The sequence below is a fragment of the Canis lupus genome, chromosome 18 (genome assembly GCF_011100685.1).
Source record: "Canis lupus familiaris isolate Mischka breed German Shepherd chromosome 18, alternate assembly UU_Cfam_GSD_1.0, whole genome shotgun sequence".
In the NCBI taxonomy this organism is placed as follows: Eukaryota; Metazoa; Chordata; class Mammalia; order Carnivora; family Canidae; genus Canis; species Canis lupus.
The window spans coordinates 40049923-40194101 of record NC_049239.1 but is presented as its reverse complement, the minus strand read 5'-3'; the positions used below and the strand labels follow the sequence as shown (position 1 = coordinate 40194101).

The following is a 144179-nucleotide window of genomic DNA, read 5'->3' as shown; positions in this document are numbered from 1 at the left end:
GGTACTTTTATATAAAGATGATAGGCCTCCACCTTTACAGTTTTCATACATGCAGAAAAACTGTCATTATTTACTCCCTAATACATTCTGAAATACATAAAAGCGCATACACACACACACACATATATAATACACACGCACACACACACACCTCTGCTGATACTGATGGTCTTAGTTTGCTAAGAATGCATAACAAAGTGCCACAGACTGGTGGCTTAACAACAGAAATTTATTTGTTACAGAATCTATAAGTCTGAAGGTAAAGGCAGGATGAGTTTGTTTAAAGCCTCCCTCCTTCACTTGCAGATGGCAGTTTTTTTGTTTTTGTTTTTTTGTTTAATAGCAGTCTTTTCTTTCTGTTTCCACATGGTCATTCCTCTCTGTGCTTCTGTGCTATGATCTCTTTTTATGACATCAGTCATATTAGATTAGGGTCCTCTTCGAAGGTCCTATTGCTAAATAAAGTCATATTCTGAGTATGCGGATATGAATATTGGTATATATATATGTGTGTGTGTACATGTGCACACTAGTATATATTTATTTCATATAAATATATTTACACATACACATATATTCATTATATGTAAGCATTTCTATACATGCAGAGTCACATATGCATATGATCTTTACTTCAAAATGTGTAGTATTACCTTTCATCCTCATATGAGTCAAACTCAATAGTCTCCTGTCGTTACAATTCTTAAAACATTTCTAATTACATCTGACTAATTTGTGTAAATACCACCCAGTTGATAGCAAAACCACAGCTCAGATAATCCCAAGCCACTTCCCTAGGGTCACTGGCATCTGACTCCTGATAAAAGCACTCTACTTCATCCTTAAATCTTTGCATTGGCAGCAGGGACCACAGATAGTATATTTAAATTTCCGGTGTCACTACCAGACTGCGTGTAAGAGTGCAACTCTCCCCTTTTTGTTATTTCAAAGTGTGGAAATTAAGTCCATGGTTTTTCCTCACAGAATACAGAAGGTAGGCATTAGCACTGATCAAGGTCATAGTTAAACTCAAGAATGACAAAACACAGGCACAATGCAGGGAATAAGATACAGCTGGCTGTTATGCTCAGCCCCAGCCCATCTTTATGAGGTTTCCTTTTTAACGTGGTACACTCAGCTTTGGCCCTGCTTTATTTTGACCACCACCACCCCGTGACACCCTTACAGATGCCACCACTCCTCAATGCCCAGACCCAAGAACCGAGGTACAGAAAAGCATCCTGACTGTTCTCATGTTTAGCACTGCTTCCAATAGACCTCATTTCCATTGCAAGGACATGTGTCCTTCAAAGTTAATTAATTTTTAATTAATTGTTAAGTAGTTGTGGTTTTCCATCCCTGCCTCCTTAATTTTATCATTATTATTATTTATTTTTAAGTGTTAAATCCCTTTGGTTCCAATAGGATGATCTCCTTAGAAGTAGAGTACAACTTAAGGATATTTCCCTAAAGTGGGATTGTTCAGTTTAAATAACACCTAATTATACAAATATAAATAATCTCTTACAACAACATATATTACACACACACACACACATCATTTTTCTGCATATTTTTCTTCTGTTTGGAAGGCTTTCCTGGTTGCCATTCACATGACTCCTTTTTAAAAATGTTTTTTCTTAGGATTTCATTGACTACGTTATAATAATTACAATTTCATTGTAATTCCATTGGCCAGCCTCATTTTCTTTGCATATGATTTATTGCCTGATCAATTTTCCAGATACATATGTTCGGAATATTGTCTGATACATATTGTTGCTGAATAAATATTCCTTAAATTAATAAATATTTTACATAAGAAACTGTCAAAAACATTTTTCAACTCAATGAAGGATGCTTGTGAAACAAGATAGAATGTTCCATTTAAATATTAGTTACTGTTTTAGATTTTCTAGTTTATTTTTTTCCTTTAACATAGGTTTTTAAAATTTAAAAAGGGAATTACACTATGACCCAGAAATTGCACTACTAGATATTCACCCAAAGGTTACAAAAATAGAGAATCAAAGAACATCTATAGCAACCTTATCAATACTAGCCAAACTACAGAAATAGCCCATATGTCCATCAGCAGGTGAATGGATAAATAAGATGTGAAATATTACTCAGTCCTCAAAATAGAATGAAATCTTGCATTTGCAACAACATGAATGGAGCTAGAGGGGATTATGCTGAGTGAAATAAGTCAGTCAGAGAAAGACAAATACCATATGATTTCATTCATACGTGGAATTTAAGAAACAAAACAGATGAACATAGGAGAAGGAAAAAGAAGAGAGAGAGAGAGAGAGATATTGAGAGAGAAAGAGAGAGAGAAAGAGGAAGAGAAGTAAACCATAAGAGACTCTTAAATATAGAGAACAAACTGAGAGGTGATGGAGGCAGGCAGGTGGGGGATAGGCTAGATAGGGGATGAGTATTAAGGAGGGCATTTATTGTGATGAGCACTGGGTGTTATATGTAAGTGATGAATCACTAAATTCTACTCTTGAAACTAATTTTACCACATATTAACTAACTAGAATTTCAATAAAAACTTGAAAAGAAAAAAATAAATACAATATTTCTTCTTTCTAATGGTCTACTCTTTTTTTTTTTTTATGATAGTCACAGAGAGAGAGAGAGAAGCAGAGACACAGGCAGAGGGAGAAGCAGGCTCCATGCACCGGGAGCCTGATGTGGGATTCGATCCCGGGTCTCCAGGATCGCGCCCTGGGCCAAAGGCAGGTGCAAACCGCTGCGCCACCCAGGGATCCCTGGTCTACTCTTTTTTAGCTTTCTCATTTGGGTACAATTTTCCAATGAATAGTGTGTCTGTAGAGTCACACATACTTTAGTCATAATTTTATTATCAATATTTCTGATTTTTCCCATTTCTTTTTGACTTAGGAATATCTTAGTAACATTAAAAGTGCTTAAGTGGAATAGTTTGAGAGTCTTTAAAAATTTTTTATTCATTTCCAAATAGAATAGAATTTCTTAAAATGTTCTTTATTCAGATTTTAATTTTCACTAATATATGGATGTTTTCAGAAATGCTGCCCCTATACTTATAAAAAGAGAGAATTGTCAAAGTCAAAGCTTTATACATACTTACCTACAAAAGCAATCTTATTGAATGTTTAAGCCTTTATGTCCTAATTAATGTTTTCTTCAGTGAAAATATTTAATAGAAGTGTACTTAGTTTCCTAAAGTTATCAGGCTTCTTTTCATTTCTCTCTTTGCATTGCCTGTACAAGAAGTTTCCAGTCTGGGATGTGTGGCTTCATTTCTGTTTGCATAGGTAACATTCACTCTGGAGTGTCAGAGCCCAAGTGGAGGCATCCAACTTCAGAGACCATGGGATGTGGTTACCCCCAGAATGCAGGCTCAAAGCAGCAATCAGAACAGCCTTACTCATTTACAAGAATGGCCCTGGCAAATTGATCATTGTATTTCTAGAAGTGAAATAGATGATAAATACTAAATTCTGACTTTATTTGTATAAGCATAAAACTTCTGGGTTAAGTGAACAAAAGTCTAACTTGAATCACAAAAACAGAGTCACTTGTCCCTCAGTCAACTGGTGAACTCTGGGAGCTTATAGTCCCTAGAACCTCTTGAATGATGGGAGGCCAGATACCCTTGAGGGAGGATCCCATTATACTACCTGGAATTTGAACTATTAACCTTTCTCCAAACCTTCTCCAGGGGGACTCTGGACCTTTACCAGGGTAACTGTGCATTGGTGAAAAGGAAACAACCAGACCCTTGAGAACAACTGGGCACTAGTTCTAGACTGATGATGATTCCAGAAGACCCAAAACATTGCTGTCTGTTTGTGTGTTTGTGGCCCTACAGTCAAGGGTTTGTGGAGGTCAGTTGGTCAGTGGAGTTGTACTTCTGGCCCATCTCACAGTGAATCCTGTGTGTTCCTGGAATATCCTGTGGTTATTTCTCCAGTTCCAGAACGTCTAATTGGGATAGAACAACTCAGCCCCTTGGAGAATCCCCACATAGATTCCCTGACCTGTAGAGTAAGGGTTATCATGTTGGAAAAAATCAACTGGGAGCAACTATAACTTCCTCTACCAAAAAAAAAAAAAAAAGTAAACTATAATCAATGTTGCATTTTGAAGGGAAATGAGAGATTAGTTCCACCATTAGTTCCACTTGAAGAATGCAAGAGGGGTGATTCTATTACATCCCCATTCAAATCTCCTCTTTGGCCTGGGCAGAAAACTGATAGGTTTTTGAGAATGACAGAGAATTATCATAAGCTTAACTAAGTAATTATTCCCATCGTTGCTCTTGGACAAGATGTGGTTTCATTGCCTGAGCAAATTAACACATACGTGGTACCTGGTGTGCAGCTATTGATCTGGAAAGTGCTTTTTTCTTCATCCAGTTTCATAAAGTTTACCAAAAACAGTTTTCTCTGAGCTAGTAAACCAACAAACTTCATTGTTCTAGCTTGGCTCTACAGCTTATGTCATAATTTGATTCACGGGTATTTGATTGCCCTTTCCTTCCATAAGATATCCCCTGGATCCATGACATTGATGACATTATACTTATTGGACTAAATGAGTGAAAAGTAGCAACTACTCTAGACATATGTGTAAGATATTCACATGACATGAGTAGGGAAATTAACAAAAATTTGAGGACTTTCTGCTTTAGTGAAATTTCTTAAAGTACAGTGGTATGAGGCATGTCAAATATCCTTTCTAAGGTCAAGGAAAGTTTATTGCATCTAGTCACTTTTATAACCAAAAAGTCACACTAGTGGACTTCTTCCTTGAAGGCAGTATATTCCTCATTTCGTTGTGTTACCCCAGCCATATACCTCTGACCTAAAAAAAGTTGATGGTTTTTGAGGAGGTTCATGATAGAAGAAGGCTCTGCAACAGGTTCACAATGCTGTGGAACCTTCTTTTCCACTTGGACCATATGATCTAGCAGGTCTATTGGTACTTGGAGTGACAGTGGTACAGAAGGATGCTGTTTGGAGCTATTGGTTGGCCCCTGTTGAGGAATCACCATATAGAACTTTAGCACTGTGAAGCAAAGCCCTCCCATCTTCCACAGATTACTATTTTTCTTTTGTAAAACAGATTTTAACCTGCCACTAGGTATTAGTAGAGACCGAACACTTTAGCATGGCCACTAATTTACCACCACAGCAGAGTTCCCCATTCAAAGCCTGGTGTTTTCTGACCCAACCATTGATAAATTTGGGAATACTCAGCTGCCCTCCATCATGAAATGGAAAGGTTATATACAAAATTGTGCCTGAGCAGACCTTGAAGGTCCAGGTAAGTTACATGAGGAAGTGATCCAAATACCAGAGGTCCACAATTCTTCTCTCTCTTAGCCTGAATCTGTGGCTTCTGTGGAGCTTGCTATGATTATTTGACAGAGGGAGAGAAGACTCAGGCCTAGTTTACAAATGATTCTGGATGACATGCAGGCACCACCGGGAAGTGGACAGCTGCAACAATATAGCCTCTTTCTGTGACATCCTTGAAAGACTGCAGTGAAGAAAAATCCTCCCAGTGGGAAGAACCTCGAGCAGTATAACCAGATGTTTATTTTGCTGGGAAAGAGAAATAGCCAGATGTGCAACTACATACTCATTCATGTTCTGTGGCCAGTGGTTTGGATGGATAGTCAGGGACTTGGAAAGTACATGATTGAAAAACTGGTGTCCAGAAGGCTGATCAAGATGTATGTGGATAGATCTCCGTTTCTGTGTTAAACATGTGAGAATATTTGAGTCCTTTGCCAATGCCCACCAAAGATTGACCTCAGCAGAGAAGGATTTTCATGATTAAGTGGATCGGGTGATTCATTCTATTGATATCATTCATCTTATTTCACTAGCCACCCCTCTTATCAAGTAATGGGTTCATGAAGTGACTGCAGCAGCAAGGATGAGGTTTGTGCGAGCTCAGCCATAGGGACCCCCTTATGAAAGGAGATTTACTTGTCTGAACCCATTGCTGACCATCCAATCTGCCAGAGGCAGAGATGAAAACTTAGGCCCCAATATGGCACCATTACCTGGTGTGATCTGCTAGCTACCTCATGGCAGGTTGTTTACATTGTACCACTTCCATCATTAGAGGGATATTTTGAGACTGGTTATATTGGTCATTGGAGATTCTCGGCTCCACAACCCCATGTATTATTTTCTGAGTGTTTTATCATTCCTGGATGCCTGCTATTCTTCAGTTGTCACCCCAAAAATGTTGGTCAATTTCCTAGCAGAGGATAAATCCATTTCCTATCTCGGATGTGCAGCACAGATGCTTCTCTTCGTTACTTTTGGAACCACAGAATGCTTTCTCTTGGCTGCCATGGCTTATGACCGCTATGTAGCAATCTACAACCCTCTCCTGTATTCCGTGAGCATGTCACCCAGGGTCTATGTGCCACTCATCGTTGCTTCCTATGTTGGTGGCATTTTGCATGCTTCTGTACACACAGTGGCCACGTTCAGCCTATCTTTCTGTGCATCCAATGAAATTAGACATGTCTTTTGTGACATCCCTCCACTACTTGCCATTTCTTGTTCTGACATCCACACAAGCCATACATACATACATACATGCATACATATACACACACATATACACACACATATATATAAAACATGTGTGTAAAATATATATAATGTATATATATGGAGTCTATACAATGTACATACATCTTATATACACATATATTCATATAATTAACCAGTTGTTGCTTTTCTCTAAGCTCTACTTTGTCTTTCCTGAGCCTTTAGTATACTATCAATGAATGTTACTATCTAATACATATCAGTATAACTTTTGGAGTTTCAGAATGGATCTTATCGTTACTATGACTGGACATAATAGAGGGAGGGAAAGATTATAATAATGAAATAAAAATAATAATTTTTATTATATAAAAGTCATGGCCATAAGCCTAGATGGATGTTATTCTGAAAGAACATGGAAAGTTAATGAAATAACTTTAGGGATGTCTTGCACAGGGACCCTAGAATGGAAAAGTATCTTAATAAAGAGTGTGAAAGAGTTTCTATGAGCAGTGAGATGATATGCTAATCTATGCAATCCTGAGGATAAGCTGTTGTAGTAGTAGTGAGTGAAAATTCCACAGTGATTGACAATAATAATACACTTACATCAACAAATATTTAATATGAATCAGTTTGAACACAGTAAAAGTACAGAGATGACACAAATGATCTATATTTGTAAAATTCTGTATTGGAGGGCTGAATAATGGTTTATATGGAAATATGCTAGGATGTACAAACAGCACTATTCACTTGAAACCAAGATACTTTCTTTAGTTTCTAAGCACAGAGACATAAATTGATAAGCAACACTTTGCAGATTTACTCAATGCTAATTATGTGTTTTACTTAAGAACCAATTTCTCATAAACAATTTCTTCATCGCTGCTTTTACATCTTTGTTCCTTAAACTGTAGATGATGGGATTCAGCATAGGAATCACAATCGTGTAAAATATTGACACTATCATGTCATGCTCCAAAGCATAACTGGAACTTGGTCTCATATATATGAAAAGGATGGTTCCATGATAAATTGACACTCCAGTTAGGTGAGAACCACACGTAGAAAAGACTTTCCGCCTCCCCTCGGCAGAATGGATGTTCAGAATGGCCAAGAGAATGAAACCATAGGAGATCAGAACAATGAGGATAGTGACTATCTCAATAGAGCCCACGAAGTAGAAGAGCAGCAGCTGGTTTGTGTGGGTGTCAGAACACGAAATGGCAAGTAGTGGAGGGATGTCACAAAAGACATGTCTAATTTCATTGGAAGCACAGAAGGATAGGCTGAACGTGGCCACTGTGTGTACAGAAGCATGCAAAATGCCACCAACATAGGAAGCAACGATGAGTGGCACATAGACCCTGGGTGACATGCTCACGGAATACAGGAGAGGGTTGTAGATTGCTACATAGCGGTCATAAGCCATGGCAGCCAAGAGAAAGCATTCTGTGGTTCCAAAAGTAACGAAGAGAAGCATCTGTGCTGCACATCCGAGATAGGAAATGGATTTATCCTCTGCTAGGAAATTGACCAACATTTTTGGGGTGACAACTGAAGAATAGCAGGCATCCAGGAATGATAAAACGCTCAGAAAATAATACATGGGGTTGTGGAGCCGAGATTCCCCCATCACCAATATAACCAGTCCCAAGTTTCCTATCAGAGTAAAAAGATAGATTGCTAGAAATAGTAAAAATAGGAAGACCTGCATCTCAAAATCATCTGTGAAGCCCATCAATATAAACATGGTGGCCTCAGTCACATTTTTCATCTGAATCCTGTATAAATCTAAATCTGATGGAAATCCTGGCATTTCACTTTTTATTTATAGGTACTAAAGGCAGTATCTTGTGAAAATAGGGTCCACCCAATTCTATCTTCATATTTGTTTCTTAGCAAGGTAATGATTTCATTGGCAGTGATAAAATAGGCAGTGATAAAGATGTTGGTCCCACATGGTTGCATTTTGCTGTTAAATAAAAGAAATGATTTTATTCAGCCATTGATTATATTTATCAAGCCAAAAATATCCTTTTAAATGGCTTATTGTCTAATTCATTTTCTGTTCAACTCTTTACTGTAATTTTGCATATCACATAATCTTAAAATTTGGAATGATATATAAACTTAGGAAATATTTAAGCCTCAAAATATTAAGGTGGAAAGCACACATCTGAGTACTAGTTCTGGATTTGCTATAGTATGTAAGAAAGTCCTTTTTAAAATATTTTTAACCGTTAAAATGGGAACAAATACACTTCCACCACAAGCTTGGGTTGAATTTAAATAAGAAATACCACGGGGGCCTGGGTGGCTCAGTTGGTTGAGCATCCAACTTTTGGTTTTGGCTCCGATCAGGATCTCATGGGTAGTGGGATGCAGCCCTCCACTGTGCTCTGTGCTCTGAGCTCAGTGGGGAGTCTGCTGGAAGATTGGATTCCTCCACCCCTCTCCTTATTCAGGCAGGACTGCTCTCTCTCTCTCTTTCAAATAAATAAATAAATAAATAAATAAATAAATAAATAAATAAATATTTTAAAAAATAAATAAATGAGGGACGCCTGGGTGGCTCAGCAGTTGAACATCTGCCTTTGGCTCAGGGTGTGATCCTGGAGTCCCAGGATCAAGTCCCACACTGGGCTCCCTGCATGGAGCCTGCTTCTCCCTCTGCCTGTGTCTCTGCCTCTCTCTTTCTGTGTCTCTCATAAATGAATGAATGAATGAATGAATGAGAAATACAATGGAAATTATTTAATTTTAACATATTTAAAATTATGCCTAGGAAATGGAATAAGTTAGACATATCAACTTAAATACAAGGCTACCTTTTCCACCAAAACCATTTCCATGGTTTTTTACATTTATCTGGCAATTATCCTGTTCCGTTAGTTTCCATCTACATCAGTGATGAACAGAATAGCAGACAATATTCTGCAGAGAGATATACCTTATTTGTAGATAAAAACAAGCAGTGTTTTTTTATTCAATTTTTAAAATTTTTCCTCAAAATGCATATCATTAAGTTCTTCATTTTGGCCTCTAGCCTATCATACTGTTATTTTTTTTAAATTTTATCTTAATGACAATCTGAGATGTTTTTTAATTTATGTGATTATTTCTACAAAATCCCCTTTTTTTGAGATGTATTTCTATCAAAAAAGAAATCTTGACCATTTTTTTTTTTTTTTAATTTTAGAGAGAGAGCACAGTCAAGGGAGGGACAGAGAGAGAAACAGACTCTCTGCTGAGCAAGGAGGCACATCTGGGGCTTGATGTGGGGCTGGATTCCAGGATTCCGAGATCACGACCTGAGCCAAAGGCAGATGCTCAACCAATTGAGCCACTCAGGTGTTCCAATCCTGACCATTTTTAAAAATATATCATAGCTGCTTAAGGAGTTTCTAAAATAACTGTGAGATTAATGTCATCTGATAGTAGATAATAGAATTGTTTCTGAAGTTTTTGCTAACAGAGTAAAATCACTATATTTGCCATAAAATATTTTTTTTGTTATTTTTTATGTCATCATACTATTTCTCATTAAGTGAAGTATGAATGAAAGAAACTTAAATGTTAAAGAGGCAACTGTATCCGGACTAAATCTCTTATTGAAACCCGATTAATTACTGGATCCAACATATTTAGGGGTAGATTTCAGTATGTTGACTTTTGTTTTTCCTTTGGCATGTTATAACCAACAAGTGTTTAAAAAGAGTAAAAGAGGGCAGCCCCGGTGGCTCAGCGGTTTAGCGCCACCTTCAGCCCAGGGCATGATCCTGGAGACCCAGGATTGAGTCCCACCTCACGTTCCCTGCATGGAGCCTGCTTCTCCCTCTGCCTGTGTCTCTGCCTCTCTCCGTGTCTCTGCCTCTCTCCGTGTCTCTCATGAATAAATAAAATCTTTAAAAAAAAAAAAAGAGTAAAAGAAAATCCATAGTACATAAAGCCAGATTGAATTTACTCAGAAATGATTTATATTCATAATGTGAAACACGCTACAGTTTTGTTATATTGAGACATTTACACATAAGTAGAGAATAAATAACTAAGGCTACTGTTAGAAAAGAAAACCACAACTTTATTTTCTTAGAAATGTTCCAGAGATTCCTGTGGAAGATATTTCTGATGCATAGAATAGTCTCATAAATGTGAGTCTATAAAACCCAAAAATGCTCATTGGATTCTTAAGAAAATCAATAAAAAAATATAATTATGTTAAAATCTGATTTTTTAAATAAATCCTGATAGCTTACATAAGTCTCACAAGAACACACATATACCTTAAAATAATGTATAGTTAAGTTTGAATTATTATAGTAGAAAAATGGTTATAAAGACATCAATGAATGGTATAAATATGATTAATGCATTTAGAGGTAACACCAAAAATAGACTTCTGTTTAAAAAATTCCTATTCTCTCTCTTTCCCAACCCGTTCTTTTTTTCTCTCTCCCTTTCTCTCTCCGATCCATGGAATACATACAAAAATATTTACTGAAGAGACTCAGACACAAAACAGGAATTAAACAAATAAGAACAAGTACAATAAAAACAAAACATACAAGCAAATTTGGAAAAATGTACCAACAGGCAATATGCTAAAGGTATCCATCACAAAACACATGATATACACAGGAGACAGGTCAGTGACATGACCATTTTAACCTCTACTCAACTAATATGCCTGAGATAAGACTATTGTGGAAGACTAAGAACATTATATTTGGACTCTGACACCTCAGATTACAGGGACACCTGGATCAGTTTAGGGTCCAGAGATGGAGGCCTGTGTCAGGCTCCAAGCTCAGCATGGAGTCTGCTTGTCCCTCTCCCTCTACGCCTCCCCCACCCCACTCTTTCTCTTAAGCCAATCAGTCAGTCAATCAATCAATTCTTGAAATCAGCTGGCAATATTTTAAAAAATTAGTATAATTTCATATTACAATCTCAGATTTAGCACCTGGTGACAATGTGAACATGGAAAAGTTACTTTACCTTGTAACTCCAAAGGATAACTAAGATAGACCCAAATTTTCAGACATACCTTGTACACCTGCATCTGCATGATATGGTTGCAAAGTGTTTATTTATCTGATGCATTAAAATATTTTCAGAGTATCTGGATGGTTCAATTGGTTAAGTGCCTGCCTTCCACTAAGATCATGATCCCAGGGTCCTGGGATGGAATCCAAGACCAACTCTCTGCTCAGTGGGGAGCCTGCTTCTCCTTCTACCTCTGCCTGCCACTCTGCTGCTTGTGCTCTGTGTCAAATAAATAAATAAAATATTTTAAAAATATTTTGTATTAACTTGAATTGTTAATTATATGTGAAAGATGCATACACATGAAATATGGCCTCCAAATTTTATTTAATTCTGATAAAATGAGTAGGGATTATAAAATCAATTTATAAAAATAAAAGCATTTTGTAGTTATAATGGGTCCCAAGCAGAAGAAACTAAGTACTTCTTCTTTAAGTTAAATATATATTTTTATATGACACTAAATATATATTATAATACTGTTCTATTGAAATTAAACCCAGTAAGGGATGCCTGGGTGGCTCATTTGGTTAAGTGTCTGCCTTCGGTTCAGGTCATGATCCCGGGGCCCTGGGATGGAGCCCCATGCCAGACTCCCTGTTCAGTGGGGAATGTGCTTCTCCCTCTCCTCTGGCCCTCCCCCTTCTCTCTCTTGCTTACCCCCACTCACTTCCTCTTTCAAATAAATTAATAAAATCTTTAAAAAAAGGAATTAAACCCAGTGAAATCCAATTTTCTATGCTATCAGAAACTTGAATATCCATTTCTGTCACCAGATTCTGCATCTGAGCATGCCAATAAAATAATAATAATATATTTACTCAAATCCTTCTGATACACTTGTCAATATGATTTTTCTGGTAATCCTTGATGTCTCTGCTATTGCCTGCAGAATAAGAAAGTGGTTTATGAATGAAGGTATCCCAAGTCATATCTCCTTAGAACATTTACCCACTTTATTATAGGAAACTGAGGTCATGATAGAAAAAAAGTATGAGGTGTAGCTACTGCATCCAAGCTACTTTTCGAGCAGGCGTTTCTATGAACTGATATTTAAGGAAATTAGAACAGGTTGTGTTTATGTCTTGCTATTTCACTTTGATAGAGGCTAGAAAGACAAAAATACAGATCCCAATTTTTGGACAAAACATGATCAGTCTGGAAGACAAAAGTAAAATCAGTTTATCAGCACTTGTGGTAAAAAAAAAAAAAAAAAGTACCAAAAACCCATGGGAACAGCATTACAAACACTCAATTCAGGAAGAAGGAAGGCTATGATTATAGCCACTATATATCGTTAACTGCGTACTAGGAGTCAAGAATTTTGTGCACATTTTCTAACATAATCTACATAACAACCTACTAAATAACTCATTTTATAGATGAGAAAATGGAGTCTTAACTATACATATAACTTGACCAAGGTCATAATTTGTAAGAGATGCAGGATTTAATCCTAGATTTCTCTGGCTTTATATTCTACACTATTTCCACTTGACCAAATTGCCACTCCATTGTGAGATGCCATAATTCTGGAAATGTTATCGCACAGAATCAATGAGATGGCATCCTTGCACATTGGAATTCTTTTTTTTAAGCAATTAAGTTTGAATATATCATGAAGAAGAAAAACCTAAATTTGCTTCTAGCTCAGTGAATTAACATATAAAATAAATTTAAAATTTGTTTGTATTCCTCCATCAGAAAAAAATATGAATATTTCAAAGTTGTATCTACACAACAGCTGGTTAATAGTCATATTTTCTCCATTTAGTACTTTTATAAAACTTTAAATATAGCCCCTACATTCTACTGTCCCAAAATTGATGATACTCTTTCATCAAGAAAATTAAAGCGGATTTCTAATTTATAGCTCTATTTACCAAAATGTGTGGGAAGCCCTTTCTACTTGTCCTGCTTATTCCCTGAAAGGCAAATGATCAATTGTTAATATAACTTGGAATTAACTAACTCAAATCTTCTCTCTTAATTGCAAATATTGAGGCATATACTCTAGTTTCAAATTCATATGTCAAGTTACTAAAATATTTTGTAAGTTATGAAAAACCTTCCTCTTACCTGTGGAAACAAACTGTCCATTAAAGCATGCTATGAATATAATGCATTTAGATTCTTATACTATCTCGAGTTCTTAAAGTTCACCACGATGTCCCAAGAGGAAGATGCACAAATTCTTTCTTGGGACAGGAAAGTATGAAGTCTTTTTTTCATTGTAAACAAGTGAATGGCTCTGGATAATGAACTACCTGATGAAAATGATTACATAAATGCACTTTCATCTCTGGTTTGAAATGATTCCTCAGTGTAAAAGAAAGCTAATAAAATAGTACATAGTCTTGGCTGTGACACTAAAGAGCTGTATATCACTGAGTTGATGACTTAACTTCTCTGAAATCTAGTTTCCACCTCCCGGAAATATATAACCTGTTTACTTCCCTCAAAGTCATATAAAAATCGAGGTGCTGGCTGGTTCAGTCAGTGGAATATGTGATTCTTGTTCTTGGGGTTGGGTTAAGATAATTTAAGAGATTGCTTAAAAAAATTTATTTCTAAAAAATCATATAAACGTGGACAAAATGAAATAATATGAAAGCATAACCTATATAAGACTTCATAATCATTTAATAAAGATAACCATATTTTAATACATTTTAAAATATTACACTTCCAAGTGGCCTAAGAAATAGATTCAAACTCATTGAGAGTTAAATATGAAAGACAAGATAGGAATACATGAATAGAAATTATTGACAGGAGAGAAGGGTCAGTATATAGAAAATGGTAATATTCTATGTTAGAGAAAAATGGCAGAGGTAAAGGTCAATCATTTCAGGTTGTATAGGGTTTTGTCTTCTATTTGAGATCTTATGTACTAAATATAGACTAGTAACTCTGTACATAAGAAATTAGAAAAATTGTAGAAAATATATGTATGTCTAGGTGCCACTCAGAGATTGTAAGTTACTAGACAGGGAATGTTACTTATGGAATTGGAATATAAAACAATCCAAAAAAATAAAGGATAATGCTGGCCACTGAGAAAAATTGATACCATCCGAAATTGACCTATGGATTCAGTGAAACTCTAGTTATAATTAGAAAAGTATTTTTGCAGAAACTGACCCTCTGGGATGCCTGGGTGACTCAGTGATTGAGGGTATGCCTTCAGCTCAGGGTGTGATCCCAGAATCTTGGGATGGAGTCCCACATTGGGCTATTTGCATGGAGCCTGCTTCTCCCTCTGCTTGTGTCTCTGCTTCTCTCTGTGAGTCTCTCATGAATAAATAAGTAAAATATTTTTTAAAGAAGCAATTGAGGGATCCCTGGGTGGCGCAGTGGTTTGGCGCCTGCCTTTGGCCCAGGGTGCGATCCTGGAGACACGGGATCGAATCCCACATCGGGCTCCAGGTGCATGGAGCCTGCTTCTCCCTCTGCCTATGTCTCTGCCTCTCTCTCTCTCTGTGACTATCATAAATAAAAAAATAAAAAAAATAAAAAAAGAAGCAATTGACCTCCTAATTCTATAATTTATATAAAAGATGAGGAGCACCTGGGTGGCTCAGGTGGTTAAGCATCTGACTCTTGATATTGGCTCATATTATGATTTTAGGATCGTGGAATGGAGCCCTCCCTCAGGCTCTGTGCTCAGTGAAGAGTCTGCCTGTGATTCTCTCTCTCTCCCTCCCCTTCTCCCCTCTCCCCTCTTATGAGCATGCTTTCTAATTCAATCAATCAATCAATCAATCAATCAATAAAATTTTTTAAAGAGGAAAAGAATAAAATTGGGGGCAGCCCAGGTAGCTCAGTGGTTTAGTGCCACCTTCAGCCCAGGGCATGATCCTGGAGACCCAGGATCGAGTCCCACATCAGGCTCGCTGCATGGAGCCTGTGTCTTTGCCTCTCTCTGTCTCTCTCTCCCTCTCTCTCTCTGAGTCTCTCATGAATAAATAAAATCTTAAAAAAGAAGAATGAAATTGGAATATTCACGCACATCAAGCTAAGTAATCAGAGATATTGAAAAGACTGCTATGCCAATGCAACAGAATAATGTTAAGAAATAGATTTGCCCATGTATGATCAATCTATTTTTGTCAAAATTGCTAAGAAAAATCTATGGAGGAAGGATAATATTTTTAATGATATTTAATTTGTAGAATAATCTTATGCCATAAAAAGAAACATTAACTCATTGTTTGCACCGTATATAAAATTTTTCTCAAAATGAATTTTACACTTGAATATAAATCTTATTCTATACATTTCTAGAGAAAACTTAGGCATCTGTGTGACTATGGGTTAGTCACAGATTTTTAGATAAATCTCAAAATATATGAACTGTGGGAGAAAAAATGATAAATTATAGCTCATCAGAATTAAAATCTTCTGCTCTGTGAAAGACATTGTTGGAAATAAACAAACCATAGATATATACAAAATATTTGTTTTTTTATACAAAATATTTGAACAGTTACCCAATAAAGACTCTGTATCCAGAATATATGAAAAACTCTAAAATAAAACAAAACTAAAACCACAACAACAAAAGGGCAATATATTTGAACAAACATTTTACCACAGAAGACACCCAGATGGTATCTAAGCCCATGAAAAAGTTAAGCACCATTTGACATTAGGAAAAGACATGTAATTTAATGCAATAATATGGTCTGAGACTATATACTTACCAGAATGAGTCAAGTTTAAAAGTATAATAATAACTGATACTATATCATGTGTTTAAATGTCAGAGGTAATATTTTTTTTAGCCAATCACTGAGGTTTTAATGTAATTTAGTACAAAAATAGTGAGGAGGGCATGACTGGCTCAGACTTTTGATCTTTGGGTTGTGGGTCCAAGTCTTCTGTTGGAATGGAGATCACTTCTTAAGAAATATGAAAACAGCGAATAGAATGCATTTACTATTGTATTTTACTAAATTATTCTTGATTTATGATTTATTTCTAGTTAATTTCTGTATTTTCTTACTCATGTTTTCAAATCCTCCTGAAATCTAGACTTTCATTGTAATTTACTAATATACTGTAGTATTTTGGTAAAACTTTCAATATTATTTTAAAGCTTGTTTAACATTATTCTAGGATATTGAATTACCATATTAGTTTGCTTCTTCTATAGCCTTACTTTATTATCTGTTACTAAAAGTAACAGTTACTAAAAGTAATTTTGAGATTTTTAGTTTTTTTAAAGATTTATTTATTTATTTATTTATTTATTTATGGAAGAGTGTGTGTTGTGTGTGTGAGGTGAGAGGCAGAGGGAGAGAATCTTCAAGCAGACTTGTCACTGAGTGTGGAGCATGATGGGGGGCTTGATCCCAATACCCATGACACCATGACCTAAGCCAAATCAAGAAGAATTAGATGCTTAACCCACTGAGCCACCCAGGTGCCCCTGATTTCAGTAACTTTGGAACAGTTTCTTTTTATTCTGCCACACGTTATTCCTTCATACTACGATTAACCTTTGAACAACGTAGGTTTGAAGTATGATTGGATTCCTTTCGATAAATACAGTCCTGTACTGTAAAGGTATTTTCTCATCTTTAGGATTTTATTATTTTATTTTATTTTTATTTTTTTAAGATTTATTTATTTATTTATTCATGATAGACATAGAGAGAGAGAGAGAGAGAGAGAGAGAGAGAGAGAGAGGCAGAGACACAGGCAGAGGGAGAAGCAGGCTCCATGCCGGGAGCCCAACGCGGAACTCCATCCCGGGACTCCAGGATCGCACCCTGGGCTGAAAGCAGGCCTAAACCACTGAGCCACACAGGGATCCCCCTTTATGATTTTATTAATTACATTTTTAAAATTTTTTTCTAGCTTACTTTATTATAAAAATACAGTATATTATATATAACATAAAATGTGTGTTAATAAACTGTTTATGTTGTCAATAATGCTTCTGGTCAACAGTAGGCTATGAGTAGTTTGGGAGATGAAAAGTTACAGACAGATTTTCGACTGGGAGTGGCACATCTAATCTCCACGTTGTTCAAAGGTCAACTCTATAATATGACATTAATCCTTTTAGCTGCCCTTCCCCCCATGTTTAGATATGATGGGCATTTTGAGTATACATATATATATTCCCTTATGATACCTCATATGTATATCTCATATGTATATCTCATATTATACACGTATATATGTATGTATAAATACATATATACATATGAGATGTATATATCATGTATATATGTATATCTCGTATGTATATATGCATATATGTATATATCTCATATGTATATATGAGATGTCAGGTAGCTTTTCAACTTTTGTGCTCAAGGAATCTTGGGCATGTTTTTATAGTCTTGAAATACTCTTATTGTGTAACTAACTTAAGTCTCAGAGCTAAGCCTAATTCATTAACACCTCTACCTGAAGCTATTTTCCAAAGTGGTACTTTACACATTATATGTTGCTGTAAAAATACTTTCTGAGACCTACATCTTTCAGAAACCCCCTCTCTCATTTTAAACTTTCCTCCCCAGCAATTAAACCCTCTTCAATGACTTTCAGCATTTTATTTCTCACGGTAAAACATTGTTCTTTTGGAAGGGAATATGTACTGCACATTTCTGAGATCCTCAATGATCTAAAGCATTCATAATTTTGGTCTCCTATAGTATGTTTGGGACATCTGATTGACCCTGGGTGGTGGTAGGGAAGTCTTACATCTGCAAGTTGGGGCATATAAAGACTTTCCCATTTCACCAGCTTGATTTTGCTGGGATTACCACGCAGCAAATCATCCTTTCTTGTGACATGTTTTCAAAATTCCTAGGTTTCATGTATCATAGATCCTTTTAATATTTCCCTTTCCATGTTAACCCTGTGCTTGGTGAAAGTGCTGATTTTGATATTATTCTGCTGCTTTGAGGTGATTTAACACTTTAAAAATCTTTACTGTGGGATTAATAGAGATCTTCTATTATAGGCTTTTTTCATCTTTGTCTTCTGCTGATGCACTTATAGTTTATTTTTAGGGAGTGTTTTGGAGGAACTTCTGTGTTTATTAATTAAAAAATTATAATATTTGTCTTCCTCCCTTATTCAGTTTCTTTCTTTATCTTTTCTTTTTTATTCTGGATTTAGTTTTTTAGAGCAGTTGTAGGCTCATGGCAAAATTAAGAGATTTCCCAAATACCTCTTGTCCTCATGCATGCATTGACACATCATAGCTACCCATAGTCCGCCATTTACCTTAGGGTTCATTCCTGGTGTATATTCCATGAATCTGAAAACAATGTATAGACATGAATTCATTATTATAGTCTTATACAGAGTATTTTTAGTGCCCCCAAATTCCTCTGTGCTCGGCCTCTTCATCTTCCCTCTCCAAATCCCTGACAACCAGTGATCTTTCTACTGTGTGCAGAGTTTTGCCTTTTCCACAATATTATATTGTTGGAATAATCATGCAAGTAGTATTTCAATGGCCCTCTTTTACTCAGTAAAACACATATGTTTCCTTTTCATCTTTTCATGGCTTGGTAGCTTTTGTTTTTGGTTTGTTTGGGTTTTTTTTCACTGTGTAATCTTTCATTGTCTGGAGTACCACAGTTTATTTATCCAATCACCTACTGAATGACATCGGGTTGCTTCCAGATAAAATTCTGCTAATTACAAATAAAGCTGCTGTGAGCATCTGTGTGCAAGTTGCTGTGTGAACCTATTTATTCTTTGATTAAATACTAAGGAATGTGATCTCTGGCTCACATGATAAGAGCATGTTTATTTAGCTTTGTAATTTCTTCCTCCTTTCTGTTATTGGTCATACATTTCCGTTATATAACCATATATAAGAATGTATATACAGAAGATACATACATAAGCATATATGACCGAATACATTGTTCCTATTATTCTCTCATTTAACTGCATTCTCTTCTTGTTTGAATGTCTTCTGAGAAGTTGGATATGATTTTTATCTGTGTTCCTCCATAGGTGGATTGAGTTTTTCTCTAGCTTCTTTCAGAAGTTTTCTGTTTCTATTTTTTAATTTTTATTCTTGATTTTCTGTGGGTAGAAAAATTATATGCCAAAGAGTAATTTTTAGGGGATTTACCTTGCTTGGTGTCCTCTGAACTTTCCAGACCTGGATCTGTGGTTTGGTGACTGAAATTAATTTGAGGAAATCTTCAGTTATTATTGTTTCAAATATTTCTTCATTCCTTTACCACAATACACACACACACACACACACACACACACACATTGGATAAAGTACAACACAACAGAACATGCCTGTGACATTCACGTTCTCAAATGCCCACAGAGAGATTTTCTGTTGGATATTCTGTTTTGTTTTGTTTTGCTTTTAAATCTCTGTTCTCTTTAATTTTCAGTTTTTGAAGTTTCTATTGATATATCCTCAAGTTCAGAGATTCTCCCCTCTGCTACATCAAGTACCCTAATAGGTCCATTAAAAGCATCAGTTGGTTACGGTGTTTTTGCCCTTCTAGTATTTCTTTTTGTTCTTTCTTAAGATTTTCATTTCTCTATTTAATATTGCTCATCTATGCTTCCATGAAGTCAACTTGATCTATTATAATCCTTACTATAATAATAATATTTGCTTTAAAATCCCAATCTGATATTTAACTCGAACATCCCAGCCAAGCCTGTGTGTCTTCAAAGAGGTTTAGTTTGAACTGTGTAGCCAGGCATGATGTTCTGGGCAAAAGGAACTGCTATAGATGGACCTTTAGTTACACTGTGTTTAGTTGCGGGAGTAGGGGACATGTTGTATAGTCTCAAGATTGGGTCTCAGTCTCTTAGTGAGCCTGTGCCACCAGACTGTGAACTTCACAATTGTTCCTTAGTCTTATTCTTTCCCCTGAGGTGGGTCTGGATGTCTAGAGTAAGCTGGAGTTGAGTATTTCTCTCCTCCTCATAACCTAGGCTCTTATAAATACCCCAGAAGGCTAGGCACTGGTTAACTAATTTCTCCTGAGGACAGGCTTTGGCATTATTTCTTTTTTTGAAAAAAAGGTTTTATTTATTTATTCATGAGAGACAGAGAGAGAGAGAGAGAGGCAGAGACACAGGCAGAGGGAGAAGCAGGCTCCATGCAGGGAGCTCAACGTGGGACTCCATCCCGGGTCTCCAGGATCACACCCTCAGCTGAAGGTGGCACCAAACCGCTGAGCCACCCAGGCTGCCCAGCTTTGCCATTATTTCCGAGTAGTTCTTTCTCTCTCCTCCTGTTGGAAGCATATGAGTGATTTCTCCAATATTTACTGTGGGAACCCTAGTCAGCTCCTGAAGGTCAATCTCACAATATTGAGGCAAGGGGAATCCTATGTCTGGATACCCCTGAAATTTTTAAGTCTCATTGTTGATCACACTCCACTTTCAGCAATCTGTCAGTTATAGTTCAGGTGTTCTTCTGTAGGCATTGGTTCCTAGGGTGTTTCTGCCCCTAGCTTCTGTGCAGGTAAGATTTGACTCCCTATATTTGCCTGTGTCTTCAATCTTGGAGGTTGCTGCTTGCCCTGTGCTTCCTTCTCTTTAAGGATCCAGGAAGAGTTACTGATTTTTTAGTGTGTTCAGCTTTTTTACTTGTTGATAAGACAGAGTGGTGTCTTCCAGGCTCCTAACCTACAGAACTAGAAACCAGAAGTCTCCAATTAGTAGACTATTTACTCAGATGTCTGGTAACATATGTTGTCTGTCCACGGCTATAAGAGGATCACTAAAAGGAATTCTTAATGTCATGTTACATCACTTTATTCAACTTTTTTTCCACCATTATCATAGAGATGTGCTGCACAACATCTAAAATATGCCCAACCCACTCCCTGCAACATCCCACTTTACCTTTTTTCTTAGTTTTACTTCTATCCTTGTTGTTTATAGTTCCCCAACATCATTTTTTTGCTTCTCCCCAACTTAGCCCTCAAAAGTATTTTTGAACAGATAAACACGTGAATGATTATCATTTTACTATCCCACAGTTCATTTGCTTATCTATAAAGTGGGAGATTATTCATGAGATCTATTATTTCTAATCCAACTGCTCATCAGAAGCATCTGGAGAATTCAGGAAAAATAAATTTTTGATCATCCTCCTTTGTCTACCAATGTTAAATTTCTGTATTCAGGTTTAAGGGCTGTGTGTGTGTGTGTGTGTGTGTGTGTGTGTAGGGATATAGATATACACATATTACCACATCATATAACTATGTCATCAATTAGTACTCAGGAATCACAATATTGTGTAACTTCTGGAGTTTTTCCAAGCTTTCAATGTCTATGCCTTCTATTCCATATACTTATGGCATCATACTTTTCTTATCTTTTGAATATACTCATTTCAATAAGCCCAAAGTTTATCTTTTATTCTTTGTATGTAGCACTTGATAACGTGAACAGAGTAAAACTATAATGAATGAAATGAAGTTGGATTACTCTAAATCCATGTGCTGTATCTTACAAAAAAATGTAGTGTAATTCTACATTTTAAAGTTTACCATGTATACTGATTTATTGCAACATAAATAAGTTATATTGCCAAGATGAGAGAACTAAGCCTCAAACAAGCTTAAATACTAACCCAGTATCAGACATATTATATAAAATAACATCTCATGTCTAAAGAGTATTAAACATATATATTGTGTGTATTACATGTATTTTATATTACACATACATATATTACATGTATATTATATATTTATATATACATATATGATATGTATATATTATATATTAAATAGACATATAATACATATACATATATTATATATGTGTATATTATTGTCATATATTAAACATATAATATAATATATGTAATGTGTATGTAGTGCATACATATATGTATGTGTGCATGTTACATATATATTACATATACATATTATTACATATATATACTTAGTACTTTATTGAGGTATAACTGATGTAAAATGCTGTACCTATTTAATATACATCACTTGAAGCATTTAAGGATAAGTATACATCTATGAAAACATCACCACTATCAAGGCCATAAACATATCCTCACATCTCAAAGTTTCCTCTGCTCTCTTTGTTGCTCTCATTTTATAGTAAAAACATTAGCATAAGATTTACCCTCTTGGCAAATTTTAAGTATATGCCACAATGTTATTAATTATAGGCACTATTCCAACACTTACTTAACAAATAATTAAACATTGTATCCTTTGACTGTGACTTCTCCATTTCCTCCATTCTCCAGCCCCTGGAAGCCACCATTACACTCCCTGATTCTGAGTTTCACTATTTTAGATAGCTCATAGAAATGAGATTATACACTGTTGGTCCTTCTGTGTCTTACTTATTCACTTAGCAAACATCCTTCAGGTCCGTTCATGTTGCAAAGGTTGAATAATATTCTCTTGTGTGTGTATATATATATATATATATATACACACACATATAGTTACATATATATAGTTATATATAGTTATATATATATATATAACTTTTTCTCTATTATCTTTCCATAAATAGACATTTTAAGATTGTTTCCATATCTTGGGTATTGTGATTAATGTTGCAGTGAATGTGGAAGTGCTTCTCAGGGATTTTGATTTCAGTTCCTTTGGATAAATCCCAAGAAGTGATTGCTAGATCATATGGTAGTTTTATTTTTAATTTTTTGAGGAATTTCCATGCTGTTTTCCATAATGGCTGTATCAATTTCCATTTCTATCAGCAGTGGGCAAGTTTCCCTTAATGGGGAACCACATCCCCATCTTTTTTTCTTGACAGCCACCCTACCAGGTGGAAGGTGATATCCAATTGTAGTCTTGATTTGTATTTGGTAAAATATCTGTGCTAACTGAAGCAATTCAAAGATTCAGTGCTATCATTATCAAAATATAAAAATATCAACAGAAATAGAAAAAAAACATTTCTAAAATTCATGAGGTACCAAAAAAGACCTCGAACATGCAAAGAAATTTTGGGCAAGAGGAACAACACTGGAGTCATCACCCTTCCTAGTTTCAAAATATATTACAAAGCTAAAGCAACTGAACTGTATGATATTGATATAAAAACAGACACATAAAACAATGCAGCAGAATGAAGAGCCCAGAATAAACCCACCCAAATACAGCCAATTGATCTTCAAGAAGAGTGTCAATACTACACAATGGGAAATGAATATCACTTCAACAATTGTGTTGGGAAACTGGATATTCACTTGCAAAAGAATAAAACCCAACCCTTGTCTTAGACCATGCACAAAAATAAAAATCCTTAATAAAAACATATGGGTGAAGAAGCTTCATGACATTGGACTTGGTAATGATTTCATTGATATGGCACCATAAATGCAGGCAAAAAAAAAATGCAAAATTAGATTAGTGAGAATACATCAAATTAAAAATCTACTCAACAACGAAAAACAATCAACAGAGGGAAAAGGCAATTTACAGAATGGGGAAAAATATTTACACATTACTTGAACAGACATCTCCAGAAAAGACATACAAATGGCCAACAGACCAGTATAAAAAATACTGAACATCACTTATTATCAGGAAAATGCAAAACTAAAGCATTGTTATAAATTCGGTATGGGAGGACTCTATGTATTCAATAAATAATAATATGTAGTGAATTGTTCCAGAATCATTTTCTTTTTTATTAGTGAGAAAATCACCATGTAAGTATTTTGAATGAGAAGATAATTGGATCATATTCCCCTTGGAGCATCTCCTGTGGTTTCAACAACAGTCGTATTCGTGAATATAAGCGCTCTAAGTTAATCATATCTGTAATGCATCTAACTTTGACTTTGCTGTTGCACTGGTAAGAGAAAATTTCAGGTCATTTGCAGAATGTTTCAAAGGTGGGAGCTAAAATATCAAGGTCAAACATGTTATAAATCCCCAATACTAAGCCCTTTATATTGTTACTATTGCACAGGTGAATAAATAAAACAAAGAAAATAGAAATTAATGAATTTATGTTTGTAGAGACAATTAAGAGTGCTCCAAATTGAGTCTTGCTTTCATTTTTTGATGGAAGACAGAGTAGTTTACAGCAAGAACAGTCAGGAAAATGTATCACTGGAGGCCAAGAAAGTCTTTGACCTATTCACTTATATTGGAGCATACATTTTGCTATGAGGAAAACAATTATCTTTTTATTTTGCTAGCTCTGTGAGGTCAAAGCCACTTTGAATTGTTGCTTTTTCATAATGTTTTTCTAGTCTTGGAGTTTAAACGTTATCTAAATATTTATCAAGAATCATATTTTAGGGTGCATTGATTGGCTCAGTCGTCTGAGCGTCTGCCTTAGGCTCAGGTCATGACTCCAGGGTCCCAGGATCAAGTCCTGCATTGGGGTCCTGGCTGTGCGGGGAGTCTGTTTCTCCCTCTGCTTTGTCTGTGTGTCTCTCATGAATAAATAAATAAAATATTAAAAAAGAATCATATTTTATTCCAGTAGAGGTGGCATGTGAGGTCAGTTAGAGTGAAGCCATGGTGTAACAGGAGATAGTGTAAAATAGTAAAAAGTGCATGCACTTGGAGTGGCACATGAGAGTGAATCTAGGCTCTAAGCCTGAAATAAAGTAATACACCAAAGTCTGTTTCTACCACAGGTGTTCAATACACAGCTGTTACTTTTCTTCTCTTTTGCAAAGAGTGTTGCAATGTGGAGCCAAATATATTTGGAATTTTCTGCCCTCTAATACAATTGTATTTTTTGAAGGTGGCTTTACCTTAATTTTAACAGTTGAAATTGTATTAAATTCTTCAAGAATCATAGTCACTTTCTGTCTATGAGTCCTTTCAATATATTCTGACATTTACTTATATTTAATATGAGTTTTATTTGGACATCTAGTCAAATTCCTGTTTCAAGAGAATCCAGCTAAAGTTCTTAACATTATAGTCTTCCCCTATCTTATTTGCCCAAGTAAACTTAAGCCCACTGTAATGTAACAATGGATTCATGGTGATGTATGTATGTGTATTTTTGGTATAAGAAGATCCCACAATTCACAAAACTTCTTTACTCTCTAAAGAATAATACAGATTTAAAGAGTAAGAAAAAGTCATAATGAAAATAAGAGTCATTTGAATTAATCCTGAGAGAATAATGTTTTAGTGTGTATTAAAAATCACTAAAACAATATATCATATGTAGCTGAAGAATGAAATATTTGGTTCAGGGCTCTGGAAATGTTGATTTTTTAATGATTATTTAAAATAGTAATTTCATGACCCATTATTTGCTAATGATTTAAAAATAAGTACATCTGATTACAAACATTCAATTATAAGACCATCTTAAATTTGCTGTATGTTTTATTTATTGCTTTATACATTTAATGAGTCTGCCTGCCTTTATTTATAAAGAAAGAAAGGAAGAAGAATATTATTTTGTCTGCTTCATCATTAAAATACATTACTATTTTTCAGAAGAGGAGTAAACTTCAAAATGAAAACCTAACATCACACAGGTCTTTTATTCATGAACATGGCTATTGAATGCACACTTTCAGATTCTAAATCCTGTGTTGTCTTGAACAAGGCATATCACTGAACTGATGTCAAAAATTGCATTGCGGCTGATCTTCTTGCAACTCCCAGTCAGACTTAAATATATATATATATATATTTCATCATATTCATCAAAGTTCGCATTTCATTTCTTTTGAATGTAGCTTTTACTTCAGATACATAAACTCTTTTACCCCTTCTCTAAATAAACACTTGACTTAATAAATATTAAGGTCATATTGTTCCCTATGGCTTTTTAAAATAAGAATAAAAAACATATGAAGTTTGCCCTATCAAGTCACTAAGACATTTTAATTAAATTATACATTTAAAAGCATTTTTAAATATGAGTCATTCAAAATAATCATTTAATTGGATTACATAACTTGTGGGTTCTAATTTGTTTCATCTATATTTTTTATTTCTAATACATATGATTCAATCTAAAAACCTGCTTTCTTGATTATGAGTATTTTTTTGTTTTCTTTGCCTTTAATTTTTCCAGTAACTCTATTAAAATGTTTTCTGCTTATACTGACAATGTTTTGAGGCATTCCTAATTTTGTCTTTTTCACAAGGTTGTTGGGATGTTCCTTCTGCTTCCATCACTATTTCTAATCCAAATGGCTCTCTCTCTTACTGATGGGATCCATGTCAATGCATTGAAACAAGAGCTTGACTTAAATTATGGATTTAAATAAAGCATACATTTTTATTTGCAGCAGATCATGTACTCTCAAGACTAACTTAAATTCAATGTGAGTAAAAAAAAAAAATTCAATGTGAGTGACTATATTAAAAAAAATTAAAAAAGAAAAACGAAAGAAAAGAAAGAAAGAAAAGAAAGAAAGAAAGAAAGAAAGAAAGAAAGAAAGAAAGAAAGAAAGAAAGAAAGAAAGAAAATAATGGCTTCAATAAAACTTATCCTTTAACTTGTGAATATAATTGGCTAATTGAAACTCTGGATTCAAATGTTGGTCTGACTCCTGATTTCTTAACAATAGGATTATCCAGGAAAGAGTCCTATTTCTTTTTTCATTTTTTCCTATTTTTTTTGCTCTTGAATATTTTATGTCTTGGTGTAAGCATTATTCATTTTGTTGTTATATTTTAATTACTGTTTTTTTAATGAACAGCTTACTTGTAACTCTTAGTTAATAAGTGTATAGTTGTTATTTCACTAGTAATAAATAATACCTAGATTAAGAATAATATTAAAAACGTATTATATAGATTTTCAGAATAATTTTTTTCTTTTTCACCCATTTTTGAAGGAATCAAAAAGCATATAGAATTTAGATATCCAGAAGTAAAACCTATAACCATATATCCAGTCAAAAAAGAAATAATTTGAATGAAATATAAGTGGTCATATAATTGCTTAATTCAATCATGTCCTATTATCCTGAAAAAAAAAAATCTTAGTTTTGTCACATACACTCAAGACCTTATAGAGGTAGAAAATTTTTACAGCTTAGCTCACAAAATGTTACTGCTCTATAGAATCAACAAAATTTAGGAATGGCCAGGTGGCTCAGCAGTTGAGTATCAGACTTCAGCTCAGGGCTTAATCCTGAGGTCCAGGATCCAGTCCTGCATCTGGCTCCCTGCAGGGAGCCTGCTTCTCCCTCTGCCTGTGTCTCTGTCTCTCTTTGTGCCTCTTATAAATAAATAAATAAAATCTTAAAAAAAAAGAACCAATATAATTTAACATGTTCTATGTTTAACATAATTTTGAAGATTCAATCTTATTAACATATTTTGTCTTTCAATATTTGCCCCAATATTATATAATAAATATTAACATTCCCATTCTACAGGTGAATAGGTTATAACTGATTATTTTACACAATGACTGAAAGGTCTAGAATGCTGAGATTTTATTCCAATGTCTGTACACTGATACACTTTTTCGCATGTATAGATGTTGAAGGGAATTATTTTTTAGCCAATCATGTGGTGTTTTACTGTGACTTAATATGAAAACAGCTAATAAAATGCAGTGGCAAATTAGCCCATTGACCTGATTGTTTTAGAAATGAAAGGGATTAAGCCAGTGAGTGAACACCCATATCTTCCACTTGATTCTGCAGCAAGTAGTATGAACTTTTGATCATTTTGTCATTGTCTTCTGATCTACAACTGGGAAATTTTACATTGCCAAAAAATAAATATGAGGGCATACCACATGTTCCCTTCAGTTAAAATATAGAATCACAATATTGTTTATTCTTTTTCTAGTGAATAGATTATTTTATGAATATCTTCAAGTTTGTTCCCTGAAGTGTCAACATGAAAAATGTCACTGAAGTTACTACATTTGTACTAAAGGGCTTCACAGACAAACTTGAGCTACAAATCATCTTATTCTTCCTGTTTCTAACAATCTATGTCTTTACTCTGATGGGAAATTTAGGACTGGTTGCATTGGTCATTGGGGATTCCCGGCTCCACAACCCCATGTACTATTTTCTGAGTGTATTATCATCTGTGGATGCCTGCTATTCTTCAGTAATTACTCCAAATATGCTAGTAGATTTTATGTCAAAGAATAAAGTCATTTCATTCCTTGGATGTGCAGCACAGATGTTTCTCGCTGTTACTTTTGGGACCACAGAATGCTTTCTCTTGGCCGCCATGGCTTATGATCGCTATGTAGCAATCTACAACCCTCTCCTATATTCTGTGAGCATGTCGCCCAGAGTCTATGTGCCACTCATCATTGCTTCCTATGTTGGTGGCATTTTGCATGCTTCTGTACACACAGTGGCCACGTTCAGCCTATCCTTCTGTGCTTCAAATGAAATTAGACATGTCTTTTGTGACATCCCTCCACTACTTGCTATTTCTTGTTCTGACACCCACACAAACCAGCTACTGCTCTTCTATTTTGCGGGATCTATTGAGATAACTACTATACTGGTAGTCCTGATCTCCTATGGTTTCATTGTCTTGGTAATTCTGAGGATGCATTCTGCTGAAGGCAGACGAAAAATCTTTTCTACATGTGGCTCTCACTTAACTGGAGTGTCAATCTTTCATGGTACAGTTCTCTTCATGTATGTGAGACCAAGTTCCAGCTATGCCCTGGACCATGACATGATAGTGTCAATATTTTACACGATTGTGATTCCCATGCTGAATCCTATCATCTATAGTTTGAGGAACAAAGATGTAAAAGATGCAATGCAGAAAGTGTTTAGGAAAAATTGATTTGTCAACAAAGTATATTTTCACCGTAAAAATTAAATTAAAAAATGAGTGATGCTTTCTCTACATTTCAATATCAGGAAGATATGATGAAAATGTTTTGTTTAAGCTTATTAATGTATTCTTGCTTTCCTTGGATTTTTTTTTCTCCCTAGGTATTTTAAAATAAAGATCATAGTCAATCCTCTGCTCATACTATTTTCATATGCAGAAAATGTATATTATTCATTTTCTTTTTAAATGTTCCTGATGATATATGTATATACACATACACATATATATGTATGTGTACACACATATATGTTTGTAGAAGCTATACTGATGGGTATAACACAAATGCACACATGGGTATGTATGTATGTAACCTTTACTTTGCAATGTTGTATACTATTTTCTTCCATCTCTGTATTACCTGAATGTATAAACTATAATATCTGCAATTATAAATAACACTATATCTGACTAGCTTGATCAACTATCACCTAATTGGTAGCAAAGCCACATCTCACATAATTCCAGCCCACTTTCCATGGAGTCACTGGTTCAGATTCTAGTTCAAAGAACTCTGCTCCATCATTAGATCCATGCATTGGCAACAGTCTAGTCCCAGACTATGATTCAGGGATCACAGGCAGTATGTTCAAATCCCTGTAGTTACTAACACACTATTTGTGATGATGTGTTTCTCCCCTTTGTGTTATTTTTTTACAGAGCATGGGCAATAAAATGCTTTAATTTTGGGATGCCTGGGTGACTTGGGGGTTGAGTGTCTGCCTTTGGGTCAGGGTGTGCCCTGAGTCCTGTGATCGAGTCCCACATCAGGCTCCCTGCATGGAGTCTGCTTCTCCCTCTGCCTATGTCTTATGAATAAATAAAATCTTTATAAAAAAAGAAATTTATCACTTTTGAAAAAATGCTTTAATTTCTCAAGAAAACAAAGACTAAGCATTAGCATTTATTGAGATCAGATCACGCTTACATTCAAGAATGACAAAAAGAAGTACAATTTGGAAAGTAAGGCAAAACTGTCTGGCACACTTGGCTCTTCCCAGAACTAAGTCCAATTATTCCTATGGGATCCTTGAAGGCTTGGCCCAGTTCAGCTTTTAGTTCTGTTTTCCTTTGACCTTCACTCTCTGATGCCCTTGCAGATTCAACCACTCCTCAGTGCCCAGGACCAAGAATCAAGGTACAAAAGAGAGTCCCTTCTGTTATATGCTTTGCCCTCTTTCCAGTAGATATTATTGCCATTGCAAAGATATGTCTCCTTCAAGGATAATTTTAGGTTGTGATGTTCTCTCTTCTTTCACTTTTATATATTAATCTTTAATTATTGTTTTGTTAAAACTATTTTCTTAAGGGAGTGTCTGTATTCTTTAATTCCAACAAAGCATTCTCCTTAGAATTAGAGTCCAGCCTAGGGGCACCTGGATTTCTCAGTAGGTTAAGCCTCTGCCTTTGGCTCAATTCATGATCCCAGGGTGTTAGGATGGAGCCCCATGTCAGGTATCCTGCTCAGCAGGGAGTCTGTTTCTCCCTTTCCCTCTGCTCCTCCCCCCTACATATTCATTCTCTCTCTCTCTCTCTCTCTCTCTCTCTCTTTCTCAAATAAATAAATAAAATATTTTTTAAAAAGTTGAAAGAATTAGAGTCCAGCCTAAAGATATTTCTCTAGAGTGGATTAGTATTTCTCTAAAGGACTAAATAACAACTCACCAGTTGGTATACAGAACATTTCTTATCACCATATATTCCCACCGTGATATCCCTGCATTTATTTTCTCCTGTTTACAAGGTTCTTTCCATTGCTATTCACATGGTTCCTTTCTTCAAGCACAAAATTAAAATATGGTCACTGATAAGCATTATCCTTGCATATCTAAACCATGCAAATGAAGAGTGACCATGTGTGTGTTTATGACTCAGCATTAAAGAGATCTTTAAATGCAACTCATAATTACTAAAATAGATACATTTTATGCTTTAAAATTGTGAAGGTCTGGGGATGCCTGGGTGGCTCGGTGATTAAGTGGCTGCCTTCGGCCCAGGGAGTGATCCTAGAGAACTGGGATCGAGTCCCACATCGGGCTCCCTGCATGGAGACTCCTTCTCTCTCTGCCTATGTCTCTGCCTCTCTCTCTCTCTGTATCTCTCTTGAATAAATAAATATAATATTTAAAAAAAATAAAATTGTGAAGGTCTGAATGAAAAAAATAATCACAAATATAGTAAAAATAATAATAATAAACTCAAGAAAATAAAAGTAATTATGCATCTAGTTCAAATAATAAATAATAGACTAAAATTCCATAGAATTATGAACAAAGAATACACACAGACAATTCACAAGAAAAGAAAGTTCTTTAGACCAATCCATATACATTACCTTAATAGCGATTAGGGAAATGTGAATGTAAAATGATGTAAAACACTTTCGCACACTCATACCACTGACAGACATTGAAAAGTCTGGGACTATCAAATGATATCTTCTTATGAGAAGATAAAGGAAACATTTGCAGTCTGCCTGTAGGAATATGTCTGTGTGCCTTGCCTACAAACACCCTGAAAGGTGAAAGTTTGGATCCACAAATGGTCCTATTCTGTCTTAGAATTTTATTTGCTTGACCAAAGTATGTTTTTATACAGCACACGCAGAACTTAGGAAATGGAAAATATATCTTGTGCAATAAATATAAGCTTTAAGTAAGAGATTAAACTGTAAAATTAAGTACCAATAGCAATGGAAAGTGTAAAACTATTTTTTTTTAAATTACAATGTTATGGGGATGCTGAACAGATGAAAAATTTCAGAGTTGATGAAGGAATGGAAGTACTGTTAACTGACCAGGGTAAAGACTATCATCAGCCACATGACAGACAAGTGACAACTTACAGAGGAAGTAACAACAGAAGCTGCCTGTGGATACTTGGACTCTAGTAAGAACCGCAAGGATTTCAATTCATTTTCACGGGTAACATAACATAAAGTGTATAAAAATCTTTGGTATTTCCTTTTAATGACCCACAATTTTTCTGTTACTTCAAAAATTATAGAATCTAGAATGTGCCACATCCTTGTTAGATAGTAGGAACACCAAGATGAAAAAGGAACAATGTGTCCTGCTCTAAAGTAGTGAATATTCTAGAGAATGATATGCAAGTCGTCGATGCTTTTTATCAAAGTTAAAATCACATTAAAGATAAGTGACAGAGCTGAAGACAAAACCTCATGTTTTATTTCAGGATTTTAAAATGAATATTATATTCACTTATTTACTTCTTCACTATTCATTCTAACAGTCAGTGAATCAGCAAATGTCTTTTAAACATCTACTCTTTCCTCAGTATTATTTTAGAAACTATTAATACGAAACAAAAATATTTAGACATACTCTTTTCACCTACAAAGCTTACAGATTAGAAAATTCCACACAATTATTTATATTTATATTCTCCAAATGAATGAGACCATATAATGTTTGTCCTTCTCCGATTGACTTATTTCACTCAGGCATAATACCCTCCAGTTCCATCCACGTTGAAGCAAATGGTAGGTATTTGTTATTTCTAATGGCTGAGTGATATTCCATTGTATAAATAATAGTGAAAGGGAATAGAAAGGAAGGGAGAAGAAATGAGTAGGAAATATCAGAAAGGGAGACAGAACATGAAGACTCCTAACTCTGGGAAACGAACTAGAGGTGGTAGAAGGGGAGGAGCGTGGGGGGTGGGGGTGAATGGGTGACGGGCACTGAGGGGGGCACTTGATGGGATGAGCACTGGGTGTTATTCTGTATGTTGGCAAATTGAACTCCAATAAAAAATAAATTTATTATTAAAAAAAGAATGCAAAATACATCAATAATTTTATATTGTTTATGTATGGATACGATATTTGGGACATATTGAGCTTAATAAAATACATTATCAAAATTAAAAAAAAAAAAAAGAAAATTCCACACAAAAAAATCTCCCATTCTGTAAAAGACCCTGAGCTTAAGAAGCCACACAGCTGAGTGTTACCTGGGTGGCTCAGTTGGTTAAGTAGAAGAAATATGTGGGAAATATCAGAAAGGGAGACAGAACATAAAGACTCCTAACTCTGGGAAACGAACTAGGGGTGGTGGAAGGGGAGGAGGGCGGGGGGTGGGGGTGAATGGGTGACGGGCACTGAGGGGGGCACTTGACGGGATGAGCACTGGGTGTTATTCTGTATGTTGGCAAATTGAACACCAATAAAAAATAAATTTACTATTAAAAAAAAGAATGCAAAATACATCAATAATTTTATATTGTTTATGTATGGATATGATATTTGGGACATATTGAGCTTAATAAAATACATTATCAAAATTAAAAAAAAAATTCCACACAAAAAATGAAATAAAATGTTATCAGTTTAATTATAATATGTATAATTATAATATGTATAATATGTATAATATGTATTTATTTATCTTTTCTTTTCTAAGAAAAGATCACAAGATTATATGAAAAATTCATTTTCCATCAAACAATTTTAATTAAAAACCAGGAAATGACCAGGAATATGATGGGTAACTTCAGAATTTCAGTAAAACAATTGATAGTATATTCACAGTGATGCGCATTTTATGTTTATGGTATATATCATCTCTATCTTATGCAGATACACCAGGGCTTGTTCTTGACATGAGAATAGAAGCTTTGCATTCAGTTCTATTCCCAATATTCACAGTAAAGGGGAACATTAGGGCCAGAATCCCCAGCTTCCCAAATGTTGGATTTTCACCACCCCAGGGCCAGCAGCCACATTTCTGAAAAGATTACAGGGGACAATTCAAAACAAACAAAGAGTGGAATAATTGCCCATGATTGCTACTTAGTAAAATAATCTAAGTACATCCCTAGGCTATATAATATTTTCACTCTGTAGGTATAATTCTTGTGTGGAGACTTCATTAATTGGTCTTTCTTTCCCTGGAGAATCAAAACTTTATCTGGGAATTTCTGTTTTCCTGTGTAGGGACCGGATCCATAAACAAGTTTACTTCAGTGTTGGGCCTTCAGGGATTTCAGACACTTGTAAATCTCTTCAGTGTGCAGAACCTTTGCAATGGGTCTCAGCAGATCTCTGGGTCAGGTAGGTTCACCCCAACAGTTTACTTAGTACTCATCCTGGATGTGAAGACCAAGTATCTTGGGAGCTTTATGGATTCAAGTCAGACTCAGGACTGTAATGATATCTGCTCTATTCACTTTTCCTGATGGCTAACTGGAAGGGAAGGGAAATGACTCCAACAATGGTGCCCAGAATCCCTGCTGATAAAGACAACAGCATGGGTATCTCTGCAGAATAACAAAGAGTCATTATGAGGATTCTATTTTTCATTAGGATAAGAGGAATGTTTCTGCCTTAGAGCTTGTACAATTGATGTTTTAGAAGGCACTCTACACCAGACAGGAAGCTTCTTATATGTCTTTGAAATAGATTTCTTCTCCAAGAAAGGCCTACTAAATTGCTTAATATCAAGAAAAATGTTTCTCTCCTTCTGGTTGTTCACATTGCCAAGGTGATGAATCTAACAAGGAAAGGTTCCATGGTGTCAACCAGAAGGCTTTCAGTTGCTGGTGGACACTGCCAGGTCATGTCAAGATGCAGTTTATCTCAAACACAACTCAGGTTTAAATAAGTTTAAGACAAAATTATACAATTAGAGACCAATGGAACATCTCTTAAAATCATTTCAGAAGATTACTTATAAATATTTTCAATATTATTTCTCAGCCAAAATGTAATATGAATGCTTAACATTAGGTGTATTATTTATTTATTTATTTTTATTTTAGAGAGATAGAGAGAAGGAGTGGGAGGAGCAGAGAGAGAGAATATCAATCAGACTCTGCACTAAGCAAGGAGTCCCACTCAGGGCTGGATCTCAGGAACGTGAGATCAAGACCTGAGTTGAAACCAAGAGTTGAATGCTTAACCAATGGCACCACCCTGGCACCTCAACATTATGTACATCTTTAAAGTTCTTTTACTGACATTTTGTTTTGATAGATTCATAAAATATTTCTTTTCCAAAGCGAACTTGAAAAAATATGTGTAAAGAACTAACATAGCTTTATCAGAAACAAATCTGAAACCATCCTGAATTAATAAGAGAAAAGTACTTTATTTCAGTGGCATGCTTACCAAGAGAAAAAACTACCAAGCTTTGACATTAGTAATATTGCTTTAGAAGAAGGAATTAAAACAGGTAATGTTTCATGCAAATATGTTTTTTAAAAGTTAATTGCACGGGGCAGCCCCGGTGGCGCAGCGGTTTAGCGCCGCCTGCAGCCCGGGGTGTGGTCCTGGAGACCCGGGATCCAGTCCCACGTCGAGCTCCCTGCATGGAGCCTGCTTCTCCTTCTTCCTGTGTCTCTGCCTCTCTCTCTCTCTCTCTCTCTCTCTCTCTCTGCCTCTGAATAAATTTTAAAAAAAAGTTAATTGCATGAATTCATAGTTCACAATCCACAATGACTATTGATGCTCTTTTATTTCCCCTCTTCATATATTAAGGATATATTTATTGAGTATCTATGTCTCAGAGTAAAACATGCAGTGAACTGCCTTATGAGCCAGAAACAAACAGGAAATGTTTTGTTTAAAGTGAGTACTGCCACTCTGGTTACCATCATAAACTCACCTGTGCATTTCTTTTCAGATGTGGTAGGAGAAGAGATATGGAATATCTAGTGCAATATAGTCCTATAACTCATCAGACATATTTTTGGAATATGGAATGAAATATCTTTAAATTAACAGACACCACAGACTTAAGAAATAATCAGATTTTGGGAGAATACAACCTGATTTGTTCATTAAGTAGATAGCCAGATACCATGTATCCCAGTTACCTGAATATGAAAATTATACTTCACTCACTATTTCACATTTCAACTATAAAACTGCTTAGTGAGGAAGAATGGGTTACGAGGACATAAACAGGAAATTACATTAGAAAATCATTTAAAACATGCTATAGCAAGACCTGCTGATACCAATTTTTCTGCATTCATTGTTAACAGGCTCTACTAACTGGTGTTTGTGTATTATTTCATTACATTCACACAACACAAAAATATAAATACTTGATACAAAAAAATCACACACTCAGTAATTGGTGGACTAACAGCCAACCAACGAAGTGACCAAACAAACAAGCAAACAAAACACATAAAGCAAAACCATAAAACCATAGTATCAATCAATATTGGTCACAGATTCTGTGTAACTTATCAACTGTCTTATCAGACATACAAATAATTACAACCATCTTCTAGGACTCTCCTGTAGAGTAATGAGATCATTATATTGAAATGACTAGCATCATTCTGGGCCCAGAGTACACCACATAGTGAATAATGTTATCAGTCTTCTCCACACGTTTATCTAAGCAAGAAAGAGCTTGAGCAAATCAAGCTTGAGGAAATCAAACCTACAAGTAATATTTTTCAAAATATCAAAACAGCTTCAAATACTTTATAGGAAACAGCTGTAAGATGGAAAAAAAGAGAGGCTGCCAGGACACATTAATAAAAAACTGTCTGAGCAGATGGAGGTTAGAGTGATAAAAGGACCAACTTATTTGGCTGAAGAAACATGATTATTTTTTTAAAAAATTCAGGTTCTGAATAACACTAGAAGGAACAGACTGAGGTACAGTCTGTTGGTGGCAGCTGAAACAGCATGATGTTGTAGACATAGTTAAAGAAAATCCAATATAGTCAAGTATTTCATGCAGATACATAAAAATCCCCAGGCTGATAAGATACAGGTTGTAGTGAAAGCCAATGGCAGAAAGTTAAAAATAACTGAAAGTCACTGGAAGTCATCTGTTTCATCAACTTCTCAAATGTAGTTAAAAACATACACAGAAGCATGAGTGTTGATGTAAATATATATTTGGGGAATATTGTAATTAATATGATTATGTGAATAAAATTTTAATACATATAGTAAATTACTACATATAAAACCAATATAAATTGTATTTAGCCCAGAGTTAAAAAGAGCTTGGGAAAACAGTTTCATTAAGCTAAAACTGATCTTTAGAAAAAACTGGTCTTTGTATTTCTGAATTTGTTAAAAATTGAGAGATATACAAGTAAGGTCTGACATTTTCAATTGTGAACAAAAGTAATCTGATTTAAAAGAAACAGTCTACAAACCAGCATGAACCAGAAAAATCAACTTGACCATCTATTAATCTCCTCCCATTTTCTCCATTAAAAGATGAGAACAGCAAATTAAATGGCCTCAGGGAACCTGACCCACCTGACTGAGTTCATTCTTAGGGGAGTCTCAGACCGCCCAGACCTCCAGATGCCACTCTTCTTTGTTTTCCTGGTGATCTATGGGCTCACCGTGGCAGGGAACCTGGGCATCATCACCCTCACCAGTGTTGACTCGCAGCTTCAAACACCCATGTACTTCTTCCTCAGGCACTTGGCTATCATCAATCTTGGCGATTCTACTGTCATTGCCCCTAAGATGCTGGTCAACTTCTTGGCTTCAAAGAAAACCATATCCTACTATGGATGTGCAGCCCAGCTGGGTGGCTTCTTAGTTTTTATCGTGGGGGAGATTTTCATGCTGGCTGCAATGGCCTACGACCGCTACGTGGCTATTTGCAACCCCCTGCTCTACATGGTGGTGGTATCTCCGCAGATCTGCCTTCTGCTGGTGTCCCTCATATACCTCTACAGTCTGACCACAGCACTGACCGTTTCCTCCTGTGTGTTCTCTGTGTCATACTGCTCTTCCAACATAATCGACCATTTTTACTGTGATAATGTCCCTTTGTTGGCATTGTCCTGTTCTGATACCTACATTCCAGAAACAGTAGTGTTTACCTCTGCCGGGACCAATTTGTTTTTCTCCATGATTATTGTTCTAACCTCCTACTTCCACATTGTCCTTGCCATTTTGAGGATACGTTCCTCAGAGGGCCGACGAAAAGCCTTTTCCACCTGTGCCTCCCACATGATGGCTGTCACTGTGTTCTATGGGACCCTTCTCTTCATGTATTTGCAACCAAGGACCAACCACTCATTAGATACTGATAAAATGGCCTCTGTCTTCTACACCCTGGTGATACCAATGCTGAATCCCCTCATTTACAGCCTAAGGAACAAGGATGTGAAAGATGCATTCAAGAGATTCCTAAAGAGCCCTTGCCAGGCTTTCAAATTAGTGTAATATTAGTGTAATGATATCTGCTCTATTCACTTTTCCTGATGGCTAACTGGAAGGGAAGGGAAATGACTCCAACAATGGTGCCCAGAATCCCTGCTGATAAAGACAACAGCATGGGTATCTCTGCAGAATAACAAAGAGTCATTATGAGGATTCTATTTTTCATTAGGATAAGAGGAATGTTTCTGCCTTAGAGCTTGTACAATTGATGTTTTAGAAGGCACTCTACACCAGACAGGAAGCTTCTTATATGTCTTTGAAATAGATTTCTTCTCCAAGAAAGGCCTACTAAATTGCTTAATATCAAGAAAAATGTTTCTCTCCTTCTGGTTGTTCACATTGCCAAGGTGATGAATCTAACAAGGAAAGGTTCCATGGTGTCAACCAGAAGGCTTTCAGTTGCTGGTGGACACTGCCAGGTCATGTCAAGATGCAGTTTATCTCAAACACAACTCAGGTTTAAATAAGTTTAAGACAAAATTATACAATTAGAGACCAATGGAACATCTCTTAAAATCATTTCAGAAGATTACTTATAAATATTTTCAATATTATTTCTCAGCCAAAATGTAATATGAATGCTTAACATTAGGTGTATTATTTATTTATTTATTTTTATTTTAGAGAGATAGAGAGAAGGAGTGGGAGGAGCAGAGAGAGAGAATATCAATCAGACTCTGCACTAAGCAAGGAGTCCCACTCAGGGCTGGATCTCAGGAACGTGAGATCAAGACCTGAGTTGAAACCAAGAGTTGAATGCTTAACCAATGGCACCACCCTGGCACCTCAACATTATGTACATCTTTAAAGTTCTTTTACTGACATTTTGTTTTGATAGATTCATAAAATATTTCTTTTCCAAAGCGAACTTGAAAAAATATGTGTAAAGAACTAACATAGCTTTATCAGAAACAAATCTGAAACCATCCTGAATTAATAAGAGAAAAGTACTTTATTTCAGTGGCATGCTTACCAAGAGAAAAAACTACCAAGCTTTGACATTAGTAATATTGCTTTAGAAGAAGGAATTAAAACAGGTAATGTTTCATGCAAATATGTTTTTTAAAAGTTAATTGCACGGGGCAGCCCCGGTGGCGCAGCGGTTTAGCGCCGCCTGCAGCCCGGGGTGTGGTCCTGGAGACCCGGGATCCAGTCCCACGTCGAGCTCCCTGCATGGAGCCTGCTTCTCCTTCTTCCTGTGTCTCTGCCTCTCTCTCTCTCTCTCTCTCTCTCTCTCTCTCTGCCTCTGAATAAATTTTAAAAAAAAGTTAATTGCATGAATTCATAGTTCACAATCCACAATGACTATTGATGCTCTTTTATTTCCCCTCTTCATATATTAAGGATATATTTATTGAGTATCTATGTCTCAGAGTAAAACATGCAGTGAACTGCCTTATGAGCCAGAAACAAACAGGAAATGTTTTGTTTAAAGTGAGTACTGCCACTCTGGTTACCATCATAAACTCACCTGTGCATTTCTTTTCAGATGTGGTAGGAGAAGAGATATGGAATATCTAGTGCAATATAGTCCTATAACCTCATCAGACATATTTTTGGAATATGGAATGAAATATCTTTAAATTAACAGACACCACAGACTTAAGAAATAATCAGATTTTGGGAGAATACAACCTGATTTGTTCATTAAGTAGATAGCCAGATACCATGTATCCCAGTTACCTGAATATGAAAATTATACTTCACTCACTATTTCACATTTCAACTATAAAACTGCTTAGTGAGGAAGAATGGGTTACGAGGACATAAACAGGAAATTACATTAGAAAATCATTTAAAACATGCTATAGCAAGACCTGCTGATACCAATTTTTCTGCATTCATTGTTAACAGGCTCTACTAACTGGTGTTTGTGTATTATTTCATTACATTCACACAACACAAAAATATAAATACTTGATACAAAAAAATCACACACTCAGTAATTGGTGGACTAACAGCCAACCAACGAAGTGACCAAACAAACAAGCAAACAAAACACATAAAGCAAAACCATAAAACCATAGTATCAATCAATATTGGTCACAGATTCTGTGTAACTTATCAACTGTCTTATCAGACATACAAATAATTACAACCATCTTCTAGGACTCTCCTGTAGAGTAATGAGATCATTATATTGAAATGACTAGCATCATTCTGGGCCCAGAGTACACCACATAGTGAATAATGTTATCAGTCTTCTCCACACGTTTATCTAAGCAAGAAAGAGCTTGAGCAAATCAAGCTTGAGGAAATCAAACCTACAAGTAATATTTTTCAAAATATCAAAACAGCTTCAAATACTTTATAGGAAACAGCTGTAAGATGGAAAAAAAAGAGAGGCTGCCAGGACACATTAATAAAAAACTGTCTGAGCAGATGGAGGTTAGAGTGATAAAAGGACCAAGTTATTTGGCTGAAGAAACATGATTATTTTTTTTAAAAATTCAGGTTCTGAATAACACTAGAAGGAACAGACTGAGGTACAGTCTGTTGGTGGCAGCTGAAACAGCATGATGTTGTAGACATAGTTAAAGAAAATCCAATATAGTCAAGTATTTCATGCAGATACATAAAAATCCCCAGGCTGATAAGATACAGGTTGTAGAGAAAGCCAATGGCAGAAAGTTAAAAATAACTGAAAGTCACTGGAAGTCATCTGTTTCATCAACTTCTCAAATGTAGTTAAAAACATACACAGAAGCATGAGTGTTGATGTAAATATATATTTGGGGAATATTGTAATTAATATGATTATGTGAGTAAAATTTTAATACATATAGTAAATTACTACATATAAAACCAATATAAATTGTATTTAGCCCAGAGTTAAAAAGAGCTTGGGAAAACAGTTTCATTAAGCTAAAACTGATCTTTAGAAAAAACTGGTCTTTGTATTTCTGAATTTGTTAAAAATTGAGAGATATACAAGTAAGGTCTGACATTTTCAATTGTGAACAAAAGTAATCTGATTTAAAAGAAACAGTCTACTATCCAGCATGAACCAGAAAAATCAACTTGACCATCTATTAATCTCCTCCCATTTTCTCCATTAAAAGATGAGAACAGCAAATTAAATGGCCTCAGGGAACCTGACCCACCTGACTGAGTTCATTCTCAGGGGAGTCTCAGACCGCCCAGACCTCCAGATGCCACTCTTCTTTGTTTTCCTGGTGATCTATGGGCTCACCGTGGCAGGGAACCTGGGCATCATCACCCTCACCAGTGTTGACTCGCAGCTTCAAACGCCCATGTACTTCTTCCTCAGGCACTTGGCTATCATCAATCTTGGCGATTCTACTGTCATTGCCCCTAAGATGTTGGTCAACTTCTTGGCTTCAAAGAAAACCATATCCTACTATGGATGTGCAGCCCAGCTGGGTGGCTTCTTAGTTTTTATCGTGGGGGAGATTTTCATGCTGGCTGCAATGGCCTACGACCGCTACGTGGCTATTTGCAACCCCCTGCTCTACATGGTGGTGGTATCTCCGCAGATCTGCCTTCTGCTGGTGTCCCTCATATACCTCTACAGTCTGACCACAGCACTGACCGTTTCCTCCTGTGTGTTCTCTGTGTCATACTGCTCTTCCAACATAATCGACCATTTTTACTGTGATAATGTCCCTTTGTTGGCATTGTCCTGTTCTGATACCTACATTCCAGAAACAGTAGTGTTTACCTCTGCCGGGACCAATTTGTTTTTCTCCATGATTATTGTTCTAACCTCCTACTTCCACATTGTCCTTGCCATTTTGAGGATACGTTCCTCAGAGGGCCGACGAAAAGCCTTTTCCACCTGTGCCTCCCACATGATGGCTGTCACTGTGTTCTATGGGACCCTTCTCTTCATGTATTTGCAACCAGGACCAACCACTCATTAGATACTGATAAAATGGCCTCTGTCTTCTACACCCTGGTGATACCAATGCTGAATCCCCTCATTTACAGCCTAAGGAACAAGGATGTGAAAGATGCATTCAAGAGATTCCTAAAGAGCCCTTGCCAGGCTTTCAAATTAGTGTAAATATGAAGATTCAGTTCTCTTACTTAAGGGTTTTTATTTGCTCCTGAAAAGCTAGTATCTACTAAGTAGAGGCAATAAATACTTATAAATTTTGTGGATTCAATGGGTACATCTTAACTCTTTCTATTCCACCGTCAAATATCCAACTATCCCTAATACAAAGACATATTAGTTGACCATACAAAATATGCTTAAGTGGTAAAAAATATTTTCAAAGTAAGCATATTTTAAAGTAAAACACAATATTGTATTTTCTGTGATTCATATATCTTGACTTTCTTAAATTCATTTTTGTCTTACACCTAACATAAATTTGAATCACAGAAAAAGAAATCTGTAAGAGAAAAACTAAAAACAGCAAAAAATGCCTAGATATCCATTGAAAGAGAACCTGTAGCAAACAGAAAAAGGAAACCTACAAAAGGAGATTCTACATTTCCACTACTATCATGTGTTACATGTAGACGAGGCAAAATGTTGATATTTCATTCCAATGTGCCATAAAATTAACATTCTCCATGTCTTATTCTCAGAGCAAACGTTGTGGTATAGGGCTCATTGTGTGATAGATTCATAACAGCAAACTCCACTTCTTTTGATATTTGTATATAGTGTGTTTTTGAGTAAAATCTCATTGGAATGAAAATAAAAACATTCTCTTCAAAGAGACACCAACTCTCAAGGGAGCTCTGATGGAAAAAAATTAACAGTCATCATGTGCCATATCTACTTCTGTACATGTAAAATGTTCCTAATATACAATGAGTAAGGGAGACTGGTCAGGGCATGCAAGACAGGCAACATCTGTAAATGATATGAAATTTGGGGAGGTGGGATGTCAGAAAGAAGGCAACTATAGGGAACATGACACTCGGGTCTATGAATCACTTGTCAATTTAGTCATAAACAAACAGCAAGACTGAAAATATAAAGTGAGACTGTATGTTCAATACTTCTGGTCTCTTTTTTCATGGAAGACAGCATGTTCACAGTCCTGGGGATAGGAATGTGGGCTTCCTTGGTGGGTAGGTGGGCGTACATGATTCTGCCTAAAACATCTACATCTGTATATTGGCATAGTATCTTAGCTGGGCAATCTAAAACCTTGCACCTGTCTCATTCACTAGTACTCAAGGGGATAGTCTCTCAAAAGCTTATATAGCATATACCCTTTATGCATGTGTTAGCTACAAAATTTACCCTAAACAAACTCTACACAATGCCCACTCTAAATGAAGGATAAGTTCATTAGGTTGAAAGGTAACACAGCGCATGCACACACACACATGCACACCCACTCACATATCACTTGTACACGTTTATCAGAATTGACGAATCCACACATTCAACCAACCACGCAAGCACATGAGCCCAGTACCACCTTTCCTTGAAGTAACGTAGGGAAACTCATTTATGTGGCAGCACTGATCTCCAATTGGTCAAAGCTATCAACCTGCGAGATGCTAAGTCACCTGTACTTCCAGTTTATACCTTCCTAACTGCTCTGCAGGTTCCATGGCATTTGTGTCCAGACAGTGACAACAAAATCCCCCTGGTGGTGAGGGGAGAGGGAAGATGCAAGACAGTCACAAAGCAAGGTCTGACAGCACCTGTAAGAGATAGGACATATTAAAAAAAAAAAAAAAAAAAAAAAAAGGAGATAGGACACACATCAAACAGCACCACAGAGCCCCTCCTGAAACTACCACAGTAGTGGTAGCTTTGACCCCACTCTGTATATAGGGATGTTCTAGGCAGAAAGCACAGTGCCACACAAAGAATCCTTTCAAGACCACGAAAATAAGAAAAACCATCCAAGTTTCTCAAATTCAGCCTAGAAAATTCCATTTTGACCCGAAAACTTACTGAAGCAGTATTTTCACAGCAGCTCCTTTTGTTTTGAAGCACCATGATCATATATCCCAACATTTTACTTATATGACCCAAGAGATGTGTGTAGCATGATTGTTTCCTCCTTTATCAATTGTCTGATAGGTAACAGTAATTGGCATGTTTCTGAATTTTTCAGTTGAAAGGTTAATCTAAACAAATGTAAGACTTCCAATGGAGATTTTATTGTCTCTTCAGGTCTAGATAAGCTTGGTTTGAACTGCTAATGCCATCTCCCTGCAAGTCCAAAAGGCTTCACCAGATATCTCGATGCCATGAGTCCCATCTATCATTTCTGCTTCCAAAAAAAAAAAATTAAAAAAACACAAACAAAAGTCTGCTTCCACAAGCCATTTCCATGGAAAGAAAAAAACCCTTTCAAGGAAAATCAATAAAGAAGTAGAAATCACTGAAGATATGAGTGACAGGAGACAAGATAGAGGGTTCTATGGTAGCATCAGGTCTCCTTATGTTTTTTTTTTTTGTATTTTTTTTATTGGAGTTCAATTTGCCAACATATAGTAAAAACCCTATGTTCATCCTGTTAAGTGCCCCCCTCAGTGTCCATCACCAAGTCACCCCATCCACCCCACCTCCCCTTCCACTACCCCTTGTTACTTTCCCAGAGTTAGGAGTCTCTCATGTTCTGTCTCCCTCACTGATATTTTCCACTCAATTTCTCTCCTCTCCCCTATAATCCCTTTCACAATTTTTTTATTCCCCATATCAATGAGACCATATAATGTTTGTCCTTTTACAATTGACTTACTTCACTCAGCATAATACCCTCCAGTTCCATCCACATTGAAGCAAATGGTGGTATTCATTGTTTCTAATGGCTGAGTAATATTCCATTGTATACATAGACCACATCTTCTTTATCCATTCATCTTTCGTTGGACACCAAGGCTCCTTTCACAGTTGGCTATCGTGGACATTGCTGCTATAAACTTTGGGGTGCAGGTGTCTCAGTCTTTCACTGCATCTATATCTTTGGGGTAAATCCCCAGTACTGCAATTGCTGGGTCATAGGGCAGATCTATTTTTCACTCTTTGAGGAACCTCCACACAGATTTCCAGAGTGGCTGTACCAGTTCACATTCCTACCAACAGTGCAAGAGGTACCCCTTCCTCCACATCCTCTCCAACATTTGTTGTTTCCTGTCTTGTTTATTTTTTATTTTATTTTTTTCCTGTCTTGTTTAACAGTGAATTTTCCCCATTCTCACTGGTGTGAGGTGGCATCTCATTATAGTTTTGATTTGTATTTCTCTGATGGCCAGTGATGTGGAGCATTTTCTCATGGGTTTGTTGGCCACGTATAGGTCTTCTTTGGTGAAATTTCTGTTCAAGTTTTTTGTCCATTTCATGATTGGATTATCTGTTTCTTTGCTGTTGAGTTTAATAGGTGCTTTATAGATCTTGTATACTAGCCCTTTATCTGATAGGTCATTTGCGAATATCTTCTCCCATTCTGTAGTTTGTCTTTAGTTTTGTTGACTGTTTCTCTAGCTGTGCAGAAGCTTTTTATCTTGATGAAGTCCCAGTAGTTCAGCTTTGCTTTTGTTACCCTTGCCTTCATAGAGGTATCTTGCAGAAGTTGCTGTGGCCAAATTCAAAAAAGGGTATTTCCTGTGCTCTCCCCCAGGGTTTTGATGGAATCTTGTCTCACATTTAGATATTTCATCCATTTTGAGTTTATCTTTGTGTATGGTGTAAAACAATGGTCTAGTTTCATTCTTCTGCATGTGGATGTCCAATTTTCCCAGCAGCATTTATTGAAGAGACTGTCCTTTTTCCAGTGAATTGTCTTCCAGCTTTGTGGAATATTAGTTGACCATAGAGTTGAGGGCCTATTTCTGGGTTCTCTATTCTGTTCCATTGATCTATGTGTCCTGTCTTTGTGCCAGTACCACACTGTCTTGGTGATCACAGCTTTGTAGTACAACTTGAAATCCAGCATTGTGAGGCCCCCGGCTCTGGTTTTCTTTTTTAATATTCCCCCTGGCTACTCGGGGTCTTTTCTGATTCCACACAAATCTTAAAATGATTTGTTCCAACGCTCTGAAGAAAGTCCATGGTATTTTGATAGGGATTGCATTAAACGTGTAAATTGCCCTGGGTAGCACTGGCATTTTCACAATATTAATTCTTCCATTCCATGAGCATGAATATTTTTCCATTCTCTTTGTGTCTTCCTCAATTTCTTTCAGAAGTGTTCTGTAGTTTTGAGGGTATAGATCCTTTATCTCTTTGGTTAGGTTTATTCCTAGGTATCTTATGCTTTTGGGTGCAATTGTAAATGGGATTGACTCCTTAATTTCTCTTTCTTCAGCCTCATGGTGAGTCTATAGAAATGCTACTGATTTCTGGGCATTTATTTTGTATCCTGTCCACACTGCCTCCTTATGTTTAGAGAAACTTAACTACACCACCACAAATTAATTTCCGACTGCTCTTCTTATATCTCCAGATTCAAACTTTATCATTATTCCTTGTTTTGCTCCTTCTCTTTGTACCACTTTTCTTTTCTCTCTGTGTCTCAATAAAGGCCACTGAATTTTTCTTTCCTTCTATTAAATAGAGCTACTGTTTATGAAGTTTGATGCCCTTCCATAAGTTATACTCCATGTCACTGTTCCAACCTTTCCTTCAGGATTGGTTTTGACTCCTTCAATATTTATAAAGCTAATGAACAATCATTATTTGGATTAGAGAAATTTTGTCGACAAACATAGTTTTGATAACAATTCTTACCTCAGCTCACAAAATGTACAAGACATTAGGTTACTTATAATATAAATACAAAAATGACTACTTCTTAAAAAGAATACAGAATAGAATATTGCACAATCATAACCACCACGAGTTCTCTCAATTTGTGACCACATAGAAAGACCTAGAGGTATCACATTAAGTATAATAAATTCAAGAGAAAAAAGCAAATACTTTGTGATTTCACATATTTGTGGACTATAAAAGCAAAGCAAATGAACAAACAGATTCTTAAATAAAGAGAACACACTAGGTTTTTTCCAGAAAGGAAGCGTAGAGGAAATGAGCAAAATAGATAGAGGGGATTAAAAGATACAAACTTCCAGTTTAAAATATGTAAATCACAGATATGGAAAGCACTCTACAGAGAATAGTCAATAATATTATAATAGTATTGAATGGTGACAAACTGTGACTGCGCTTATCATGATGAGCACTGATAGTGTACACAATTAATAGAACCCATATGTAATATACCTGAAACTAATACAGAATTTTGTGTTCATTATACTTCGATTTAAAAGCATCTAACCACAAAAGTAGTTTGAATTATAATTGTCAGAAGAAATTACTAATTATTTCTTTAAAATACTTGAAATATGTATTTAAAGATCTAATAAGTTAATGTTATTAGAATGATAAATATTATTAATGTGTACAGTCAAAAGTGATTAAGATATGGGCTGAGATTATGCTATATTAATTTAAAATCTTTATGAAATATGTAAAGAAGATACTTTCATGTTTAGATATGGATGCCTAAAACTTGGGTGCTAGATCACAGACTAATCAAATTTGGGGGCAAACTAGCAGTTTCTTAATCTCTGTTGTAATCACCTTTCTCCTTGCATTTTTTCTCAGGATTTCTCAGCATTTTATGTGTATTTCATGCTTCAACCACAGGGGAATTATAAGCTCTGAAACAGAAAGGCAGTGTGGCAGGCCCCCAGGACCAGCATGCAGGGGTGAAGGATGGCTGCACACGGGGGTGGGGGGGGGCGCTGTGCCACCACAGGAGAGTCAGGCTGCAGCTCAGCCAATTCTGCACACCTGCCAGGAGGATGAGAAGTCAGCTTTCCAGGTGTCCAGGAGGAAAAGTAGAATTTGGTGGCCTCCCCTCCTAGACTCAGCTACAAGCTGTGTGCAAATGTTTTGTCATCTAACAACAACTTCATCATCACTATCACTGTGATAGACATTCAAATACTAAAGTTATATAAAAATCAATAGTATATGTCTCCATTATAATCCCTTGAACTTCTTTGATGACAGGGATTATACTTAGTGCAGTTTTCTACTTCCAGTCAAGAACAATATTTGGATTCCTTGAAAAAATAATGTATTAAAACAAGTGAAACCATTTAGCTCTGTCAAGCTAAATTTCATGTAATTATTTGTTGCAACTTTTACCATTTGTACAAGTGGTGCATATTCATAAGTTGGATGTCCAGGGTCTGAAAACACTAGGATACTGAGGGTGGAATACACATTAATGAAAGAAATCTTTATTTAGAACTAATTTATTTAAATCAATTAACTGTACTTATTTTTCCCCAGTCGGGAATGCAAGATACATTGTAGACATGTCCATTCATGGGTTAGCAAGAACCACACTCAAAGTTCTTAATTGTGATAATATATGGAGATCCAAAGGTCGGTATCTCTCTAAATGCCTAAAGAATTAGAGCAAACCTATAGTAAATGGGGGGTAGAATGAGAGTGTAACAATTTTATTCAGTGTCAGCAAAATATTGGTATGGATGTAATAAAATGAATATAATTCAAAAACAGATAGTTTAGTGAAAACCATTGGATATCCAAATGAGTTATATATAACATATTGTGCACTTTAAAACATACATTATTTTACTTTATAAAGCTATATTCCATTTTAGGACATACATCAGCTTTTGTAAAAGAGGTACCCATGGGGAAGAGAGCTAGAAACGGACAAGGGAAATTAGTTTCAGTATGCACCTCGGGTGTGGAATTACAGTATCACTAACTCAATTTTAGCCCTTATTAGAAAAAGAAAAAAAATAGGAGTTAGAGACATATTCATAATTTTTATTCCTTTTGTATCTTCTAACACACTATAGGACATGTTTAAATAGTTTTGTTAATCCTCAAATATAACACATGGAAGAAGCTTTTGTGGAAAATGCTGAAAGTTTATGTAATTTCTAGATGAATAAAGCATGTATCTGAGAAATGATCTATTTAAAAGCAGATATTTCAGTAAAAAAACAAAAATAGCAAATTAGAAGCAAAGTAAATTTCATGTATATATATATGTGACTTCATATATATGTTCATATTTGTATATATACACATTATATTTTATGTATATATATACACATATATATTTTATGTATATATACATATATATTTTATGTATATATATACATATATATATTTTATGTATATATATACTATATATATATATATTATATATATATATAATATTACCTCAATAGGGAAATAAAACTCACAGAATAATTAGCAAAGATGAGTGACATCATTTCCTGCTCTCAGATGCTTTGGGAATAACTCAGGATTGCATTCAAGTTCCCAGAGGAGTTTCTCAAATAGAGGAGATGCTCATAAATTCTTCCCACTGTAGTCAGGCTGGTAATCACACAAGAAAATAGGAAGCCAGTCACCACTTAAGGTGAGTAGCGGCCACCGATATGATTGCTAGATTACCTGCAGTGATGATTCTTGATTCCTTGTTCAATTTAAGGGACACATATGAGTATTGTCACCAATGCCAACTCAGTACATCATGTATATTACTCATCTCTTTTCCTAACTAGATTTCTTAGAGCTAAGATAGATGTTTACCACTATTATAATGTTCTCTGAAGGTGGTAAGGGACCTCATTTCTATTTCTGATTATTTCTACATTTAGATTGAGATTCTAGACAATACACATCATGAAAGGGGAAGTAAGCACTTTTGCAACCTCAGCTTAGGATCCTCCTCTGTCCCTCCCTCACCTCTGGATCCCTCTCTCCTTTTAATGGGATTGCAATATTCTCAATTGGACCAATCCATTAATCTCTTCTGAGGCTATTTACAAAAAGTTATAGAATATTGATTAAGATTAGGTATTCGCACCCTTGGGCTCCCTGTCTAACCCCAGGCCCTGGAACAGTTCCGAGTTCCTGCTTCCATCTGAGAAGAGTCAGGTTTGATGCTCAATTTCCTTGCTTTTTCCAGACAGTGCTTGAGTAGGACTGGGGGAAGGAGTACCACATAAATATTCACTCAAATGAGTTTCAGGGGAACTGCAGGCATCTGTAAAAATCACAATAAAATGCATGTTGAGATGAAGAGATTTGCCAACTCTACAAGCTGCTATGGAATAGTTCTTTGGGGTATAATTTTTGTAGCTTAAAGCATTAGAGTTTTTCGTTTGTTTGATTGCTGCTAATGGATGTTTCAAATTGCTTTGCTGTGAATATTTTGTTAATTTGAATAGGTTTTTGGACAGAGTAAATTTTGTGAAGTAGTTTCATCTGCCAAAATAATGTTAAATTACTATTCTATATTTTGGAAATTTCCTTTTTTATGGGCATCCAGAGCTTTTAGTTTTTAAGGTTATGAATTGCGAACAGTTTCTTATGACATGATGTCCTTGACAAGTCTACAGTTGATTTTTGTGTGGATGACCAGAACATCCAAGTTCATCATCCTTTGTAAGGATGATCACCTTCCCCAGATCCAATGAAGACCATTTTTTCATGCCTGTCCTGACATGCCCCTTTTCTCATATATTACAGTTCTTTGCATGCATGGGTCTTTGCCCGAGGTTCCCATTCTTTTTCATTGATGTCTACCATATCATCTCAAGAAATCCAGCAAAAGTTTTATTATCTGGTAAAACAAGTCCCTTCAAAAGTGTCTTGCTTCTTCTTAACAGTTTGCATTTTCAAAATGCATTTGAAACTAATATCAAAATCTATAAATATCCTTAGTGATTTTTGATTGTAAGGTCATTAAATTAATAGATCAATTTCAACACAAGTAACATTTTGTCACATCAGGTTGTACAATCCAGGACATTGAGTTTCTATTAATTTACTTAGGACTTCTATAATGCGTCCCCAAAAGGGTTGAATTTTTCTCTCTTTAGGAGTAGGTTTTGTTTCTATAAAATATTCCATCAATATGGGATTTCACTTTTATTCTTAATTTTAGTTGCTTTTGTCCATTCTAACTGGTATTAATTCATCATCTATTCAGATGCTCGTTTATCCCCTAATTCTTTTTGATGATGTGGTAAAATCTGATTACAGATTTTCCAGAAGAAAACTGTCCAGCCAAACATAGGATAAACCCAGCTTGAACAAGTGTTTTATCACTCTTAGGCATTTTTAAACATATATCAATGATATATTAATATTGTTTACAGTTTTACAGCTGCATAAGTGAAATTATAGGCCTGAATATGTAGTGAGCTTTAACATATATAAATATAACAAAATATTATAATTTGCATATACAAGTATGTGTATGTTTAAATCAGGATTTAGGGCCTCCTAGAATGAGTCACAATGTAGTCCTCATTTTTTTATACTCTAGAAGACTTTGTAATGAAATCAGATGATTTTTTTTTCCCCATAAAACTTTAGAAGTACCTACTTTTGAAAACAGTCTGAGGGAAAACAGACTTGGAAAAGAAGAGGTAGATAAAGTGCAATCCTTAAATAAACTGAGTTTACAAGAAACATTTCACCTATAGTTGACAGAAGATGAAATAAAGGTGTAAGAATAGGATTTAAATTAAAATATATAAGTGTATTCCATTTCTCCCAAAGCCATGCCCTGTTGGCTTTATCTGGATCTAGTAATCATTTGTCCTGATCCATGTCATTTAAACAAACAGAAAGTAAATACTTCTACTGAATCATGCTATATGCCTTTCCCCTCACTTCCCACTACTATGTCTTTCATTCATCTGCTTCAGGCAATGTGATTTGCCAACCTGTATTGAATTTGAGATAGCACACCCAGTGTTGGCCTGATATTTTTCTTGGTAGGGTGAGTACATTTATAGCAGCTTACTGAATGATTTTAGGAGATACATCAACAAATACAATTTAATGACTTTTTCCTTAAAAAGTGCTCGACCGGGCAGCCTGGATGGCTCAGCGGTTTAGTGCCATCCTCAGCCCAGGACATGATCCTGGAGACCTGGGATCCTGTTCCATGTTGTGCTCCCTGCATGGAGCCTGCTTCTCCCTCTGCCTGTGCCTCTGCCTCTCTCTCTCTCTCTGTGTGTGTGTGTGTGTCTCATGAATAAATAAAATCCTTTAAAAAATGTGCTAGAGAAATCTAATTACATTACGCCTACCTCAGAGATATTAGGGGTAAGTTAAGGCAAATATGGGAAGGACCACTTTATTGTTATTTTTTACCGTATTGAATAACTTCTAGATGTGGCCTTATTTGGAATGGAAAATAGCAATAATCACACACTGAAAGAGTCAACACCCAAGTGCTGAGAATCCACATGCACTACTCTATGGGAAATAAAAGATATCTATGTGCATTAGAATGCACTAGTTGGGACTTCTGTAAAAGTGCTAAATTATCGTCTATTATATACAAATTATAAACACTCTTTAATACCCATAAAAGCATAATAGAATGAGAATACAGTTTTATTTTTTTAAGATTTTATTTACTTATTTATAAGAGACTAACAGAGAGGCAGAGACAAAGGCAGAGAGAGAAGCAGACTCCTCACAGGGAGCCTGATGTGGGACTCAATCCCAGAACCCCGATATCCTGCCCTGAGCCAAAGACAGATGCTCAACTGCTAAGCCACCCAGGCGTCCTGAAAATACAGTCCTGAAATTAAAAATGATATGAATGGTGGAAAGAGAATGGTCTTAAATATGCAGAGCTACAATGATAAAAGTAAACCAAAGTCTACTGCATGAATTAATCATGGTTTTCTTTGGGACAAAGGTTGGGATAAAATTTCAAGGACCAGAAGCAAGGGCTTTTACTTATATTAGAATACTTTCCTAGCTATTATGTGTTAACCAATTATAGATAAGTTAAGTAAAAGCATATCTAAAAAGATATCAGGATTACCACTTAAGACCAGATGTGTCTAATGATACCTGTTGACAGACCATAAATGGATGATAGTGACTTGGTAACAATAGCCAGCAAACAGCACAAATAAATAAACTAACTACTGTATATCTTAGGTTGTAACACCTCCTTTTTTGGTTCCAGGTTCAGTGTCGAGGTGAGTCCTATTTTAAATTAACCGATCGAAAAAATTGGACCAATCTGATCCACAGATGTTGTCTCCTGAATCCCTATGACTCTTGTGATGGTTGTTCCCACAGCAATTTCGCTTAATGGCCTGGATGAACAAAATCTAACAGTGCTAACAGAATTCATCCTAATGGGAATCACCGACCATCCTGAGCTGCAGGCTCTCTTCTTTGGGCTTTTCCTCATCATCTACACAGTTTCAGTGGTGGGCAACCTGGGCATGATCATCCTCACCAAGGTGGACTCCAGGCTCCAAACACCCATGTACTTCTTCCTCAGACACCTGGCTTTCATTGATCTTGGCTACTCATCAGCTGTGGCACCCAAAATGTTAGTAAATTTTGTAGCTGATCAAAATACAATCCCCTATAACTGGTGCGCTACCCAGCTGGCTTTCTTCATCTTGTTCATCATCAGTGAGCTGTTCAATCTATCTGCAATGGCCTATGACCGTTATGTGGCCATCTGTAACCCTCTGCTCTACACCATTGTTATGTCACAAAGAGTGTGCTGGGGGCTGATAACAATCCCTTATGTCTACAGTGCCTGTCTCTCTCTGATAATCACCATCAAGATTTTTATGGCATCCTTCTGTGGACATAATGTCATTAGACATTTTTACTGTGATAGTCTTCCCTTGTTAACTTTGCTGTGTTCAAGCACACGTGACATTGAGTTGATAATACTGATCTTTTCAGCATTTAATTTGATTTCCTCCCTTCTCATAGTGCTTGTGTCCTACATCCTCATCCTTATGGCCATCCTTAGGATGAACTCTGCAGAGGGCAGGCACAAGGCCTTCTCCACCTGTGGATCCCACCTGACGGTGGTTGTTGTATTGTATGTCACTCTCTTCTTCATGTACGTGCAGCCCAAATCCAGTCATTCCTTTGATACTGATAAAATCGCCTCTATATTTTACACTTTGATAATCCCTATGCTGAATCCCATGATCTACAGTCTAAGGAACAAAGAGGTAAAAGGTGCCCTGCATAGAATATGGAAAAACCTGCATAAACCACCTGTGTAGATTTCAATATAGGCAGTTCATGTAATAAAATAGGTACAGACTTCTGTTTAGGACATGTCATTGGCCTTAGAAAGGAGTAATGTGTAGAAGTCGTGGAAAGCTAGAAATGCTTTTCCTGTTCATAGGTATTCCAGTAGTGATCATTCTTCTCATGCCAGCTTTGGTTTAAGTGCTAAGACAAGTCCAGACCACTGTTCCCATATTACCAAGTACTTATTTTGCAACAGAAGGCAAGTTTTGGTTTGCTTTGTTTGTTTTCTTTAAAATACATCATGCCCTGATAATCTTTTTTCATATTTTTATGTCTTTTATTAAATATGAAATAAATATGCCCACCATACTGGCATATGGCACAGAGAAGATGGAACTTAATGTTCTTTGTGTAAGGAATATGTACATCAATGAATAATCAACAATGTCTGCCTTAAGAACTAACACTTTAACTTTATCCCATTGTGGTGGGTTGCATCTCAGTCTGTTAAGTGTTGATATGTGAGCCTGTGTATGCTTATTGGGACTTCATCAAGATAAGAAGCTTTTGCACAGCAAAGGATACAGTCAACAAAACTCAAAGACAACCTACAGAATGGGAGAAGATATTTGCAAATGACGTATCAGATAAAGGGCTAGTTTCCAAGATCTATAAAGAACTTCTTAAACTCAACACCAGAGAAACAAACAATCCAATCATGAAATGGGCAAAAGACATGAAGAGAAATCTCACAAAGGAAGACATAGACATAGCCAACATGCACATGAGAAAATGCTCTGCATCACTTGCCATCAGAGAAATACAAATCAAAACCACAATGAGATACCATCTCACACCAGTGAGAATGGGGAAAATTAACAAGGTAGGAAACCACAAATGTTTGAGAGGATGCGGAGAAAAGGGAACCCTCTTACACTGTTGGTGGGAGTGAACTGGTGCAGCCACTCTGGAAAACTGTGTGGAGGTTCCTCAAAGAGTTAAAAATAGACCTGCCCTACGACCCAGCAATTGCACTGTTGGGGATTTACCCCAAAGATTCAGATGCAATGAAATGCTGGGACACCTGCACCCGGATGTTTATAGCAGCGATGTCCACAATAGCCAAATGTGGAAGGAGCCTCGGTGTCCATCGAAAGATGAATGGATAAAAAAGATGTGGTTTATGTCTACAATGGAATATTACTCAACTATTAGAAACGACGAATACCCACCATTTGCTTCAACGTGGATGGAACTGGAGGGTATTATGCTGAGTGAAGTAAGTCAATCGGAGAAGGACAAACAGTATATGTTCTCATTTATTTGGGGAATATAAATAATAGTGAAAGGGAATATAAGGGAAGGGTGAAGAAATGTGTGGGAAATATCAGAAAGGGAGACAGAACATAAAGACTCCTAACTCTGGGAAACGAACTAGGGGTGGTGGAAGGGGAGGAGGGCGGGGGATGGGGGTAATTGGGTAGCGGGCACTGAGGGGGGCACTTGACGGGATGAGCACTGGGTGTTATTCTGTATGTTGGTAAATTGAACACCAATAAAAAATAAATTTATTAAAAAAAGGAAATCAGAAATAAAAGTGTGATTATTTTAGGTAGCATAAATGTGTACAGCAACAATTCAAAATTGCTTATTTCTGAAACATTAGAAATAATACCTGAGTTTTGCTAGATTGGTGCATATAAGGTCAGCATTTAAGACATCTAGGGTTTTTATGTTTTTGTTTTTGTTTTTGTTTTTTTACTACAAGTTACCAAATATATATATATATATATATATATATATATATATATATATATAATTTAAACTAAAAATTTAATTGAAATAAAACTTTATAATACCTTAGAAAAATTTTAGTGAACGATTTGCATGATTTTCCTGCTGAATACTATAAAACCTTGCTAAATTATTAAGGAAGACATAATGTTACATATACCATACCATTATTTGGATGAATAAATGTCATGTGGTTAGTTTCCCTTAAATTATTCAATGTATTTAATACAGTGACATTCAGAATCCAACAGTATTTTGTGATACTCAGGTTGATTTTAAGAATCATGTGTAATTTTAAAAATTGTAAGCATTACTGAATGGTACAATTGTTCTTTTGCTATAAATTTAAATATTTATATGTTTCTGTAGAATTAAAAAACTAAGGAAATTAAAATTAAGGAAACTAAGGAAATTAAAAAAAAAGGATCTAGACTATCTTAAAAGAAGAAAGAACGCAGAGGTATTCCAATAACAGTTATGAATTCCTTTAAAGCTAGATTAGGTTTTAAATTATTTTTAGAACTATTTTAAATTTTTTAATTCTTCCTTCCTTTCTTCATTCCTTCTTTGTCTTTTCTTCTTTCTTTTAGAATGATGGAGCTGACTCTAAAATTTACTCAGAAAGGCAAAATGCCTAAAATATAAAGATGGTCTTGAAAAAAGAGAACAAAATGGCAGGAGTAGCACAACTGGATTTCATTATCTATTTTAAAGGTTTAGTATATAAGAAAACATTTTCCTAGTTGTCATAGTCCCTAAAGGAGTAATATAGATGTCCTTCTAAAAATTAAAATTAGAAATACCATATAATCAAGTAATTTCACTGCTGTGTATTTACCCAAAGAACATAAAGATGCTAATTTGAAAAGATATGTGCATTCTTATGTCCATTGCAATATTATTTACAGTAGCCATGATACAGAAGCAACCCAAGTAGCCCTTGATAGATGAGTTGGTACAGAGGATGTGGAATATGTATGGAATGGAATATTATTCGGTCATACAAAACATGGAGATCTTGCCATTGTGCCTCTTACAAATCCATAAAGAATTTACATGAAATACAATACAAAGGTGACAAATGATATCAACAATCATGTTTCAAGAAAATATCTAAGTTGCCATTAAACATAAAGGTTTTCAATTGCATTCAGCATTAGAATAATACAAACCAAAACCACAATGATGCCTTGCACATTTTCACAGGTAAGAACCTGTGAAGAAAATGATGGAAAATACTGAATGTAGACAAGGATATTAAGCAACCATAAGTATTTGCTTTCTAATAGGAATGCATGTCAAATAAACACTGCAAACTCATCAGGTAGTATTTATTAATGATAATATGTATATCCTACTACTCAAAAATTTCAGTGTGAAGCATATACTAAAATAAAAACACATCCAAGATTAAGCTGATCTCGATTAAATAGTAGTGTGGATGTGAAGGCCGAGGGAGGAGCTATTTTTAACTACCACTTTCAGGAAATTGTGTCTGTGTATCAGGGCAATATTTTTTATAAAGTATAAATGACTCTCTTTCATAAATACATTACAAAAATCCAAATTTTATTTTTTTATAATGCAACGGTGTGAAAAAGAAAGCTTCATGCTCATCAAAACATCAGATGAAATGGAATGTTTATATCCCTAGTCATAAAACTGCAAATTCAGATCAATTCTAATATTTGTTTTTTTTTAGATTTTATTTATTTATTCATGAGAGACAGAGGCACTGACACAGGCAGAAGGAGAAGCAGGCTCCATGCAGGGAGCCTGATGTGGGACTCCATCCCAGGTCTCCAGGATCACACCCTGGGCCGAAGGCAGCACTAAACCACTGAGCCACTTGGGCTACCCAATTCTAACATTTGATTCTAGCACAATAATAACTGATTTGTGGTATATACATAAAATGGATCTGTCCACAGACATGAGAATGAGCACTCTAGAACTACCTATAACAACATATCAGCTAAAAGAAGCCAGACAAAAAAATACATATGCTTCTGTGGCCACAATGTCATCAGTTATTTATACTAGCACTGTCTCCCTTTGTTGTCTTTGCTCTGCTCAAATATGCATAAAATTGAATGATGATTTTGATTTTCCAGTTTTTATTTGAAAAAATTTTTCTTCTGATAGTTCTTACCTGGTGATCTTGGTAGCCATTGTCAGGATGAACTCAGCTGAAGGTAGACACAAGGCTTTTCCCACCTGTGGGTCCCACCTGACAGTGGCTACAGTGCTCTATGGGATTTTGATATTTATGTACATGCAACAGGAGTCCAGTCATTCCTTTGACATTGAGAGTGGTGTCCCTATTTTGCACTCTTCTAATCCTCACGCTAAATCCCTTTACCTATATAGCTTTTGAGGAACAAAGATGTCAAATATGCAGGATAAAGGAAGTGGCAAAAAGTATGCAATATCTTCTCTTAATTATCATACCATGTGGTTCCTATCAATATTAAACCTAGTTATGTATTCTTTCACAGGTAAAAGCAAAACTAGATGAATTCAATATATATTTAGAGATTGATTTCTACGTACCTGTCCTATTCTAGTGAACTTGCAGAAAGAGACATTTGGCATATAATATACATTAATTCAAATTAAATTAATAAATTAATAAATTAATAAATTAATTAATTAATTTAAATACCTGCAAAATTATGCCATTCTGTTAAGAGGTAAATTCATATAACCAGTAAAAACCTGCATATGAATGACACGTGTAAATAAGATTTAAATGTGCCAAAACAGATAACGAGATGGGATCAGACCAGGATTAATAGAAGGATGAAAAGGGTAAAAGGAGATTCAATTTTACAAGAAAAAGGCATTCTATGGTGAAAGTCAATCAAATGGCTAATGTGGTTAATGTGGGACTGTGGGACGCCTGGATAGCTCAGTGTTTGAGTGTCTGCCTTGGCTCAGGTTGTGATCCTGGGGTCCTGGGATTGAGTTCTGCTTTGTGCTCCCTGCAGGGATCCTGCTTCTCCCTCTGCCTATGTTGCCTCCCTCTGTGTCTCTCATGAGTAAATAAATAATTTGGGGGGAAATAAAGGTTTCTTTCCATCTCTCTCTTACCCTTCTTTCTAAAAAAACAAAACAAAACAAAAACTGGCTAATGTGTCCATGTAAAGTAATTGTATTCAATTGGTAGGAAGCTTCACTTCTGCAAGATGATTGAGTTGTAGAGATTTGTTATAAAATATTGTGCTTTAATCATCATTACTGATTATATACTTAAGAATTGGTCAAGGGTATTGATCTCATGATATGTTTCTTATCACAATAAAAATCAATAAATAGATTTGGAAAAACCAAAAAGGTCATATATAACTATTAACTACATGAGGTAGAGGGAATGGGGAAAATGGATTAGTGCATATTCAGCTTATGTATAATTAATTTACACATTTAAAATAATGAATTATGTAAGAGAGAACTATTCTTTCAGGTAGAGCATGGAAATATTACAGTGTCTATAATATCACTTCCTGCACATATCTATGTGTGTGTATGTATATGTAGGTGACATGTGTGTGTTTCTTACAAATACTTTGAAAAGTGTAGTTTTGTCATCTAGGATGGTACTATTGTGTCTTAGAATTTATATGCTTAATCAAAGTAAGTTTATTTTGTGTTATACTCACAACCTCAGAAATGGACAATACGTCCTGTGCAATAAACAATAAGCTTTAAATGAGAGATCAAACTCTTATATAAAGCATCAATGAGAATGGAAACTGTAAAAGTAGTACTTTATTTTTTTTAAATTTTATATTGTTGGAATGCTAAATAGATGGGGAAGTTAGCAGAGCTCATCAGGGAATAAAGTCCTGTTGATTGAACAGGGTACAGGTGAACTTTGTCCACATACAGACAATCTAGGATGGTACTATTGTGTCTTAGAGTTTATATCCTTAATCAAAGTAAGTTTATTTTTATACCATACTCACAAGTTAAGAAATGGGCTATATTTCTTATGCAATAAATAATAAGCTTTAAATGAGAGATCAAACTCTAAAACATCAATAAGAATGGAAACGGTAAAAGTAATTTTCTAAAAAAATTTTATGACATTGTGAGAATGCTAAATAGATGGGGAAGCTAGCAGAGCTCATCAGGGAATAAAATTCTGCTGACTGAACAGGGTGCAGGCTAACTTTGGTACATAACAGATAATCTACAAATGACATTACAGGGGAAGGAACAATACAAACTTCCTGTGGAATCTTGGAATCTGGAAAGGACCTCAAGGATTTCAATTCATTTTCATGGGTAACATTAGGTGTATAAAAATTTTTGGTAGGAACACCTGGGTAGCTCAGCGGTTGGGCACCTGCCTTTGGCTCAGGTCGTGATCCAGGAAACCGGAATCGAGTCCCGAATCAGGATCCCTGCGGGGAGCCTGCTTCTCCCTCTGCCTGTGTCTCTGCCTGTGTCTCTGTTTCTCTCTCTCTCTCTCTCTCTCTCTCTCTCTCTCTCAGTCTGTGTCTCTCATGAATAAATAAATAAATCATTAAAAAAAATCTTTGGTATTTCCTCTTTATGACCCACAATATATTACCTCAAAACATAAAGCCTGGAATGTGTCACCCCCTTGTTTGATATTAGGAACGCTACAGTGAAGAAAGAACAGTGTGTCCTGCTCTAAAGTAGGGGATATTCTAGAGAATGGTAAGCAAGTGGTCAATGCTTCTTTATCAAACTTAAAAATCATATTAAAGATAAATGACAGACCTGAAGACTAAACCTCATATTTCAAAGTTTTAAGATGGATTTTATATTCACTCGTTCTTATCTCCATCATTCATTCCAACAGTAAGTCAGCAAATATTTTTGAAAGCCTACTCTTTCCTGGGCATTTCAGAAGTTACAAAAACAAAGGAAAACTATTTAGATATATTCTTTTCACTTATAAAGTTTACAGACTAGAAAATACCACACAAGAAGTAAAATAAAAGTGTTATCAATATTTAATTACAAAATTTATACATGCATGAGGAAAGATCACAAGATTGTGAAAAATGTATTCTCCATCACACAATCTTAATTAAAAAATAGCAATAGGACCAGGCATATGATGGGTGCCTTCTAAAAGGCTCTAAAATAACTGACATTTAGAGTTCTTAAAACGGTGCACATTTTGAATTTAGGGTGTATGTCATCTGTATTTCATGGCAGATACACCAGGGCTTGTTTTTGACATGAGAATGGAAGCTTTGCATTCACTTCTATTTGCAGCCACACTTCTTAACCATTACAGGGGACAATTCAAAAGAAACAAACATACAGAGGGTGGAATCATCGCACATTATTGTTGTTCAGTAGGATCATCTAAGCATATCCCTAGGCTATCTTGACATTTTCACTCTGTGAGCGTAATTGTGTGGAGATTTCAATAATTGGCTTCTTTCCCTGGGGAATCAGAAATTTATCTGGGCATTCCTGTTTCTTGTGTAGGGACTCAACCCATAAAGAAGCTTACTCAGTGTGTGGGTCTTCAGGGACGTCAGACACTTGTAAATCTCATCAGAGTGCCTCCTGTAGAACTTTTGTAGTGGGTCTCAACAGATCTCTGGGACAGGTAGGTTAAACCCAATAATTTCACTTAGTACTCATCCTGGCTATGAACTCCATGTAGAGGGAGATTTATGGATTCAAATCAGACTTGGAACCGAAATGATACCTATTCTGTTCTCTTTTCCCGGGGACTGTTCTCTGAAGGCTTAGTGAAAGAGACAGGCAAATGACTCAATCCAGGGTGCCCAGTATCCCTGCTGATAAATTCAACAGCATGGACATTTCTATGGAATAAAGAAGAGTCATCATGAGGATTCTATTTCATCTTGGGATAAAAAGGAAGGTTTCTGCCTTAGAGCTTGTAGGATTCATATTTTAGAAGGCACTCTATGCCAGAAAGAAAGCTTTTTAAGTGTCTTTGAAATACCAGATTTCTTCTTCAAGAAAGACCTACTAAATTGCACAATGTGGGAAAAAAAATGTTTCTACCCTTCTGGATGTTCATTTTGTCAGGGTGACAAATCAAACAAGGAAAGATTCCCTGATGTGAACTGGCAGGCCATAAGTTGTTGGTGGACACTGACAGTTCATGTCAAGATGCCTTTTGTCTCAACGTAAGTCAGGTTTAAGTAAGTTCAAGACGAATTGAACAGTTAGAGACCAATAGAATATCTCTTGAAATCATTTTAGTAGCTAATTATAAACATTTGCAATGTGATTTCTTGGCCAAATTGTAATATAAATGATTAACATTAGGTATATTTTTGAAGTTCTTTTCAAGAGATGCTATTATTTTAGTAGACTCAAAAAATTTTTCTTTTCAACACAAACTTGAAAAATATGTGTAAAAAATTAACCTAGCTTTATCAGAAACACTTAATTCAGAAAGTCTCCTAGGAAACATAAGAAAAATACTTATATCACTGATATATACTTATCAAAATAAAAAAAACAATCCTAGTTTTGCCATTAGTAACATTTCTTTACAAAAATGATTAATAAGAGTTAATGATATATGCAAATATAGTTTTAACAGCTAATTACACAAATTCATGGTACATAGTCCATAATTACTCTTGTCAGTAGGTTTTTTCCCTTTTCTTTTCTTTCTTTTTTGTTTTTTTTTTCTTTTGCTTTGCTAAATCAAGGATACAGTTATTGAGTACAGTATGTTCCAGAATGACACATGCACTGAGCTGCTTTGCATGCAGCAAAGAAACAGGAAATGTTTTGCTTAAAGTGAGGGTTGCTATTGAATTTTCCACCTTAAACTTAACTTTCTATTTCTTTACAGATGTGGTATTAGGAGAAAAGAGATATGGAATATTGCCACATAGTTATATAACCTGAGGAGACAAATATTTGATGTGTGGAGTAAAGTATCTTTGATTCAACAAATACCACAGATTTAAGAAAGAATCTGGTTGTGGGAGAACATAATCTGACTTGTTTGTTAAGTATATACCTAGATATCATGTGTCCCAGTGGCTTGGATATGTAAAATTATAATTCACTTGTTATTCACATTTCAACTATGAAAATCCTAAGTGAGTTAGAATGAGGTGCTGGGAACAAACAGGAAACCGTATTAGAAAATCATTCAAAACATGCTAATAACAAAAACTGCTGGTAGGCAGATATTTTGCGTTTCTTGTTAGCAGGCTCTGTACTAACCTGAGTTTATGTAGTATTTCATTACATTCACACAAGACTAGAATGTAAACAATTGATAAAAATCTCACAGCTAGTAATTGATGGACGTACATTCAACCAACCAAGTGACCAAACGAACAAGCAAACAAAACACATTAAGCAAAACCATAAAATCATAGCATTAAACAATATTGCACACAGATTCTTTCCATGATTTAATCTCATTAAATCATGAGCCTCAACTGTCTTATCAGACATAGAAATAATTCCATATGTCTCCTAGGACACTCCTGGAAAATAATGAGATTATTATTTTGAAATGACCTGCATTATTCTGGGCATAGAGTACAGCACATAATGGATAATGTTAGCACTTCTCTATATTCATTTCTCTGAACAAAGAAAACAAAGTAATCACACTTGAGCAAATCAAACCTACAAGTAATACTTTTTAAAACTACAAAACAATTTTAAATAATTTGAAGGAAAGAGGTATGGGAAGATGGGGAAAAAAAGAAAGGGCTGCCAGACCATGATAATAGAAAAGCATCTGATCTGATAGAGAGCAAAGTGACAGAAAGGAGTAGTGTATTTGGCTAAAGAATTGTGTTCCTTTAAATAAATCTGTTTCTGAATAACACTAAAAAGGAAGGTTAATGAGTGGTGGTCTGGTGTTGGGCAACTGAATCAGAAGGTTATTGAGGTGTGGCAAAACTGACAAGGAAAAATCCAGCATACTCAAAGTATTTTTTTCCCACAGAAGTACAAAATTCCCCAGGATGATAACAAGGTATGGGCTAAAGAGAAAGCCAGAGGCAGCCAAGGAAAAGGCAAAGTTACAGAAAGTCCTTCTGGCTCATCAACTTCTGTTACACAGCTACCTTATCATTGGAAGCAGACACAGAGACATGTACATGTGTAAATACATATTCATGTATAGTATAATTACTAATGTTAACATATGAAAATAAATATTACTACATGTAATATAATAGATTAATATCAAGGAATATAAATTATATCTAAAACAGTTGAAAAATGAAGAGCTTGGCTCAATAGTTCTATTGTTTTAAAGATTTTATTTATTCATGAGAGACACAGAGAGAGTCAGAGACACAGGCAGAGGGAGAAGCAAGCTCCCTTCAGGGGCCTAATGTGGGACTCGATCCCAAGACACCGGGATCACGCCCTGAGTGCAAGGTAGACACTCAGCCTATAGAGTATCACCTGGCACAACAGTTCTAACAACCTAAAATTGGTCTCTAGAAAGTTTGTGTTTCTGAATTTTGTTTAAAGATTATGAGAAATACAATTAAATTCTGACACTTCCACATGTGAACAAAGTGTCCCATTTAAAAGAAACAGTCTACTATCCAGCATGAACCAGAAAAATCAACTTGACCATCTATTAACCTCCTTCCATTCTCTCCATTAAAAGATGAGAAGAACAAATTAAATGGCCTCAGGGAACCTGACCCACCTGACTGAGTTCATTCTCAGGGGAGTCTCAGACCACCCAGACCTCCAGATGCCACTCTTCTTTGTTTTCCTGGTGATCTATGGGCTCACCGTGGCAGGGAACCTGGGCATCATCACCCTCACCAGTGTTGACTCGCAGCTTCAAACGCCCATGTACTTCTTCCTCAGGCACTTGGCTATCATCAATCTTGGCGATTCTACTGTCATTGCCCCTAAGATGCTGGTCAACTTCTTGGCTTCAAAGAAAACCATATCCTACTATGGATGTGCAGCCCAGCTGGGTGGCTTCTTAGTTTTTATTGTGGGGGAGATTTTCATGCTGGCTGCAATGGCCTACGACCGCTACGTGGCTATTTGCAACCCCCTGCTCTACATGGTGGTGGTATCTCCGCAGATCTGCCTTCTGCTGGTGTCCCTCACATACCTCTACAGTCTGACCACAGCACTGACCGTTTCCTCCTGTGTGTTCTCTGTGTCATACTGCTCTTCCAATGTCATCAACCATTTTTACTGTGATACTGTCCCTTTGTTGGCATTGTCCTGTTCTGATGCCTACATTCCAGAAACAGTGGTGTTTGCCTTTTCAGGGACCAATTTGTTTTTCTCCATGATTATTGTTCTAACCTCCTACTTCCACATTGTCCTTGCCATTTTGAGGATACGTTCCTCAGAGGGCCGAAGAAAAGCCTTTTCCACCTGTGCCTCCCACATGATGGCTGTCACTGTGTTCTATGGGACCCTTCTCTTCATGTATTTGCAACCAAGGACCAACCACTCATTAGATACTGATAAAATGGCCTCTGTCTTCTACACCCTGGTGATACCAATGCTGAATCCCCTCATTTACAGCCTAAGGAACAAGGATGTGAAGGATGCATTCAAGAGATTCCTAAAGAGCCCTTGCCAGGCTTTCAAATTAGTGTAAATTTAAAGATTCAGTTCTCTTATTTAAGGGTTTTTATTTGCTCCTGAAAAGCTAGTATCTACTAAGTAGAGGCAATAAATAGTTATAAATTTAGTGGATTCAATGGGTAAATCTTAACTCTTTCTATTCCACCGTCAAATATCCAACTATCCCTAATACAAAGACATATTAGTTGACCATACAAAATACGCTTAATTAAGTGGTAAAAAATATTTTCAAAGTAAGCACATTTTAAGGTACAACACAATTTGCTACTGGGTTTTGATAATTTGTAATCAAGGAACACAGTGTTTGAGGGTTGTAGAAATTATGTGAAAACCATTTCTCAGATGACGGTCAAGATTTGGGTCATTGTCCTTGCCATAGACCTGTTTTTTTCAAATTTTGAAAGTTTTATTTTTCCTTTTTGCTGCATTTTCTGTGATTCATATATCTTAACTTTCTTAAATTCATTTTTGTCTTGCACCTAACATAAATTTGAATCACAGTAAATGAAATCTTGAGGAGAAACTAAAAACAGCAAAAATGCCTAGATATCCATTGAAAGAGAACCTGTAGCAAACAGAAAAAGGAAACCTACAAAAGGAGATTCTACGTTTCCACTACTATCATATGTTACATGTAGATGAGGCAAATGTTGATATTTCATTCCAATGTGCCATAAAATTAACATTCTCCATGTCTTATTCTCAGAGCAAACGTTGTGGTATAGGGCTCATTGTGTGTGATAGATTCATAACAGCAAACTCCACTTCTTTTAACATTTGTATTTAGTGTCTTTTGGAGTAAAATCTCATTGGAATGAAAATAAAAACATTCTCTTCAAAGAGACACCAACTCTCAAGGGAGCTCTGATGGAAAAAAAATAAATCATCATGTGCCATATCTACTTCTGTACATGTAAAATGTTCCTAATTTACAATGAGTAAGGGAGACTGGTCAGGGCATGCAAGACAGGCAACAACTGGAAATGACATGAAATTTGGGGAGGTGGGATGTCAGAAAGAAGGCAACTATAGGGAACATGACACTCAGGGTCCATGAATCATTTGTCAATTTAGTCATAAACAAACAGCAAAGCTGAAAATACAGTCACACTGTGTGTTTAATACTTCTGGTCTCTTTTTTCATGGAAGACAGCATGTTCACAGTCCTGGGGATAGGGATGTGGGCATCCTTGGTGGGTAGGTGGGTGTACATGATTCTGCCTAAAACATCTACATCTGTATATTGGCATAGTATCTTAGCTGGGCAATCTAAAACCTTGCACCTGCCTCATTCACTAGGACTCAAAGGGATAGTCTCTCAAAAGCTTGCATAGTATATACCCTTTCTGCATGTGTTAGCTACAAAATTTACCCTAAACAAACTCTACACAATGCCCACTCTAAATGAAGGATAAGATAAGTTCATTAGGTTGAAAGGTAACACAGCGCATGCACACACACACATGCACACCCACTCACATATCACTTGTACACGTTTATCAGAATTGACGAATCCACACATTCAACCAACCAGGCAGGCACATCAGCCCAGTACCACCTTTCCTTGAAGTAAGGTAGGGAAACTCATTTATGTGGCAGCACTGATCTCCATTGGTCCAAGCTTCCAACCTGCAGATGCTAAGTCACCTGTACTTCCAGCTAATCATCACCTACCTGCTCTGCAGGTTCCATGGCATTTGTGTCTAGACAGTGACAACAAAATCCCCTAGTGGTGAGGGGAGAGGGAAGATGCAAGACAGTCACAAAGCAAGGTCTGACAGCACCTGTGAGAGATAGGACACACATCAAACAGCACCACAGAGCCCCTCCTTCTGCAGCTGCCACAGTAGTGGTAGCTTTGACCCTACTCTGTATATAGGGATGTTCTAGGCAGAAAGCATCACAGTGCCACACAAAGATTCCTTTCAAGACCACGAAAATAAGAAAAAACATCCAAGTCTCTCAAATTCAGCCTAGAAAATGCCATTTTGACCTGAAAACTTACTGAAGGAGTATTTTCACAGCAGCTCTTTTTGTTTTGAAGCACATGATCATATATCCCAACATTTTACTTATGACCCAAGAGATATGTGTAGCATGATTGTTTCATCCTTTAACAATCGTCTGATAGGGAACAAAATTGTCATGTTTGTGAATTTTTCAGTTGATAGGTTAATCTAAGCAAATGTAAAACTTCCAATGGAGATTTTCTTGTCTTCAGGTCTAGACAAGCTTGGTTTGAGCTGCTAATACCATCTCCCTGCGAGTCCATAAGACTTCTCCGATATCTCCATGCTATGAGTCCCATCTATCATCTCTGGTTTCAAAAGTCAGCTTCCACAAGCCATTTCCATGGAAGGGAAAACATCCTTTCAAGGAAAATCAATAAAGAAGTAGAAATCACTGCAGATATGAGTGTCAGGAGACAAGACAGAGGTTTCTATGGTAGCATCAGTTCTCCTTATGTTTTTTTTTTTTTTGTATATTTTTTTTACTGGAGTTTGATTTTCCAACATATAGTATAACACGCAGTGCTCATCCCGTCAAGTGCCCCCCTCAGTGCCCATCACCCAGTCACCCGATCGCCCCACACCTCCCCTTCCACTACCTCTTGTTCATTTCCCAAATTTAAGAGTCTTTCAGGTTCTGTCACCCTCACTGACATTTCCCACTCGGTTTCCCTGCTTTCTCCTCTGTTCTCTTTCACTATGTCTTATATTCCCCATAAGAGTGAAACCATATAATGTTTGCCTTTCTCCAATTGACTTACTTCACTCAGCATAATACCCTCCAGGTCCATCCACATTGAAGCAAATGGTGGGTATTCATCGTTTCTAATGGCTGAGTAGTATTCCATTGTATACATAGACCATATCTTCTTTACCCATTCATCCTTCGAAGGACACCGAGGCTCCTTCCAAAGTTTGGCTATTATGGACATTGCTGCTATAAACATTGGGGTGCAGATGTCTTGCTGTTTCACTGCATCTGTATCTTTGGGGTAAATCCCCAGCAGTGCAATGCTGGGTCATAGGGCAGACCTATTTTTAACTCTTTGAGGAATCTCCACACATTTTTCCAGAGTGGCTGCACCAGTTCACACACCCACCAACAGTGCAAGAGGGTTCCCCTTTCTCCACATCCTCTCCAACATTTGTTGTTTCCTGTCTTGTTAATTTTCCCCATTCTCACTGGTGGGGGTGGGATCTCATCGTGGCTTTGATTTGTATTTCTCTGATGCCCAGTGAGGCAGAGCATTTCTCATGGGCTTGTTGGCCACATGTATGTCTTCTTTGCTGAAATTTTTGTTCATGTTTTTTGTCCATTTCATGATTGGATTGTTTGTTTCTTTGCTGTTGAGTTTAATATGCTCTTTATAGATCTTGGATACTAGCCCTTTATCTGATACGTCATTTGCAAATATCTTCTCCCATTCTGTAGGTTGTCTTTTAGTTTTGTTGACTGTTTCTTTCCCTGTGCTGAACCTTTTTATCTTGACTAAGTCCTAATAATTAATTTTTGCTTTTGTTTCCCTTGCCTTCATAGAGGTATCTTGCAAGATGTTGCTGTGGCCAAGTTCAAAAGGGTGTTGCCTGTGTTCTCCTTTGATGGAATCTTGTCTCACATTTAGATCTTTCATCCATTTTGAGTTTTTCTTTGTGTATAGTGTAAGAGAGTGGTCTAGTTTCATTCTTCTGCATGTGGCTGTCCAATTTTCCTAGCACCGATTATTGAATATGATCTTTTTTCCAGTGGATAGTCCTTCCTGCTTAGTGGAATATTAGTTGACAATAGAGTTGAGGGCCCAGTTCTGGGTTCTCTATTCTGTTCTATTGATCGCTGTGTCTGTTTTTGTGCCAGTACCACACTGTCTTGATGATCACAGCTTTGTAGTACAACTTGAAATCTGGCTTTGTGATGTCCCTGGCTCTGGTTTTCTTTTTTAATATTCCCCTGGCTATTTGGGGTCTTTTCTGATTCCACACAAATATTAAGATGATTTGTTCCAACTCTCTGAAGAAAGTCCATAGTATTTTGATAGAGATTGCATTGAACATGTAAATTGCCCTGGGTAGCACTGGCATTTTCACAATATTAATTCTTCCATTTCATGAGCCTGGAATATTTTTCCATCTCTCTGTGTCTTCCTCAATTTCTTTCAGAAGTGTTCTGTAGTTTTTAGGGTATAGATCCTTTATCTCTTTGGTTAGATTTATTCTTAGGTATCTTATGCTTTTGGGTGCAATTGTAAATGGGATTGACTCCTTAATTTCTTTCTTCAGTCTCATTGTTAGTGTATAGAAATGCCCCTGATTTCTGGGCATTGATTTTGTATCCTGCCACATTGCCTCTTTATGTTTAGAGAAACTTAACTACAGCACCACAAATTAATTTCCCACTGACTTCTTACATCTCCAAATTTAAACCTTATCATTATTCCTTGTTTTACTCCTTCTCTTTGTACCACTCTTCTTTTCTCTTGTGTCTCAATAAAGGCTACATATTTTTTATCTCCTTCTATTAAACAGAAATACTGTTTATGAAGTTTGATACCCTTCCATAAGTTATGCTCCACGTCACTGTTCCAACCTTCCCTTCCTGATTGGTTTTGACTCCTTCAATATTTATAAAGCTATTTTTATGAACAATCATTGTTTTTGGATTAGAGAAATTATGTTGACAAAAATAGTTTTGATAACAAACTCTTACCTCAGCTCACAAAATGTACAAGTCATTGAGTTACCTATAATGTAATATGAAAATGACTACTTAAAAAGCATACAGAATAGAATATTACACAGTCATAACGACCACTGAGATCTCTCAATTTGTGACCACATGAAAGACCTAGAGGGATCACGCTAAGTATAATAAATTCAAGAGAGAAAAGCAAATACTTTGTGATTTCACATATCTGTGGACTATAAAACAAAGCAAATGAACAAACAGGTTCTTAAATAAAGAGAATACACTAGTCTTTTTTTTTTTCCACTAAGGAAGTGTAGAGGAAATGAGCAAAAAAGATAGAGGGGATTAAAAGATACAAACTTCCAGTTTAAAATAAATAAGTCACAGATATGGAAAGCACTCTGCAGAGAATAGAGTCAATAATATTATAGTAGTATTGTATGGTGACAGACTGTGACTGCACTTATCATGATGAGCACTGGTAGTGTACACAATTAATAGAACCCATATGTAATATACCTGAAACTAATACATAATCCTGTGTTCATTGTACTTCTATTTAAAAAAACATCTAACCACAAAAGTAGTTTGAGTTATAATTGTCAGAAGAGATTACTAATGATTCTTTAAAAATACTTAAATATGAAAAAAAATAAAAATAAAAATACTTAAAATATGTATTTAAAGATCTAATAACTTACTGAATAATCAATGTTATTAATGTATATACAGCCAAAAAGTGATTAAGGTATGAGCTGAGATTATGCTATATTAATTTAAAATCTTTATGAAATAAGTAAAGAAGATACTTTCATGTTTAAATATGGATGCCTAAAACTTGGGTGATAGATCACAGACTAATCAAATTTGGGGGCAAACTAGCAGTTTCTTAATCTCTGTTGTAATCACCTTTCTCCTTGCATTTTTTTTCTCAGGATTTTTCAGCATTTTATGTGTATTTCATGCTTCAACCACAGGGAATTACACGGCTCTGAAATAGAAAGGCAGTGTAGCAGGCCCCCAGGACCAGCACGCAGGGGTGAAGAATGGCTGCACACAGGGAGGGGCTGTGCCACCACAGGAGAGTCAAGCTGCAGCTCAGTCAATTCTGCACACCTGCCAGGAGGATGAGAAGTCAGCTTTCCAGGTGCCCAGGAGGAAAAGTAGGATTTGGTGGCCTCCCCTCCCAGATTCAGCTACAAGCAGTGTGTGAATGTTGTCACTCTAACAACAACTCCATCAGCACTATCGCTGTGATAGACATTCAAATACTAAAGTTATATAAAAATCAATAGTATATGTCTCCATTATAATCCTTGAACTTCTTTGATGACAGGGATTATACTTAGTGCATTTTTCTACTTCCAGTCAAGAACAATATTTGGATTCCTTGAAAAAATAATGTATTAAAACAAGTGAAACCATTTAGCTCTGTCAAGCTAAATTTCATGTAATTATTTGTTGCAACTTTTACCATTTGTACAAGTGGTGCATATTCATAAGTTGGAGGTCCAGGGTCTGAAAACACTAGGATACTGAGGGTGGAATACACATTAATGAAAGAAATCTTTATTTAGAACCAATTTATTTAAATCAATTAACTGTACTTATTTTTCCCCAGTCGGGAATGCAAGATACATTGTAGACATGTCCATTCATGGGTTAGGAAGAACCACACTCAAAGTTCTTAATTGTGATAATATATGGAGAATCCAAAGGTCGGTATCTCTCTAAATGCCTATTAGAATTGGAGCAAACCTATAGTAAATGGGGGGTAGAATGAGAGTGTAGTAATTTTATTCAGAGTCAGCAAAATATTGGCATGCATAAAATGAATATAATTCAGTTGTATTAACGTAATAAAATGAATATAATTCAAAAACATATAGTTGAGTGAAAACCGTTAGATACCTGAATGAGTTATATATAACATATTGTGCACTTTAAAACATACGTTATTTTACTTTATAAAGCTATATTCCATTTAAAAGACATATATCAGCTTTTGTAAAAGAGGTACTCATGGGGAAGAGAACTAGAAGCGGACAAGGGAAATTAGTTTCAGTATGCACCTCGGGTGTGGAATTACAGTATCATTAACTCAATTTTAGCCCTTAGATTAGAAAAAGAAAAAAATAGGAGTTACACACATATTCCTAATTTTTATTCCTTCTGAACCTTCTAACACACTATAGGACATGTTTAAATAGTTCTGTTAATCCTCAGATATAACACATGGAAGAAACTTTTGTGGAAAATGCTGAAAGTCTATGTAATTTCTAGATGAATAAAGCATGTATCTGAGAAATTATCTATTTAAAAGTAGATATTTCAGTGAAGACAACAAAAATAGCAAATAAGAAGCAAAGTTATATATTTATTATATATATAATATATATAAAATTATATATACATAAAATATATATATATATATATATATATATATATATATATATAATTACCTCAATAGGGAAATAAAACTCACGGAATAATTAGCAAAGATGAGTGACATCATTTCCTGCTCTCAGATGCTTTGGGTATAACCAAGAATTGCTTTCAAGTTCCCAGAGGAGTGTCTCAAATAAAGGAGATGCTCATAAATTCTTCCCACTGTAGTCAGGCTGGTATCACACAAGAAAATAGGAAGCCAGTCACCACTTAAGGTGAGTAGCTGCCACCGATTATTATTGCTGTAATTACCTGCAGTGATGATTCTTGATTCCTTGTTCAATTTTTTTAAGATTTTATTTATTCATTCATGAGAGACACACAGACAGAGAGAGAGAGAGAGGCAGAGACAGAGTCAGAGGGAGAAGCAGGCTCCATGCAGGGAGCCTGACGTGGGACTCGATCCCAGGTCTCCAGGATCATGCCTTGGGATGAAGTCAGCACTAAATCGCTGAGCCACCTAGACTTCCCTCCTTGTTCTATTTAAAGGACACATATGAGTATTGTCACCAATGCCAACTAGTACATCATATATATTACTCATCTCTTTTCCTAACTAGATTTCCTGGGGTAAGGATATATGTTTACCACTGTAGTATGTTCTCTGAAGGTGGTAAGGGACCTCATTTCTATTTCTGATTATTTCTACATTTAAATTGAGATTCTAAAAAAATAAAAAATAAAAAATAAATTGAGATTCTAGACAATAAATATCAGGAAGGAGGAGTAAGCACTTTGGCAACCTCAGCTTAGGATCCTCATCTGTCCTTGCCTCCCCTCTGGACCCCTCTCTCCTTTTAATGGGATTGCAGTGTTCTCAGTTGGACCCATTAATCTCTGCTGAGGCTATTTACAAAAAGTTATAGAATATTGATTGAGGTTAGGTATTCGCACCCTTGGGCTCCCTGTCTAACCCCAGGCCCTGGAACAGTTCCGAGTTCCTGCTTCCATCTGAGAAGAGTCAGGTTTGAGGCTCAATTTCCTTGCTTTTTCCAGACAGTGCTTGGGTAGGACTGGGGAAAGGAGTACCACATAAATATTCACTCAAGTGAGTTTCAGGGGAACTGCAGGCATTTGTAAAAATCACAATAAAATGCATGTTGAGATGAAGAGATTTGCCAACTCTACAAACTGCTATGGAATAGTCCTTTGGGGTATAATTTTTGTAGCTTAAAGCATTAGAGTTTTTCATTCATTTTCATTCGTTTCTATCACTGCTAATGAATGTTTCAAATTGATTTGCCATGAATATTTTGTTAATTTGAATAGGTTTTTGGGCAGAGTAAATTTTGTGAAGTAGTTTCATCTGCCAAAATAATGTTAAATTGCTATTCTATTTTTTGAAAATTTCCTTTTTTAAGGGCATCCATAGCTTTTAGTTTTAAGGTTATGAATGTCGAACAGTTTCTTATAACATTATGTCCTGACAAGTCTACAGTTGATTTTTGTGTGGATGAACAGAACATCCAAGTTCATCATCCTTTGTAGGATAATCACCTTTCCCAGATCCAATGGAGACCATTTTTTCATGCCTGTCCTGATATGCCCCTTTTCTCATATATTATATGTTGCGCGCGCTGCGGCAACAAGATCAGGGTCCTGAGGATAAAGGGATGAGGAAAATAAAAGAAAAGTAAAGAGATGGGGACAGGAGGCACAGTGGATGATGTCAAAGCAGTGCCAGCTTTATTCAAGTTTTTACAACATTTTATAGCATGAGCAAAACAAAGCCAGGAAGGTGTTTATTTTTTAGCAGGTTTGTGAAATCTTCCAAAGTTCCCCTTTCTCAGCATGCAAGACAGACTCACAGGTGCCAGAAGACCTTGGTAAATAGATAAGCTTGTTGCTCCAGATGTGCATACTTCAAAGGAATATTAGGTATGGTAAACAGACCAGCAAGAACAGACAGACCCTTATTTACATTTATGACCAGGTCAGAATAAGTTGTATCTATTGTGTTATGTGGGCGATCACGTACAAGCGAGCCCCGAGAACCATTGCTCAAGCCCTTTCTCAAGCGTCAACCAACTATTCACCCTTTAGGCTCCCGAGCCTTTTGAGTGAATGAGGGATGCAAGTCTGGGCCTGGTTTGGTTCAGTTACTCCAGCTAGTTCGTGGTCGCCAACAGTTTCAATTCTTTGCATGCATGGGTCTTTTCCCGAGGTTCCCATTCTTTTTCATTGATGTCTACCATATCATCTCAAGAAATCCAGCAAAAGTTTTATTATCTGGTAAAACAAGTCGCTTCAAAAGTGTCTTGCTTCTTCTTAACAGTGTGCATTTTCAAAATGCATTTGAAATCAATATCAAAACCTATAAATATCCTTAGTGATTTTTGATTGTAAGGTCATTGAACAAATAGACCAATTTCAGCACAAGTAACATTTTGTCCATTCAGTTTGTACAATCCAGGAACATTGAGTTTCTGTTAATTTATTTAGGACTTCTATAATGCATCCCCAAGGGGTTTGAATTTTTCTCTTTTTAGGAGTACGTTTTGTTTCTATAAAATATTCCATCAATATGGGATTTCACTTTTATTCTTAATTTTAGTGGCTTTTGTCCATTCTAACTGGCATTAACTCATCTATTCAGATGCTCATTTATCCCCTAATTCTTTCTGATGATGTGGTAAATTCTAATTCCAGGTTTTCCAGAAGAAAACGGTCCAGCCAAACATAGGATCAACCTAGCTTGAACAAGTGTTTTATCACTCTTAGACATTTTTATACATATATCAATGATATATTAATATTGTTTGCAGTTTTACAGCTGCATAAGTGAAATTATAGGCCTGAATATGTAGTGAGCTTTAACATATATAAGTAACAAAATATTATAATTTGCATATACAAGTATGTGTATGTTTAAATCAGGATTTAGGGCCTCCTAGAATGAGTCACAATGTAGTCCTCATTTTTTTATACTCTAGAAGACTTTGTAATGAAATCAGATGATTTTTTTTTCCCATAAAACTTTGGAAGTACCTACTTTTGAAAGCAATCTGAAGGAAAACAGACTTGGAAAAGAAGAGGTAGATAAAGTGCAATCCTTAAATAAAATGAGTTTTCATGAAACATTTCACCTATAGTTGAAAGAGGATGAAATAAAGGTGTAAGAATAGGATTAAAATTAAAATATATAAGTGAATTCCACTTCTCCCAAAGCCATGCCCTGTTGGCTTTATCTGGATCAAGTAATCATTTGTCCTGATCCAGTCATTTAAACAAATACAAAGTAAATACTTCTACTGAATCATGCTATATGCCTTTCCCCTCACTTCCCACTACTATGTCTTTCATTCATCTGCTTCAGGCAATGTGATTTGCCAGCCTGTATTGAATTTGAGATAGCACACCCAGTGTTGGCGTGATATTTTTCTTGGTAGGATAAGTACATTTATATCAGCCTGCTGGATGATTTTAGGTGATACATCAACAAATACAAATCACACACTGAAAGAGTCAACACCCAAGTGCTGAGTTTCCACATGCACTACTCTATGGAAAATAAAAGATATCAAAGATATCTATGTGCATTAGAATGCACTAGTTGGCACTTCTGTAAAAGTGCTAAATTATTGTCTATTATTACAAAAAATTATAAACACTCTTTAAAACCCATAAAAGTATAAAAGAATGAGAATACAGTTTTATTTTTTTAAAGATTTTATTTACTTATTTATGAGAGATTAACAGAGAGGCAGAGACAAAGGCAGAGGGAGAAGCAGACTCCTCACAGGGAGCCTGATGTGGGACTCAATCCCAGAACCCTGATATCACGCCGAGCCAAAGACAGATACTCAACCGCTAAGCCACCCAGGCGTCCTGAAAATAGTTTTAAAAATGATATGAATGGTTGGAAGAGAATAGTCTTAAATATGCAGAGCTATAATGAGAAAAGTAAACCAAAGTCTACTGAATGAGTTAATCATGGTTTTCTTTGGGACAAAGGTTGGGATAAAATTTCAAGGACGAGAAGCAAAGGCTTTTACTTATATTAGAATACTTTCCTAGTTATGATGTGTTAACCAATTATAGGTAAGTTAAGTAAAAGCATAACTAAAAAGATATCAGGATTACCACTTAAGACCAGATGTGTCTAATGATACCTGTTGACAGACCATAAACAGATGATATTGACTTGGTAATGATAGCGAGCAAACAGGCACAAAAAATAAACTGACTACTGTATGTCTTAGGCTATAGCATCTCTTATTTTTTTTAGTTTTTTTCTTTTAGGTTTTTTTTTTTATTGGAGTTCAATTTGCCAACATATAGAATAACACCCAGTGCTCATCCCGCCAAGTGCCCTCCTCAGTGCCCATCACCAAGCCCTCCAACCTCCTGCCCACCTCACCTTCTGCTACCCCTTGTTTATTTCCTAGAGTTAGGTGTCTCTCATGTTTGTCATCCTCACTGACATTTTCTCATTTTATCTCCTTTCCCTTTTTTCCCTTTCACTATGTTTTATATTCCCAAATGAATGAGACCATATAATGTTTGTCCTTTTCCAAATGAGTTATTTCACTCAGCATAATACCCTCCAGGTCCATCCACGTCGAAGTAAATGGTGGATATTTGTCATTTCTAATGACTGAGTAATATTCCATTGTATACATAGACCACATCTTCTCTATTCATTCATCTTTCGATAGACACCGAGGCTCCTTCCAAAGTTTGGCTATTGTGGACATTGCTGCTATAAAATATTGGGGTGCAGGTATCCCGGCATTTCACTGTATCTGTATCTTTGGGGTAAATCCCCAGCAGTGCAATTGCTGGGTCATAGGGCAGGTCTATTTTTAACTGTTTGAGGAACCTCCACACAGTTTTCCAGAGTGGCTTGCACCAGTTCACATTCCCACCAATAGTGCAAGAGGGTTCTCCATTCTCCACATCCAAACAACATTTATTGTTTCCTGTCTGGTTACATTTCCCCATTTTCACTGGTGTGAGGTGGTATCTCATTGTGGCTTTGATTTGTATTTCCCTGATGGCAAGTGATGTGGAGCATTTTCTCATGTGCTTTTTGGCCATGTCTATGTCTTCATTGGTGAAATTTCTGTTCATGTCTTTTGCCCATTTCATGATTGGATTGTATGTTTCTTTGCTGTTGAGTTTAATAAGTTCTTTATAGATCTTGGAAACTAGCCCATTATCTGATACATCATTTGCAAATGTCTTCTCCCATTCTGTAGGTTGTCTTTTAGTTATGTTGACTGTATCCTTTGCTGTGCAGAAGCTTCTTATCTTGATGAAGTCCCAATAGTTCATTTTTGCTCTTGTTTCCCTTGCCTTCATGGATGTATCTTGCAAGAAGTTGCTGTGGCCAAGTTCAAAAAGGGTGTTGCCTGTGTTCTCTAGTATTCTGATGGAATCTTGTCTCACATTTAGATCGTTCATCCATTTTGAGTTTATCTTTGTGTATGGTGAAAGAGAGTGGTCTAGTTTCATTCTTCTGCATGTGGATGTCCAATTTTCCCAGCACCATTTATTGAAGAGACTGTCTTTCTTCCAATGGATAGTCTTTTATCCTTTGTTGAATATTAGTTGACCATAAAGTTGAGGGTCCACTTCTGGATTCTTTATTCTGTTCCATTGATCTATGTGTCTGTTTTTGTGCCAGTACCACACTGTCTTGATGACCACAGCTTTGTAGTACAACCTGACATCTGGCATTGTGATGCCCTCAGCTATGGTTTTCTTTTTTAATATTCCCTTGGCTATTCGGGGTCTTTTCTGATTCCACATAAATATTAAGGTGATTTGTTCCAACTCTCTGAAGAAAGTCCATGGTATTTTTATAGGGATTGCAATAAACGTGTAAATTGCCCTGGGTAACATTGACATTTTCACAATATTAATTCTGCCAATCCATGAGCATGGAATATTTTTCCATCTCTTTGTGTCTTCCTCAATTTCTTTCAGGAGTGTTCTATAGTTTTTAGGGTATAGATACTTTACCTCTTTGATTAGGTTTATTCCTAGTTATCTTATGCTTTTGGGTGCAATTGTAAATGGGATTGACTCCTTAATTTCTCTTTCTTCAGTCTCATTATTAGTGTATAGAACTACCACTGATTTCTGGGCATTGATTTTGTATCCTGCCACACTGCCAAATTGCTGTATGAGTTCTAGCAATCTTGGGGTGGAGTCTTTTGGGTTTTCTATGTACAGTATCATGTCATCTGCGAGGAGGGATAGTTTGACTTCTTCTTTGTCAATTTAAATGCCTTTTATTTCTTTTTGTTGTCTGATTGCTGAAGCTAGGACTTCTAGTCCTATGTTGAATAGCAGTGGTGAGAGTGGAGATCCCTGTCGTGTTCCTGATCTTAGGGGAAAGGCTCCGAGTGTTTCCCCATTGAGAATGATATTTGCTGTGGGCTTGTCGTAGATGGCTTTTAAGATGCTGAGGAATGTTCCCTCTATCCCTACACTCTGAAGAGTTTTTATCAGGAATGGATGCTGTATTTTGTCAAATGCTTTCTCTGCATCTATTGAGAGGATCATATGGTTCTTGTTTTATCTCTTGCTGATATGATGAATCACATTGATTGCTTTATGAGTGTTGAACCAGCCTTGCATCCCGGTGATAAATCCCACTTGGTCGTGGTGAATAATCTTCTTAATGTACTATTGGATCCTATTGGCTAGTATCTTATTGAGAATGTTTGCATCTGTGTTCATCTGGGATATTGATCTATAATTCTCCTTTTTGGGGTCTTTGTCTGGTTTTGGAATTGACGTGATGCTGGCCTCATAGAATGAGTTTAGAGGTACTCCATCTCTTTCTTTCAGAACAGCTTTAGTAGAATAGGTATGGATTCTTCTTTAAACATTTGATAGAATACCCCTGGGAAGCCATCTGGCCCTGAACTTTTGTGTCTTGGGCGGTTTTTGATGACTGCTTCAATTTCCTCCCTGGTTATTGGCCTGGTCAGGTTTTCTATTTCTTCTTGTTTCAGTTTTGGTAGTTTGTGGTTTTCTAGAAATGCGTCCATTACTTCTAGATTTCCTAGTTTATTGGCATATAGCTGCTCACAATAAGTCTTTAAAATTGTTTATATTTCCTTGGTATTGGTGGTGATCTCTTCTTTCTCATTCATGATTTTATTAATTTGAGTCTTTTCTCTATTATTTTTAATAAGGCTGGCTAATAGTTTATCTATTTTATGAATTCTTTCAAAGAACCAACTCCTCGTTTTGTTGATCTGTTCCACAGTTCTTCTGGTCTCTATTTCATTGAGTTCTGCTCGAATCTTTATTAACTCTCTTTTTCTGCTGGGTGAAGGTTTCATTTGTTGTTCCTTCTCTAGCTCCTTTAGGAGCAACGTTAGCTTTTGTATTTGAATTCTTTCTAGTTTTTGGATGGATGCTTGTATTGTGATATATCCCCCACCCTAAGGACTGCTTTTGCTGCATCCCAAAGATTTTGAATGGTTGTATCTTCATTCTCACTAGTTTCCATGAATCTTTTAAATTCTTCTCTAGTTTCCTGGTTGACACTTTCATCTTTTAGCAGGATGATCCTCTATGTGTTTGAAATCCTTCCAAACTTCTTCTTGTGATTTAGTTTTAGTTTCAAAGCATGATGGTTTGAAAATATGCAGGGTACAATCCCAATCTTTTGGTATCATTTAAGACCTGATTTGTGACCCAGTATGTGGTCTATTCTGAAGAAAGTTCCACGTGCACTTGAGAAGAATGTGTATTCAGTTGCATTTGGATGTAAAGTTCTGTAAATATCGGTGAAATCCATCTGGTCCAGTGTATCATTTAAAACTCTTGTTTCTTTGGAGATGTTGTGCTTAGAATATCTGTAGATTGTAGAAAGCACTACATTGAAATCATCAAGTATAAGTGTATTATTATCTAAGTATGTCTCAACTTTGTTTATTAATTGATCGATATACTTGGTAGCTCCCACATTTGGGGCATAAATATTGAAGATTGTTAGGTCATCTTGTTGGATAAATCCTTTAAGTATGATATAGTGTCCCTCTTCATCTCTTACTACAGTCTTTGGGATAAACTTTAATTTATCTGATATAAGAATGGCTACCCCTGCTTTCTTTTGAGGATTATCTGAATGGTAAATGGTTCTCCAACCTTTTATTTTCAGGCTATATGTGTCCTTCTATCTAAAATGAGTCTCTTGTAGACTGAAAATAGATGGGTCTTGCTTTTTTATCTAGTCTGAAACCCTGTGCCTTTTGATGGGGTCATTAAGCCCATTCACATTCAGAGTTATTATTGAAAGATATAAATTTAGTGTCATCCTGATACCTATTCAGTCCCTGTTTTCGTGGATTGTTTTCTTGGTCTTCCTCTTTCTTTTACAGAGTCCCCCGTAATATTTCTTGCAGAGCTGGTTTGGTGGTCACATATTCTTTCAGTTTCTGTCTATCTTGGAAGCTCTTTATCACTCCTTCTATTCTGAATGAAAGCCTTGCTGGATAAAGTATTCTTGGCTGCAGGTTCTTCTCATTTAGGACCCTGAATATATCCTGCCAGCCCTTTCTGGCCTGCCAGGTCTCTGTGGAGAGGTCTGCTGTTAACCTAATACTTCTCCCCATAAAGGTTAGGGATCTCTTGCTGCTTTAAAGATCTTCTCTTCATCTTTGGAATCTGTAAGTTTCACTATTAAATGTCGAGGTGTTGAGCAGTTTTTATTGATTTTAGGGGGGGATCTCTCTATCTCCTGGATATGAATGCCTGTTTCCCTTCCCAAGGTAGGGAAGTTCTCAGGTATGATTTGTTCAAATACACTTTCTGATCCTCTGTCTCTTTCGGCACCCTCTGGAATCCCAATTAAATGTAGATTTTTCCTTCTGAGGCTGTCATTTATTTCCCTTAACCTATTCTCATGATCTTTTAATGTTTTTCTCTTTTTTCCTCAGCTTCCTTCCTTGCCATAAACTTGTCTTCTATGTCACTCACTTGTTCTTCTACCTCGTTAACCCTCATTGTTAAGACCTCCAGTTTGGATTGCATCTCATTTAATTGATTTTAAAGTTAGATTAGATCTAATTTCTGATTAGATCTAAATTCTGCAGTCATGAAGTCTCCTGAATCCTTTATGCTTTTTTTTAGAGCCACCAGTAGCTTTATAATTGTGCTTCTGAATTGGCTTTCTGACATTGAATTGTAATCCAAATTTTGTAACTCTGTGGCAGAGAGTCCTGTTTCTGATTCTTTCTTTTGTGGTGAGTTTTTCCTTCTAGTCATTTTGCTCAGCGCAGAGTGGCCAAAAACAAGTTGTACTGGAAAAAGGAGAAAATGAGAGAAAAAATAGGGAGGGGGAAACAAACAGAAAACAAAAAACAAAGGAGAGTATCCTCTGATTCTATATACTATAAATCCCTCGACTTCCCCTGGAACTTTCCAGCGCTGCTTGGTTAAGAACTTTCTCTTCCCTTGTTGTTCCAGCTGGTCTTCTGGGGGAGGGGAGTGCTGTGCTGATTCTGAGATGTGTACACCTGGGGGAGCTGCCCAGCCCCCTACCAGGTGCATGGCTCAGTGGGAGCTGTCTATCCTGTGGGGCCCCTGCTCAGTCCCAGGTACAAGGTGACACCAGGAGGAACAAAAACAGTGGTGGTGGCTAGCTCTCCAGCCCTGGAGTCAGCTCCCACAGTAACTACTGCAGCTCCCAGTCCACAGGGTCCTAGTATGCTCCAGGGGTGGGAGGCGCTGACCTGCACAGCTCAGGGCACCCTGCCGCAGGAGTGTCCTTGCTGCCCTGTGTCCTCCTGGCCTCTGCCTGTCCCGGGGAAGTGCCGGATCCAGGGCTGTGTCCCCCGGTGGCCTGGGCTCCAGGGTCGCAGCCCCCTCCCTGCGGAGCTGCCTCTGAGCTGCTCCCGGGCCCCCTGCCGGGCGTGCTGCAGCTCTTTAGGGAGCTCGGCCGAGGTGTGTGGGACTCTCTCCCCTGGACACAGGTCCTCTGTTAGTGCCCCTGGGAGCCGGAGGGCATCCCCGCCCCTCCTGGGATCCTGCCCGAGGTCCCTGCTAGCGCCTTTCCATCTGGGAAGATTGGTGAAGCTCCTGCTTCTCCGGGCCTGGGCTTTTCTGTCCAGGGGACACTTGCCGCTCTGCCTTAGCTCCTTAGCTCCTCGCAGGGCCCCTCCCCCTTGGATGCCTTTTTATTTCTTTATTTTTTTGTCCATCTTCCTACCTTGATAGAAGCACAAACTCTCCTCACTGTAGCATTTCAGCTGTTGTCTCTTTAAATCTCAGGCTGAATTTGTAGGTTTTCAGGATGATTTGAAAGTTATCTAGGTAAGTTGGTGGGGACAGGTGACTTAGGGACCGTACTCTTTGCCAACTTGCCTATATCAGTCCACTGAACAACCTTAAAACTAAGCTCTCTCTCCTACTTCTTCTTTAGCAAGCTGAAAGAGGTAATTCTGGGAAATCTTGCAGTCTCCGGGCATCTCCACAGGCACCGCCGCTGCCAACACCTCTTATTTTTGGTGCCAGGTTCAGTGATGGAGGTGAGTCTTATTTAAATCAACCCATCTAAAAAATTGGACCAATCTGATCCACAGATGTTGTCTCCTGATACCCAATGACTCTTGTGATGGTTGTTCCCACAGCAATTTCGCTTAATGACCTGGATGAACAGACAAAATCTAACAGTGTTAACAGAATTCATCCTAATGGGAATCACCGACCATCCTGAGCTGCAGGCTCTCTTCTTTGGGCTTTTCCTCATCATCTACACAGTTTCAGTGGTGGGCAACCTGGGCATGATCATCCTCACCAAGGTGGACTCCAGGCTCCAAACACCCATGTACTTCTTCCTCAGACACCTGGCTTTCATTGATCTTGGCTACTCATCAGCTGTGGCACCCAAAATGTTAGTAAATTTTGTAGCTGATCAAAATACCATCCCCTATAACTGGTGCGCTACCCAGCTGGCTTTCTTCATCTTGTTCATCATCAGTGAGCTGTTCATTCTGTCAGCAATGGCCTATGACCGCTATGTGGCCATCTGTAACCCTCTGCTCTACACCGTTGTTATGTCACAAAGGGCGTGCTGGGTGCTAGTAGCAATCCCTTATGTCTACAGTTCCTGTCTCTCTCTGATAATCACCATCAAGATTTTTATGGCATCCTTCTGTGGACATAATGTCATTAGACATTTTTACTGTGACAATCTTCCTTTGTTAACTTTGCTGTGTTCAAGCACACGTGACATTGAGTTGATAATACTGATCTTTTCAGCATTTAATTTGATTTCCTCCCTTCTCATAGTGCTTGTGTCCTACATCCTCATCCTTATGGCCATCCTGAGGATGAACTCCACAGAGGGCAGGCACAAGGCCTTCTCCACCTGTGGATCCCACCTGACGGTGGTTGTTGTATTGTATGTCACTCTCTTCTTCATGTACGTGCAGCCCAAATCCAGTCATTCCTTTGATACTGATAAAATTGCCTCTATATTTTACACTTTGATAATCCCTATGCTGAATCCCATGATCTACAGCCTAAGGAACAAAGAGGTAAAAGATGCCCTGCATAGAATATGGAAAAACCTGCATAAACCACCTATGTAGAGTTCAATATAGGCACTACCTGTAATAAAATAGGTACAGACTTCTGTTTAGGACATGTCATTGGCCTTAGAAAGGAGTAATGTGTAGAAGTCGTGGAAAGCTAGAAATGCTTTTCCTGTTTTCAACTCATAGGTATTCCAGTAGTGATCATTCTTCTCATGCCAGCTTTGGTTTAAGTGCTAAGACAAGTCCAGACCACTGTTTCCACAGTACCAAGTACTTATTTTGCAACTGAAGGCAAGTTTTGGTTTGCTCTGTTTGTTTTCTTTTAAATACATCACACCGTGATAATCTCTTTTTCATAGTTGTTTTATGTCTTTTATTAGATATGAAATAAATATGCCCACCATACTGGCATATGGCACAGAGAAGATGGAACTTAATGTTCTTTGTGTAAGGAATATGCACATCAATGAATAATCAACAATGTCTGCCTTAAGTACCAACACTTTAACTTTATCCCATTGTGGTGGGTTGCATCTCAGTCTGTTACGTGTTGATATGTGAACCTGTGTATGCTTAGGAAAGCAGAAATAAAAATGTGATTATTTTAGGTAGCATAAATGTGTACAGCAACAATTCAAAATTGCTTATTTCTGAAACATTAGAAATAATACCTGAGTTTTGCTAGATTGGTGCATATAAGGTCAGCATTTAAGACATCTGAGGTTTTTATGTTTTTGTTTTTTTTACTACAACTTAGCAAAAAAAAACATAAAAATATAATTTTAAACTAAAAATTTAATTGAAATAAAACTGTATAATACCTTAGAAAAATTTTAGTGAAGGATTGGCATTATTTTCCTGCTGGAAACTACAAAACCTTGAATTATTAAGGAAGACATAATGTTACATATACCATAACATTGTTTGGATGAATAAATGTCATTGTGGTTAGTTTCCCCTAAATTATTCAATGCATTTAATACAGTGACATTCAAAATCCAACAGTATTTTGGATACTCAGGTTTATTTTAAAAATCATGTGTAAATGCAAAGGATCTAGACTATCTTAGAAGAAGAAAGAACATAGAGGTATTCCCAAAAAAGTTATGAATGTCTTTTGTAAAACTAGATTAGGTTTTAAAATTATTTTTTGAACTATTTTAATTTTTTAATTCTTCCTTCATTTCTTCATTCCTTCTTTGTCTTTTCTTCTTTCTTTTAGAATGATGGAGCTGACTCTAAAATTTACTCAGAAAGGCAAAATGCCTAAAATATAAAGATAGTCTAGAAGAAAGAAAATAAAGTGGCAGGAGTTCCACTACCAGATTTCATTACCTATTTCTTTTCTTTTTCTTTTTTTTCTTTTTTTTTTAACATAAGGGCCAATGTTTTTAATATATATATATTTTTTTTTAATTTTTATTTATTTATGATAGTCACAGAGAGAGAGAGGCAGAGACATAGGCAGAGGGAGAAGCAGGCTCCATGCACCGGGACCCTGACATGGGATTCGATCCCGGGTCTCCAGGATTGCGCCCTGGGCCAAAGGCAGGCGCCAAACTGCTGCGCCACCCAGGGATCCCTTCTTTTCTTTTTCTTAAAGATTTTTATTTATTTATTCATGAGAGACACAGAGAGAGAGAGAGAGAGAGAGAGACAAGCAGAAGGAGAAGCAGGCTCCATGCAGGGAACCCAATGTGGGGACTCCATCCAGGGTCTCCAGGATCATGCCCTGGGCTGAAGGTGGCGCTAAACTGCTGAGCCACCCCTGCTGCCCTCATTACCTGTATCAAAGGTTTAGTAATTAAGAAAACATTTTCCTAGTTGTCATAGTCCCTAAGGAGTAATATAGATGTTCCTCTAAAATTTAAAAATAGAAATACCATATGATCGAGTAATTTCATTCTGTGTATTTAGCCAAAGAACATAAAGATGCTAATTTGAAAGGATATGTACATTCTTATGTCCATTGCAATATTATTTACAGTATCCATGATACAGAAGGAACCCAAATAGCCTTTGATAGATGATTGGGTAAATAAGATGTGGAGGGCAGCCCAGGTAGCTCAGTGGTTTAGCTCCGCCTTCAGCCCACGGTGTGATCCTGGAGACACTGGATGGAGGCCCAAGTCAGGTTCCCTGCATGGAGCCTGCTTCTCCCTCTGCCTGTGTCTCTGCCTCTCTCTCTCTCTCTCCTCTCTGTGTTTCTTATGAATAAATAAATAAAATCTTTAAAAAAAGAATATGTGGAATATGTATAGAATGGGATACTATTCGGTCGTATAAAAGGAAGAGATCTAATGACTGAGTAATATTCTATTATATATATATTATATATAATATATTCTATTATATATATATTCTACTATCTATCTATCATCTATCTATCTATCTATCTATCTATCTATCTATCTATCTATCTATCATCTATCTACACATCTTCTTTATCCATTCATCTTTCAATGGAAACTGAGGCTACTTCCACAGTTTCACTACTGTGGACATTGCTGCTATAAATATTGGAGTGCAGGTGTCTCGGTCTTTCACTGCATCTGTATCTTTGTGGTAAATCCCCGGCAGTGCAATTGCTGGGTCATAAGGCAGTTCTATTTTTAACTCTTTGAGGAACCTCCACACAGTTTTCCAGAGTGGTGGTACCAGTTCACATTCCCACCAACAGTGCGAGAGGGTTCCCCTGTCTCCACATCCTCTCCAACATTTGTTGTTTCCTGTTTTGTTAATTTTCCCCATTCTCACTGGTGTGAGGTGGTATCTCATTGTGGCTTTGATTTGTATTTCTCTGATGGCCCGTGATTCAGAGCATTTTCTCATGGGATTGTTGGCCATGCGTAGGTCTTCTTTGGTGAAATTTCTGTTCATGTCTTTTGCCCGTTGCATGATTGGATTGTTTGTTTCTTTGCTGTTGAGTTTAAGAAGTTCTTTATAGACCTTGGATACTAGCCCTTTATCTGATAGGTCATTTGCAAATATCTTCTCCCATTCTGTAGGTTGTCTTTAAGTTTTGTTGACTATTTTGCTGTGCAGAAACTTTTTATCTTGATGAAGTCCCTATAATTCATTTTTGCTTTTGTTTCCCTTGCCTTCATAGATGTATCTTGCAAGAAGTTGCTGTGGCCAAGTTCATAAAGGGTGTTGCCTTGCTCTCCTCTAGGATTTTGAAGGAATCTTGTCTCACATTTAGATCTTTCATCCATTTTGAGTTTATCTTTGTGTATAGTGTAAGAGAATGGTCTAGTTTCATTCTTCTGCATGTGGCTGTCCACATGGCAGCATTTATTGAAGAGACTTTTTCCAGTGCATAGTCTTTCCTGCTTTGTGGAATATTAGTTGACCATAGAGTTGAGGGCCCATTTCTGGATTCTTTATTCTGTTCCATTGATCTATGTGTCTGTTTTTGTGCCAGTGCCACACTGTCTTGATGATCAGAGCTTTGTAGTACAACTTGAAATCTGGCACTGTGATGCCCTCAGCTATGATTTTCTTTTTAATATTTCCCTGGCTATTTGGGGTCTTTTCTGACTCCACACAAATCTTAAGATGATTTGTTCCAACTCTCTGAAGAAAGTCCGTGGTATTTTGATAGGGATTGCATTGAACGTGTAAATTGTCCTGGGTAACATTGACATTTTCACAATATTAATTCTCCCAATCCATGAGCATGGAATATTTTTCCACTTCTTTGTGTCTTCCTCAATTCCTTTCATAAGTGTTCTGTAGTGTTTAGGGGATAGATCCTTTATCTCTTTGGTTAGGTTTATTCATAGGTATCTTATGCTTTTGTGTTTCACTCATACAGGGAATATAAAAAAAATAGTGAAATGGATCAGCAGAAAGGACTGAAATTGAGTGGGAAAAATCAGAGAGGGTGGCAAAACATGAGAGACTCCTAACTCTGGGAAATGAACAAGGGATAGTGAAAGAGGAGTTGAGCAGGGGGATGGGGTGACTGGGTGACAGGCACTAAGGGGGGCACTTGATAGGATAAGCACTGGGTGCTATAGTATATGTTGGCAAATCGAACTCCAATAAAAGAATATACAAAAGTTTTTAAAAAAGAAAGGATGAGATCTTGCCATTTGTGATGACACGGATGGACATAGAGGGTATTATACTGAGAGAAACAAATCAGACAAATAGAAATACATTTTGAATTCACTTAAGAAATCTAAAAACAAAACAAATAAACCAACAAAAAGCAGAAACAGACCCATAAATACCAACAACAAACTGATACTTGCCAGAGGGTAGGGATAAATGGGTATGAGATAAATGGGAAGGGGGAGGGGAAGACACAAACTTCCAGTTATGGAATGAGTAAGTTATGGGGCATAAGGTACAGCATAGGAAATACAGTCAATAGTATTGTAATAGCACGGCATGGTGACAGGTGGTAGCCACCCTTGCAGTGAGTACAATAGAATGTATAAACATGTTCATTAACTGTGTTGGATTTCTGAAATGAATGTGACATTGTGTGTCAACTATACTCCAATAAAAGAAAGAAAGAAAGTCTTCTCCAGAAATCAGACTAATTGATCAATGGAATACAAGAGTGATATTAGAAACAGATCCATGCATAGATTGTGACCTAACTTATGATAGATTCATCACTGTTTTCTAAATGAGAAAGAATGATCCTTTTCAATAGATGCTATTAGGTAATTTGTATATTCATTTGGGGGAGAGAGGAAAAGAATCTGGACTTGTAACCAGACCCTATGCAGACTCACTTCTACTTGGATTAAAGATCTAACTGTGAAATGCAAACAGCGTTTAAAAGGAAACATAGTGGGACATATTTGTGATATTAAACATGTACATCATTTTAAACAGAATACAAAAACCAATAGCTATCTAAGATTTAAAATGATCAATTGAACTATCTTAAGAAATTCTGTTGGCTAAAATTAATAATGTGAAGGGTACCTGGGTGGCTCAGTGGTTGAAAATCTCCCTTTGGCTCAGCTTGTGACCCTAAGGGCCCTGGGATGGAGTCCCACATCGGGCTCCCCACTTGAAACCTGCTTCTCCTTCTGCCTATGCCTCAGCCTCTCTCTCTGTCTCTCATGAATAAATAAATAAAATCTTAAAAAATTAATTATGATAAAAATAAACTCTCATAGTGGAAGAGGATACTTTTATCATACCTACAGAATCAGACAAAGAGCTGAGAAGGGACTCATATTCCAAACATAAATGTACCTCTTACAAATCCATAAAGAATTTATATGAAATACAATACAAAGGTGACAAATGATATTATTAACAATCATATTTCAAAGAAAATATCTAAATTGCCATTAAAGAAATATAAGGCTTTCAACTGCATTCCACATTAGAATAATACAAACTAAAACCACAATGATGCCATGCACATTTTCACAGGCAAGAAAGAAAATGATGGAAAATACTGAATGTAGACAAGGATATTAAGCAACCATAAGTATTTGCACTTCTAATAGGAGTGCACATCAATATAAACACTGCAAACTCATCAGGTAGTATTTATTAATGATGATATGTATATCTTACTACTCAAAAATTTCAGTATGAAGGATATACCCAAATAGAAATACATCCAAGATTAAACTGATCTCGATTAAATAGTAGTGTGGATATGAAGGCTGTGGGAGTAGCTGTTTTTAACTACCATTTTCAGGAAATGTGTCTGTGTATCAGGGCAATATTTTTTATAATGTCTAAATAATTCTCTTTCATGAATATATTACAAAAATCCAAATTTAATTTTTTATAGCCCAACGATGTGAAAAAGTAAGCTTCATGCTCACCAAAATCAGATGAAATGGAATATTTATATCCCTAGTCATAAAACTACAAATTGAGACCAATTCTAACATTTTATCAGAGCACAATGAATAACTAATTTGTGATGTATTCATAAAATGGATCTGTCCACAGACATGAGAATGAGCAATCTAGAACTACCTATAACAACACATCACCTGACAAAGGCAGACAAAAGAAATACATATGCTTCTGTGGCCACAATATCATCAGTCATTTAGACTATGACAGTCTCCCCTTGTTATCTTTGCTCTGCTCAAATATGCATAAAATTGAATTGATGATTTTTTTATTTTCTCAGTTTTTAATTGGATTTTTTCTCCTTCTCATAGTTCTGTGTCTTACCTGGTGATCCTGCTAGCCATCATAGGTTGAACTCACCAGAGGGTAGACACAAGGCTTTTCCCACCTATGGGTCTCACCTGAGAGTGGCCACAGTGTCCTATGGGACTTTGATATTTATGTATGTGCAACCCAAGTCCAGACATTCCTTTGATATTGAAAGTGGTGTCCCTATTTTGACCCTTCTAATACCCACACTGAATCCCTTGATCCATAGCTTGAAGAACAAAATGTCAAATATTCAGACAAAGGATGTGGGAGAATTTATGCAATATCTTCTCTTAATTGATCATAACATGTGGTTCCTATCAGCATTAAACTTTGTTATGTATTCCTTCAAAGGAAAAGCAAAACTAGATGAATTCAGTAAATATTTAGAGATTGACTTCTACATCTGTCCTACTTTTTTTTTTTAAAGATTTTATTTATTTATTCATGACAGACACAGAGAGAGGCAGAGACATAGGCAGAGGGAGAAGCTGGTTCCCTGTAGGGAGCCCAATGTGAGACTCAATGTCAGGACCCTGGGACCATGCGCCGAGCCAAAGGCAGATAGATGCTCAACCGCTGAGCCTCCCAGGCATCTGTACCTGTCCTATTTCTAAGTCAACTTGCAGAAAGAGACATTTGGCATATAATATACATTAATTTAAATACCTGCAAAATTATGTCATTTATTGAGGTAAATTCATAAATAGGTAACCAGTAAAAACCTGCATATGAATGGCACAGTGTAGATAAGATTTAAATGTGCCAAAACAGATAACGAGATGGGATCAGACCAGGATTAATAGAAGGATGAAAGGGTAAAAAGGAGATTCAAATTTACAAGAAAAAGGCATTCTATGGTGAAAGTCAATCAAATGGCTAATGTGGCTAATGTGGGACTGTGGGACACCTGGGTAGCTCAGTGTTTGAGTGTCTGCCTTGGCTCAGGTTGTGATCCCGGGGTTCTGGGATTGAGTCCTGTTTTGTGCTCGCTGCAGGATCCTGCTTCTCCCTCTGCCTATGTTGCCTCTCTCTGTGTTTCTCATGAGTAAATAAATAAATAAATAAATAATCTGGGGGGGGGAATAAATATTTCTTTCCATCTCTCTCTTACCCTTCTTTCTAAAAAAACAAAACAAAACAAAGCTGGCTAATGTGTCCATTAAAGTCAATTGTATTCAATTGGTAGGAAGCTTCACTTCTGCAAGATGATTGAGTTGTAGAGATTTGTTATAAAATATTGTGCTATAATCATCATTACTGTATTATATACTTAAATATTGGTCAAGGGTATTGATCTCATGATATGTTTCTTATCACAATAAAAATCAATAAATAGATTTGGAAAAACCAAAAAGGTCATATATAACTATTAACTACATGAGGTAGAGGGAATGGGGGAAATGGATTAATGCATATTCAGCTTATGTATAATTAATTTACAAATTTAAAACAATGAATTATGTAAGAGAGAACTATTCTTTCAGGTAGAGCATGGAAATATTACAGTGTCTGTAATATCATTTCCTGCACATATCTTGTGTGTGTATGTATATGTAGGTGACATGTGTGTGTTTCTTACAAATACTTTGAAAAGTGTAGTTTTGTCATCTGGGATGGTACTGTTGTGTCTTAGAATTTATATGCTTAATCAAAGTAAGTTTATTTTGTGTCATACTCACAACCTCAGAAATGGACAATACGTCCTGTGCAATAAACAATAAGCTTTAAATGAGAGATCAAACTCTTATATAAAGCATCAATGAGAATGGAAACTGTAAAAGTAGTACTTCTATTTTTTTAAATTTTATATTGTTGGCATGCTAAATAGATGGGGAAGTTAGCAGAGCTCATCAGGGAATAAAGTCCTGTTGATTGAACAGGGTACAAGTGAACTTTAGCCACATACAGACAATCTACAAATGATATTACAGAGGAAGCAACAATACAAACTTCCTGTGGAATCTTGGGATCTCGAAAGGACCTCAAGGATTTCAATTCATTTTCACGGGTAACATAAGGTGTATAAAAATCTTAGTATTTCCTCTTTATGACCCACACTTTGTTACTTTCAAAACATAAAGTCCAGAATGTGCCACACCCTAGTTTGATATTAGGAACACCAAGATGAGAAGGAACAGTGCGTCCTGCTCTAAAGTAGTGAATATTCTAGAGAATAAGTGGTCAATACTTCTTCATCAAACTTAAAACCATAGTAAAGATAAATGATAGAGCTGAAGACTAAACTCATATTTTATTTCAAAATTTAAAGATAGATATTATACTCACTTGTTCTTAACTCCATCATTCATTCCTACAGAGAGTCAGCAAATATTTTTTCAGCAAATATTTTTGAACGCCTACTCTTTCCTGAGTATTTCAGAAGTTATTACTACAAAGGAAAACTATTTATTTATTTTTTTTAATTTTATTTTTTTAGGAAAACTATTTAGATATATCCTTTACTCTTATAAAGTTTACAGACTAGAAAATACCACACAAGTAAAATAAAATTGTTATCAATATTTAATTACAAGATTTATACATGCATGAGGAAAGATCACAAGATTATATGAAAAATATATTTTCAATCACACAATCTTAATTAAAAAACAGCAATAGGACCAGGCATATGATGGGTGCCTTCTAAAAGGCTCTAAAATAACTGACTTTTAGTTTTCTTAAAACCGTGCACATTTTGAATTTATGGTGTATGTCATCTGTATTTCATGACAGGTACATTAGGGCTTGTTTTTGACATGAGAATAGAAGCTTTGCTTTCAGTTCTATTCCCAGTATTCATATTAAAATGGAACATTGGGGCCAGAATCGTGTGCTTTCTAAGAGTTGGATTTTCTCCACTCCAGGGCCAGCAGCCACACCTCTCAACCATTACAGGAGGACAATTCAAAAGAAACAAACACACAGAGGTTGGAATCATTGCACATGATTGATACTCAGTAGAATCATCTAAGCACATCCCTAGGCTCTCTTGACATTTTCACTCTGCGAGTGTAATTGTGTGGAGACTTCAATAGTTGGCTTCTTTCCCTGGGGAATCAGAAGTTTTCTCTGGGAATTCCTGTTTTCCTGTGTAGGGACTTAATCCGTAAAGAAGCTTATTTCAGTGTGTGGGCCTTCAGGGACATCAGACACTTGTAAACCTCTTTGGCGTGCCTCCTGCAGAACCTTTGCAGTGAGACTCAACAGATCTCTGGGACAGGTAGGTAAACCCAATAATTTCACTTAGTACTCATCCTGGCTATGAACTCCATGTAGAAGGAGATTTATGTATTCAAATCAGACAAGCAAACAAATCATATTAAGCAAAACCATAAAACCATAACATTAAACAATGTTGCACACAGATTGTTTCCATGATTTAATCTCATTGAGCCTCAACTGTCCTATCAGACATAGAAATAATTCCATATGTCTTCTAGGACACTCTGGAAAATAACGACATTATTATTTTGAAATAACCTGCATTATTCTGGGCATAGAGTACAGCACATAATGGATAATGTTAGCACTTTTCTATATTCATTTCTCTGTACAAGGAAAACAAAGTAATCACACTTGAGTAAATCAAACTTTATTACTTTAAAAAGTAATACTTTTTAAAACTTCAAAACAGGTTTTGAAGAATTTAAAGGAAAGGGTATGGGAAGATGGAAAAAGAGAGAGGACTGCCAGACCATGATAATAGAAAAGCATCTGAGCAGATAGCAGAGTGACAGAAAGGAGTAGTGTATTTGGCTAAAGAATTGTCTTCCTTTAAATAAATCCGTTTCTGAATAACACTGAGAAGGAAGATTACTGAGGTGTGGTCTGGTGGTGGGCAGCTGAATCAGAAGGTTATTGAGGTGTGGCAAAACTGACAAGGAAAAATCCAGCATACTCAAAGTATCTTTCCCACAGAAATACAAAATTCCCCAGGATGATGACAAGGTATGGGCTAAAGGAAAAGCCAGAGGCAGCCAAGGAAAAGGCAAAGATACTGGAAGTCCCTCTGGCTCATCAACTTCTGTTACACAGCTACCTTATCACTGGAAGCAGACACAGAGACGGGTACATATGTAAATACGTATTCATGTATAGTATAATTAGTATGCTAATGTGTGTAAATAAACACCACTACATGTAATATAATAGATTAATAGATACTCAAGTTATATAGATTATATCTAAAACAGTTGAAAAATGAAGAGCTTGGCACAACAGTTCTAACAACCTAAAATTGGTCTCTAGAAAGTTTCTATTTCTGAATTTTGCAAAAGATTGTGAGAAATACAATTAAATTCTGACACTTCCACATGTGAACAAAAATTGTCCCATTTAAAAGAAACAGTCTACTATCCAGCATGAACCAGAAAAAAATTAACTTGACCATCTATTAACCTCCTTCCATTTTCTCCATTAAAAGATGAGAAGAACAAATTAAATGGCCTCAGGGAACCTGACCCACCTGACTGAGTTCATTCTCAGGGGAGTCTCAGACCGCCCAGACCTCCAGATGCCACTCTTCTTTGTTTTCCTGGTGATCTATGGGCTCACCATGGCAGGGAACCTGGGCATCATCACCCTCACCAGTGTTGACTCGCAGCTTCAAACGCCCATGTACTTCTTCCTCAGGCACTTGGCTATCATCAATCTTGGCGATTCTACTGTCATTGCCCCTAAGATGCTGGTCAACTTCTTGGCTTCAAAGAAAACCATATCCTACTATGGATGTGCAGCCCAGCTGGGTGGCTTCTTAGTTTTTATCGTGGGGGAGATTTTCATGCTGGCTGCAATGGCCTACGACCGCTACGTGGCTATTTGCAACCCCCTGCTCTACATGGTGGTGGTATCTCCGCAGATCTGCCTTCTGCTGGTGTCCCTCACATACCTCTACAGTCTGACCACAGCACTGACGGTCTCCTGCTGTGTGTTCTCTGTGTCATACTGCTCTTCCAATGTCATCAACCATTTTTACTGTGATACTGTCCCTTTGTTGGCATTGTCCTGTTCTGATACCTACATTCCAGAAACAGCGGTGTTTACCTCTGCTGGGACCAATTTGTTTTTCTCCATGATTATTGTTCTAACCTCCTACTTCCACATTGTCCTTGCCATTTTGAGGATACGTTCCTCAGAGGGCCGAAGAAAAGCCTTTTCCACCTGTGCCTCCCACATGATGGCTGTCACTGTGTTCTATGGGACCATTCTCTTTATGTATTTGCAACCAAGGACCAACCACTCATTAGATACTGATAAAATGGCCTCTGTCTTCTACACTCTCGTGATACCAATGCTGAATCCCCTCATTTACAGCCTAAGGAACAAGGATGTGAAGGATGCATTCAAGAGATTCCTAAAGAGCCCTTGCCAGTCTTTCAAATTAATGTAAATTTAAAAATTACAATTGTCTTCATTTAAGAGTTTTATTTGCTCCTGGAAAAACTAATCTCTGTTAAATGCAGAGGTATAAATATTTAAGTATGCAATGGATTTCAATGAGAAAATCTTAACGCTTGCTATTGTAACCTGGTCATTCTGTGCATGCAAAATACTACTAAATATAATATCTACTAAGTGGTATGGGGCATGGCATTCGAGGTAAGGCAATGCCTGGAAATAAATTAGATTTATGATCTTTTCAGGTAAGTCAGAAATAATGTAAATACAGGAACTGTGGCACTCAGTTTCATTAGCTAATTCCATAATTAGTTGTAAATAAGCAAAATAGCTTGTTGAAAACAGAAGAGTCACACTGTATGGTGGAGATTCTTGGTCTCCACAGATAAATTTGACAATATCTTGGTAGCATTAGCCTTTAAGATTTTTAAGTTTTATTCTTTATAAATATAAAAGTGTATAATATAGATCATTTATTTTGTTTTCCTGTCTGATTTTCCTTATGGGCTCTATTTGTCTACACCAGCCTACATATGTACAATTGGGAAAACATATTTCTTAGCACAAATCCATTTTTTTAAGTATAGTTCAGTGAACAGAATTGGAGCAAGAAGGCTAAACTCACATTTGTACTTCTACCAATCCTATGTATTTTATTAAATGGATTAAAGTCAAGAATAAAAATGGTAGTGTTTTCCACCTTTTAACTTGGTTTAAATATATGTATTTTGTAAAAATAATTATATTTTCGCCTGTATTAGTTTCCCAGTGCTATGATAACAAATTGCCACTGACTCAGTAACGTGAAACATAGAAACTTATCATTCACAGTTCTGGAGGTCAGAAGTTCAAAATAAGTCTCATTAGGCTAAAATCAAGATGTCAGCAGGCTGTGTTCCTTCTTGGACTGCCATGGAAGAATCTGTTTCTTTTCCTCTTCCAGTTTGTAGAGGCAGCCCTCATCCCTTACTTGGCATCCCCTTCCAAACAGTGATCCCATAACTCTGACCTCTACTTGCACTGCCACATCTCTCTGACTCTTACTTTCTCACTTCCCTTTACTTCTTGGGATTACATTGGTCTTGCCTATATAATCCAGGAGACACTCCCCATCTGGAGTTCCTTACCTTAATCACATCTGAAAATCTTTTTCCATGAAAGGTACCAGATTCTCAGGTTCTGGACATCTTTGGTAGGATAAGGGACCCATTTTCTGATTCAAATATCTATATGTATATATTTTATGAAACTGGGCAACCTAAAATCTTGCATGCCTCATTCACTAGTACTCAATAGGATAGTCTCTCAAAAGCTTACACTTTTTACCCTTTTAATAATAGTTAGCTACTAAACAAACTATACAAAAAGTTCTCTTTGAATGATTAGCCAAAAGCATTCAGTTCAAAGTTTCCAAAATATAAGCACACATGTGCACACACACACTCACATATCACATGTACACATTTATCAGAAATGACGAATCCACACATTCAACCAACCAGGCAGGCACATCAGCCCAGTACCACTTTTCTTTAAAGTAAGGTAGGGAAAATAATTTATGTGGCAACATTGATCTCCAATTGGTCAAAGTTCACATCCTGTGAGATGCTAAGTCACCTGTATTTCCAGCTTACCCCTACCTAATTGTTCTGCAGGTTCCATGGCATTTGTGTCCAGACAGTGACAACAAAATCCCCCTAGTGATGAGGGGAGAGGGAAGATGCAAGACATAGTCCCAAACAAGGTCTGACAGCACCTGTGAGAGTTAGGACACACTTCAAACAGCATCAGAGAGCCCTTCCTGCAGCTGCCAAAGAAATGGTAGTTTTGACCCTACTCCGTATATAGGGATGTTCTATGCAGAAAGCATTCCAAGCGTGTAAACCTTGGGTGGCACTCACTGAATTCTTTCAAGACCACAAAAATAAGAAAAACCATCCAAGTTTCTCAAATTCAGCATAGTAAATCCATCTCATAAATTTTGACCCAAAAACTTACTGAAGGACTATTTTCACAGCAGCTCATTTTGTTTCAAAGCACCATGATCATAAGTTCCAATATTTTATTTATGTCCCAAGAAATATGTCTAGTATTAAATGTTTTCCACTATATCAATAATCTAAAAGATAACAGAAATTCACATAATCCTGATTTTGTTTTAATTCAAAATTTAAATTAGGGGGGCATCTGGGTGACTCAATGGGTTATACTTCGGACTCTTGATTTCAGCCCAGGGTCCTGTGATGGAGTCCTGCTGATGCAGACTCAGTGCTCAGCATGAAGTCAGCTTGAGAGTCTCTCCCTCTCTGTCTGTCCCTCCCCTGGTTCATGCATGCAATCTCTCTCTCTCTCTCTCTTTCTCAAATAAATAAGTAAATAAATACATTCTTTTAAAAAAGTTAAACAGAGGAATTGTAAGGCTTCCAATGGAGATTTTCTTGTCCCTTAAGGTCTAGATAAGTTTGGTTTGAGCTGCTAATGCCATCTCCCTGCATTTCCATAAGGCTTCACCAGTTATCTCCAAGTCATGAGTCACATCTATCATCTCTGTTTTCAAAATGGCTATTTCCACAAGCCATCTCCATGGAAAGAAAAAATTCCTTTCAAAGAAACAATTCAAAAACGAAGTAGAAATTACTGCAGATATGGTAACAGCAGACAATATAGAGATTTCTGTGATAGGTCATGTCTCCTCATACTTAGAGAAACTTAACTACTATACCACAGAATAATTCTCCATTATCCTTCTTATATCCCTCATATATATTGGTTCTTAACCTAATACTGGTTCCTTCTCCTACTCATTCTCTCTCTCCCTCCTTTTCTATCTGTGTCTCATTTAAAGTCTGTAGTATATTTTTCCTTGTATTAAACAGAACTATTACTTGTAAAGCTTAAGACCTTTCCATAAATTATGCCTCTAATTGCTACTCTCTTTTTATGCACCTGTCCAGAATTGGTTTGACTCTTTCAATATAAAAGGTACTTTTTTAAAAAAAATATTTATTTATTTATTTATGAGAGACACAAAGAGAGGCAGGGACATAGGCATAGGGAGAAGCAGGCTCTTCACAGGGAGTTGGATGTAGGACTTGATCCCCAAACTGGGATCACACCCTGAGTCAAAGGCAGACACTCAACCACTGAGCCACTCGGATATCCCATAAAGGTACTTTCACAAGCAACAACCATGATCTAGGTTGGGGACTTCTTATGGCAAAACAGCTTTGATAACAAACTCTTACCTCATCTCACAAAATGTCCGTGACTTTGGGTTAACTTAAAATGTAAATATCAAAATATCTACTTCTTAATATCAAGCCACAAAATAATTTGAGCTATAGTCATCACAAGAAGTAAGTTATGATTTTTAAAAACACTAAGATCAACGAATAGTCAATATAGGTGCAAACTAACACTTCCTTATACAGCTATAGAATCTCATACTGTAATCACTTCTCTCTCTGTTTAGTTCCTCTCTCACAATTTTTCAGCATTCTATCTGCATTTCATGCTTTGGGAACTGGAGGGGTTTCTTAGGATCAGTGCACAGCAGGGGTGAAGAATGACTGCACATAGGATGGGCTGTGTCACTACAGATGAGTCAGGCTGCAGTTCAGCTACTTCTGCACACCTGCCAGGAGGATGAGAAGTCAACCAGCCAGGTGCCCAGAGGAAGAAACATGATTTGGAGGTTGACATCCCCTGTCTCTACGAGGTGTGTTTTTGTCATTTTAACAACTACTTTATCAGCATTAGCATTGTGATAGGCATTCAAATGGTAACATTATATTAAAATTAATGTGTATGTGTCTCGGTTATAATTTCTGAACTTTGCTGTTGACATGGATTATAGTGCACTTTTCCATTTCAAATCTTAACAAATATTTGGGTTCTTTTTAAAAAATAATGTATTAAATCAAGCAAAACAATTTGAGCTCTATAAAGTTAAATCTGATTGAATTATTTGCTGCAAACTTTACCATTTGTTCAAGTGGTACATATTAATAAGTTCAATGTCCACAGTATGAAATGCTGTGTACTGATGGTGGAGTGTATATGAATAAAAATAAATCTTGGAATAGATCCATCCTTATTTAAGTAAATTAAATATGCTCTCTTTATCCCAAAACAGAGCCTCAGGAGATATTTCAGACATGTTCCTTTATGGGTCAGTGGGGGACCACACACACAAAATTGTTCATCGTGGTCATACATGTAGAAGTCGAAAGTTGATAACTAACTGCATCTTAGTATTAGAGCAAATCGATAGTAAATGAGGGTAGAATCAGATTGTGGCCATTTCATTAAACAGAGGCCAGTAAAATATTAGTGTATATGTAGAAAATGAATAAAATTCAAAAACATAGCTGAATGATAAGCTTGAAGTATCAAAATAAGCTATATAACCTGTGTGTGCTCTTTAAAATATACATTTATAAAGCTGCATTTCTTTTCTAAAAAAGATTTGTTTAATTAATGTTGAGTTTGAGAGAGAGAGAGTGTGTGTGAGGAGGAGGGGCAGCGGGAGAGGGAGAAGCAGACTTCACATTGAGCACAGAGCCCAATGCAAGGCTCGATCTCAGGACCCTGAGATCGTGACCTGAGCTAAAACTAAAAGTCAGACACTTAACTAATTGAACCACTTAGACATCCCATGAATTTGAATTTCTTTTTAAGAACATATATCAACTTTTGTGGAGGAGATACCGATGTAGGGAAAGAAAACTGATGCAGGGATAGGAATTAGGATGAGAATGCACACGGGATGTAGAATCATGTGTCATTAACCAAGTTTAGTCCCTTAGGTTACAAAACCAAACATAAATAACTTCACACATATATTCATAATTTTTATTCCTTCTAAACTTTTAACATACTATAGGTCATATATAAATAGTTTTGTCTTTATCTTCAGATGTGAAACATGGAAGAAGCCATTGTGGGAAATGCTGAAAGTTTATGTAATTTATAGATGATTAAAGCATATGTCTGAGGAAAACTATTCAAATCTAGATAGTCAAGTGAATACAATAAAAATAACAACCAAGGGAAGCAGGTGAATTTTTATATATAAAAAACATGGGGCAGCCCAGGTGGCTCAGCGCCTTAGCGCTACCTTCAGCCCAGGGCCTGATCCTGGAGATCCAGTATCAAGTCCCACATCGGGCTCCCTGCATGGAGCCTGCTTCTCCCTCTGCCTGGGTCTCTGCCTGTGTCTCTGTGTCTCTCATAAATAAATAAATAAATGAAATCTTAAAACAAAAAACAAAATAAAAATGGGCGCTTGGGTGTTCAGTTGGTTAAGTGTCTGCCTTTGGCTCAAGTTGTGATCGCAAGGTCCTGGGATGGAATCTTTCATGGGGCCCCCTGTTCATAGGGAAGTCTGCTTCTCCCTCTCCCTCTCCCCCTCTTTGCTCCTTCTCTCTCTTTCTAAATAAATAAAAAAAAATAAATTCTTCAAAAACATTTCCTCAATAGGGAAATCAAAGTTACTCTGAATAATTAGCAAAGACCCATGGCATCATTTCCTGCTCTCACATGCTTTGGGAATAACCAAGAATTATGCATTCAAGTTCCCAGGGGAGTGTCTCAAGGAGAGGAGATGCTCATAAATTCTTCTGACAGCAGCCATGCTAGTAATCACACGGGAGTACAAAAAAGACAGTCTTCATTTAAGGTGAATAGATGGCACTGATTATATTGACTACTAAGTTAACTAGAGTGATGGTTTTTGATACCTGTCTTCCATTTAAATGACAGATACGAGCACAGTCACAGATACAGCCAGACTCTGTACATTACATCATATATATTAATCATCTCTTTTCATAACTAGGTTTTTTGGATTAATGATATATGTTTACCAGTATTAGTATGTTATTTGAAAGTGATAGGGGACTTCATTTCTATTTGCTATTATTTCTCCATTTATACTGGTATTCTAGACAAAAACTTCCCGAAGGGGACTAAACATTTTTCCAAGCTCAACTTAGAATCTTCCTCTCTCCTTCCCTCCCTCTTTCCTTCCTTCCTTTTTAATGAGATTGCAATGTTTTCAGTTTGACCAACCCATTTACCTCAGTTGAGGCTATTATGAAAATGTTACAGAATATTCCATTGATATTGGTTGTTTTCATTTGCATAAGAGGACATCGTTGGGCTCCATGTCCATCCTCCAGGTCCTGGAACAGCTCTGAGCTTCTGCTTCCATCTGATAAGAGGTTTGATACTCAACTTCCTTTTCTTTCCAGGCAGTGCTTGGGTAGGACTGTTTATAGGAAGGCCACATAAATATTCACTAAGTGAGTTTCAGAAGAACTTCAGGCATTTGTAAAATCACAATAAAATGGATGTTGGTATGAAGAGGTTTACCAAATCGTATAAACTTCTGAGGAATAGTCTTTTCTTTGGGTATAATTTTTGTAGCTTAAGATATTAGGGTCTGTCATTTGTTTGGTTGCTGCTAATGGATGTTTGTAATTGCTTTGTTGTAAATATTTGTTAATTTGAATAGATTTTGGGGTAGAGCAAATTTTGTGAAGTAGTTTCATCTGCCTAACTAATATTGAATTTCTATTCTATTTTTTTTTGAAATTTCTGTTTATTTAAGAGCAACCAGAGGTTCTAGTCTTATAGTTATAAAAGTTTAGAGGCAACTGGGTGGCTCAGTTGGTTAAGCCTCCAACTTCAGCTCAAGTCATGATCTCCGGGTCATGAAATTGAGCCCCATCTCAGAGTCTGCACTGGGTGTACAGTCTGCTTAAGATTCTCTCTCTCTCTCTCTCTCTCTCTCTCTCTGCCCCCACCACCCCCCTATGTATGCAGGCTCTCTCTCGAAAAAAAAAAAAAAAGTTTAATATTTTCTGTGACATTAAGTCCTTGACCAGCCTAGGGCTGATTTTTATATGGATCAAATAAACATCCAATTTCATTATCCTCTATATGCATAATCACTTTTTCCAGATACATTGACTAGCCCATTTTTGCATGCCTGTCCTAGCATGCCACTTCTATCCAAACACTACAGTTCTATACATTCATGGGTCTTTTCCTGAGGTCTCTATTCTGTTCCACTGGTGTATGCCATATTGCCTCAATAAAGCAATTTTTTTTTGAGATCTTTCTCTTTTATTAGACTAAAAAACACAAAACCAGTAGGAACTGGGGGGAAAGAAATAGAAAAGGGCTGGGCAAAGCTCAGAGCTGACAAAGGGGAGAAGCAGGGAGAGAAGGGGAAACATGAAGAGCCCCAAGTCAGGGCAGGAAAGAGGTTTCTAGGGATTAAACATCTCCTTATTTGATGACAATTTTCTGGCACAAGGCTCGTGGCCCAGAACCAGGGAGAGGCTCGGGAGGTGGTGGGCCAGGGCCCAGGGCCGAGGCAGTGGGAGGCAGTCCGTGGGCAGTGATGTACTTCTTTTTTTTTTTTTTTAATTTTTATTATTTGTTTATGATAGTCACAGAGAGAGAGAGAGAGAGGCAGAGACACAGGCAGAGGGAGAAGCAGGCTCCATGCACCAGGAGCCCGATGTGGGATTCGATCCCGGGTCTCCAGGACCGCGCCCTGGGCCAAAGGCAGGCGCCAAACCGCTGCGCCACCCAGGGATCCCAGTGATGTACTTCTTGTAGGCCTCACGGATGATCTTGAAGGCTCGAGCAGTGGTGTAGGGGATGTCTGTGACAGGGTCCCGGTACAGGGCTGGGCGATGGGTCACGGGGCAGACCTCCCGAACAGGGACCTTTGGGGGCCGGCCTTGGGGAAAACCATTCCTCAAATGTTGCATCATCACTAAAAATGATGAAAGTATGCAAGCAGCGAGGTGGAGAGACAACCGGTCCAGTGCCGGCATGGGGAGTCAGTGCAGAAGCTGTGGGAGTAGGATCCAGCCCTTCCACATCCACATTCTCTTCTTTAGGGCCTGGCTCCCCAACAAGGGGCACTGTAACCGAATGATAGGTGATTATGGGCCCAGGGCACTTCCTCTTCTTGTGCACCTGCTTCTTTTTGTCAGCCTCGAGCCTCTCGTATGTCTCCAGTGAACGTAAGTTGAGCTCTTCTGTGATCTTGGCCTCTCTGAGCAGCTCTTGCTGGGTCAGAGGCCGCTCACAATGGGGCCCCTTTTGCCGACTGTGACTGGCCCTGCCTCTCTTGTACCCGAAGGAATGTCTGTCGTGTATGCTCAGCTGTAGATTGACGCATGGACTTCTGCTGTCGGAGCCATCGTCCTGTAGTTCTAGTGGCAGCTTCTCATACGCACATGTGTGCTTCTCTTCTCCGCGATGCCTCTCCAGCAGGGAGCCAGACCTCGGGGCCGCCCTGGGGGGAGATCCTGAGGAGCCGGCTGTCCACGGGGGGGAGCCCTGGGGCTGCCTGTGTGTGGGAGTCAGGGTGGGGATGGGGCTGCGGTTCCTCGGTCCCCTGTGCAGCCTGGCCTTCAGGCCGAGCCCCATGCTCACCCAACCCCTACTCACTAGGGCGAGGAGCGTGCCCTCCACACGCTGGTGTGAGAGATCCAGCACCACAAGGTGTGCACGCTGAGTCCACCTGGTGAGGGTGGCCCGGGTGGGTGAGCTGCAAGTGTGGGACGCAGGAAATTTTACAAAAATCCCCTACCCCTGGACAAGCAGAGCAGGACTGATTCCATTATGTGCTACACCTGCCACCTCCCGTATGACCCCCACATGACCTGCTTATTGCTTAAGGCGCTGCCCCACCCTAGTCAAGCCGCTGGGCCCACCCTAATCGGAAATCGGCTCATAACAAAGTAACCCTGCTTTGTGCCCGCCAAAACTGCGCGCCAATTCTGACCAAAGTAATAGGCCAGCTCAAATGGATACTATAGGGTAAGGGTAATTCAATCGGGCACCTGCGTGCGGACCGACATGACTGTGCAACTTTCTATGTGTGTTACGATCCCATTGGCCACTGGCCCCTATAAAGCTGCTACGCCTCTTAGTCTCGGGGTCCAAGTCCCTGCACCGCTGTGTCAGGTGCACTTGGACCCAAGCTCGAGCTTGTAAATAAACCCTCGTGTGTTTGCATCAAAAAAAAAAAAAAAAAGAGACATTCAGAAGGCATGTTCTAGATTTCTAAGTTTTATATCTGGTAGCATAGGTCTTTTCAAAAGTTTCCATGTTATTCTTTATAATTTGCATTTTTAAAATACATTTTTAATTCAGGGTTAAATTCTACAGATTCCTGAGTGAGATTTTGATTGCAAAGGCATCATGTACATAAGATTAATTTTAGCACAATTGACATTTTTATAACACTAAGTTGAGCAATCCAGGAACATAATATTTTTACCAATTTATTTAGGACCTCTGCAATTTTTCCCAAAAATATTTTAACTTTTCACCTTTTAGGAGTGGGTTGTCTAGTTTTTATAAGACATTCTGTGATTATGGCTTATTCCTTTTATCCTTAATTTTTATTGCCTTTGTCCATTCTAATAACATTAATTCCTAAATTCCTTAAATAGATGTTTAAATGCTCAATTTTTTTTTCTATTTAATTCTGCCAATGTGATGAATTCTAGTTATAGATTTTCCAAAATAAAACCATCAAGCCAAACATGAGATCAATGCAGTTTGGACAACTTCCTGTAATTCTTATACATTTTTAAATACAGAGAGAGAGAGAGAGACTATATATAGAGAGAGAGACTATATATATATATAGTGGATATATCGTGGGTTTTTTTCATTATTATATCTTTCTTTATAAATCATGATTTTGTCACCTAAGATGAGTTACAGTGAAGTTCTCATTTTTTCACTCTGAAATAGTTAGTAGAAAAAATATGGATGATATTTTTTCCTTTGAAATTTTAGAACATTTGCCTTTAAAAACAATCTGAAGGAGAAAGAAGTTGGAAAAGCAGAGATAGATAAAGTACATTTTTTTAATAAATTGTGTTAATACAAAACATTTCATGTTTATTTGATGGAAGGTGAAATAAAGGTATAAGAGTAGTATTCAAATTAAAATATAGTTAATGTCTTCCATTTCTCTTTATGCCATGTCCAGTTCACTTCATCTAGATCAGAGAATCATTAGTCCTGTCCATGTACATTTAAACAGTAGGTATATTTGATAGGTATATCAAATAAATCATGCCATATCTATTTACCCTTGTTCCCTATTAAATTGTCTTTCATTCATGTAGTTCGTGCAATGTTATTTGCCAGCCTCAAAGACACTCGAGATAGCATCCCCTACTTTGAAATTAAATAGCAGTTTATTGGATGATTTCAGGTGATACATTAACAAATACATTCTGATAATTTATCCTGGTCTTAAAATGTGCTAGAAAATATAATTACCAAATTAAACCCATCATTTCAGAGATACTAGTGCTAAAGTCAAAGCAAATGTGGGAGTGTTAGCTGTATTCTTTTTTTATATAGTAATAACTTGTAGATGCAGGCCTTACTTTCTGTGCAACATATCAAAAATCAGAAAATGAAAACACCGCAGGCAAGTGCTAAATATTAAGATACAATGTTATTGAGAAAATTTATTTATGTGCATTACAGTGAGCATGTTGGGGACTTTTGCAGGGTATCTAAATAATTGTCTATCATCAGAAAAAGTCATTAAACAATATTCACAACTCATAAAAGCATAATGGAATGATAACACAAGTTAATAAATCAAACGGATAATGGAATGGGAATACCATTAGATATGCAGAGTTATAATGAGAAATGTAAATCAAAGTCTATTAAATGAGTTAATCGTGTTTTACTTGAATGTTGGGACTGAAATTGCAAGTTGAGAAGTGGAGGGTTATAACTTTTATTATTATTTCTTATAAAGAATTATATGTTTAACCAATTACAGGCATTAAGTAAAAAACATGTCTAAAAGAATATCAGGATTCCCACTTAAGACCAAACTTTCTAATGATACCTTCTTGACAGACCAACCACACAGAGACTGTATTGACTTGGTAATGATAGCCAGCATGCAGCAAAAAAGAAAAAGAAAAAAAAAAAAAAAGGCTACTGTATACCTTAGGTTGTAATGCCTTCTGTATTTGGCTCCAGGTTCAGTGACAAAAGTGAGTCTTATTTTAAATTAACCCATCTAAAAAAATGGACCTATCTTACCCATGATGGCTTTGCCTCCTAAAATGACCACAGATGTTGTCTCCTGAATCCCAATGACTCTTGTGATGGTTGTTCCCACAGCAATTTTGCTTAATGACCTGGATGAACAGACAAAATCTAACAGTGTTAACAGAATTCATCCTAATGGGAATCACCGACCGTCCTGAGCTGCAGGCTCCCTTCTTTGGGCTTTTCCTCATCATCTACACAGTTTCAGTGGTGGGCAACCTGGGCATGATCATCCTCACCAAGGTGGACTCCAGGCTCCAAACACCCATGTACTTCTTCCTCAGACACCTGGCTTTCATTGATCTTGGCTACTCATCAGCTGTGGCACCCAAAATGTTAGTAAATTTTGTAGCTGATCAAAATACAATCCCCTATAACTGCTGTGCTACCCAGCTGGCTTTCTTCATCTTGTTCATCATCAGTGAGCTGTTCATTCTGTCAGCAATGGCCTATGACCGCTATGTGGCCATCTGTAACCCTCTGCTCTACACCGTTGTTATGTCACAAAGGGTGTGCTGGGTGCTAGTAGCAATCCCTTATGTCTACAGTGCCTTTCTTTCTCTGATAACCACCATCAAGATTTTTATGTCATCCTTCTGTGGACATAATGTCATTAGACATTTTTACTGTGATAGTCTTCCCTTGTTAACTTTGCTGTGTTCAAGCACACGTGACATTGAGTTGATAATACTGATCTTTTCAGCATTTAATTTGATTTCCTCCCTTCTCATAGTGCTTGTGTCTTACATCCTAATCCTTATGGCCATCCTTAGGATGAACTCTGCAGAGGGCAGGCACAAGGCCTTCTCCACCTGTGGATCTCACCTGACGGTGGTTGTTGTATTATATGCTACTCTATTTTTCATGTACGTGCAGCCCAAATCCAGTCATTCCTTTGATACTGATAAAATCGCCTCTGCATTTTACACTTTGATAATCCCTATGCTGAATCCCATGATCTACAGCTTAAGGAACAAAGAGGTAAAAGGTGCCCTGCATAGAGTATGGAAAAACTTGCACATACTGCCTATGTAGAGTTCAATATAGACTATACATACAATAAATTAGGTTATGGACTACTGTTGATGTTGTTGGGTTTAGAAAGGAGTAATGTGTAGAAGTCATGGAAAACTAGAAATGTTTTTCCTATTTTCAACTATAGGTGTTCCAGTAGTGATCAACCTTCCTGTATCAATTTTTATTTGTCCTTAAGTGTTACTGCCAGAGACCTAAGTTCAGACATCTGTTCTTACATTGCCAAGTCCTTATGTTACAATTTAAGGGAAGTCTGTTTTAATACATCTGCCATTAAGTAATCTTTTAAAGGCTTTCTTGTGTCTTTTCTTAAATATTTTTTGTGGGATAAACACCATTTAAATACCAGTGTCCTCCATACCTGCATACTGACATAAGATGGCACTTAATGTTTTTTGTGCTGAGCATACATACATTAATGAGTAATGAACAGTATCTGCCTTAATGACACTTCAACTCTATCCCCTTTGGTTGGTGGCATTTTAAATTTGTTACATTATTATATGTGAACATGTATATGCATGGAAAAGCATAAAATAAAGTTGATTATCTTCGAGGGCCATAATTATGTGCATTAAAAATTCAAAAGACTCAGCATTGAAACATTAGAAATAATAAGTGAATTTTGCAGGATTAGTGGATATAGTGTCAGCGTATTAAAGATCAATTATTTTGTATCTACCAACAAAAACAGATAAAATTAAAATTTTAAGCTACACTAGGAAAAATTTTAATGAGTACAAGCTGACGGTGAGAGCCGTGACCAGAGCGTTTGTGAAATGCACAAAAGCAAGGAGACTGAAGAAGAGGAATATGCGGACCCTCTGGATTAATCGAATCACAGCTGCCTCCCAGGAACATGGCCTGAAGTACCCGGCATTCATTGTCCATTTAATTAAGTGCCAGGTGGAGCTCAACAGGAAAGTACTTGTGGATCTAGCCATCTATGAACCAAAGACTTTTAAGTCTTTGACTGCTTTGGCCAAAAGGAGGCGACTGGAAGGATTTGTTGCTGCCCTAGGGGATGGCAAAGAGCCTGAAGGCATATTTTCCAGAGTGGTGCAGCATCACTGAGGGGATTCCAACATTGCCTCCCTTTGCAGCTGAATGTCTTAGGAAAAGTGTTTTTCCCCCTGATAATCACAGTGGCTAACATAGGGGCTAAAAGTTATGTCACCATGTGTGTAAGTTTGGTCAGCAATTATATTAGTTTGCATTTTAGTGACAGGTGTAAGAGAAAGGCCTCTTCTTCCCTTACTGGGACAGATCTAGAAATCTTACACAGATGTGCAAATAAAGCTTCATTGCTAGACACTACAACAAATATTACTGAGTTATTGAAGGAGAGATAAATGTTAATATACCATGTCAATTGGTTGAAAGATATAAATTTGGTGAGGCCAGTTCTCCCTAATTTTCCTATAGATCCAATGCAGTTAACAATCAAGATTCCAGTAATATTTTTTAAGATTTTATTTATTTATTCATGAGAGACACAGAGAGAGGCAGAGACACAGACAGAGGGAGAAGCAGGCTCCCTGCAGGAAGCCTGTTTAGGACTCTATCCCTGGTCCAGGGATAATGCCCTGAGCTGAAGGCAGACTCTCAACCGCTGAGCCACCCAGGCATCCCAGTAGGATTTTTTAGTGCTTAAGTTGATATCAAAAATTATTTGGGGGATCCCTGGGTGGCGCAGCGGTTTAGCGCCTGCCTTTGGCCCAGGGCGCGATCCTGGATATCCGGGATCGAATCCCACATCGGGCTCTCGGTGCATGGAGCCTGCTTCTCCCTCTGCCTATGTCTCTGCCTCTCTCTCTCTCTCTGTGTGTGACTATCATAAATAAATAAAAATTTAAAAAAAGATTTAAAAAAAATTATTTGGAAACGCAAAAGATCTAGATTAGCCAGGCAATATCTTAGAAGAAAGATTTCAGAGGACTTCCAATGACAGATATCAATTCATTTAATGAAATAAGATTTTTTATTATTTTTTATTTTTTTAATAATAAATTTATTTTTTATTGGTGTTCAATTTGCCAACATACAGAATAACACCCATTGCTCATCCCGTCAAGTGCCCCCCTCAGTGCCCGTCACCCATTCACCTCCACCCCCCCGCCCTCCTCCCCTTCCACCACCCCTAGTTCATTTCCCAGAGTTAGGAGTCTTTATGTTCTGTCTCCCTTTCTGATATTTCCTACCCATTTTTTAAATGTATCATTAGTGCACATATTTACACAGAGAGATCAATAAAATGAAAATAAAGTCCAAAATAGACTCACATGTTTAATTCCACTTATTTTAAAACAAGAGCTTTGCTGCAATATAGTGAATAAAATAGGTTTTCTCAGTAAATTGGTCAGTTCAGTTAGGTTTCTATATAAAATATGGAACTTGGTCATTTATACACTACATGTAAAAATTAATTGAAATATGTTACAAATGGGAATGTGAAATTTGAAACCAAAAGGTTTCTTAAAGTAAAGTAAAATAATATTTTCATGACTTGGGATCAACAAAGTTTCCTTAAATGGGGTACAAAAAATAGTGATACTAATAGAAAAATAGTACTCTATCTAGAATGAAAACTTGTATTAATGAAAATACACCATAATAAAGTTTAAAAATCCAAAGAAACCATATTTGAAATACACTCTTGCAAAGTAATTTGTAAAACAAAACGAAACAACAAATTCCCTAACTCTTTGAATGAGGATGATCAAGAGGGTTAACTTTTAGGAGGGAAAAAATAGTTGAGGGGAAGAGGTGAGGGAAGACACCTGAAGAAACTCTTCACAGAAGAGGATATCAAAACAGCCAAAAATACACAAATGTGTTCAAAAAATTATTCATTAGATAAATCTAAGTGAAAATGTATACTGTGATATCGCCAAACATTACCAGGATAGCTGAAATGCAAAAGTTTGTTTGAATGATAATTGAAAATGTTGATAAGAATGTGGAAAATTATAATTCTTTTACTTGTTTAAGGGTGAGTACATTGCTATAAAAACTTTGGGAAAATAAGGGAATAATTACTAAATTGTAGTGTGAGTATACTGTATGATGTGCCAATTCCATATCCGTGTAATTATGTCCCCTAGAGAATAAGTAATAGAATGTTTGTGGCAGATGTAGTCATCATAGGTGTTAAATGTTTATCAAGGGTGGAATGGATGGATATGTAATGGCACGTTCAAAAAAAATATATTCTGCACAGCAGAGCATGAAGAAGTGGGAGAAAGAAGAGGAAGAGCAGAGGAGGAGAGGAGTGGCAAAGAAGATGAATGGATAAAATATTAAGTGAAAGGCACCATGCTCTCCAAAAATTACACCAACTCATACAAATAGCAATGAAGCTAAGTTGTACTATTATGGGCACTTTTCATAAGTTACACATTTTGTTTTTGAGTACATGATACCATTAAGGAGCACTGCTTGTAAGCAAGAATGAAAGGCTGATTTCACAGTTGAAAACTTACGACATAAATTAACATCATTGTAAGTTAAAAGAAAAAAATAGATTTATGATAATATTTAATACCTATTTTTAACACCTATTTGCCTAGCTGAGCAGAATAGACAAAAACAGTGTTATAAATAATATTTATAAGAATCCTATATTGGGGGATAAATAAGCGGAGAACAAAAGATTTTAGGGCAGTGATAATATTCCATATGATATTATACTGATGGGCATATATCATTACATTTAAAAATATGTATAAAACTATTAGTGTAAACTGAATCATTGAAAACTTTTCCCCTGATGAAATTGCCCCCAAGATTAGGAGACCCAGTTTCCCCATTTATATTCAGTATGTATTGAATATTATAGCAGGTTCAACCATGATAAAAAAAATGAGGTAAAGACAGGTAGGAAGTCATAAACTGACATTTTTAGTTTTTGATTAATGTTATAATTAACCACACAGGGAAAATATATAATTTATTAGAAATAATAAGTGAATTTAGCAAATTTGCCGAATATAAATTTACAAAAATCAACTTTATTTTTACACCTATCAACAACAGTTAGAAAATAAAATTGAAGGAAAGATAACATTTATGGAACCATCAAAAAAAGAGTATGGTTTTAGGACCCCAATAGTATCTGGTACCTCCCTCAGTGATTTAGCCATCTCTTTAATAATCTGCTTTGGTATCTAAAGTTTCTGGGTGGTTATAGGTTGTAAGTTTGTAAATGTCTTCATTATAATTTTGGGTGAAATGTAGACATTTGCTATGATCCAGGAAATTTGTACTCTTTGAATAGTAAAAAAAAAAAAAAAAAAAAAGAGCAATCTCTGAAAAGGGAGTTTTGTTAAGAAAATCTCTTCATGTGCTTATTGGCCATGTTTATATCTTCAGTGGGAAGTGTCTGTTCGAGTCTTTAGCCTGTTCTCTAAATTGGATTTTTTTCCTGTTGAGTTGAAGAATCCTTATAAAACAGAGCCTTGCCAGATATATGATTTGCAATCTCCTCCATCGTGTGAGTCATGTTTTCATTCTCTGATAGTGTCCTTTAATGGACAAAAGTTTATTTGTATTTTAAATTATTTTTATGTCCAGTTATGTATTTTTACTTTTGTCATTTGTACTTTTGGTGTCATATCTAAGAAAGCTGTAAAGAGCTCAGCTGAGCCAGGAGAGATAATTGAGCTGCCAGGTGTTGGAACATCCAGTTAAAGCAACAGGCCATAAATGCAAGATTTAAGTCCTTAATCACTTACTACAATGGTCATCTTAGTCATATGTCATGAAATTAATGATTATTTTTATATTTATTCCCATTATAGGTTTCTCAAATGCCTGCATGGAGAAACACAATCTAACACAGTGGAAAGAACTCATCCAAATGGGAATCACAGAACTCCCTGAGCTGCAGGCTCCATTGTCTGGACTCTTCCTCACTGTTTACCTGGTGTCACTGGTGGATAACCTGAGCTTGATCATCCTCACCAAGGTGGACTCTAAGCCACAAACACCCATGTACATCTTCCTCAGACACCTGGCTTTCACTAATCTTGGTTGTTCAATAGCTCTGGGACCCCAAATGCTGGTAAGCCTTGTTGTAGATCAATCTATCATCTCTTATAACTGATGTGCTACCCAACTCACTTTTTTCATTATGTTTATTACTAGTGAAATTCTCATTTTGTCAGCAATGGCCTATGACTGCTATGTGGCCATCTATAACCCTCTGCTCTGCATAGTCATTATGTCACATAGATTATGTCAGTTGCTGGTGGCATAATCTATCATTTTGTCTTTGCTGATCATTATAAAAATTTCCCTTTCATAGTTTGGTGACTATAATGTCATTTAGGCATTTCTACTGTGATAGTCTATCATTGATAGCTTTGCTCTGCTCAGGCACACATGAAATTAAGTTGATAATTCTGATCTTTTCAGCTTTTAATTTAGTGTCATCTCTTATGATAGCCCTGTGTTTTACATGCTGATCCTTATTGCCATCCTCAGGATGAACTTTGCAGAAGGTAGGCACAAGGCTTTCTCCACCTGTGAATCCCATATGACACTGATAGTCATATTTTACGGTTCTCCATTTTTTTATGTATGTGCAGCCCAAACCAATTCATTCATTTGATAGTGATAAAATAGCCTCCTTATTTTACACTTTGATTATATTCATGCTGAATCCCATGATCTACAGTTTGAGGAAAAAAAGAGGTGAAAAATGCCTTATATAAAACCTGCAGAATGTTTGCAAATGTTCTATTTAAAATTCACTGTAGGATACACTAACAATAAATTATATATTAGCCAATATATCCTGTAATTAACTTTGCTGTAGTCTTGTTCTGTTGTTTCCAGGGGATAGGCAAGAATCAATGTATGATAACCATAGAAATAAAATATACATATATTCATTATTTTAAATTTCAAATAAGAATAATCACCAATAGATTATTTGTTCCTTTATCCTACTTCAGATACTAGCTTAATTTAGTTTCAATTCCAAGTCAATGCCATTCCTACATGTTCTTTCATGTGCCCTATTTGTCTTTTCCACTAAATACTTATTTTTTATAAAACTAGGGATCTTGTACATTCTCTTCACAGTCTTATCTATCACTGTCTAGCATAGTAAAAGTCACACACAAAGAAGATGCCTGATAGATATTATATGAATGAATTAATCAAGGAAATAAACATATACTGTGAAGTTTAAGCCAGAAATGGGGCTTACAGAAAATAGGCAGCTTGAGAAGTGGCCTATAAGTGGGATGGAGTGTATCAAGCAATATGAAAATGGGCTAGAGCAAGTAGCCAGGATGGGGTCACCTTTTAATTAAGGTTGTCAGGGAGCGCTCTGTGAAGATGGCATTGAAACAAACACTAGAGTTGCTGAGTGAGACTCTGGGGCTACCTAGCAGAAGCCTGTTCCATGGGGACAGAAATGACACTGCAGCAGTTCCTAATGACTCATGTGCTGAGGAACACCAGAGTCAAAGGTGGTGGGAGCCTAAATGTGATTAGGAAACAAAAGAGAGATGATGAATTTGTAACAGAATTTAACCCTGTAGTACTCTATTAAGGCCATTGTAAAAGTTGTCTTTTTTCCTGAATAATCAAAAAGTCTTCAGAGGATTTTCAGCTAAGGAGTGATTTGATCTATCTTTGATTAAACACAGCTATGACTGCTGTGTAAATAATGGATGGCAGATTCTAAGTTTGGAAATTGAAAATGCTGAGGGGATTAATCATGATACATTTGACAAGATTGGATGCATTCAGGGTGGTATGGCCAGACTCACGATACATTTGAGAGACAATAGAGGTTTAATATAAGACAGGAACAATCAAAGAATAGAAGTGATTAGATTATTAACATATTTTTGAGGAAAATCTTTTTTTTAATTTTTTTTTAATTTATTTATGATAGAGAGAGAGAGGCAGAGACATAGGCAGAGGGAGAAGCAGGCTCCATGCACTGGGAGCCCGACGTGGGATTCAATCCCGGGTCTCCAGGATCGTGCCCTGGGCCAAAGGCAGGCGCTAAACCACTGCACCACCCAGGGATCCCATATTTTTGAGGAAAATCTTAATAGTTCTTCATGTTTACGTGGGGTAAAGAGGCATAGAAAAGGAAATCAATGATTAAAAAAGAATAGAAAGACTAGTTCCAAGGCTCATCTTAAGATATACTGAATACTGTTTTCTTCTTTCAATTAATATGACCTTAACTTCCCATTAAAACTAGAAAAAAAAAAGCACCAAACCAAACAAAAACAGAGACAAGATATATGAAACAAGCTGTCACAACACTGATAACAGGCCACAAAGGACAATTTTCCTGATGGATCAGGAACAAATGAGGTGAGTCCTATGATTGTTCCACCTTCCTGAGAGTTGAAAAAACTAAGTCAAGAATCTAGTAAGATTATGGTAGCTCAATTTTGCAAGACAGAGTGCCTACACTAGGAGAGCTGTACAGAGAAAGAACACTGGATCTCTACAGAGAATCCTCCTCAATTATTCACCAGATTAGCACAAGCAAGAGGAAATCATCCTGGCAAAAGAAAGAATCATCTAAGATGAAAGACAACAGTATTCTGAACTCAAGCAGAGGTAGAAATTGTGCCAATGTATTGAACAGGGAGTAAAAAATCTCATAGTTTATAAGGCTTTAGGTAGAATACTCAAGAAGATCTTCTTTCAGTACGTGGAATAATTAGCTCTAAATTGCACACTACTCTGGTCCAACCTAAGAAATTATAAAGGCAACATCCAAAAGGATTAAACTATTTCCAACTAATTATATCCTAGAACAAATTTCAGGGACATTTTTTAAAATACAAATTTATCCAATATGCATGAAGAAAAATTCACAATGAATGAAATACATCCTATAATTATCATACATACAAAGAAGCAGGAATACATGTTCCATAGTAAATAAAATAACCAATCAGTGGAAACTTATCAAGAACTGGCACACGTTTGAAATATTAAAGGACAGAGATACCTGGGTGGCTCAGTAGTTAAGCGTCTGCCTTCAGCTCAGGGCGTGATCCTGGAGTCCCAGGATCGAGTCCCATCAGGCTCCCTGCATGGAGCCTGCTTCTCCCTCTGCCTGTGTCTCTGCCCCTCTCCCTGTGTCTCTCATGAATAAATAAATAAAATATTAAAAAAAAGAAATATCAAAGGACAAAAATGGTTATTAGAATTGTATATCATATTCTCTAAAAGGTAACTAGGAACTTGGAAGAAATTATAAAAAAAGAATCTCAACTTCTAGAGATGAAAAGCACTATGTTCAAGGTGAAAGATAAATGAGATTGTATTTGCAGGAGATTAAACATTATAGAAGATTAGTGAGTCTATAGATACAGCAATAAAAAGTATCAAAATGAAATGGGGGGGGGAAGAAGCAAAAACATAAAAGAATTACAATAATCAAGCAGTTTCAAGCAGCCAAGTATGCTCACAACTGGCTTTTCCAAAGAAGAATGTCATTAGACATTAATGACAATAATGTCAAATGTCATTAGAATTATTTGAAGAAAATACAGGTGAAAAATAATCAAACATGATAAAAATTAAAAGACCTCAGATTCAAGATTAACAAACCCCAGATACAAGAAACATAAAGACCATGACCTAAAGGTACCTCATCATCAAATTTCTCAAAGCCAAAACATTAAACAGTAAAAAAGCAAAGGTGTTTTATGTACAAAGGAACAAAGAATATCAACTCATGATCAGAAGCTCTGCAGGTGAGAAGACAATGGAGCAACATCAGTAAAATATTGAAACAAAAGAACTGCCAACTGAGAATTCTGTACCTGGAAAAGTTGGTGATAAAAAACAGGTTAGTGATTGATAGAGGTTAAAGACAAGGGAATGAGGGAAAGGAAGAGGATTTGGCTATGAAGGAACGGCATATGAGAAGTGACCCATTTGGTGGTGAAATAAGCCTGTGTGTTGATTGTTATGCTGATTACACATATGTACATCTGATTAAAATTGTTTGTGTGTGTGTGTGTGTGTGTGTGTATAAACACAAAAATGAGCACATGAAAACCTGGTGACCTGAACAGGCAAAGTATTGTAATATTAGTTTAATGATTAATTAATTAATTTTGCTCCATCTTCTCATAATTCTATAACTATTTCAAAATAATGAGAAGTTGGGACTCCTGGGTGGCTCAGTGGTTGAGCATCTGCCTTTAGCTCAGGGCTTGATCCCAGGGTACCAGGAATGAGTCTCACATCGAGCAAGGAGCCTGCTTCTCCCTCTGCCTGTGCCTCTGCCTCTCTGAGTGTGTCTCTCATGAATAAATAAATAAAATATTTTAAAATAATAATAATAATAATAAAGTTAAAGAAATTAAATCCAAGTTTGTCTGAGACATTATGGGGTAGGATGAAGTAAAATGGAAATATTACATAGAAATATATATATATATATATATATATATATATACACATACATATGTCAAAACCTATCAAATTTTATACTTTATATGTGTGCAGTTTATTATTTACATATATGCATTTATTTTATAATGATACCTACTTAAGTTGTTTTACTTCTTTACTAAATATGCCAAGAGATCAAACTAAAACCAAGGGAAAAGTCAGTAACAGAAAACATGTTAAGTATTATCCACTAAAGAGAGGCGTCAGGTTGGCTCCATTGGTTAAGTGACCAGCTCTTGATTTTAGCTCAGGTCATGATCTCAGGGTCATGAGATTGAGCCCCATGAAGACTCTACATGCAGCATGGGGTCTGCATGAGATTATCTCTCTCCCTCACCTCTGCTTCTTTCCTGATCATTTACTCCCTCTAAATAAATAAATAAAATATTTTTAAAAAGTATTATCTAGTTAACAAGAGAGAACATAATGCAGGCTCCTATCATAGAAGTGAAGATCCAAGAACCTCATATATTTGCTACAGAAAGAGGATATTAGTACTGTAGAACCAATCTAGAAAACTTAAAAAATTTAAAAAATTGTTTTCTCCTTCAAAGCAATCTTTCTGCTTGTGGGTGCTTATATGTGGTCATACACGTACACGTAGGTGCATCTATATGCACATTAACAAACACATGCACACATGCACACGCATCCAGAGACAGATATGTGACATGTATACCATGGATAATTTTGTTTCCAACATATTAACATAGCTAGTCAGGGCTTTTCATGGAACTCCATGCTGCTGATAACCAAGGTTGGAGACAAGAAAATACCAACGAAGAATAGATCCATAAAATTCATTATGTATTATTGACTATAATGAGGAAAGAAGCAAAAAGAAACACAGCATGAAAACATCACGTGTAATGTGGCTTAAAATGCAACAACATAATTTATAGCAAAATAACATAGCAAAACATATGCATATAAAATATTATATTTTTGCAGAATATATTAATAGTGTAAGATATTCGTCAAGTACAGTAGAGCAGGTGACAAGGGAGAAAAAAGAATTGGAGTGGGTATCAGGCATTATGGAAAAACAAGAAATATTGAACTCTAATACAGACAAATAAAATTCAAGGGAAAACCTAAAATAGATGATGAGAATTTACTGTGAAAAAAAAATGAGAAGAGTAACTAATTTCTCACTATATAGTCAAAAAAAGGAGAAGACATAGCATCTTATATTCACAAAATCTTATTACTTTTAGTTTATTCATTTATTTTTTTAAGATTTTATTTATTTATTCGAGATTGGGGTGGGAGGAGCAGAGGGAGAGGGACAAGCAGACTATGCACTGAGCACTGGGCCACCAAGGGGCTCGATTTCAGGATCCTGAGACCAAGAGTTGGATGCTTCACTGACTGAGCCACCCAGATGCCCCTCATTTAATCATTTGAATAATGCAATGAGACGGCATTTAAAAATGACTCTATGTGTCATCTGAGGAGTCCATTTTGTCATCTGTCTAAGGAGACCATTGTACACCTGGGGAATACTGGCAGTTTGGTGTATAGATAAGGCATATTAATAATCCATTTCCTTATACGTTTGTTTTGGTAAAGGTGCTTCAGAGAAACAAAACCAAAATGAAGTGATTATATATATAATATAATATATATTATATATACCATCTGTAAAATATTTTAATATAAATTATCAGTACATATATATAATGTACTATAATATACATATATATAATTATATAATATATAATATATATAATTATATAATAATATAATAATATACATGTTATATATAACATGATAAAATAGATTTGAGAGACAGAGGGAGAGATTTTGAGAAATCAATATGTATGATTGTTGGGAATGACAAGGAGCTTAGCATTGCAAAAGCTAATACTCCAGTCTTGAGTACAAAAGGGGGAAACTAAGGTAAATTTTCTATATTTCAGTCTGGAGCCTAATTTCTTTTTCTTTTTTTTTTTAAATCAGCTTTTTTTTTTTTTAGATTTTATTTATTTACTCATGAGAGACACAGAGAGAGAGAGAAAGAGAGAGGCAGAGACACAGGCAGAGGGAGAAGCAGGCTCCATGCAGGGAGCCCAACATGGGACTCGATCCCAGGTCTCCAGGATCATGCCCTGGGCCGAAGGCAGGTGCTAAACCGCTGAGCCACCTGGGTTGCCCTGGAGCCTAATTCTTTGTCTTTAGGAGACCTCATCTTTTGTAAGGCTTTCAACTGATTAGATGAGGCCCACCGACATTCCAGAAGTTACATGGCTATGCTCAAAGACCATTAATTTGAATCTTAATCATATGTAAAAAAATATCTTTATGACAACATCTGAACTAGTTTTTGACTAAACAGGTGGGCACCGTAGCCTAGTCAAGTGGACACATAAAATTAACCATCAAAGCAAGGAGAAAAAGAATTAATCAAGAGTAAGATGTATGAAGGTAGTACACAAACTAATAAAAAAAATCTAACTCAGTGGTGAATACAAATTGTCCTAGAGAATTAATAAACACCATCTTTTGCATTCTCTTAAGCTTTCAGATGCCTCAGGGATGATCAAGCAATTGCTTGGCATATCCTCAGGGAGAGTCTCAGAGGGTGAGCAAGAGTCCGTAAATTAATCTCACATCACCATATCATGAAGCATCGTGGGGAAGCCAAGACAGAGGTTTCATCACAGGTAAACAGATATTTCATGTGGTCCTGTATTATACCCATATCCACATACTTTCGCTGACAGTTGCAAGGTAACACTTTCATTCCATGTCAAGGCATAGAAAACTATTAGGATTTCTGATTCATTTCTGCATTCTCCTGGTGATAATGCATGACACAGTAAGAGTGCTCTCCTTTCTCTTCACATTACTTGTTCAAGTAATGCTTATTAGCATGTTTGAAATGTCAGGGCCATATTGCTTATGTAAATATATGTTTCATGTGAATACTTGATCATATAAATAATACAGACCAAACGAAGCGACCATAAAGCCTAACTAAAGAGTAAGGAATAAAAAAAACAAAAAGTATGAAAGAATTATGAAACTGTTGCTATTCAGGTGTGTGTCTAATATCTAAAAACCTCATTTAGTGACTAGATTCTTCTCATTCCCTTCTCAAAAACATTGTGATGGTTATTTAAATCAACTTATAAAGATAAATTTTTAAAAAAGATTTTATTTATTTGACAGACAGAGTGAGAGCACAAGCAAAGAGAATAGTAGGCAGAGGAAGAGGGAGAAGCAGGTTCCCCACAGAGCGGGGAGCCCAATGTGGGGCTTGATCCCAGGACACTGGGATCATGACCTGAGTGGAAGGCAGCTGCTTAACCATCTGAGCCACCCAGGTGCCCCAAAGTAATTTTTTTTCTAATTAATAATGAGCAAAAGGAGAAATTTCACCTCGTGCTGAGTTGTGAAAAACAATATTTGGAGGTGAGGAGACGTTTAAGTACCCTGTTTTATAGTAATGGTACAATGTACAACATGTTCAATTTCCAGTGGAATCTGACAGCACGGATAATTTTCACAAAAAGTAGAACTTTAAATAACAATGATCTGATCATCAAAACAGATAGAAACTACAAAAAAGCAATTTGAAGCTTTTCCCAGTTGATGTCTCAAACTGGTGAGAGAACGCCCTTCTCTCTGCTTAGCTTACGCAAAATCAGAAGACAAAGTCTTTTTTTTTTTCTTTTGCCTTTCATCATTGCACCTCAACATTATTCACATTGTTTCTTCTGTTCGCTTAAAACAGTTTTTCTTAACATCAGGATTTCTGACAAAAGAATGTATGTACTTGGGTATCCGGTTATTTATTAGAAGCTCACAATCTTTTTTATTTATTTATTTATTTATTTATTTATTTATTTATTTATTTATTTATTTATTTATTTATTTATTATAGTCACAGAGAGAGAGAGGCAGAGACATAGGCAGAGGGAGAAGCAGGCTCCATGCACCGGGAGCCTGATGTGGGATTCGATCCCGGGTCTCCAGGATCGCGCCCTGGGCCAAAGGCAGGCGCCAAACTGCTGCGCCACCCAGGGATCCCAGAAGCTCACAATCTTATCAGCAATGCCCTATATGAGGTGAGTGTATTTTCTAGAAAAAAAATGTTTATAATTTAATGTTAACAATGCTGTATTTTTCTGTAATGTTCATATAGCTCACTCCTAGACTCCTGACACTTCTATTTTACTTGTATTCAGGATAAAACAAGACCAGATAATATAACATGAAAGCTATCTACTATGCTGATTATCAATTCAGAATAGGTTTTCCAACAAACCTGGATGGCAAAACACAATCTAACGGTGCTCAATGAGTTCATTCTCATGGGAATCACAGACAAACCTGAGCTGCAGGCTCCACTATTTGGGCTCTTCCTCATCATCTATTTGATCTCAGTGGTGGGCAACCTGGGCATGATTGTCCTCACCAAGGTGGACGCCAGACTACAAACACCCATGTACTTCTTCCTCAGACACCTGGCCTTCACTGATCTGGGTTATTCAACAACTATAGGACCAAAAATGTTAGTAAGTTTTTTTTTGGAAGAAAACACAATTTCTTATTATTTATGTGCCACACAGGGAGCTTTCTACATGATCTTCATCATTAGTGAACTTTTTATTCTAACTGCTATGTCCTACGACCGCTACATGGCCATCTGTAACCCTCTGCTCTACCCCGTCATCATGTCACAGAAGGTGTGTCAGGTGCTGGTGGCAATCCCTTATCTCTATAGCATATTTGTTTCACTTTTTGTCACCGTAAAGATCTTTAGTTCATTCTTCTGTGGCTACAATGTTGTCAATCATTTCTACTGTGACTGTCTCCCCTTGTTATCTTTGCTCTGCTCAAATACACATGAAATTGAATTGATGATTTTGATTTTCTCAGTTTTTGATGTGATTTCATCCCTTCTGATAGTTCTTGTGTCTTACCTGCTGATCCTGGTAGCCATCGTCAGGATGAATTCAGCTGAGGGTAGGCTCAAGGCTTTTTCCACCTGTGGGTCCCACCTGACAGTGGCCACAGTGTTCTATGGGACTTTGATATTTATGTATGTGCAACCTGAGTCCAGCCATTCCTTTGACACTGATAAAGTGGCGTCCATATTTTACACCCTTATAATCCCCATGCTGAATCCCTTGATCTATAGCTTGAGGAACAAAGATGTAAAGTATGCTCTACATAGGATATGGAAAAAAATATGCAATACCTTTTCTTAAGTTTATTGTATACTATGCGGTTCCTATGAATTAAACGATCAACATTAAACATTTCTCTATGTTTCTTTAGAGGGAAAAGCAAGGATAAATAAGTTCGATGTATATCTAGAGATTTGCTTCTATGTACTATTCATATTTCAAAGTACTCTGAATACATTGTGCATAAGCAATAAATATATTTTTCCTTCCTGAGGGAAAGAGACAAGTTATAGGCATAATAACTGGGGCTTGTGTTAGTACTGGAGAATGGGTTAGGAGACTATAAGCTATAACACCAAGGAAGTAGTGTGGATATGCTGTGTGGGAGTGAAGAAGAAAACTTGGTACAGAAAGAGAGTAAAAATGACTCATGTTATTATCAACTATCAGAATAAACATTCCAATGTCTATGTATTATGTGTATAGCTGTGATTTTTAGTAAGAACATTCTTTCTGTTTAACCTATGTAGGTTTCTATGGGTTGTCTAAGTCACACTTGATGGGATGCCTGGTGGTTCAGCAGTTGAGTGTCTGTCTGCCTTTGGCTCAGGTCGTGATCCTGGGGTCCTGGGATCGAGTCCCACATCAGTCTCCTTGCAAGGAGCCTACATCTCCCTCTGTCTCTGCCTGTGTGTGTGTGTCTCTCATGAATAAATAAATAAAATCTTAAAATGAAATAAAAACACACTTGATCATAGTTTTAAGGAGGTTCAGTGTATTGTACTAGCTTGAAGTCATCAGTCATCTGAATTTGCTCAAATATCTCCATTCCACAGGGAGGTTTTTGTGTCCCAGTCTTTCCTCATGAGTGCTATTACATAGGAGCTCTAGAGACTCTATCAACTACACACACTTGGCATTTCAACAATCCAGTAATCACCACAGCATCTAATTTTGTCTTAATACATCCATTGTGTCTAACAGCAGATAGAACTAGTGAATTAAGTTTCATATAGTCTGTCATAGATGTTTCCATGTTTTTAAATTTTTCCTACCAGCTTGATCTTGATTCTTAAATGCTTGTTTTTGTCCAATGGTGTTACTCTCTGAAAAACAAAGATAAGTTTTGAGTAAAAGTCACAGTCTAGTAGTTTTTGTATGCTTACATACAATGCCTACTCTATCATAAATGAGGGTGTTGTCTTTCATTTCGTCAACTTTCCACAAATTTGGTTCAAATTAGTATATACTCCATTTCTATTAGGATACATTGATAACATTGGATACAATAAATACATTGATTTGTTGATCCTGTCTGGAGAAAACAAAAGATGATTCTGTGATTTAAACAGTGAACATGTGATATGATATGTAGTAATTTATATACTTGATGTGGTTTTTGGACATACTTCCTACATAACCCTCCCTAAATCCCCTTATATTTTTATTTTTATTATTTTTTAACATTCAATAAACTTTTTCACATTATGGAGAAGACTATTTTCTGAGTCCACTCTCATAGAATAAAATTTCTGTGAAGTCAATAAAATTCTATTAAAAATAATTCATAAGAATATATATACAAATTTATGTATAGGCATATGAGGACAAATATTAATAGTGCCTTTCTGGTTTATTTTTTAAGTATTGAGAAAAATTATGTACCTTAGTATGAGCTATGCATATATAAATATAAGAAAACACTGTTTCTTAGATTATATATATTGGACAGAGTTACAGTGAAGTGTGGATAATATATGGATTTGAAAAAACAAACTGTGAGTAAACAGAACACAATATTGTACTCCTATAATAAATATTGGAGTGTCTTTGATTAACCCACAGGTTATAAGCCAAAAAGAGAAAAACTATATATTAAGATTTATAAATTTTGATAATGTATTTCATTCACTTAAAAAATTATTTGTATTTCCTTGTTAAGTAGATACATAAAGGTATTATATTTTTCATAGAATATAATAATTTAAAATAAAAAACTGCTACTAACATAAAAACTTGTTCAGCATTATCATTAATGAATTTCATTTTAAATGTCAGTGAGAACAATATATGTCGAGAATAATATCTAGCTGTTGGTGAGTAAGTGGAAAAGTTAAAACTTTCACACATTGCTGGTGGAAAATTAAAATGGTATAGATATTTATTTTTAAAATATTTTATTTATTTATTTATTTATTTATTTATTTATTTATTTATTTATTAGAAAGAGAGAGAGAGAGACAAGCAAGGGGGAAGGGCAGAGGGAGAAGCAGAGTCCCTGCTGAGCAGAGAGCCCAATACTAGACTTGATCCCAGGACCCTGAGATCATGACCTGGCCAGAAAGCAGACAGGCAGATGCTTAACTGACTGAGCCCCCCAGGCACCCAAAATAGTATAAATATTTTAAAAATATTCATGTCTGAAAAATTAAACAAGAATCCAACATATTTAGGCATTCCACTGCCATGTATTTACCCAAGAAAAAGAGCACATTCCATTGAAAGTATGCGTATGTGAACATCCATAGAAGCCTTACTTATAATAGACACTGGAAATAGCTCAAATGTCCTTCCACTTGAGAATGATTAAACAAATTATGGAATATCCAAGCAAGTGAATATGATTCAGCTATAAAAAGTAATAATTCACAAACACAAAAATATGGATGTCTCTCAAAATTATTAGGTAGAATAAGGGACATTGGACTTAAAATGGTCAACAATCTAACATTAAGTTTTTTAAAAATCTAAAATTCAAACTCATCCATAGTTACAGAGAACAGATCAAAGATGAAATCCTAGCAAGCACAAGGAAATGGCCTAAGAGAAATACAGCTTGAAAAGGAAGAAGTAGGACTGTCCCTAGAGCAAATGGCATGTTATCTAGTAGAAAACCTCAAGGAATGCCCCCATGAATGTGAGTTCAGCAAGATGACAGGATACAAGATCAATGCACAGATATTTTGTAGAAAACAAAATTTTAAAAAATACCATTTATAATCGGACAAATATAATGAAATACTTAGAACAGAACTCAGAAAGCATGTGCAGGGTCTTTATGCTGAAAAATATGCTGATTAAAGAATTCAAAGGAGATCTGAATAAATTGCAGGACATACTGAGTTCAAAGACTAGTAGACTCAGTATACTAATGATACCAATTCTTACCAAACTGTTTTATATGTAATGCAAATCCAAAACAAAATTCTAACAAGATATTTTATAGATATAGATGAGTTTATGTCAAAATATTTAGAAAAGATAAAGGACTTAGCATAGCTAAAAGTACATGTAATAATGTCAAATAACATGGAGGGAAGCAATCTATGCCATGTTAAGACTTTCCATGTAAATATAATAATCAAAATTGTGTGACCTTGATGGTAGAAAAAAGACATATAAAGCAATGGAACAGAATAGAGAACTCAGAGATAGACTTCCACAAAAATTACAACTAATTTTTCATGAAGGTACAAAGCTAATTCAATAGAAGAAGGATAACCTTTAAAAATCATTCTGGAATCTTTTAATGTCCTCAGACAAAAACAAATTATGTTGACCTAAATCTTATACAAAATATACCCCAAAATATATAACAACTTTAAAGCAAGACTATGAAATGCTTAGACAAAAATACATATACATAACTACATATTGATAAATTAGACTTCATCAAAATTAAAACAACCTGCTAATCACATTCTTGGAAATGATTCCAAAGGAATCAAAATGCATGTTCACACAATCATCTTAAGGTAATGTTTATAGAATCTTTATTTATAATGGTTGAAAACTAGAAAGAATCCAAATGGCTTTCAAAGACTAAATGGTTTATATTTGCAATGCTGTGGATGGAACTGGAGGGTATCATGCTAAGTGAAAGAAGTCAATGTTTTGCAATCATATGAGAAATATCATACAATTTCACTCATGTGTGGAATATGAGAAACAAAATAGAGTATCATAGGTGAAAGGAAGGAAAAATAAAATAAGATGAAATCAGAGAGGGAGACAAACCATAAGAGACTCTTAAGTATAAGAAAGAAACTGAGGGTTGCTGGAGGGGAGGTAGATGGGAGGATGAGGTTACTAGGTAATGGGCATTAAGAAAGGCACTTTATAGAATGAGCACTGGGCATTATATGCAACTGGTGAATCCCAGAACTCTACCTCAGAAACTAATAATACACTATATATTAATTAGTTGAATCTAAATAAAATATAGTTTTTAAATTACTAAGTGGTTTAACAAATTTTACCTTCAATACTATGGAATACTATTCAGCCACCTTAAAGAACAAATGATATATACACACTAAAACAGGGATGGGGGGGCAGCCCCGGTGGCTCAGCGGTTTAGTGCTGCCTTCAGCCCAGGGCCTAATCCTGGAGACCCGGGATCGAGTCCCACATTGGGCTCCCTGCATGGAGGGAGCCTGCTCCTCCCTCTGCCTGTGTCTCTGCCTCTCTCTCTCTCTCTCTCTCTCTATCTCATGAATGAATAAATAAAATCTTTAAAAAAAATAAAAAATAAAATAAAACAGAGATGGGTCTCAAAAGAGTGAAGTTAAGTGGAAAAAGCCTATCCCAAAAGATTATAAATTATTCACTATTTATAAAACATTGTTCAAATGACAAAATTGTAGTAATGGAAGAAAATATTAGCAGTTACCAATGGTTAGAAACAGTTGCCTGAGAGGTAGGGAGATGGCGTGGCTTTGAAGGGGTAACAGAGAGAACTTTGTGGAGATGGAATAGCTCTGCTATTTGACTGTGGTGGTGGTTACAATATCAACCTGTGATAAAATTCAGAGCAGTGAATGTACACAAATACATGAAAGAAGAACCCCAAACTGGTGAAATTTGAACAAAATATGTGTGTTATACCAATGTCAGTTTCCTGGTTGTGAAATCATACTATAGTGTTGCAAGATGTTATTATTGGGTCAGAAGATCTGAGTGAAGATCACATGGGATCATTCTCCAGTCTTTTTTGCAATTTTCTATTACTTTAGAATTATTTGAATATAAAAAGTTTTTTGTAAATGGCAAATTAAAGTTGTCTTGATCAGGTAAGAGGCAGAAAGGATAGAATGGAGTTAAAATGTATAAACACCAAGACACTTTTGGAGTGATGGATATGTTTGTTATCTTGCTGGTTTTCACATTTCCATAGGTATACACATATGTCAAAATATCAACATAAAAGTGACAATAGAAACAAACTAATAATGTTTGTTGTTGGGTAACTTGGAAAGAAAACGGGAGAAGCAGTATAATTAATTATATGAAAGATACTTATAATACTGTAAATGCACAATTAATAAGAAAGGTATAATTTGTGCACCTGATATGAAAGGAAAGATCCAATATAAGTCTTGCATTTATTTATTTGTTTGTTTTTATTTCTTTAAGATTTTATTTATTTATTCATGAGAAACAGAGAGAGAAAAAGATAGATAGAGAAAGAGAGACAGAGACACAAGCAGACGGAGAAGCAGGATCCATGCAGGAAGCCCGACATGGGACTCAATCCCAGGTCTCAAGGATCACGCCCTGGTCAAAGGTGGCACTAAACTGCTGAGCCACCTGGGCTGCCCTGTTTGTCTGTTTTTAAATAGGCTACAACACAGGTGCATCTCACAACCCTCAGATCAAGACTTCAGCTGAGAGACACCTGAGTGGCTCAGTGGTTGAGTGCCTGCCTTTGGCTCATGGAGTGATCCTGTTGTCCTGGGATTGAGTCCCATATCAGGTTCCCCACAGGGAGACTACTTCTCCCTCTGCCTATGTCTCTGCCTTTCTCTCTGTGTCTCTCATGAATAAAGGAATAAAATCTTAAAAAAAAATACTTCAGCTGAGATCAGAAGTTGAATGCTTAGCTGACTGAGCCTCCCAGGCATCCCTCTTGCATTTATTCATAGAAGAGTATGTTGGGATAATACATATGAAACATTTGGGAAAATTAATGAGTATAGTTTATCCCTTATTAAGAATACATCTATATAATTTTTAATTTTTATTTTTTATATATAATTTTTAAGGGGTGAAACTCAGGGGTGTTCATTGAGGCACTACCCTGTACTGTTGGTGATAGGTAAGAGTTGGAGATAAAATGTTTATTAAAAAACATTAAGTGAAATTTGTTAAATATATATCATGGTTTATAACACAGAAAGAAGCAACACATGTCGTATCATCTTTACACAAGTAAAGTGACTTAAATGCAACAATGAAACTTATAGAAAAATAACACAAATACATAGTTATATATATGTAAATATATTTTTGCAAGGACAAATTGATCATCTAAGCATTAATCAAGTACAACGGAGCATGTTTCAAGGTGGGAGAGAAAAATTGGACTGGGGTTGGACAGAAGGAATAAATTAAATTCTGCAATGTGAAAGTAAGGAGAAAAAGCAAAATGAAAAAAGCAACAGTGGAAACCATGTCGGTGATGGCAAGTCACTATGCGATGAGAATAATGCCTAGCTAATTTCTACCTTAGAAGGAGGAATAACAATGAAAACAAAAATGAAAATAAAGGAAATAACACATACTTACATAATACATAATTATTATTCCGTTTATAATTTTTAAATAATATAGAACAGAATTAATCATTTCTCTATCATGTCTCCCATCCCAGGAGACCACTTGATAAGCCTGACTAAAATATATGACATTTTAATTAAAAGTCCTGTGAAGAAGAGATGAAAAGTTATGTAAGAGTGAAAAATAGCTCTTGTTTCTTTGTTGATCTTCTGCTTAGAATGTCTGTCCATTACCGTGAGTAGGTGTTGAAGTCCCCTACTATTAATGTATTATTATGTATGTTACTTTTCTTTGGTTATAAATCATTTTATATAATTGGTTGTCCCAAATTAGAAGCATAAACATGTATAATTATTAGGTCTTCTTGTTGGATAGACCCTTTAAGTATGCTATAGTGTTCCTCCTCATCTCTTACTAAAGTCTTTGGTTTAAAATCTGTCTGATATGAGGATTGCTATCCCAGCTTTGTTTTAAGATCCATTTGAAGTTCTCCACCCCCTCATTTTCAGCCCGGAAGTGTCTTTAGTGTCTTTAAAAGGAGTCCCTTATAGACAACATAAGGTTGGGTCTTGCTTTTTTTTTTTTTTTTAATCCAATCTGGTACCTTGTGTCTTTTGATTGAAGCATTCAGTTCATTTACATTCAGAGCAACTATCGAAAGATATGATTTAGTGCCATTGTATTACCTGTAAAGTCCTCTTTTCTGTAGATTGCCTGTTTCTTTCTGGCCTATGTTACTCTTGGGCTCCCTCTTTGCTTACAGGATCCCCCTTAATATTTCCTGCAGGAATGGCTTGGTGATCGCATATTCTTTCAGTTTCTGTCTGGCCTGAAAGCTCTTTATCTCTCTTTCCATTCTGAATAACAGTGCCTTACTGGATAAAATATTCTTTTTTAAGATTTTATTTATTTATTCATGACACACACACACAGAGAGAGAGAGAGAGGCAGAGACACAGGCAGAGGGAGAAGCAGGCTCTATGCAAGGACCCCAATGTGAGACTCCATCTCAGGTCTCCAGGATCACACCCTGGGCTGCAGGCGGCGCTAAACCGCTGCACCACCAGGGCTGCCCTGGATAAAATATTCTTGGTTGCATGTTTTTCTCATTTAGTACCCTGAGTATATCATGCCAGCTCTTGCTGACCTGCCAGGTCTCTATGGATAAGTCTACAGTTAGTCTAATATTTCTTGCTGTATATGTTAGGAATCTCTTGTCTCAAGCTGCTTTCAGGATTTTCTCTTTATTTCTGAAATTTGCAAGCTTCACTACTATATGTTGAGTTATTGATCTATTCTTATTGATTTTGGGAGAGGTCCTCTGTACCTCTTAGACTTAAATGTCTCTTTCCTTCCCCAGATTAGGGATGTTCGCAGCTATGATTTCCTCAAATATGCCTTCTGGCCATCCCTCTTTCTCTTCACCCTAAGCACTCCAATAATTCTGATGTTGCTTCTTTTCTGGTATCATTGATTTCTCAAAGCCTCTCCTTATGGGCTATTAGTTATTTTTCTCTCTTTTCCTCAATTTCCTTCCTTTCCATCAACTAGTCTTCTATGTCACTTACTCTGCCTTCTACCTCATTTACCTGAGGTGTTAGAACATCCAGTTAGGCTGCATCTAAGTTAGGATATTTTTTTTTAAATTTTGGCCTGTTTAGATCTCATTTCTGCACTAAGAGATTCTCTAGCATCCTTTATGCTTTTTTCAAGCCCAGACTAATGAGTTTATCACAGTTATCCTGAACTCCAACTCTGACATTTTACTTAAATTCATATCAATAGATCTATGGCAGAGAGTATTGCTTCTGGTTCTTTCTTTTGTTGTGAATCCCTTCTACTCATTTTGTCCAGAGAAGAATGGATGTATGAGTGAGCAGAATCAAAATATCAACCACGACTAAAGGAAAATACACACTAGACAAATCTGATGAGGTCAGAAAGCAAAACAGAAAAGCAAAAGAAAAAAAAAGGGAGGTGTAGAAGAGAGAATATAAACTCACACGGTGGACAAAAGAGGGTAATGCCCTTGTTCCTGAGTGGAATTTGGTCTCTGTGTTAGAAGACACTAAATTCCAAATTTTAAGAAAGCAAAACATATATATACAAAAATAAAATTGAATGGAGTGAAAGGAATCCAAAAATGAAGTATATATCAATAAAATGTAAATGTAAAAAAAAGGAAGTTAAAAAAAGACTTAAAAACAAAGACTTGATAAAATAAGAAACTAATTGAAGAGGGGAAAAAAGAAAGAAAAGAAATGGAATTTTTTAAATTGAAAGATAAATAAATCACGAGAAAAAACCCTCAAATTCTATATACTATTTTCCCCTAGCACTGTGAGGTCTGTTTTAGAGTCTTGTGAGGTCTGTTATTTGCTGTGCACCTGTTCTTCCTGCCTTGCACTGTTGGTAGGAATACAAGTTAGTGCAGCCACTCTCGAAAACAGTATGGAAGTTCCTCAGGAAGGTAAAAGTAGATACCCCACAACTCAGCAATTGCACTACAGGGTATTTATCCCAAAGATACAGATGGAGTGAAACAAAGGGACACCTGCACCCCAATATTCATAACTGCAATATCCACAATAGCCCAACTGTGGAAGGAGCCAAGATGTTCATTGACAGATGAATGGATAAGAAAGATGTGGTCTATATAAACAATGGAATATTACTCACCTATCAGAAAGGATGAATACCCACCATTTGCTTCCTTGTGGATGGAACTGGAGAGTATTATGCTGAGTGTATTAAATCATCCTAGAAAGACAATTACCATATATTTTACTCATATGCGGAATATAAGAAATAGTGCAGAGGACCATAGGGAAGGAGGGAAAACTGAATGGGAAAAAATCAGAGAGGGAGACAAACCAAGAGAGACTCTCTCTTCTTTTAAGATTTTGTTTGTTTATTCATGAGAGACACACAGAGAGAGAGATAGGCAGAGGGAGAAGCAGGCTACACGCAAGGAGCTGGATGTGGGACTCGATCCTGGGTCTTCAGGATAATGCCCAGGGCTGAAGGCAGGCACTAAACCGCTGAGCCATCTAGGCTGCCCCAAGTGAGACTCTTAACTCTGGGAAACAAAGTGATGGTTGATGAAGGGGAGGCCGGTGGGACATGGGGTAACTGGGTGATGGGAATTAAGGAGGGCGCATGATATGATGAGCACTCGGTGTTATACACAGCTGATGAATTATTGAATTTTACATCTGAAACTAATGGTGCTGTATATTTGCTAATTCAATTTAATTTAAAAATGTGAAAAACAGGAGTGAAATAAATAGGTGAGATAGATGATAGATTGATGATAGATAGATTATACATATGTAATTTATTCACTGGTGAGTCCAAATTTGCCCTGCTTATTAATAGACAACCTCCAGGCTTTTTTTTCCATCCTCTCATATGCTTTCGTGAGAATAAATAAATTGCTTGGCATCCCCTGAGGGAGAGTCTCAAAAGGTGAAGAAAAACCATATATTATTCTCAATATGCCATGTTAAGAAACACATATAGGAGTCAACACAAGGTTTCATTACAGGTAAAAATAACAGAATGTTTGTGTAGTACCTTATGCTACCAAATATCCACAAAGTTTTAGTGATGCTTGTAGCATTCCATTTCATGTCCATGGCCACCCTAGCAAAATGTGACATATCTGATTTAGTTTGCTTTGCTTTATAGTACACATAATGCCTGAGAAAGAACAGAACTTAACTCCTCTGTCCTTGATTTTAAATTTTTTGTATGTTTTCACATGGGATGAGAGAGAGGCCAAATACTCCTGTGCATATTTGAAACTTCATTTTCATATTGTTATAAAATTCTTAGGTTTAATATAAACAGTTTTATCTCAAATGGAAGCCAAAACTGACAGCAAGTTATGCACAGTGGAAAAACATGCAATTTTTTTTAATTGGCAAAATTAAGAAACTACAGGTATTTTCTCTTATTTTGATGCCATTCTGAATACTTACTTAGTGAATCTAGTCACTTTTCATGATTCTCTAAAAAATAATTTTGGACTTAAGATTATTTAAATAAATGCATGAATATAATTATCACTTGATATCTTTTTAAGGAAAGAAGGGGTTGCCAACTCACACTGAGTTGTGTGTGCAAAGCATTACTTAGATATTAGGAGACCTTTAAGTACCAAGTTTTACAGTAATGGAAGGATGTTCATGATGTTCTTTCCAGCGGGACCTGACTGAAAGCAGGTATAATTATGTCAAAGAATGTAGCTTTAAAAAAATAAATATCAAATATTCAATAGTGATAGTAAACTATGAAACAGCAATTTGATTCTTTTCGTAGAACTCCAAAGCTGGTGAGAGGAAATGCTTTTATCTTTCTTCACCTCATAGAAAAATTGGTACTTAAAAAAATGCTATTTAAAAGTCAGAGAAAGACAAATATGATTTCACTCATATGTGGAATTTAAGAAACAAAACAGATGACCATAGGAGAAGGGAAGGAAATATAAAATAAAAGGAAAATGGAGAGGGTGACAAACCATGAGACTCTTATGTCTAGGAAACAAACTGATGGTTGCTGGAGGGAAGGTGGGCAGGGGCGGGGTAACTGGGCGATGGACATGAAGGAGGGCACTTGATGGAAAGCACTGGGTGTTACATGCAACGGACGAATCTCTAAACTCTACCTCTGAAACTAATAATACACTATATGTTAATTAGATTTAATTTAAGTAAAAAAATGTTTTAAATGCAATTTAGAGACCCATGGGTGGCTCATTTGGTTAAGCATCTGACTTTTGATTTAGGCTCAGGTCATGATTTTAGGGTCCTGAGATTAAGCCCCACATCTCTCTCCCTTTCACTCTACCCCTATCTCAACTGTCTCTCTCTTCCTTAAAAAAAAGTAAAAACTTAAAAATTAAATAAATAAAAAATTACTAGTAATCTTTATTTCAAAAAAACACTATTTATCTTTTAGCCTTCCATGATTGTAAAGGAAAACAAAACAAATGAAAAAAAATGAAACAAGCAAAACCCAACATTTATACTGCTTTTTGACTGTACTTACTAAATATTTCTCTATTATTACCTACTGACGCACATTAGCATATTTCTAATATAAGAAAGGTGTATGTCTCACAGGCATATAGCATATCCAAAGGTCACAAACATAAGCAAATTTATAAGTAAGTTAAGTGGAAATTACACATAATTACTTTTTATTTAATGTTGTGGAATTGTATGTTTTCGTCTGCTTATATATATCTCATTCAGAGACTTCTGACTTATAATTTCATTGCAGGCAGTACATTTCCCTTTTTTTTTGGAAAAAAAGCATTGATATTCATAATTTTTTAAACCAAAAATAGTGTGTGGCCCGGGTGGCTCAGCGGTTTTAGTGCCGCCTTTGGCCCAGGACGTGATCCTGGAGATTCAGGATCGAGTCCGGCATCGGCCTCCCTGAATGGACCCTGCTTCTCTCTCTGCCTCTGTGTGTGTGTGTCTGTGTGTGTGTGTGTGTGTGTGTGTGTGTGTGTGTCTTGTGAATAAATAAATAAAACCTTTAGAAAAAAATAGTTCTCTTACCTTAAAATGCCATCCACCTCCTACTCTGGCATAATTTTTCTCTATGGGTTTTTAGGGTATTATATACATTTTCTGTTGTTACATATATTTTTATCTCCATTATGTGCCATATTATAGTTTGAATGGATTCCTGTGGGCTTCATATATGGAATTTCAAAGTGCATCCAGGAATTTACATATACCTCATCTTTAGTGTATTTTATTTTGTCTCTATGGTATGGTGTATCACAGTGACTGTCAACTTTCTCTTTTTTCTTTAAAGTATTATGTCTTTTAATTCAAAGGGAATTTTTATGAAACTTCATTGCATGAAACCTCTGCCAGTAGTCTTTTTACCCCCCAATTTCACCACATTCCTGTAGTTTCTTGCTTGATAAAGTGCGTATGATTTGTTACATACAAGTTAGTATATCTCTATTTTAATGAAAATGCCACAAGGGGAAGAATAGTATTTTAGGCAAATCTATATTAAAATAGCTTATATTAAAACATTGTTAAAATAAATAATAAAATTGGAAGATAAGTAATCCAAAGAGTAGCAACATTCTTGTTCAAATTTAGTCATGGAATAGCCAGTGGGGTAGGAACTGGGATGAGTTGCAAATGTTACATCCTGTTTAACAGTTCCTCACTTATTTATACTAGAGCCCCTACAAAGAACTTAAGTCACTGGCCAGAGAATGCATAAGTATGTAAGTAAAGAAAGCAGAAGCATTTCTGATAAGTTATTATCACTATTAAAAAATAAGCAAGCAAGCAAGCAAACAAGCAAAAGCCCATAACGTACTTGATTTTTGAGACCTATCTCCAGGTAACATAAACACATTGAGTTATTGAATCCTCAGTTATCCTACCCAAAAACTCTTCAAAGAAATGTCAGTTTTAGAAATGAGAATAAAGAGTTTTAGATAGCTTTCACTTTTTGCCAAAATTAACCCTTTGCATATACTATAAATTAGGATATAGTAGAAACTATATCTCCTGGTATGGTTCACCATATAAATAACTCCCACTATGATCTATTATACTTTCCTTAGACATACACCTGTCAAATACCAGTCAAATATGCTAACATTCCAGGCATAATATCTTTCATAGGACCATGTTTTGAGGAGTAGGTTTTGTGCATTTGGGGAATTTGTGGCTTAAAGTTATTATATAATTAACATATGTATTAGGTCATATGACTAATGTATTTTACAAATGTTATTTTGTGATTGTGCCACGTAAATGATAGAATTGGTTAGATGGGAGATGTATAGATATATTCATTGTTATTAGGTATATTATTGTATTGTTTAACATTTTTTGTTTTTTTAAATTTTATTTATTTGCAATTTGCCAACATATAGTATGGCACCCAGTATTCAGCTCATCACAGATGTTTAACTTTTTTTGATGTAGTATATATCTGTTCTACAAATTTAAAGAAAAAAAAATAATCAAAAAATAATTTAAAATACAATTTGAAGTAGATAAAAATTTCAAATAGATAAAATGTTTTAGATTATAAAGTTCTTTAAAATCGGAGATTCTATAATTTTAATAGATACTCAATAAAGTTTTTTTTAATTGAGACAAATGAAGAATAGTAAAATAATAACCCTTATATATAAGTCCTAAATATTTACTTGTTTTTTAATTTTTTCTTTAACATCCCTATCTATCATCTGTCTATCTATCTATCTATCTATCTATCTATCTATCTATCTATCTATCATCATCTATCTAATTATATCATCAGAGGTTCTTAACTTTGTTACTATTGCTGGTCTTGGATGAATATTGTACTGGAAATAGTAAATATATTTTTAATTACTAGTACATAGAGAGAGAGAGTATATATATAGTAATATATCCAGTACAAATAATTACAGTACAATTATTTGTACTGGATATAGTAAAATATTTGTACTGTAAAATTATTGTACTGTAATTATTTGTACTGGATACAGTAAAATATTTAGCAGCTTAACAAGTGTCTAACCATTAGAAGTCAGTAGCATCCCAACTCCCAGGTGTGATAACCAGAGTGTCTTCAGACATTGAAGAATATTCTTTCTGGGCTAAAATGGCTCCAATTGAGAACTATTCATCTACCTCCATTTCTCTTTCTTTCCCTATGTATGTATAGTAGTCTTTGATGGAAATGAGTTTGTCTTCAAATATCCTTAAAAGGAAAGCTTGGATGTATCTTATTTATACTAGTTTGCCATACTAAACATTTCCCAGGATTTAATGCATGAAATCTATTGATTATGATGATGTATCTACCCAGAATAGATTTTTAAATAAACCTGGATGGAAAAACACAATCTGACCATGCTCAATGAATTCATTCTCATGGGAATCACACATCGTCCTGAGCTGCAGGCTCCATTATTTGGGCTCTTCTTTGTCATCTATTTGATCTCCGTGGTGGGCAACCTGGGCATGATCATCCTCACCAAAGTGGATGCCAGACTACAAACACCCATGTACTTCTTCCTCAAACACCTGGCTTTTACTGACCTTGGTTATTCAACAACCGTGGGACCCAAAATGTTAGTAAATTTTATTGTGGATAAAAGTACAATCTCCTATTACTTTTGTGCTATGCAACTAGCTTTCTTTCTTGTGTTTATTATCAGTGAACTTTTCATTCTGTCAGCTATGTCCTATGACCGCTATGTAGCCATCTGTAACCCTCTGCTCTACCCCCTCATCATGTCACAGAGGGTCTGTCAGGTGCTGGTGGCAATCCCTTATCTCTACAGCACATTTGTGTCTCTTCTAGTCACCATAAAGATTTTTAGTTCATTCTTCTGTGGCTACAATGTTGTAAATCATTTCTACTGTGACTGTCTCCCCTTGTTATCTTTGCTCTGCTCAAATACACATGAAATTGAATTGATGATTTTGATTTTCTCAGTTTTTGATGTCAGTTCATCCCTTCTGATAATTCTTGTGTCTTACCTGCTGATCCTGGTAGCCATTGTCAGGATGAATTCAGCTAAGGGTAGGCTCAAGGCTTTTTCCACCTGTGGATCCCACCTGACAGTGGCCACAGTGTTCTATGGGACTTTGATATTTATGTATGTGCAACCTGAGTCCAGCCATTCCTTTGACACTGATAAAGTGGCGTCCATATTTTACACCCTCGTTATCCCCATGCTGAATCCCTTGATCTATAGCTTGAGGAACAAAGATGTAAAATATGCAGTGCAAACAATGTGGAAAAAACTATGCAATAATGTTTCTTAAAGCTGACATACAATATGATCCCCCAAAATTAGGTTATGGGCTTCAAAATTTGTTCTGTATGTCTCTAGAAGGAATAATAGCAAACACAAGTGAGTTCAATATACACTTAGAGGTTATCTAAGTGCTAGTCACACTTCTATGTGCTGTAAATACATTAGTATACAAAACAGGAAAAATATTTTCTTTTTTTATGGGAAGGAGATATATTATAAAAATAATAATAATTAGGTACAATTTATAGGACAGTAGAATTGGTTAAGACACCATAAACCATAAGAGTAAGTAGGAGAGTCTTACTACTAAGACTCTTACTAAGGGTCATGAGGAAGAATAGAAGGCACAAAAGGGGAGTTCAAATGATTCTTACGTTATTCTCAATTAATAGATTAAATCTCCCAGTGTCTGTGTGTTTGTGTTTGTGTGTAAGTATTTCTGTGAGCTCATTTTTCACTTTTAGCCTTTGTACTCTTCTTATTGGAATATGTTGAAATCAAACTGACTGTGATTTCAAGAAGGCTCAGTGTAGCACTATGGTTGGAAATCATCTGTCATGTGAATTTGTTCAAATATTCCAGTACCCTGTGGGTGATCTCAGGGTGCAGCTCTTCTCATCAGTGAGTTGCTTCCATATAGGAGCCCTAGAAAGCCTATTAACTCAACATATATAGCAATTCAGTAACTTACAAGATCAGTGTAACATCTCTTTTGTCTTAATCAGTCCATTTCCCTATACCAGGGGAAATACAAATTAAGAGAGATTTTCTTGATTATAGTTAACAGTACTTCCATTATATACTTTAAAGTTGCTAAGACAGTAAATCTTATATGTTCTCATCACAAAAAAAATGGTACTTATGAAACATGATGGAGACATTAGCTAATGCTAAAGTGTAATCATATTGCAGTACATAAGTGTATCAAATCAACACATTGTACACTTTATACTTGTTATGTGTCATTAATACCTCAATAAAGCTGGGAGAAAAAAAGATAAATTTCTTGATGTCTCTAAAAGAAGCTTCCAATATTTGATTTTTGATTTTATGTTTTGTTGGGGTCTTTATTTCTAACTGCTTGTTTTTGTCTAATGCGATGGGTACACTTTTTTATTTCTGAAAAATAAGAATACTCATTAAAATTAGTTTTCTAATTGGTTTTTTATCTTTGAAAAAGAGGTCTATTCTATGTTGAATTTGGTTTGTTGCCTTTTTTGGGGGGTGACTTTCCTCAATATTGGTTCATAAAAATATGTAAAAGATTTCTATTAGGGTCCATTATTTCACTGCATGGATTTGATAATCTTTGCTAAGAAGCAAAAGGAGATAATCCCATAATTTGAGCTATACTATATTTCTAGTAAAAGTTTAGTAAGATATGCAACACTTTATAGAATACTATGTTAAAGCTTCTGGCATTCTAACTCTTCTAAATTTTGAACTTTTTGTTTATTTTTAGCATATTTTGTCATTATTTACACCACAGAGACACTGGGCTGTTTCTCTGCCTCCATCATGGAATAAAATTTTCTGTATATTCAAAAAAATTTGAATAAAACTTATTCATTGGAATAAAAAAATCATATGTGTATTTCTATGTAAGAATAATTCTTACTAAAGAGTTTTCACATTGATTTTTTAATTATTGAGAAGAAATATGTACTATGAACTTTGCAACTATAAATATAAGAAAATATTTAGCTTTCTAGGAGCAAACACATAGTTCTTGGTGGCTGCTAAGGTTATGAAAATGTCTAAAATAATAGTTTTCATTACGTACTTCCCCAAATTATCTTCAGTGAATAATTATGACTTTTGTAATAGGAGAAAATAACAGTCTCCAATAATCTGGATTTGAAAAATATGAAATAACTCAACATAACTGACTATCCCACTTCTAAAATAAATCTTGTTAGGGATCCCTGGGTGGCTCAGTGGTTCAGTGCCTGCCTTTGGTCCAGGGCATGATCCTGGAGTCCCGGGATCGAGTCCTGCCATCAGGCTTCCGGCATGGAGCCTGTTTCTCCCTGTGTCTCTGCCTCTTTCTCTCTGTGTCTATCATGAATAAATATCATGAATAAATAAATAAAATCTTCAAAATAAAAAATAAAATAAAATAAATCTTGTTAAAAAATATCTTGTTTCATAGTCCCTCAAATGATAAACCAGAAAGAGAATAAAATATATTGGGATTTACAAATTGTGATAATGTATTTTATTTATTTTAAAAGTCAGTCTCTATTTCAATATTAAGTACAACAATAATTTATTTCAGAAAGTTCAATATATTTCCATAAAATGGAAACGTTTTTAAAAATTAAAAATTGGTGCATAACTGAAATTTTTATGTGATATTATAAAGAATTTCTAAATTTCATATACTATGCAATGATAATTTGAGAAGATTAACAAAATTGAGAACATAAAAAGTACAAAAAATTTAGAGACATTAAAGGTATCTAAACAATACATTGTTTTAGGTTAGGATATTAAGAATGAATGCATTATATATTTTTATGTATACAGGATGCTAAGAAATACTGCATTAAAAAATCCCAGATGAAAAGGATCTCACTATGGCAATATATATGTAAATAACTCTCACTAATCCAAAACTCAAGCCTAGGGATTCTTGACTGAGGAATTCCACTAAGTTCCTGGGAAATGAGTTAAATACATTTTCTTCCAGAATATTGAATTAAATACTCAATTCAATTTAATTGAAGTAAATACTCAACACTGTTTGAGGGGCACTTCCCCCAATATCAAATGCAAAAGCATCATAAGATGTAAATGTAGCACCTAAAAAATTCACCAAAAACAAAAACTTAAAAACAAAAAATTTCAGGCGAAAACATAGTAGATAATATTTGGGATCTTGGGTTCTGTAAAGATTTCTTTTTTCTTTTTTAATAATTTATGAGAGACACAAAGAGACAGAGAAATAGGCAGAGGGAGAAGCAAGCTCCCGTTGGGAGCCTGATGCAGAACCCGATCCCAGGACCCCAGGATCATGACTTGAGACGAAAACAGATGCTTCACCACTGAGCCACCAGGTCGGTCCTATAAAGATTTCTTAAATACTATACTCAAAGTAAAACAAATTAAGCAATTTTGATACATTGTAAGACATCAAAATCATATATTATACTCTTTATAAAAAGGTATAAAACCAATTTATGTTCTGGAAGGCAATAGTTTCAGGTAATGTATTTCATAAAGGGCTTGTTCCACAATCTATACAAGTGTCTCAAACCTCAATGCTAATATCAACAGACCTCCAGAATGGGCAAAACATTTGGAAAGTATTTCACCAAATAACACACAAAAAGTTTAAATATGTACATAAAATGATGCTCAGTATCATTGTTCAGTAATGAAATTCAATTTATTTATTTTTTAAAATATTTTATTTCTGTATTCATGAGAGACACAGAGACTGAGGCAGAGACAGAGAGAGAGGGAGAAGCAGGCCCCATGCAGGAAGCCCGATGTCGGACTGGATCCTGGGACTCCAGGATCACACCCTGAGCTGAAGGCAGATGCTCAACTGCTGGGTGACCCAGGCGCCCCTGAGATTCAATTGAAAACCTCAATGAGATAACACTACAAATCTGTCAGAACACCTAGATGTGGAGGAGGGGCAAGATGGCTGAAGAGTAGGGTCCCCAAGTCACCTGTCCTCACCAAAGTACCTAGATAAACCTTCAAATCATCCTGAAAATCTTCAAATTCGCGAGAATTAAAGAGAGAACAGCTGGAATGCTACAGTGAGAAGAGTTCGCGCTTCTATCAAGGTAGGAAGACGGGGAAAATAGAAATAAAGAAACAAAAGGCCTCCAAGGGGGAGGGGCCCCGCGAGGAGCCGGGCTGAGGCCGGGGCGAGTGTCCCCAGGACAGGAGAGAAGAATCAGGAGCTGCACCAATCTGCCCGGGCAGAAAGGCCTCGCAGGGAGGTGGAGCAGGACCCCAGGAGGGCGGGGATGCCCTCGGGCTCCCGGGGACACTAACAGACACCTGCGCCCCGGGAGAGTGCGCCGAGCTCCCTAAGGGCTGCAGCGCGCACGGCGACCCGGAGCAGCTCGGAGGGGCTCGGGCGGCGGCTCCGACGGAGGGGGCTGCGGGGCCGGAGCGCGAATGCACCAGCGCAGGCTCCGGAGCACAGGGCGCCGGGACACAGCCCAGGATCCGGCCTCCCCCGGGACAGGCAGAGGCCGGGAGGGCACAGGACAGCAAGGACGCTCCTGCCCCGAGCTGAGCAGATCAGCGGTCTGCCCCGGAGCCTCCAGGCCCTGCAGACAGAGAGCTCCGGAGATCCTGCGGGAGCTGATCCAGGGCTGCAGAGCTGGCCCAGCCACTGGGGCTGTTCCTCCTGGGGCCTCACGGGGTAAACAAACCCCACTGAGCCCTGCACCAGGCAGGGGGCAGAGTAGCTCCCCCCAAGTGCTAACGCCTGAAAATCAGCACAACAGGCCCCTCCTCCAGAACACCAGCTAGATGGACAAGTTCCAGGGGAAGTCAAGGGGAGGGGCCTAAAGTATACAGAATCAGAAGATACTCCCCCGTGTTTGTTTTTTTTTTTTTCTGATTGCTTCCCCCACCCCTTTTTTTCCCTTTCTTTCTTTTTCTTTCTCTTTTTCTTCTCTTTTTTCCTTTTTTTATTCCTTTTTTCTTTTTTTCTTTTTCTCTTTTCTTTCCTTCTTTCTCTCCTCTCTTTTTCTCCTTTTCCCAATACAACTTGTTTTTGTCCACTCTGCACTGAGCAAAATGACTAGAAGGAAAACCTCACCTCAAAAGAAAGAATCAGAAACAGTCCTCTCTCCCACAGAGTTACAAAATTGGATTACAATTCAATGTCAGAAAGCCAATTCAGAAGCACTATTATACAGCTACTGGTGGCTCTAGAAAAAAGCATAAAGGACTCAAGAGACTTCATGACTGCAGAATTTAGAACCAATCAGGCAGAAATTAAAAATCAATTGAATGAGATGCAATCCAAACTAGAAGTCCTAATGACGAGGGTTAACGAGGTGGAAGAACAAGTGAGTGACATAGAAGACAAGTTGATGGCAAAGAGGGAAACTGAGAAAAAAACAGACACACAATTAAAAGACCATGAAGATAGATTAAGGGAAATAAACGACAGCCTGAAGAAAAAACCTACGTTTAATTGGGGTTCCCTGGGCACCGAAAGGGCCAGAGGGCCAGAATACGTATTTGAACAAATCCTAGCTGAAAACTTTCCTAATCTGGGAAGGGAAACAGGCATTGAGATCCAGGAAATAGAGAGATTCCCCCCCCCCAAATCAATAAGAACCGTTCAATACCTCGACATTTAATAGTGAAGCTTGCAAATTCCAAAGATAAAGAGAAGATCCTTAAAGCAGCAAGAGACAAGAAATCCCTGACTTTTTTGGGGAGGAGTATTAGGGTAACAGCAGACCTCTCCACAGAGACCTGGCAGGCCAGAAAGGGCTGGCAGGATATATTCAGGGTCCTAAATGAGAAGAACATGCAACCAAGAATACTTTATCCAGCAAGACTCTCATTCAAAATGGAAGGAGAGATAAAGAGCTTCCAAGACAGGCAGCAACTGAAAGATTATGTGACCTCCAAACCAGCTCTGCAGGAAATTTTAGGGGGACTCTTAAAATTCCCCTTTAAGAAGAAGTTCAGTGGAACAATCCACAAAAACAAGGACTGAATAGATATCATGATGACACTAAACTCATATCTGTCAATAGTAACTCTGAACGTGAACGGGCTTAATGACCCCATCAAAAGGCGCAGGGTTTCAGACTGGATAAAAAAGCAGGACCCATCTATTTGCTGTCTACAAGAGACTCATTTTAGACAGAAGGACACCTACAGTCTGAAAATAAAAGGTTGGAGAACCATTTACCATTC

The 144179-nt window shown here is 36.5% G+C and overlaps 10 protein-coding genes, 1 long non-coding RNA gene and 3 pseudogenes across 14 annotated transcripts; 11 read left to right on the top strand and 3 right to left on the bottom strand.

Moving 5' to 3' along the window:
* Window positions 1–7407: 7407 nt before the first annotated feature.
* On the bottom strand, window positions 7408–8394 carry OR5T1 (olfactory receptor family 5 subfamily T member 1). Its single transcript, XM_038564477.1, has one exon. It carries the CDS (start codon window positions 8392–8394, stop codon window positions 7408–7410), a length of 987 nt encoding a protein of 328 aa, XP_038420405.1.
* Window positions 8395–28444: 20050 nt separating this feature from the next.
* OR5T2 (olfactory receptor family 5 subfamily T member 2) lies at window positions 28445–29365 on the top strand. Its single transcript, NM_001389182.1, has one exon. It carries the CDS (start codon window positions 28445–28447, stop codon window positions 29363–29365), a length of 921 nt encoding a protein of 306 aa, NP_001376111.1.
* Window positions 29366–35753: 6388 nt separating this feature from the next.
* Window positions 35754–54049, bottom strand: LOC119864224. 4 transcript variants are annotated; one of them, XR_005373436.1, is made up of 5 exons: window positions 53730–54049; window positions 50405–50584; window positions 49776–49911; window positions 44110–44228; window positions 35754–35814 (listed from the first exon to the last, which is right to left on the bottom strand). It is a non-coding gene; the product is annotated as an uncharacterized LOC119864224 (long non-coding RNA). The 4 variants fall into 4 exon arrangements; XR_005373433.1 differs by lacking the exon at window positions 35754–35814 and adding an exon at window positions 39778–39837; XR_005373435.1 differs by lacking the exon at window positions 35754–35814 and adding an exon at window positions 39778–39837 and having other exon boundaries at window positions 50425–50584.
* Window positions 37647–38594, top strand: OR8J2C (olfactory receptor family 8 subfamily J member 2C). Its single transcript, NM_001388515.1, has one exon. It carries the CDS (start codon window positions 37647–37649, stop codon window positions 38592–38594), a length of 948 nt encoding a protein of 315 aa, NP_001375444.1.
* LOC119877241 lies at window positions 41672–42618 on the top strand (annotated as a pseudogene).
* LOC119864223 (olfactory receptor 8K3-like) lies at window positions 53715–58785 on the top strand. The gene is made up of 2 exons (XM_038563257.1): window positions 53715–54567; window positions 58766–58785. Exons 1-2 carry the CDS (start codon window positions 53715–53717, stop codon window positions 58783–58785), a joined length of 873 nt encoding a protein of 290 aa, XP_038419185.1.
* Window positions 58786–65023: 6238 nt separating this feature from the next.
* OR8J2 (olfactory receptor family 8 subfamily J member 2) lies at window positions 65024–65971 on the top strand. The gene is given in 1 exon segment (NM_001388889.1): window positions 65024–65971. A coding segment is annotated over 1 exon segment (948 nt).
* A 17731-nt stretch (window positions 65972–83702) lies between these two features.
* OR8K71 (olfactory receptor family 8 subfamily K member 71) lies at window positions 83703–84653 on the top strand. The gene has a single exon (NM_001389163.1). It carries the CDS (start codon window positions 83703–83705, stop codon window positions 84651–84653), a length of 951 nt encoding a protein of 316 aa, NP_001376092.1.
* A 10546-nt stretch (window positions 84654–95199) lies between these two features.
* OR8J2B (olfactory receptor family 8 subfamily J member 2B) lies at window positions 95200–96147 on the top strand. Its single transcript, NM_001388518.1, has one exon. The coding sequence runs from the start codon at window positions 95200–95202 to the stop codon at window positions 96145–96147; it is 948 nt and encodes a 315-aa protein (NP_001375447.1).
* A 7637-nt stretch (window positions 96148–103784) lies between these two features.
* Window positions 103785–104726, bottom strand: LOC100684780 (vacuolar protein sorting-associated protein 72 homolog). Its single transcript, XM_038563258.1, has one exon. It carries the CDS (start codon window positions 104607–104609, stop codon window positions 103791–103793), a length of 819 nt encoding a protein of 272 aa, XP_038419186.1. The 5' UTR covers window positions 104610–104726; the 3' UTR covers window positions 103785–103790.
* Window positions 104727–107366: 2640 nt separating this feature from the next.
* On the top strand, window positions 107367–108317 carry OR8K55P (annotated as a pseudogene).
* Window positions 108318–113133: 4816 nt separating this feature from the next.
* Window positions 113134–114086, top strand: OR8AO1P (annotated as a pseudogene).
* A 7958-nt stretch (window positions 114087–122044) lies between these two features.
* On the top strand, window positions 122045–122986 carry OR8K7 (olfactory receptor family 8 subfamily K member 7). Its single transcript, NM_001389153.1, is given in 1 exon segment — window positions 122045–122986. A coding segment is annotated over 1 exon segment (942 nt).
* A 14348-nt stretch (window positions 122987–137334) lies between these two features.
* On the top strand, window positions 137335–138266 carry OR8K87 (olfactory receptor family 8 subfamily K member 87). Its single transcript, NM_001389105.1, is given in 2 exon segments — window positions 137335–138253; window positions 138256–138266. Coding segments are annotated over 2 exon segments (930 nt in total).
* Window positions 138267–144179: the final 5913 nt, after the last annotated feature.

Bases quoted from the DNA above. Each gene is read 5' to 3' on its own strand.
- OR8J2C (NM_001388515.1), top strand. From the start codon at position 37,647: ATGGCCTCAGGGAACCTGACCCACCTGACTGAGTTCATTCTTAGGGGA.
- OR5T1 (XM_038564477.1), bottom strand. From the start codon at position 8,394: ATGCCAGGATTTCCATCAGATTTAGATTTATACAGGATTCAGATGAAA.
- OR8J2B (NM_001388518.1), top strand. From the start codon at position 95,200: ATGGCCTCAGGGAACCTGACCCACCTGACTGAGTTCATTCTCAGGGGA.
- OR5T2 (NM_001389182.1), top strand. From the start codon at position 28,445: ATGAAAAATGTCACTGAAGTTACTACATTTGTACTAAAGGGCTTCACA.
- LOC119864223 (XM_038563257.1), top strand. From the start codon at position 53,715: ATGGGAATCACCGACCATCCTGAGCTGCAGGCTCTCTTCTTTGGGCTT. The intron at 54,568-58,765 runs GTGCCCTGCATA...TGAGGAACAAAG, and splicing joins AAGGAACAAAGAGGTAAAAG to ATGTCAAATATGCAGGATAA.
- OR8K71 (NM_001389163.1), top strand. From the start codon at position 83,703: ATGACCTGGATGAACAGACAAAATCTAACAGTGTTAACAGAATTCATC.
- LOC100684780 (XM_038563258.1), bottom strand. From the start codon at position 104,609: ATGGGGCTCGGCCTGAAGGCCAGGCTGCACAGGGGACCGAGGAACCGC.